At 37.2% G+C, this 144,179-nt stretch overlaps 1 long non-coding RNA gene across 1 annotated transcript; it reads right to left on the bottom strand.

The window, feature by feature from the left end:
• Positions 1 to 45,954: 45,954 nt before the first annotated feature.
• LOC147918074 (uncharacterized) lies at positions 45,955 to 100,434 on the bottom strand. Its single transcript, XR_015549159.1, has 3 exons — positions 100,202 to 100,434; positions 86,612 to 86,694; positions 45,955 to 47,645 (listed from the first exon to the last, which is right to left on the bottom strand). It is a non-coding gene; the product is annotated as an uncharacterized LOC147918074 (long non-coding RNA).
• Positions 100,435 to 144,179: the final 43,745 nt, after the last annotated feature.

The raw sequence follows: 144,179 nt of genomic DNA, 5'->3' as shown, positions 1-144,179 counted from the left end.
CAGTAGTCTGATGTTTGGAGAAACTTGATTGAACTTATTGCAAATGGCTTTTGTTTCCCCTTCATTTCGGTTCAGATCAAGGTTGTGTATTCTCTTATGTGTAATAAATGTCAAAGAACTTGTGGGTGGTTTCTAGACAATGAATGTGGTTTTCAACTACTAATTGCCAAGTTTTGGTTGCAAAATCAGGCTTCTGAGACAGAGTTCTCAGAAACTTCGATCACGTATTTTTAGCTGGATGTGTTTGGAATGGCTTGAGAAGCAGTCATTGCTTACTGGGGCTTCCTCTCCATCTCCCTGACAGCCGTCCCCTCCTCCTTCATGATTTAGTTCTTCCTGTGAGCCTTCTACATCAGGCTCATGGTGTCCTTTTGTTGACCTCTGACTGGTACCCAATCTACTGGTATCAACTTATAGGTTATTGTGCTGATTCAAGGTGTTATTTAATCAAGGAAAGATACCCTCTGCTCTCTTTGCTTCCTAATTAAGCTCAAGCTCTCTCCTAGAGAAAAGTTTGTACTCTGTGTCAAATTCCTCATCTTTCATTAAGACTTTTAGTTACTCAAATAAGGTTTCCACGTTCATCACTCCCCTGAAAGACCTCTCACTAGAGTCACTAATGATCTCCTAATCGCCAAATCCAATAGACTCTCTTCAATACCCATTGTATTTGGTGTCTAAGCTATGTGCATCTCTGAGCTATTGGACATCTCTGAGCTTCTTTTCCTTTGGCTTAAATAATACTGCTGTCTCAGTTCTCCTTTTACCTCTTCAATTAAACCTTCTCAGTATCCATGGTGAGATCCTCTTCCTCAGCCTATTCTTTATAACTATTAATTTGTCTTAGATTTTGTCTCCTAAGAACCTGCCCTATTCTCCATGTTCTCCTAGGATTATCTCATTTAATCCCATTATTCCAAAAACGGCTATGTGATGATTAAACGATGACCTCAAAATTTGTATCTCCAGCTCAGACTACGTCAGTGAGTTCTAGACCTGTATAGGGCCAGGAAGCTCAGACTCCACATCTCCAAAACAGAACTCATCAACTCAGCTGCCTCTCTCTCCATTTGCCATCAAACCTGTAATTTCTACTGCAGTTGTTATCTCATCATCTCAATTAATTGTGCCAATATTCTTTAAGACTAGGGAGACATTCTATACTAAACTGCCTTCATCTAACCAATCACCTTAACAGTTCTCCTATCCAGTTTATCTCTCCACAGCTGCTTACTACTCTAGTTCAAGTCCTCATCATCACCCACCTGGAGTACTGCAATCATTTTCTTCTAACTGTTCCTTCTGCATCCAGTCTTATACCACCTTGATCTATGTTGAATACTATTGCTAAATAATCTTTCTAAAAGGTAATGCTTATTACCTCATTGCCTACACATTACCTAAAGAACTATTTAAAATATAACAGAACATCATTAATGATCTGGCCCCTGGCTCCTGCTCTGGCCCTTTCTCTCTCCCCTCCCCTCTCCACCTTTATTCCCATATGTTCTACCCTCCAGCCATGCAACTTCATTTCCTTAATGTACCCTTTTATACCCGTGCTTATCCTGCTTAACCTACTGGAATGCCCTTTTCCTGGACATGTCCACTTTTCTATGTCACATGCCTGAAGAATAGCTCATCATTTTTCATGACTCAGTTTAATTACCTGCTCTTCTTTGACTACTTTCTGAAAGCACTAAGTAAAACTGATCACTTCTCTTTGGGCCACTGAATATTTCTATTATAACATCTTAATCACTCTATACAGTGCTGCTGATGGTGTGGTCCAGGGACAAGCATGACCTGGGAGGTTGTTAGAAATCCAATTCAACCCCCTGCTCCCATCACAATATACTGAATCTGAGTCTCTGAGGTGGAACTCAGGACTTGGTGCTTTACCAAGTGTAAAGCTCTCCAAATCATTCTCATGCTCATTCAAGTTTGAGATGCACTGTTCTGTAAATTTATTTGTTGCTAGAGATCTAAAAATTGCAGATTTAATATGGCAGGTGGAAGAATGATAGTAAGATGATCTGAAAGACAAGCATGGCCTTTGGAGGACCCAGTGGGAGAACTACTCTGTAGCCAAGAAACAAAAAGTTGTATAGAGAAAGACATAATAAGGCTGACGTATATGATGTGACTCAGTTCCTCTCTCTCTGACCAAATTAGAGTGGCATCCTGCTATGTGCGCACATTGAATGCAGAGTATGCCAAGCAGCTGCTGGGAGGCCTCTGTTCTTCTGGAAAAGAGAAAATAAAACATTTTCACCCTGAGCTGCCAGAGGTGGGACCACTGCCAAGAGAGAAGCAAGAGAGCAATTAGCCCAAGGTAGAGCTGGAAGTGCCTGCCTGGCCTTTTCCAAAGTTTTGCTCATGTACCTCCAGCGGAGAATGAGGAAAGCAAGATATCTACACTCAGATACCTTTTCCTTAAAAAAAAAAAAAAAAAAAAGATATTTTTTCTTAAATGTTTACTATGACTTTGTATAAAAATACTTGTCAAGATCTTCCCAGGAATATGAAAGAAAGTAGCGACAGGCAGGAAACTTAGATGAGAAAGTATAGTTAAGTGGTACAGAAAATTTCCACAAAACCAATTGTCTAGGGGAATTCACAAAAGATGACAGTATACATTTTTTTTAAATCTATTTCATTGTAATAAATGTAAAAGTCTTTAAGTATAAGAACAGTGTCTTACTTTTCATCTCCAATGAGAAAAGTAGTTTCTGGCACAAAATAAGCACTCAATAAAATCTTGTTGAATAAATGGTGAGAAAGATTTTTCTACCAGCATGAATCATAAAATTATCAAATTTTAACTGCAAAATGTTTCAGTAGAGAGGATAATCTGTTAGCTAATTTGAATACTGCTTTTTAAAATCTACACACCATGTCCTGCTTAATTGAATTATTCATTACTATTTTAAAGACTTTCATTCAACATCCCTCCTGGCAATGCCGTGGATGTTTTTAAACACCAAACGGACAAACTGGAAAGATAACTGCCCTCAAATGCCTACACAGAAAGGCTGGCCTACATACTGAGCAGTCACTTACACCTACAGCCTTCTCCTTACATTCTGTTGTGCTCAATTATTTGAATGTGTCTATCCCTGCATAAACAACCTGTGTAAAATAATTTTTGAACACAATGCTGAATAATTATTGAACACAATGCTGAAATTTGTAATTTTTAAAACGGGTACAATTCAAAATTTAGCTAATGTCAAAATTGCATTTCTCCTAATTCAAAGTCATATATTATTAACAGAATAGGCTAATAATATAGCAATTATAATTTTATTTTTCCTACAAAGCCCACCCATGGGCATTTGTGGTTTGATCTAATTACCAAAAACTCAAGCATGATACCATGATGAGCCATGGAAATAAAATCCTCTCTGGAAATTATCTATTTACAAATTAATCCTCTTACAGATAAAAGTACGTCGAGGCTCAAGTTTTCTTTGCTCAATTTATTTAATGCTTTTTTATTAATACTAATATCTCAGGTGTCCCATCTTTTTATTTTTCTACCCATCCCTTAATCCCCTAGCTCACAAAGGCTCGGATATTGTATCCGAGAGAAGCAAGTGCTTGGTTTGTGTTAACCGTGTTATCAAAGATGTTCTGGAACTTTTTTATTAAATGTCCATGCTAATGAGGAAGCAAGTATTTTATGACTTTTTGTTGAGTCTTAAGAGCCATGAAAGTTTTGAACAAAATGACAAAGAAAGTTGCAGAACTGTAAGACATTTCTTAAGTCAGTGAGCTATATAAATGCCTTTATTTACCATGAAAATATTGCAAGGAAAAAAAAAATCAGTGAACCTTCACTTACACCCTTGTTCAAAGACACTGCCTTAACTTTCCACCACTCAAAAAATATATATGTGCGTGTATATGTATATATGTGTGTGTGTGTGTATATATATACATGTATATGAAGTCTTCCATTATGGCTGATATCCTGTCTTTGAATTCTACTTTTGCTTGTGTATTTGTCTTTGAGGTTCTCTAGGACAGGGAATTATGGGAATGGTGTATTCCATTTTATTATTTCAGGACTGTTAAAAAGTTCCTAACACTTAACAGTCATCCAATAAATGTTTCAAGAATGAATTTATTAATTAAATTTAAGATAAAACAAAATTATTATAATTTAAGGGTAAATCTACATATATGTTACAGATGGTATGTTGTTTTAAGTCACAATTGTGATGCAATTGACTACAGTTGTGTATGTGTGTATGCCCACACACATATATTTCAGTCTCTTGAATATTCAACGAATACAGATAAAAAAGGCCCACTTCTAGGGCCGGCTCGGAGGTGCAGGGGTTAAGTGCACGCACTCCAATTCAGCGGCCCGGGGTTCGCAGGTTCGGATCCCAGGCGGACAGATGCACTGCTTGTCAAGCCATGCTGTGGCGGTGTCCCATATAAAGTAGAGGAAGATGGGCATGGATGTTAGCCCAGGGCCAGTCTTCCTCAGCAAAAAAACAGGAGGACGATTGCCATCAGATGTTAGCTCAGGACTAGTCTTCCTCACACACACAAAAAAAGGCCCACTTCACAAAAACTGGATTATCTGAAAGATAATTATTTAAATATAGCAGTTTATTAACTATGGCATTTGTTTTTAATGTCATATTTTTATCATAAGTCCTTGATCAATAACTTATCTGTCAATTACAACACTATTATTGCAAGGATACACAATCAGCTTTACAATGATGCATTGTGACGTGCAGTTTATCAAAAAACATTATAAAAAGTGTGAAAACTGGGGGCCAGCCGGGTGGCACAAGCGGTTAAGTGCATGCGCTCTGCTGCAGTGGCCCGGGGTTCGCTGGTTCGGGTCCTGGGTGCGCACCGACGTGCCGCTTGTCAAGCCATGCTGTGGCAGCGTCCCATATAAAGTAGAGGAAGCTGGGCATAGATATTAGCCCAGGACCAGTCTTCCTCAGCAAAAAAAAGAGGAGGATTGGCAGATGTTAGCTCAGGGCCAATCTTCCTCACACACACAAAAAAAGTGAAAACTGGATTATTTAGGTTGAATCTGCGTGAAAGCTAAACATACATTCAATTCATTGAAAATAGTAATTCATTTTGTCATGGTAAACACAGATCTACACCAACATCATCCTATCACATTGGGAGAGCTGAGAGAAGAACAATTTACTTAAAAAGTGATTATTTCATCCCCAAATTCGTTTTATAATTGTAACTCTAATAAACAAAATAGGAGGAAATAAATGGTGCCTGATGGAGAGAATAATGCTCTTAAAATGAGGGATGCTATCGACTGTGACTCTTAGACACCCAGGCTCACCTCAGGAATTTGATGCAGAGAGAACGCACATTGCTTTATAATATTCAGATTAATCACACCAAAGCCTTGGAGCAGAAATTCATTATTTTGTCTGTTCAAAAAGGGGATCAGCACCCCAATCTTTATGGGGAAGATCCCCCCATCCCAACCTTTGATTTTGATTTAGTGCACATTTATAGACCATACCACTGCCCAGTTGATTCATCTAGATGGAGACACTTGATCCAAATTGAATCTATCATATTTCACATTCCTGACAGTAGTAAATTTGTTTCCTGTCTACTGAACCAATTAGAGCTCTTTGCTAGCATTATTATTTGTATTTTTTTAAATTTGGGACTAGAGATATAGAACGTCCTAGGACTACCCTGCTACATACTATCATTATTCCTAAATGAATGATGGGGCCATTGAAGCAGAGAGAGGCGAAGTGAGTTGCACATGGATCACACACCTAGTGAATTCTAGAGCTGAAATTCCAACATAGTTTGGCTCCAGAGTCTGACACAACTGTCATATTCTGCTGGCTCTTAGGGCATTATGGTCCTACTGAGCATATAGTCTATATAAGCAGGGAATAGCAGAGAATCTTTAATCCACCTTTTATTTCAGGTTCAAATCATAACCTAATATACACCTATACAGAATTCACAGGGTAGCAGAAATTTGCAAATGAATTCTGCAATCCCTGAGTGTTCCTACATGCAAAGGTCTTAATACTAGACTCAGTTTCATAGCATTTCAAGATGCTTTGGAACAAGGCATTTACTGAACAACACATTTTATGCTTGAAGTATAATTCTGTCTTAACATCTAGAAATTCTTTTCCTCAGCCTTTCTCATCATTTCCATTCTTCTTATCCATTCTGTAACCTCAGCCTCAGTTGTCATCTCTTTGCTTTTTCTTTATGGCCTCTCTGTACCCCTTTTAAATCTTAAAGGGTCACCTAAGAGTAAATAGGACCTTTCTCAATTCCCCACTCAACTTGTCTAAAAGAGAATTACACTTTTACCATACCTACACAGTGGAGTTGCAGCAACATGGCACAATTGATGTGTGTCTTACTAAGGACTTTTTCCTTGTAATGAATTTTGCTGAAAAGTCTGTACATTTTCACCTCTCATAGGTTTTGACTAGCTTTTCTGAAATTGCCATATGGCTACACAATGCTGGTACAGAGTTTGAGGATTTATTAGGTACCAATCCTGATCTCAGTTTCAAGTAATCAGGAAACAGAGAAGTTATAGTTCAGCTATTATGAGGTAGGAAAGAAGCAATGGAAACCTGGTCAGCAATTTTCAGGAATGAAATCAGGGAAATAAAAGAGATACAGAGAACTAAGAGTGACCTAAATTTCAGAGGAGACCAGTTATAAAAACACCATCGCTGTCATTCCAGTGAAGAGTGAGTCAACATGCACACAGTGCACCTGCCCCCATCCTGTCCTCCCCACTTAAAAGAGCAAATTTATTCACACTGTCTGTATCATCAACAATGATGTATTCAGCCACTGCTTCTCTGGAAAAATAATGAGATAATAAGCAGTGGGTGGAAAATTTGGCAAGAACGGTGGTAATTGCGGTATTCATAACAGAAGATGGTTCCCATTGCTTTGTGTTTAAATGAAACTGTACTGAAAGTAGCTTTATTTTCATTCCTGATTCATCACAAAATCTCTGGTTCTTTGTGACAAATTTCTTGACAGCACTGTGCTACTGTATACTTTTTCACTTCTAAAACATGACCAAAACTTTTTCTTCACTTTATTATGGAAATCTTTTTATAATTACTTGTAGATATCTCCAAAGAGTATTAATTCATCATGATTACAAACGGTATTATCTTTAAAAGACTTTCATTTTTACTATAACTAATTTTATCAATTACTTCTGGCTGATCGAAAATGAAATTGCATTATGGCATATATAACTACATGCTGATTTTTAATTCTGACTGCAACTTACTCTCAGTATATTCATGGAATCTCATTTATTTTTTCATTTCCTTTCCAATTATCCGTAAGTGAACCGTCATTTTGTAATATCAGAAATCTATTTAGTATTTGATCACCATGAGAAATATACGCCATATATATATATAATATGCATATGCAGATATAGTAACTAAAGCTTTTAATATTTTTATGTAGTTTTTTTATCAGTATATTTCTGTTCTTTCTTCCCGTTTCATAGCCTAAATAGCAGATAATCTGCTATCATCTCTCCAGCTTTCATATGATGTTATCCTTCATTTTCAAGCCATACTTCTTGGTTCCATATTCAATCCTGGAAGGAAAGAGAGCTTTAGCTGCAACATCAGTTGGTAGCTTGCCTAGTTTCAGTGTCATACATAAAAAGCAAGTTTTTCTCTACATGGAATCGCCTATATAATCAGTCCTTAGAGAACTCCACGGCTTATATGGAATTAAAGCATTCTCCCTTCCAGTTTTATCATCATTGGAAAATACTCCTTGGGAACAAAGGAACAGTTCCATATTAAGGTGGATTGGGTTTCCCAGAAAGTGCTCTCTGAGCACAGGAAACTAACATTTGTTAAACACTAGCTGTGAGCCAGACACTGGGCAAAGTACTTTATAGGCAGTTAATCTTTACTACAACTCTTAAAGAAAGAATAGTTATTACCCACATTTGACACATGGAGAAATTGGAGAATAGAGAGGCTGAATAACTTGCCCAAGCTTACAACACTAGCACCTGGTAAAGCCAGTGTAAAACCCATGTAGTTTAACATTGTAGTCTGTATGCTTTACAAAATAACTAGACTTCTTTTCTTTCTCGATCTTTGAACTTGATCCCTAACAAAATTAGTTATAGTTTCAAATGATGGAAGATTTATTGACTCAAGTTTTATTTGATCAATCATTGTTCTAGTGCCTTTAGACTGGTGCTATAAAAGTGTTAAAAAGAATACTTGTACTTCCTACTTAGGGTAATAGCAGTTGGAGTGGTGTGACAGGCATTACTGTCTATCTAACCCTAAACTCATTTCAGATATACATTTTTCTCACTTGTCAGCCTTTACTATAGGGGCTACCAAAACTAATTAGTTTTTCCCTCAGTTTCCCTTGTCCCCAGAAGGAGCTATGTGACACAGTTCTGTTCAATAATGTAAAATTACAAGTTACAGTGGGCTTTGGGGGAAGCTTTTGCTGTTTCTGATAAAAGTGATAGATATAGAGGCAGGACTCCTAGAATGGTGGAGTGAAAAGATCAGCAAATTCTCTCCACAAAAAGTATAATGATAAAACTGGACAAAATTGTCAAAAACAACAATTTCATTACTCTGGAAATCACCCAAAGGCATACAACAAACTTGAAGCTTTAATTCAAGAAAAAACGCTAATAGTCAGATGTAAACAGTGGGACTCTCTGGTGTTTTAGCCTGAGATTGCTCCTACCCTACACCACCTCGAGTTCCGTCAGTTTAGTGATTCAACTAGTGCGAGGAAAGCTGTGAAAACACCTCTGCTACCAGAGGGCACTGTCGTGATTTGGAGTAAAACACATCCCCAGGGGGGCGACTGAAACAATAGTAATCTTGGTGGCAACAATTCAAGGGAGATCAACATCACAACTAGTCAGAGGTTTTGATACTGGTTGTATCAAACTACAGACCAGCATACTAGCCAGAAATTTAATACATATATCCAGGGAGTAAGACAACAATATTGAATTTTGATATGCATTCACATATCTTTGTCTGGAAGGCTATACATACACCCAAGAGTGTGTACATGCTCAGGAGACAACAAAGATGTCCCTAGCTATCTATTTATTTATGACTGAATATGAGGGCTGCTACAGAGAGGAGACATGAGATGGCCTAGCAAAAAGTAAAAGCTAGGGCAAACTTGTAAACTGCTGAACTTTGAATGCGTACCCTAATCCACAAATCCACTGACAAAAGATAGAAGATTTATTGACTCGATCAAAGTTTTATTTGATCAATCATTGTCTGATCACTGACCTATGTTGATTCATCTCTAGGATGTCAGGCTTAGAACAAAAGAATAAAAGAAAAGCCTGAGCAGAGGCATCAGTGGCCACACACTAAAGAAGAGAGAGACTCTACACAATTAGTCCATGCAAGTCACTAAACAAAAAATGAACAAAACAAATTTAAAAGAACAAAACAAAACATAACAACAACTGAGAAGAGGGGAAATCTGAATCTAGATTTGCTACAATATAGTTTCCAAGTTTGTAGTAAAAAATGTGAGACAGGCAAAGAAACGGGAAGGTGTGATACATGCACCAGATAAAAATAGAAGTTGTCTCAGAGGGGGCCTGGATGTTGAACGTAGAAGACTCCAAAGTAGCTATTATAAATACGTCCAAAGAACTAAAGAAAAACATGATGGCAATGGCATATCAAATAGAGAATGTCAATAGAGAATAGAGATAGAAATTATAAGAACCAATTGGAAAGTCTTCAGTTGAAAAGCACAAGAACCAAAATGAAAAAAATCACTAGAGAGTTTCAAGAGCATAGGTGAGTTGACATAAGAATCAACAAACTTGAAGGTAGAGAGATAGAAATTACCAAAGCTGAAAAACAGAAAATAAAAAAATGAAAAAACCCAGTGACTCAAAAACCCGTGCAACACCATCAAACACACCAGTGGGTGAAAATAGGAATCAGAGAAGAAAAAGGGAGACAGAAAGGACCAGAAAGAATATTTAAAGAAATAATATCCTAAACTTTCCATGTTTGATGAAAACCATTAACTTATACATATAAGAAGCTCAACAAACTCCAGATTGGATAAATTTAAAAAGATCCATACCAACACACATGAAATCAAACTGTTCAAAGTCAAAAATGAAGAGAAAATCTTAAAAGCAGCAAGAGGAAAATGACTGATCACATAGAGAGGAAGCACAATAAGATTAATAGCAGCCGACACCAAATTAGAAAGAAAATGGAGACCAGAAGATACTGTGATAACATATTCAAAGGGCTAAAAGAGAAAAAACAACCGTCAACTAAGAATTCCATATCCAGCAAGACTATTCTTTAAAAATGAAAGTGAAATAAAGTCATTGCAAGATATACAAAGACAGAGAGAACTTTTTGTTAGCAGACTTGCCTTATAAAATATACTAAAAGAATTCCCTCAGGCTAAGAGAAACTGACGTCAGATGGTAACATGAATCCACACAAAGAAATAAAAAACGCTGGTAATGGTAACCACGTAGTTAATATAAAAAGCAGTATATATTTACTTTGCTACTTTTTTTCTCTTAAGTTATTTTTTTTAATTACCTAAAACAATGTTTATAAACAGTATTTTGAACCTATAAATATAAAAATGTAGTATATATGACAATGCTACCATAAAGAACAGGGGAGAATGTGTGGCTGTTTTGAAGTAAACTTTCTATATTTTACTAGAATTAAACTAGTATTAATCTAAAGTAGAATCTGATAAGATTCATATTGTGACCTCCTTCAGAAACCACTAAGAACTAAATATGTATAGTAAGATAACCAAAAAAGAAATGTAAATAGTACATGAGAAAATTTCTATTTAACACATAACAAGATAGTAAAGGCAGAACAGAAGAACAAAAACAAGATATGAAACATACAGAAGACAAATAGCAAAATGACAGACATAATCATATCAATAATTATTATTTGAATGGATTAAACATTCCAAAAAGGCAGAGATTGTCAGACTGGATAAAATAATAAGCAATTATACACAGTCTACAAGAGACACTCCTCCGATTCAATAACCTAAATAGGTCGAAAGAAAAGGAACAAAAATAATATACCATGCAAACAATAACCATAAGAGATTTGGAATGACTATGCTAATATCAGACAAAGAATTTCAGACCAAATTGTTTCTAGAGACAAAATGGGACATTTTATAATAATAGAAATATTAACTAATCAGGAATATAACTATTATAAACGTATATACATCTAACAATACAATCTCAAAATGCAGGAAAGAAAAACTGATAGAATTTAAGAGAAAAATAGACAATTTAACAATTATAGATGGAGACTTCAATATTCACTCAATAATTGATAGAACAGCTAGAGAGAAAATTATAAAAGATATAGAAGACTTGAACATTATCAATCAATTGGACCTAACTGATATCTGTCAAACACTTCACCCAATAACAAAATACACATCTTTTCAAGAACGTATAAACATCTCCCATGGTAAACAATATGTTAGGCCATAAAACAAGTCCAAATAAATATAAAAGATTGAAATCACACAAAGTATATACTTCAACTATAATGTAAACATGTTAGATATTGAAAGCAGAAAGAAATTAGGTAAATCCACAAATATTAAGAAATTAAACAACACACATATAAAGAACCCATAGACCAATAAAGAAACAAGAGAACCAGAAAGTTTTTCAAACTGAGTGAAAATGAAAACACAACATATCAATTATGACATGCAAATAAAGCAGTGCTTAGGAGAACTTGATATCTTTAATGCTTATGAAAGAAAAAAACATCAGAAATCAATAAACTGCCACTGTGAAAACAGTTTCTCACTTTCTCAAAAATTTAAACATAGAATTAGCATATGACCCATAAATTCCACTCCTGGATGTGTACCCAAGAGAACTGAAAATATATGTTCACAGGAAAACTTTAAATGAATGTTCATAGCATTATTCACAACAGCCACATGGTGGAAACAACTCAAATACCCATCAAATGATGGATGGATAAACACAATGTGATATACCTATACAATGTAATATTATTAAGCCATAAAATAAATGAAGTACAGACACATGTGACAACATGGATGAACCTTGAAAACATTATGCTAAGTGAAAAAGGGCAGACACAAAAGGCCACATGTTGTATAATCCCGTTTATATGAAATGTGCAGAATGGGAAAACCATAGAGATAGAAAATACATTAGTGATTTTCCAGATATTTGTGTAGAGGGGGGAATTGGGACTGACTGCTGATAGATTTGGTGATTCATTTCGGGGTGATGGAAATGTTCTGGAATTAGTGGTGATAGTTGCATATTATAGTGACTATGCTAAAACCCACTAAATTACATACTTTATAATAATAATTTTGTTATGTGAATTATATCTCAAGAAAAAGAACCCAAAAAACTAAACCTAAAGCAAATAGAAGTAAGGAAATAATAAATATTAGTGTGGAAATCAATGAATAGAAAACAGGAAAAACAATCGAGGAAATCAATGATACCAAGAATTTTTTTTTATGATCAAAAAAATCTGACAAACCTTTTGCTAGACAGACTAAGAAAAAAAGAAAAACGATAAAAATCTAAATTAAGAATGAAAGAGGAGACATTACACAACTTAGAGAAATTCAAAGAATTTTAAGGGATGTCATAAAAAACTTGATGTCAAAAAATTAGGCCACTTCAATGAACTAGATATACTCTTTTAAAGATACTATTTACCACAAGACTCAAGAAGAAGAAGCCTGAATAGACTTATAATAAATAATAGGATTGAATTACTAGTTACAGATCTCACAAAGAAAATCTCAGGACCAAATGGCTTGACTGGGGAATTCTATCAAACACATAACAAAGAAATAATAGCAATCCTTCATAAACTCTTCCATAAAATAGAGGAGGAAAAATATTCTAACTCTTTGTATGAATTCAGTATTACCCTGATACCAAAAGCCAGCCAAAGAATTCACAAGAAAATTAGAGATCAATATTCTTCGTGAATATTGACATCAACATATATTCTCAATGAATATAGCAATATATTCATTCAGCAACATATAAAAAGGACTATTTATTATGACCAAGTGGAATTTATCTCTAGGATGCAAGGTTGCTATATTAATTAATTAATTAATTTATACTATTAATTAATACACCATATTAATAGAATAAGGGACAAAAACATTCAATCATCTCAATAGATGAAGAAAAAGAATTTTAAGAAACACAACACTCATTCATGATTTAAATTCTCAACAAACTAGGAATGAAAGAAATATCCTCAACCTGAGGACATCTATGGAAAACCTACATCTAAAATTATATTTAGGGGCCGGCCCAGTGGCGCAAGTGGTTAACCGCTGCGGTGGCCCGGGGTTCACCGGTTCGGATCCTGTGCGCGCACCAATGCACTGCTTGGCAAGCCATGTTGTGGCAGCGTCCCATATAAAGTGGAGGAAGATGTGCACAGATGTTAGCCCAGGGCCAGTCTTCCTCAGCAAAAAAAAAAAAAAAAAAAAAGAGAGGAGGATTGACAGATGTTAGCACAGGGCTGACACAGGGCTGATCCCCTCACACACAAAAAAGATAGATAAATAAAAAACGAAATTATATTTAATGGTGAAAGTAGAAATGGAACTTAAGTAATCAAAAGGAGTTTAAAAAGAAAAAATGATAATATAAATACCACCAAACCAGGCAAGATCACAGAGGGCACAAAGCCAAGATTAAATATTTTTGAGAAAAGGATTATTGCCTCACAAAGTCTTTTAGCTTGATGGGTCCTTTTTTGTGGGCATCCCTAGTCCCTAGCTTTATTAATATTTTTGCATTACTAATAATGAATTTTGTTGGTATATAAAAATAATTCTATTGATAACTTGCATTAGGCCATAAAATTTATGTTACATTTTGTTTATTAATGATAATGTATTTTTTACTGAATTTTCAATGATCTCTTGCTGGTTCTTATTAAAACCAATGGCAAAATATTTATTGGTAAAATATTTGGCCAGGATAGCTGTACAAAGTAGGACTATAAAACCAAAACACTTCAATTAGTATGTGTGGGAACTGGATCTGTAAAATTATCAAAGAACTTGATTCAGTCTGCCATCCTAAGTGCAGGTAACTCTGGTTTTGAGTCAAGATGTTTTTAACACCTATGTTATAAAGAGAGCTATCCACAGATGCACCTCAAATATAATTCTAAACGCTTAACATTATGATCAATGCAAACGCTGATTTTATTCTCCCTAAAATTATGTTTAGATAAATGAGCAAATAATTGTTTAAATATTCAATGATATATCAAATTTCAGAAATACATGAAATCTATCGAGGTGATAATGAAATAAACAAGTGGTTTTTATAAAGGTTAAATAAATTGATTTACATATGAAAATACACTCTCAAATTTCCCAAGTAGTCATTCAAACTTCAAGTCAGAACTTTAACAACACCAGATTTTAAAATGCAATGATGTTTACTATACAATAACTATAAATCAGCTTTTGTATTCATTTTGCACAATGGCATATCATATTAATTTTATTGCTTTATTATCTGCACAAAGAGATTAGTTATAGGTACTAAGGGAAAAATAACTTGGAATTTTTTGACTTACATATTTAGAAAGCTTGCCCTTAATGTTGTATTAATATAAGATTTTGCAATTAATTCCCAAAGCAAAAAATAAATCAATTAAAGTAAAAAAGCTCTGCAAAAAAATTGTAAACTCATAATTCACTTGTAATGGGTTATCTCTGAATGTGTGATTTTAAATTCAGTGAACAAAAGTTTAAATGCCTAATTATGTAATCTTTTATGAATTTGTTCTCATTATAATAAATGCAGCTGTTATACTTTTCCCTTACCCAGAATTTGTCACCTGAAATAAAAATAAATTCCATAACTTAAAGGGCCAGACTACGTAGTATAGAACTCCTGAAAGAAGCCCTATGAATCCATGGGAAATAGTGATGAGGCACCATTGCTGTGCAAGGCCTTGAATGCCCTTCTACTCATTTCTTAATTTTGCCTCAGGGCCGGTCATCAAATTCTAGTTCCTCCATTATGCCTTCTTTGATTTCAATAGCAGGCAGCCATATTTCCCACTCTTATTCTTTTAGAACTGCATCTGTTGCTTCTTCAAGGCATTTATCACTTGATGCTTTATATTAGGTTCCTTCTAAAGTTTAGAATTCAACTCTGATTCTTCCTACAATACCTAGCAAATTGTTTTGAGTATATGACCAACACTATTTCTTGGATTCGAATGAGTAATTTGTTGCATTCCGCCATCAAACTCTATGTTGTTAACTAATCTGACAAACTCTTACAACTTTTACCTCAGTGTTCTGATCTTCAAGAGGGATGGAATCCCATGTTAATTGTAAATCTCAGTTACTTAGGACACTGTCCTGTTTATTTACTACCACACAGTATGTTTGTTTTGAATGTGCTAACTTTATGTACATAGATATTTCATTATTTTCCCCAGACAGAAGGAACAATGAATAATTTCACTTCATAAGGTCATACAGCCAATAAAATCCCAATCAAAATCCAAACACTTCTTCTTGTCCTGTGAAACTTGTCAAATTAAAATTAAAAATAAATACACAAATGCAAAAGGTCAAGAATAGACAAGACATTCTTGAAGAGCAAGGTGAGAAGACTACTTTACTGATTATGGAAACTTATAAAAGTTCCAATAATTAAGACAGTATGATATTCATGCAAAGATTGAAAGGAAAAGAATAGAAAGATAAGAAGCTGTAGGTTCATAGATAGACATTTGTTTTATTGTAAAGGTGTGTGACCAAATGCGTTAATATTCACTAAAATTTGCTGGCCCTCCCTGCAGGAAGATAATATGTACACAAAATTGTTGAAATGTTGGCCATGTATTAGCTTTGGCCAATGAAATACGAGAAGTTAGTGTCAATTCAAGGCAAAAGGTTTAAGAGCCTGTACATGCTTCCCTACCTCCCTCCCCTCTGCCACAAAGACCAGCAATGTTCCAGACAAAGGTGGTAGCATAAAGTCAGAGCCCAGCCATGATGGACAAGGAGTGTAAATCACCTTGTGATTTGAAGCTGCTAAGATCTCAGGATTACTTGTTGCTGTAATAAAACCTAGTCTTTCTAAATAAGTTTGCAGTGTAGAGTAGTAGGGAAATTATCCATAATTTTTTCTGTTAATTGTGCTGAGATTAAAAGTAGGTCTATGTGGAAAAGAATTTTTAGAAACTCTCTCCTACTTCACAACACACACAAAAATTACTTTTAAGTGAGGTACACGTCTACAGCAAAACAAAATGCTTTCAGCAGATAATGTAAGAGTACATACTTATGACACTAGGATAGCAAAAATCTTTTTAGACAAAACACAAAAAGCATTATCTATAAGAGCAAAGACTAATAAATTGGACTAAATAAAAATTAAAACTTCTCTTCATCAAAATTTACCATTAAATGCCCCAGAGTGGAAAAAAAGAACATTCACAACACATGTAACTGACAAAGGGGTTATACACAGAATACAAATTTTTTTTTTTTTTGCTGAGGAAGATTGGCCCTGAGCTAACATCCATGCCTATCCTCCTCTATTTTTGTTGTGTGGGACACCACCACAGCATGCTTGAGGAGCAGTGCATAGGTCCGCACCCAGGATCTGAACCTGCGAACCCTGGGCCGCCAAAGCAGAGCATGCAAACTTAACCTCTACACCACCAGGCCAGCCCCTAACACAATATTTTTTAAGTGGACAAAGTCCTTGAGCAGCCACTTCACCAAAAATTTATCCAAGTGGCTGGTAAACACATGAAAAACAGCATAACTTCATTAGTAATTTGGGAAATGCAATTTAATACCAAGTTATAGCACCATCACAGACCCACCGGAGCAGCTAAAATGAAAACAACAGACAATATTAAGTGTTAACACAGAAGTGAAGTAACTAAAATCTCTCATACTCCTTAACAAGGATATAAATAGTACAACCACTTTGCAAAAGTGTTTGATGTTATAAGCTAAAGTCAAAGGTACGTGTATTCTATCACCCAGAAATTCCTCTTCTAAGACGTACACTTGGAAGACACACGTACTTTTGCTGGATTTGGAGATCTGCCACCAAGATCTCTTTCAAGGAAGGATCTGCTGCCCAGAGGCATTGAGTGAAGTCAGCAAACAACCTCCAGCTATCAGCTCCTTCATCATATGCTTCAGTGCAGAGAGCTCATCACCCAAGGACACGCCCTCTCCAGGGCAGCATCTCATATCCATACCCAGTTACTGAGTGAGGCAGGGCTCTAAACGCCTGCCTATTTTGGCCTTATGGACTTGCTCCAGACCTTCCTTCCAGGTTTGCCAAGACATTGTCAGGCCTGTATCTCAGTTCTGTTTCTTTCTCTGCCCAAACCTGCTACAACCTCTTTTCCTTTACAGGTGTTAGTCCCTAAAAAGAATTGCATACCCTAAGTTCCATCTCAGCATGTGCTTCTGGAGAAATCAACCTGTAAAAGCTGGTGTTAGGAATGGTCTGAGAAAATGACCGACAAATTAGGATTTGAGGCTGGCTCATTCATTGCCCAGCTGGCAATGGAAACTCCGTCAAGAGTGGTAGGTGGTACACGGGCAGCCCCTGGTGCGCAGAACATATTGCAAAACTTTCACTGGCAGTGAATAGGGAGGGTGTGCTGGTGAAAGGGAATGCATCTGTAACAGGCGTTGGAGATGTCTGGAGGAAACAGGAGCTATTGGGTATTGAATGACTATTGTTAAACTAGTAATGCTCTACAAACAGATGATGAATGGCCTTGGGTAAGGAACTGGCAATTCAAAGCCACTTGTGAAACCCCAGGGACTTTTGTGTTGCATGCAAATAAGCTCTCATCAACTCTATTGGTAGGATTGGAGAAAACTGAGGATCATTCCCATGACTTAATAGTCAGAGTAGCTGAACTTCAAGGAGAGTTAAACATCCAACTAAGGCAGTTACAGGTCTTGGTTGAGAGAGGCTCTGTCAGCTCACAGCCATGTGAGGGATCTTGACGATCAGCTAAAGGAGGAGAAAAATCTCTGAACTTGGCTCATGGACGGTGTTATGGGCTGAAATGTGTCCCCTCAAAATTTGTATGTTGAAGTTCCAACCCCCAGTACCTCAAAAATGGCTGTATTTGGATATAAGGACTTTAAAGAGGTAATTAAATTAAAATGAGGTTACTAGTGTGGGCCTTAATCTAGTATGACTGACGTCCTTATAAAAAGAGGAGATTAAGACACAGACAGGAACAGAGGGAAGACTGTGTGAAGATAACAGAAGACAGCCATCTGCAAGCCAAGGAGAGAGACCTTAGAAGAAACCAACGCTGCTGACACCTTGGTTTCAGATTTCTAGCCTCCAGAATTATGAGAACATAAATTTCTGTTGTTTAAATCATCCAGTCTGTGGTACTTTGTTATGATGGCTCTAGGTAACTAACACGGATTTTGGTACTAAGAAGTGGGGTGCTGCTGTAAAAAATATCTAAAAATGTAGAAGTGGCTTTGGAACTGGGCATTGGATAGAGACTGGAGGAGTTTTGAGGCGCATGTTAGAAAAAGTCTAGACTGCCTTGAAGAGATTTTTGGTAGAAATATGGGTATGATAAATAAACAATAAGCAATAGGATATATTGGAGTATATGAGGAAGCTGTTTGGCGTAAAACTAATTCGGCCTGAACTTGTTTTTTCGAAAGGGCCTGACGTGGCCATCGAGCATGCTTTGTATACCTCCTCTAAGTATTTACTGTGTCCCAAAGGCAAGAACAATGCCCTTAAAGATAAGGATGTAACTTTTCCCACATCAGCATTTCCTTAAGGATAAGCATTTCTCCCTAAACTAAGGATTGATTGCTGAACTGCTGTGCTCACCTTATGACCACCCACCTTGAGACCACTGACCTGCTATGTTCACTGAATTGCTGTGCCAGCAAAGCAATCTGGCGACTATTGTAAAAGGGATATTCCAACCATATGTGGTACATGCTCTTTGACAGTATATAACTACTCTGTACATCCCTACTTCTTTGGAGTGCTCCATTCCTTTGTGAAAGGACTCTCTTGGGCTATATGGTCCTCAGGGTTGGCTCATAATAAACACACCCTAATTTTGATTTATATATTGGTTATGGATTATTTGCATTGACAGATGATAAAGGCAATTTCAGTAAGGGCTCAGAAAGAAAAGAGGAGATCTGTAGAGAAAGCTTTTATCGTCTTAGAGATAGACATGTATCATCATGGAGAGAATGATGGTAGAAATATAAATGTTAAAGGTGTTTCTGGTGAGATCTCAGATGGAAATGAGGAATATGTTATTGGAAACTGGAGAACCTTGACTAACACAGATTTGTTGGCTCAGATTTTGAGTGCGAGCTGAACGAGAATGGCAGCTCTAGTACAGCCCCACTCAGAGGTGGTCTTGAAAGACAGTGGTGAGAGAAAATTCTCCTATGGGCAGTTCTCTGAACAGTGACTCTAGTTATCTATTTTGTGTAGAAAAAGAAGTGGCCCAAGGTTATGACATATATGGACTTACAGTCAGTGGAGAATGGGTTGATTGGCTGCTTGCGGGCATGGAAAAGAAATATCTATCAACATCAAAAATTGATAATTTTTATAGTATTCATACAATGAAAGATAGCAATGAACATAAACTACTGCCACATGCAATAACAGGGATGAATCTCACAAAATTGAATGCAAGAAGTCAGACAGTAAGGGATACATACTGAATAAATCTATATTAGTTTCCTAGGGCTGCTGAAACAAAATACTGTAGACTGGATGGCTTAAACAACAAAACTTTGTTGTCCCACAGTTCTGGAGGCTAGAATTTTAAGATCAAGGTGTCAGCAGGGTTGTTTCCTTCTAAGAGCTGTGAGGGAAGGATCTGTTCCAGGTCTCTCTCCTTAGCTTGTAGATGACCAACTTATCCCTGTGTCTTTACATCATCTTCCTTGTATATGTGTCTAAGTTTCCTCTTTATAGAGGGACACCAGTTATATGGGATCAGGGCCCCCTCTAATGACCTCATTTTAACTGGATTACCTCTGTTATCTCCAAATAACATCACATTCTGAGATATTAGGGTTTAGTACTTCAACATATAAATTTTAGGGGAAACACAATTCAACCCATAAGAGATTCAATTTTATAAAGTCCAGAAATAGGCAAGACTGTAGTGTTTAAGAATACACATATGTGTGTTAAAACTACAAAGAAAAGCATACATAAAATACAGATAATGGTACCTTTAGTTGTAGGGATGGAGTTGAGATCCAGAAAGGACACACAGAGGTGTTGGCAATGTTCAATTTCTTGAGCTGGTGATGTTTACACAGATGTTTACTTTGTAATTCAATACAATCTCTATGTATTATGTACTTTTTTGAATATAATGTTTTATACTAGGGATGGTATCATATCATAGGCAAGTGGGCTTCACAAAACTGAACTCCCTAGTAAGACTGACTTACATACCCAGGCAGAGAGAGTGCTGAACTACACACAGCGCTGAGGACATATGTATCCTTCAGGCAGCTTATTCACAAGAAAAAGGAGAGAGCAAGAGGTTGATCTATGTGTGTCCTTTTCCTCTTCTATTCCTAGTCAGATAAATCACTCTACCTCCATGGGGAGGAGTGAGAAAAAGGGAGGGGAACACCCAGGAGCATTATATTCATAAAGCTTCCTCAGCATAAAAGGAATCATCAGGAGTGGACAGTAAGCCTTGCTAATGTACCCAACCTTGTTCCTAAGGTTTTTGTTATTTTAACTCATTGATCTTACCCATTAAACCTGAGGACTCCTGGGGTCTATGACCATTCCACTTAGGAAAGTAGATCAGCAGTCCTTCAGATAGTACTTCCCCCACCTTCATGAAGCCAATCCTTCAATACCATTTGCCTTGAGTGTCCTCTTGTAACCACTGGTGGGCAGTAAAGACTTGAATCCCAATTGATTTGGGGACTGAACTTAACTTGATCTGAAAATGATTACATAGTACATTAAGCACATCAACTCCAAAGGCCAATTTATACCCAAGACTGAAAAAGTTCTCTTTCTGTTTCCCGTGCCCAACTATGTTGCCAAAAATAAGCAGTCCAGAGTTTCTGTAATAAGATCAAATGAAAACATTAGGATAATGCAATAATAAGCTGTCAACTTAGAGATATTCCAATAATAAAATATCTAATTTGAATGTAAAGGCCTCTGTAATTATCAAATGCCCAGGGCAAAATTCAAGCCCAAAGATTAAATTCCCTCGCAAGATAGCTGCTAGAGCTCTGGACATTATGTCTGTATTCCAAAGAGGAAGGGAGGGAAATGGAGCCCCCTCTCCAATTCTTTTTCAAAGAATTCTGGAAGTCTCACATATCACTGTCATTTGCATCTCCTTAGCCAGAACTTAGTCGTGTAGCTTAATGTAGCTGCAAAGGAGGCTGGTATATGTCTCTCTCCAGGGTGGCAATTGGCTAGAATGAAAATCAGGATCATTTTCACAAGGCAGAAAGTGAACAATGATATTGGGACAGAACAAGCAGATTTGCTAAAGCAGATGTGGTTTGTGATTTTCACGTTTATATATAAAATCTCTTAATTTTCATTTTGCCTCTGACCCCTCTGTTTCTAGCACACTAGTACTAAAATGAAAGACACAATGACCATATTTTCTAGTGATTAGGCATTTTCAGACTTGTGCCAAGTGGCTATTTCCACTGCTTCTTGCTATGGTATTTATCAGGCCTAAGGAACCTGCCAATGTAACTTAAGAAACCATGGTGGATGAGGGTAATATTTGAGCTGTGGACAAGTAACATGAAATCAAGATTAACTTCTCAAGACCCTGAAGCTTGCCCCATACAAGGTTGATCTCCACTTTACTCTCTGGCAACCAGATCAATAATTAAGGTCAAATCCCAGCACAGTTTTGACTGGGGATATGCTGGGCCTCGTATGGAGGAAGACGGACTAAATATCAGAGGAGCTGCAGAACCTAGCTGACAGGTACCGGCATAAGCCAGGAAATTTTGTATGGAACTGGATCCTGAGGATGTTAAATCAAGGTATTAGGGGTGGTGGGAGGTGAAACATCAAGTTGGCTAATGAAGAGTTTGTTGACATAGGAGCTCTCTCTCATTGTAGAGAACCTCTGACAAGGAACCCAGGAGATGGTGCTAACATGTTGTTATCATGGGCCTTGGAAGCTTGGAAAAAGTGATGACCTACTTTAATTGAAGTAGAAATGTAGAACTGCCTTAACAAATGGTGGAGAACAGATGGGGCAAACTTACCATAAGAAGCATGTAGATCAGAAAGGTGCAAGGGGTGAACTGTAGTGCATCTATGGTACTCTGCCCAAATCTGCTCTTGAGGGTTGAAAAGCCATCCCCCAGCTTCTGGAAATATCAACTGCTGATGTCACAGAGCTGTGGCCCTCAGTGAGAATTACTCTAGGCCTGGGGTTAGCAAACCATGGCCCATGAGTTGGCTGCCTGTTTTAGGACGTAAAGTTTCACTGGAACACAGCCATGCCATTTGTTTACATATTGTCTATAGCTACTTTTTTTTTTTTTTGTGAGGAAGATCAGCCCTGAGCTAACATCCATGCTAGTCCTCCTCTTTTTGCTGAGGAAGACCAGCTCTGAGCTAACATCTATTGCCAATCCTCCTCCTTTTTTTTTTCCCCCAAAGTCCCAGTAGATAGTTGTATGTCATAGTTGCACATGCTTCTAGTTGCTGTATGGGGACGCGGCCTCAGCATGGCGGGAGAAGCGGTGCATCGGTGCACGCCCGGGATCCGAACCCGGGCCGCCAGTAGCAGAGCGCGTGCTCTTAACCACTAAGCCGTGGGGCCGGCCCGTCTATAGCTGCTTTTGCGCTACATCAGCAGAATGAAGTAGTTGTGACAGAGACGATATGGGCCACAACATCCCTGCTCTCAGTCATAGAAGATGCCTTGTCCAAGATTACCCATTCCAAAGACAGCCCCCTCACTAAGACTGCAGATGCAGGGACATAAATAGCTAGTCCTCTTACTTCAATTAGGGACAACTCTGAAGACTGTACCAGTTCCAGATGGGTTGAGGACTAGTTGCAATTGCTTTGAGAGTCAATTACTTTTTCCGCTCAATCCTACCTTCCTCACTTCCTTACAGGTGTCTCTTCTGAAAGTACTCCCCAATCAACCTTTGCATGCAACTCTCAGTTTCAGAGTCTGTTTCCAGAGAACTCAAACTAAAAAATATACATACAATGATTTAGTGATGCCCGTTCTGTAATACAGGTATTTCATACCCTTATGACTTTATGTATCCTGTTCTAGTTTCTCAACTTGAAATTTCTTTTTCTAATGTAATGGATTCCTACTCATCCTTTAAGATCAAGATTCAAATGTGTTCCATTACCCCTTATGCCAAAAAAATTAATTACTCTGTCAGTTGCAATCCTACAGCGCTATTGGAGGGATTCCTTATATTCTCTCTACTTGTATGTGACAAAATAATAAAAAGTTAAAAAAAAAGAAAATTCATATTCTCATTGACATCTGCAGAGACTCTGCAGTTCGTTGTATGTATGCCTGTGTGCGATATGTGAGAATCATGGGTGAGAAGGGAGTCAAAAACTTTGAAGTATTTTATAACAGAGAACTTTAATCATTTAATTAATCAAATAGTGTATGTATAGGCTAGATTTCTCTTTCCACTCACCCTTTCTTTCCTTCTCAACATGGTAATGAGTAAGTTTTTGGTAAGATATACAAATATAAAACCCACAATATTAATAATACATCAAGAATTTCTTAAGCACCAGGCAATACCCTATGAGCCTTACATGTATTAACTCATATAACCTTCCCAGGAACCTCAAGGGCAAGGTCCTATCATTCTCTCCATTTTATAGATAAAGAATTGAGACTCAAAGAGATTAAATAACTTGCTGTGGTCACACAGCTCATAGTCTCAGAGCCATGATACAAGTGTAACAACTTTTTAGCCCATCTTAGATTCTTAACAATTTACAGTCTAAAAAAGGCTTACTTTTCTTTCTTTAATAATATCCTCATGGTTTGAGAAGCAGTCATTATTTATAATAAAAAGAGTTTGTTTGACTATTAGATCTTCCTCTTTGAAAAGAATTTGAAAGTTCTAGGTCATTTATTGCCACCATCATTAGGGGGTGACATAGCTGTGTGCTTCCGGAATGGAGGCAGGACCCTGAAAAGGAGGCAAAATGAGAGAAAAGACCATGGGAACTTGGAGTGATGAGGGGAGAAGGAAGAAGACCATTGTGGCGGATCTCGTAGACACTCATCACAACTATGCTGTACTCCAGCCTAAAACGTAAAGAAATGTTTTTGCAATAGCCTTTGGACTCCATATGTGCATGTAATCGACTAATAGTGACACTGATTTCTTTCTGGTGACAGATGACACCTGCTTCCCTTCCCAGACACGATGGGTACGACCTAAGGGTTACACAAGGATGCAAGTTTACCAACACGGCACCAGGCACAGTTCCTTTGCACAGAGTAAGCATCCGATAAAATGTTTGTCTCTTTTAATTAAATTATGTCTCACATGTTTGATTTTCCCTGTGTGAAGTTTAGGCTTTAATTTGACAGAATCAGTTGGAAGGAGTCAAACTAGTAAGATGTCATTATAAACAGTTTATATATTTATTGCAGTGGACTTGATAAAAATAGATAAGACAAGAGAATTTTTAGACGGTAGAGAGAATGTAGAAGAATTTTTACTTTAAATTAGAAGCAGAGAATTTTCACGTTCATTGGGAGGTAAAGGGGTATGGTGAGAGACTCCCAGACCAGAAGTCAGAGACTACGTTCTAGTCCTGGATCATGATAGAGGTTGCACAATCTCAGGCAAGTTATTTTGAGTTTCCTTAGCTTTCTCATTTCAGGAATATTGTGAGACTGCAACAAAATAATCCATGTCACAGCCCTATGAAAATCCTGCCATATTGAAAAAATATGTTATTTTATTGTTAATCTCAATACCTTATGCACCTTAGGCCTTCCATAAAAATCTGCTGATCAAAACTAAGTTCCTTCATTTTAACATTTCAATGACACACGTATGTATGTCCCTACTGATACGTAAAAGCAGAAAAACAAATATAGGTGAAATGTCTAGTCATGTTATATACAATACTTAATAATCCACAACAACATTGTGAGGTCTATATTCTTGTTATACCTATTTCACACATGAAGATTATAGAGGTTACATAACCGGTACAAAGTTTCATAACTGGTAAGTGCTAGAGAAAGGATTCAGCATAGGTCTACTGGACACCAATAGCCACATCACTCCCATCATGAAATATTTCTTGTATTTGACATATAATTTTCTCTGAGTCCCTAAGAGATATTTTCAGGGCAGAAAACATACCCACTATGGACTCACAATTGCAAAACTAGTCCCCAAACAATTCAAATTCGTTTTAAAGGCAAATACACACACACACACACACACACACACACAGAGCGCATACGTATCCACGTGATATTAATGAATGCCATGAGAATAATGCATGTCTGTGCTGAAATCTCTATGTTCATGGAAATATTTCTCATTTTCTAACTTCTTTGCTTTACATAATTATCCTCTCTTGCAAAAATGGATGTAATTTGGAATGTTTTAGTTAGGAAAGTTGCTATTAATTTAAAGAATGTTCTGCTTGCAATATCAGTAAGATAATCAGAACCAGTAACCCAAAGGAATAATATTGTAACAAGCCACCCTTCCCATCATAATACCACCATTCCCCAAGCAGCTCCTTCAAAAAAACTGAAAGTTTTATTCAGATGGCAATATTTATTTTAAGTAGAAATATGTGCTGAACTCTTCAGAAAAGGTTTGATTACCTGTGAACCTTGGAGGCAGCTATCTATACATTAGCATAGATGATAATTGCCTGCTTTTTGATGATGTGTACAAATTTGACATTCCAGCTACCTGTTTCCATGAGCAAGTATAAAATATTTACCACTTCTGGCATCTGACCAACTAATCACCTTCAAAAATTCAACTAGAGTCTGCATAAAATATAAAATTAAAACTTTTAAAATAGTTTCCTTACATTCTTTAACTTTTTATTCCCTTTTAATTCTAAGTAGTCCTTGGGGCTAAAAGTCTTGGTGTTCTGAAAAAGTTATTCGGTGATCCTAGAAAAATAACTAAGGTCGTGCCAGCAGTTTTTAAACACACTTTATGTGTTTAATTGAAAATCACATTTCCTTTACCTTCTTCTAGCATATATTGTACTTAACACTCTGAACATTAGCCCTCGGAATAAAGAAATGAATAGTATATGAGTTGCTCTTTATTATGATTTTGAAGCCTGATTTTAAATCAATTTTCAAGACTATTATGGAATACCAAATGTCGTACTCACTAGTACCTGTACGCTGCTTCCCAATTGCAATGTGCTGTTTGCCACAGCCATCTGTTCGTATTCTCTCTCTTCCAACTTGAATTAATACTAACGGAACCTCTTTATAAAGGAAAAAATTAGGGATTTGAAGCTCTCCGTGTTTTTGCAGAAAGTTCATATAAAATTTTCACTCTGTAGCTAGGAATTATACAAAATATACAATTATAAGAACTCATATAAGGTCATTGGTGATATGCTTGAGTATGCCAGAAAAGTCTGGTATTGTATTTAAGCAATAGATCTTATTGTGCAAATGCTCATAAAGTATGTAATATGAAGTCTACAGGTACTATGGACATGAATGCAATGAATAACTATGGGATGTAGCATATTCTAAAAAAAATAATACTGGAAAAGAGAATTTTCATACAAATGCATGCTAAATGCCCAAACTAAAACATTCAACACATCATAATTATACTCATCAAGCAAAAAGGACTTCTTAATGTTTACAATAAGCATTCCTTGGCTGGTGGATGCAACAGTAAGTGTGAAAGTGAGGGCCTTTATAAGTAGTATTGGACAGTTTCAAACTCATAAAGTTATGTCTATCCGAACAGAATAGATTCATACAGTGAACAACATTTTATGAATCTACTCTCTATGGAGCACTGTACTAATCTGGAGAAGGAAGGAGAGAAAATATTGATACAGTTCTTATGCTCAAGTTTACTTTATATCCAATAGGAAGGATATATAGGCTAACACTTTGTCAGGAGAAAGAGAACAGAAAATCACAAAATCTAGTAACAAATGAAATAAACAATACAAGCAGCCCTCATCTCCACCAATCTCAAAGCAATATGCTTTATGCAGAAACTTCTCTTTTGAAAAGAAATTGGGTAATCTAGAGAGAATAACCCATGAATATGTCATCAAAGTATTTCTGTATTCGCAAAGCAGATTGAGCAGATGACTTTGGCAAAGTTTACTACATGAAAATGGCAGGCATGGGATGCTTTCTCTCTCCTTGCTGATAAAGTGTTAATAGTGCCTTGTTCCCTTCTCAGGTCTGTTGCTGAATGCTTGGAATAAATTCGAGAAATGAATATGATCTGCCTGTGACATATTAGCCCCATTGATCACCAGGGTTGATATAACTTATCAACCTGGCTTCATAGTCATCCCTTTCCTTCTTCGTTAATTCATGTGTGTTATGCTAAAGCTGCAATTATCAATCAATTTTCCAATAAAGATAAACCATTCTTAAACTAAGCCTATATGAGGAGATGAGTTATCTTGCTAGAGACTCCAAACAAATACACTTTATTTCTAGATCCACTACTTGATTCAACTAATTTGAGACTGTAGTTTTTGTTATCAATGTAACATTATTTTTTGTCGTGTCTATAAAATCACTAAGTCAGACTGAATCATATCCCTGACAGTCATGCCTATAACTTTTCCAATTGGCATGAGTTGCCAAAACTGAATCAAGACAACCACAGTCCTGAACAATCAATGACATGCTCAAATATATTCTGACTGGCTGAGTAACAATTTAGTTGATTCTGCTCTACATATTCCACAATATTATACCTTTATTTTAGTAGAAGTCAAGGAACAACTTGAATTGCTAAATTCCTACAAAGAAGTATTGTGGCAGAATGCAACATCAGTAAAAGGCCTAGTTTCTGCCCAGATGGAGCTGGAAAGCAAACACAAGTGAAAAAGACTTAAGAATGATAGCAATCAGATATTATTACAGATAAGGACAAACACATACCTCATTCTTTATAAGAGAGTACAGCATGCTGTTCCATTAATTGGATATTCCCTAGGATAGATATCAAAGACAAAAAAGATGAGTCACACACATACACACACATATATATTTAAAGTTATTTGTCCATTACCGAAAACAGATTACTCTAAAAGGTATCCTAGAGAGCAAAAATGGAGACGCTAATGTCCTTTTCCTTTCCCAGACCATCAAGTGAGCCAAAATAAAGAGCTTGATATATCAGACAGGGTTTTAGCTGAATGTGTCAGCATGGAATACAAGCACTGTAGCAAAGGAGAATGGATTATATGTTTTCAAAACCAATGTACATTATATAATCTACCCTGTGGTGACCATGGGGTGAGACACATCAGGTGGGGATAATCAAACAAGCTTTACCAGTAAACACTTCCATGCAGAATTTTTTTTTCACTTGAAACCACATTTCCAAGGATAACTTTTATTCAACTCAACAAACTCCTGTTTTGAATAGCTCATTTAAACCCCCCTTTTTTAACAATTCATTACAGACTGCAAAAGGCTCTGTGGAGCATTTTGAAATGGGCTTTGCACTAAGGTGATGAGATATCTTTTGAAAAATAAAATAAAATAAAAGCCAGCAGAGCATATGGTGCTTACAACTCAGACATTTCCGGTTTTTTATACTCAAATTCACCTGAGAACATTGGAGTTTTTAAGAAACAAACAAAAATATTTCTATGCTTACAGGGATGCTCTTGCTTCCCCCACATTTTAACATTAAAAACAGTATCATTACATCTTTTAGAAGCAACCTTATTAGTTGAGTAGGAAGGAAACTAATGTTTCTTGTGAACCTGCTATTGTGTATTATGCCAAGCCTTTTGCATGTGATATCTCATTAGAGTCTTGCAATAACCTTTTAAGGTAGGTAGTATTATCTCACTTTGCAAATACAGATGTTGGAAACTTTCTCAATATCTTACAGCTTTGACAAGTCACAGGATATATATTGAGACCTCTAATTCATAAATTCAAAAACCACATGCTAATGGGGACTGCCCCGAGGCCTAGCAGTTAAGTTCGGCACGCTCTGCTTTGGTGGCCTGGGTTCGGTTCTGGGGCACAGACTTATACCACTCGTCCGCAACCATGTTGTGGTAGGGACCCACATACAAAATAGAGGAAGACTGGCAACAGATGTTAGCTCAGGGTGAATCTTCCTAAGCAAAAATAATAAAATCACAGGCTAAGCAAAATGTGCGAGAACCAACAGTCAACAGAACCAACACACCCCTGCTTTCAGGCATTGATAGACTGCTGGTACAATGGACGGTGAGGTCCTTGGCTTCTCCCCTGAGGATCCTACCTGCTAAGTACATTAGGGCCTCCAAGAAAGCCCCAGTGCTCTCCTGACATATGAGTACTATGGGAGTTTGAAGAACCTATACCCAGAAAGGCCTAGAAGCATTTCTAAACCCAAGGCCAAGAGAGCTTTATTTTTTTTCAATTCTTTCACTCTCTGGTTCCACTTGAGGGTCGTGTTCAATTTATGTGGGGTAGAGGAATTAGGAAAGGGGTAAAAAGAGTGGATCAGAAGAAAAAAAATCTTATTCAATTATATCTTTAAGGTTAGATTCTTCTCCTAAAAGTTTCCATTTGATTGGAGAGAAAAAGTAAACTAAAGGAGCTGACAGAGAATGAGGGTGACAGGGGTAGCATGAAAAAGAGAAAGGGAGAAATACGTGCTTAAATGAATTGGAGTACATGTTTTCTTTTGTGGGTGAGCATAGGCACAACACAATAAACTTCTGAGAAGACCAGAGGCTGTGAAGGATGCATCAGAAGGAGGTCAAAGCAGAGCGATCAGCATTTGTAGAATGTCTACTTTTTACTAAGTGTTTTTTGCATCATTTTCGTATAACCATCACAGTGACCCTGGAGATAATATAATATCATTCAAATTTTACTGATAGGTAATCTAAGGCTCAGAGAGTTTAAATAACTAGCTCACGACAACACAGCACGCTGGGCTGGCTTTTGAATCCAGACAACCTGAGGACAAAGCCGTGCTTTAGGCATTACCACCATTCTGTCTTGGCCTGACTGGCTGGGGAGATTAGAGGTGTATATGTGGCTAAGTGAATATGTGTTTCTATAACCCAGACCACAGAGATACTTGCAAATCACTAGGGACATTGGTTGGCATATCGCATATTCACAGTACTGACCGTATCTCCTCAGGGATCATGCTTCCCTCCACTTCCATGATTCGCTACTGTAAGCACTTGTGACTGCTACTCTGGCTACAGGAGCTGCTCAGGTGGACCTAGGGAGGCCAGATGCACTGGGGAACTCAAGATCTCTTCCCTACCTCCCCACAGCCCTCAGCTAATGGCAGGTGTGAGTGAGTGGAGAAATGGCTTAGCTTCCTCAGCTCCAGGTGGAACAGCTCTGAAGCATGTTCTCTGCAATCTCCCAGAAGTCCCCAGGGCATTGAGCTTCAGTTGCCCACAGAGGTACATGTGCATCAACACACTCTGGATGAGCTGAGTGCCCTTTCCTTTCTCACTTGCCTACTGATGCTTCCTGGGTCCACTTTCCAACTAAACCACGTACGTCCAGTCCTTATCTCAGGTTCAGCTTTAAAGGAAGCCAAACCTAACACAGTTGGGGACACTTCAGAACGGAGGCCAAATTCAAATTGGACCTTAAAAAAAATAAGTGGAATTTCAAAAAGTAGAGAGATAAAAGAAATGGAATCCAGACACAGAACATAGGTGAAGAAAAACCTAAATCAATTTGGACAGAGACAGACAATAAACCAGTAGATTGAGCGTGATACATCCTTGAGAATGCTACAAAATAACATAAATATTCTCCACTAGTTCTCTTTTCTGGGGCAAGGGCCTTAAATAAGTTATCATTTGCTCTCACTGTAACTCTTCCTTACTCAAGAAGATAGGGGTTTTTATTGTTGTTATTATTATTATTGTTAACCATGTATTTATATCCTGCCTTATGCCAGAAAGGATCTGAAAAGACTGAAGAGTTGATGTTGACTAATTACCTACAAAGTTTCAGTTCTTATTCTCTTGTTCAATTCCTGCAACAGTCCTATTGATAGAATTCTTCATAATGAAACCAAAAAGAAGAAAAAGAAAGAGAGGAGACAGTGTTAATGCACTAACTGACATAAAGTAATTACAAGTTTCCTGATCAATTTGCTGTAAAAGGCAATTTTTTTTTTATTTTTGTGAGAAAGATCAACCCTGAGCTAACATCCATGCTAATCCTCCTCTTTTTGCTGAGGAAGATGGGCTCTGAGCTAACATCTATTGCCAATCTTCCTCCTTTTTTTTTCCCCAAAGCCCCAGTAGATAGTTGTATGTCATAGTTGCACATTCTTCTAGTTGCTGTATGTGGGATGCCGCCTCAGCATGGCCGGAGAAGCGGTGCGTTTGTGCGCGCCTAGGATCCGAACCCGGGCCGCCAGTAGCGGAGCGCATGCACTTAACCCCTAAGCCACGGGGCCAGCCCAGCAATTTTGTTTTAAACAAGGTTGTCTTCTCCTGCGTTCACATTATTTCCTTACTGATACATATATGTCTTTTTTTTTTTTACTTATAATGCTTATAGTGCTTATAATGTCATCAAAATATTTTTTTTCTGGAGAAAGGAGAAAAAAAATCTCTTTGGACTCCAAATGCATTTCCCATGAAATGTTTTGAAGTTTTTCATCAAAGATATGAAGGAAGCAAACTATGAAATATCTTCTTGTTTCATTCTTGATCTTTAAGGTGAAGAGAGAATATTTTCTAGCTTTGGACAAAAAATGATTAAACTACATTTTTTCTCATTCTTTTTAAAATTCTATTTATTGACTATTTTTGTTGAGATATTTGACATATAACATTATATGAGTTTCAGGCGTATAACACAATGATTCAATATACATGTATATTGCAAAATGATCCCTACAATAAGTCCAGTTAACATGCATCACCACATATGGTTACAAATTTCTTTTCTTGTCATAAGATCTTTTAAGATCTACTCTCTCAGGAACTTTCGGGCATACAGTACAGCATTATTAGCTATAGTCATCATGCCGTACATTACATCCCCAGGACTTATTTATTTTATAACTGGAAGTTTGTACCTTTTGACCCCCTTCATCCATTTTGCCCACCACCAACCTCCATTTCTGGCAACCACCAATTTGTTCTCTGTATCTATGCACTTGGTTTTTCGGTTTTTGTTTTGTTTTGTTTTAGATTCCACATATAAGTGAGATCATATGGTATTTGTCTTTCCCTGTCTGACTTATTTCACTTAGCATAATGCCCTCAAGGTCCATCATTGTGGTTGCAAATGGCAGGAGCATAGCACATTCGAAAACTACATTTTTAAAAGGTACGTAGACAAAGGACTGATGGTGTTCCTCTCCATGGTGTTTCCTTTTTTTTTTTTTAATGCTACTTACCCTTCACCTGTTGTTAAAGCCTTGGAGGAACTGTCACTTGCAGACAGTAAGCCCACGTGTGTGTAGTAGAGAGCGTGCAGACCACAGTGTGCTTTAGGGCCGGCAATTAAGACTTCCCCCAGTCAGAAATTGCTGAAGAGAATCAAAAATCCCCATTATGGACACCATTAGGTTTTGAGAAATAAACTGCTTTGCCTGGCCTAACTCTACCTGAAGGGCAGCATTTTGAATTGGGGAAAAGTATCATAGTTTCTCTTTTCTGCTTTCGTGAGACAACTGCACATGAAACAAATTGTTTCCAGTATCCACAGTCTTTATTCCACCTATCACAGACCTGATTGACTGAACGGTGTTGGTGAATCTGTGAAGCTTGTTGGATAATGAAAATGCATCCAATTCACACAGCTTCTTTCAAGGAACCTTGAGAAGATTCCTAAAACTGCCAAGGAGGGCTTGTGTGGACATCTTGCTACACCATTAGACAAGAGAAATGGGGAGTATTACATGGACTTTTCAGCTGGAAAAGTGGTTTGTTTTATAGTTCAATCCTAAGAGTTGGGCTAGGGATTTGGAGAATGAGAGCATTTTTATTTTTGAAGATAAAGAGGAAAGATATCTTAAATCATTACTGCTGTGCAATGAGTTTTTATGTGTATGTTTCAAGGGTGCAAGTGAAGTGAGTTTTTTTCCTTAAAGCAGCAGAAGCAAAATCTCACACCCGTGTGTTTTGGACACAAATGTGGGGGCACTATAGATGCCTTAAGATTTCTTCTTAAATAAACAGATCATAATCTGTGTGTTTCTTTTCTCATTTTAGGGATTAATTTTAAAGAGCATAAAATTTTAAAGAGCATGAACTATAGTATTTCTGATCTTAACCAGATAAAAATCTCTAAAGATTAAATATTTCTAATCTAGTATTCTGTGTGGTAAGCAGAATAATGTCTCCCACAGATGTTCGCTTTCTAATCCCCAGGATTTGTGATATATTTTGTTGTACAGGAAGGGGGAATTAAGGTGCACATGGGTTGCTAATCAGATGACCTTAAAATAAGGAGATTCTGGATTATCTAGGTGGCCCCAATGTATTCACAAGAGTCCTTTAAAGTAGAAGAGAGAGGCAGGAGAGGAGGTTAGAATCAGAGAGAGATTTGAAGAAGCTAGGCTGCTAGCTTTGAAGACAGAGAAAGACGCCACAAGCCAAGAAGTGTGGGGCAGCTTCTAGAATCTAGAACAGTCTGGAAAATGGGTTCTCCCCTAGATCCTCCAGAAAAGAACACGGGCCTGCCAGCACCTTGATTTTAGCTCACTGAGATCCACTGTGTAATTCTTACCTCTGGAACTGTGCAATAATAAATTTGTGTTGTTTTAAACCACTAAATCTGTCCCAACTTGTTACAGCAGCAATAGGAAATTAATACAAGCATTAATCCATGGTTCTTACTGTAAAATTAATCTGTTTGTTTTATAAGTGTGAAAGATATTCTAAGACATTTTTGGAAGTACAGAGAAAGTTTGTGCTTCAATGGAAAACTGCATTGTCTACGGCACATTCCACTGGATTATCTGATTCTGAATCTAGGGGAGCTATTTACCACTCTAAATTATAGATAACTGATAGAAATGCAAGATAATTCTTGACTGTACACATGCAAATTGTGTTCTGTGCAGGACAGATTCAACTGGCTTCCATCCCCAGCTATGGAAGAAGCTAGTTTTGCCTCAATTTACAATTTCACTACTCCTGATCTATAACTGTGTTTGTTCTTCGGATTCTCCTTTGAATTAGTTGTAATGTCTCTGCAGCTTTGTTATTAGTGAGTTATATAAAATCTCTTATACGTGTTCATTTTTATGTTTCTATGCTAGTCACGATTTTACCTTTTTTTGAAAATTGTCTTTTAACAGAAGTGACAAAAATTTATCTCAAGCCAAAAGAAGGAGGAGGAGAAGCAGGAAGAGGATTGAAGAGGAGGAAGAGGAGGGGAAGGAGAAGAAGACAATGATGAAGACAAGTTGTTAGAATTTCACTTATCTCAATTTACCCTGGAGAGTCCTGGCTGTTTGCACAGCTAAGTGCTGTGCTCACGTAATGCCCTCAGAAGCGTGTCTCCTGTTGTAGCTGTCTCCCATGTGGGCATTTTTTTTAGGCAAGCTCCTTCTTGAGCGAAGAAAGGATGAGAAAAAGGATGCATTTCAGTGTTTCTAGGCTCCTTGATTCTCACCATATGTGATCCCAAACATAAACACTCTCCGCCCCGGTGTCTTTGTCAGTTCCAAAATTTATACAAACAAATATCTGTTTGATATCTACATGACCTGATACTGTATCTAGAAATTTGGAAGGCATCAGTGAATACAATGAAGACCTTCATTCTTGTAGAGCTTACATTCTATTGGGGGAGACAGAGCCACAACAACCAAAATAAATGAGGTAATTACATAACATATTAAAAGATAAGTTCTATGTTCATAGAAAAAGTAAAGTAGACGATCAAGAACGCTAGGGGTGGGGGTCAGGTTGTAGTATTAATTAGGGGTCAGGTAGGCCCTGTTGAAAGAGTGAGATCTGAGCAAAGGCTCAAAGGAGATGAGGGAGTGAGCTGTGTGAATAACTGTTGGAAGAGCATTCCAAACAACACAGAAGAAATAGTCAATGCAAAGGCCCTATGGCAGGTGAACTGTTAGCATTGTCCAGGAACCACAGGGAGGATCATGTGGCTGGAGAAGAGTGAGAAAGAGAAAGAGAAAAAGGAGATGGTTTCAAGGGGTGAATCATGTAGGATCCCATAGGCCATTTTAAGGACTTTGGCCTTGCTCCATATCAAATGAGAATTCCTGCAGTATTTCAAGCAGAAAAATGGCATCCTCTGACTTAAATTTTTTAAAAAATCCAACTGGTGTGTTGTGAATTGATTTAAGTCGGCAAACACAGAAGCCAATTAGGAGACTATTGCAGTAATCCACGTAAGAAATAATGGTGGCTGACCCACAGTGATAGCAGTTAAATTGTACTACTGGTGAAAAGTAGTCAGATTATGGGGGCTGGCCCAGCAGCACAGTGGTTGGGTTCCCACACTCCGCTTCAGCGGCCCAGGGTTTGCGGGTTTGGATTCTGGGCGCAGACAGAGGCACTGCTTGTCAAGCTATGCTGTGGCGGCGTCGCATATAAAAGTAGCGGAGGATGGGCACAGGTGTTAGCCCAGGGCCAGTCTTCCTCAGTGAAAAGAGGAGGATGTTAGCTCAGCACTAATCTTCCTCACCAAAAGAAAAAAAAGTAGTCAGATTATGAATACATTTTGAAGATAGAGTGAAATGGACTTTTTGTGTGTTGTGAGAGAGAAACAAAGGAATCAATTATAATTTCATAATTTTCCACCTGAACAAATAGAAGGAAGGAGTTACTATCAACTGAAGTGGGAAGGGCTGTGAGAATTCTAAGTATTGGGGGAAGATCAGGAGTTTCATTCTAGACACCCTGGATTTGAGTTGTCTTAGATAACCAGATAGAGAAATCAAGTAGACAGTTGGATACATGAGTCTGGGGTTTAGGACAGAGGTCTGGGCTGGAGATATAAATTTAGGCATCATCCATATATAGATCTTATTTGAAGACTGGATAAGATCAGCAAAAGATGAGAATAAACAGAGAAGTGATCAAGTACTGATCACTCCAACCCTGAGAGTTAGGAAAAAGAAGAAGAACCAGCAATGATGACAAAGAATTGAAGTAGGAAGAAATCCAAGAGAGTGTGGTGTACTGAAATCCAGATGAACAAAGTGTGTGGGGCTGGTCCAGTGGCATAGTGGTTAAGTTCACTTGCTCCACTTTGGTGGCCTGGGGCTCACAGGTTTGGATCCCAGGCATAGACCTACACATCACTCATCAAGCCATGCTGTGGCGGCATCCCACGTACAAAAAATAGAGGAAGATTGGCACAGATGCTAGCTCAGGGACAATCTTCCTCAAGCAAAAAGAGGAAGATTGGCAAGAGATGTTAGCTCAGGGACAATCTTCTTCACCAAAAAAAAAAAAAAAAAGAAGAAGAAGAAAATGTAACAAGAAGCAGGAAATGATCAACTGGATCAAATGCCCCTGAGAGCTGCAATTAGGACTAAGAATTGACTGTTGGACTTGGCAGCAAGAAGGCCATGATGACAGGGCTGAGAGCAATTTTGGTGGAATAGTGGACTCCAAAGCCTTATTCAACTACATTTAATAGCAAATAGGAAAAGGGGACTACATGGCCGTAACTTGAGACAATTCTTGAGGGTTCCTACAAAAGAAGCTCATGGTAGATAAAGGATCAAGAGATTTTAGATTTTTTGTGGCAAGAATAATTTTATGTGTACATCATAACAGCAATTTCCATTTCCGTTTTTAGAAGAGAGAATTGCTGGAGCTGTTTCTTTGAGAGGCTATGAGGGGGCTGAATCTAGTATACAGAGGGAGGGATTGGCTTAAGTAGGTACAATGTTCCATATTCATTTACAGAAGCAAGTAGCAGAGCCCAGTGTGTGAGAGCAGAGACAGCGTAGGAGGTTAGTTGTGGGGAGCGGTAATTCTCATCTGAACGCTTTAATTTTCTCAATGAAGAAGGAAGCAAGATCCTTCCTGAGAGTGAAGATGAGGGAGGTGTTGAGGCTGGAAAAGAGAGATGGGAAATAGTCATCAGAGTGGGAAAATGAAGAGACTTGGGACATATTGTGTGATGACTGGCTGTATTAAGTACCCTCTTGAGGTTCATAGTCATGAATTTACAATGAGACTAGTCAGCTGGGTTGTGTATTTTTCTCTAGCTGTGTTTAGCTGCACGGGTACAGGTACAGAGTGAGCCAAGAGTTGAATTTAACTAGAGTTTTGCCTTTGCCAAATGAGTTTAAAATTCCCAGGACATGTGGGATATGTTTAACTTGTCAAAAACATGTCAAGTTAAAGGAATTTTAAACCTCTTGGGTATCATATCAGGGAACAAAAGTGTCTTATTCCTAAGGGCTTATTTACCTAGGGATTTTTAAGTCTCCCATATATCTGGCAAGAATTCAGCAACATTATATTAATTGTGAAGTTGAGCTTTAAATGTTCATGTATTGGCCAACTAGTTGAAAGTTATTTACAAGGGGGAATAAAACCTATACTGAAATAGTACATTTTACTATGACAAATAATTCAACATTCAATTGTATCAGCATAAAATGTAGTTATATATACAGCTGTCATTTTCATTTATTGTTAGAAGTGTCTATGTTTTATTTCCCAACTAGGGTGACTGTTTATTTTAGGCAGATACTGTGTTTTATTCTTTGTGTTCCCTACTGAACTTAGCATATGACAAAGCACAGGGAAAATTCTAAAGAAAACACAAAAACCTCTTTACTGATTGTAAGTATAAGATTTACTGTTTTAGATACATAAAATCCTTGATGTGATTCATATACTATTATCCAAAGATTCAAATTCACGCTGCAGATTTTAAAGGATCTTTAAAGCATATTCTTCAATTAGAGTCATTTCTGAGTATGAGCTAAACAAGAGAGTTTAAATTTAAATTCTGTTACTATCTTGTTTCAATGACTCAAATATAATTCAAATAACTTTCCACACACACAAAATACTTAGTTTACAAATAAGACCCATTACCAGGCTAGGGCCATATCTACCATGGTCTTAAAAAAAGAAACGCAACACCAAGGCAGATTTTAGGACTGAAATATAAATCCCTGAAAAATAGTGTTTATAATAGAAATGCTGACAGACCCATAACAATAACAATGTTAGCAGGCGCTGCTATAATACCAAACATCATCAACCAATTTACCTCTTCATTCATGTCTGTTGCTAAGTGTCTAGTTACTGTAAATGCTTTAGATTTTGCATAATTTATGTAAATTATTAAACACCTGTTCTCTTCCCAGAAAACAAAGATATGGAACAGTCTCCTTAGTTTAATTGATTCCTGGCTTGGGTTCTGTCATTGTTTCCCCAGCAACTACAAGGAGGTTGTAACTCCCTAATGGTCAGATAGTGTTGGAAAGACACAGATGTTAAGAATTGATCTTCAGGCACATATATCTGTAGAGCTTTATGTGTGGTTGGGTGAGCATGTAAAGGAATAAATGAAAATATCATTGTTTCTCCTGAATGCATTTAGAACAGAAAGTGTGCGCTATCAATAATACTTAATTGAAAAGCACTTTCACTGGCTTTTCCTACATTGACTTTTTCTAGCTTTAGTATCACCCTTAAATTTAAAAAACAAAAAATGGGTCATATTTTCTTTAATGAGGCAATCCATATTATTTTTTGAGTATCCAATTCAAGTTATTTTCTTTGAAGATTTTCAAAACATCTAGTTCAAGAGAATTAAGCTGAAGATATAAAGAAAACTCAGTGTGGTCACTTGATGTCTGTCAGAGAAGCATATCTTCATGAAAAATCACTAATTCTTATTACTACTCTTTGTTTAAATGCCAAAAAGTTCCTGGATCAAAATAATATTGGAATTACCTACCCACCCCAGACAGTGCTTTAAACTGGCTCTTTGCTAGGCAAAAATCCAGTATAGCCTAAAATTACTTAGTTACACTGGATCAAAGAGAGGTGTAATATATTATTTGTATATGTAAAATCTTCCCTGGAATTATTTTCTTTAATGTAGTTGATTTTGGAATTTATTTTACTCAGAAAGGCATTTTAAAAACTATTTATAAAACATAAAAGTGGTGAATCAGCTGTTCCCCCTTTGAAGGTCAGTACATCTTGGATTCCCAGACAAACTTAAGTTAACCACTAAGGAAGTCATGAGCTAAGAAGCAATAACTAGAGAAAGAGCCACAGAAAAGGTGTTTAAGCTCCCTCTACCTACTGTATTTCTATTCTTTGGCATTATTTACGAATCTTACCAATCACTGTTTAAAATTTTCAGTGTTTGAAATCAATGTAGAAAAGTATATCTTAATTCTGAATTGGAGTTGAATTCATATTCAGCTATGAATACAGCAAACCCCAATTCTTGGAGTTAACAAGAATTTGAACTCAGCATGGCTTTTAGTCAACCTAAAAAGATGAAGAAGAGAAAAAAATAGTCATAGTGACAATGTAAATAAAACATTTAATGCAGATGAGTTGAATCCATTCAATTTTTATGAAAGATAAATTAAAAGCCAACATCGTAGATGTTATATGATAAACATCTAAGCATTTAACTTAATGAAAACATAATATGAGTCCATAGTGCAAGGTGAGTAGTTAATGAAATGAAATAATATGCCTTGTACATGGCAAGCAGTCATTCTTCTCTGAACAACAAACACACAATTTCAGCAGCATTCAATAACAAGCATTTATTTCTCATTCACATGTCTGTAGCACAGGTGGGTTTAGCAGATCTAAGCTGTCCTCCTCTGGGCTTGATTCCAAGCCGTGGCTGGGTCCAAATCTTTTCTATATGTCTCTTATCACCTTGAACCATTGGTTACCAAAGCATGAGCTTCTTGCAGTCAAAAGCAGGAGCACAGTGAGCCAGCCCACCTGCACAAGCATACATCCAGCCCCTGCTCACATGTTGTCTGCTAACATCCCACTGCAAAACAAGTCACATGGCTAAGTCCAACATCAATGGGTTAGGAAATATGTTTCTCCAATGGAGATAAAGAGAGATAAAGTGAATATTTGCTGAACGAAGTTTTAATTGACCATAGGCAGCTGTTATTATTATTTTAAATGCAATGATAAACTGAGGCTACATTAATAGATGTCTAATGCCTAGTTCAAAAGGAGCTTGTCTAGTCAGGTAGTAAAAGGAAGAATTCAGCTATTTTAATAGAAGTGACCCCATCCCTGCTCACCAATGGCATATGCATGTGTGAGTATGTGTATGTGCGTGTGTGAGTGTAAAGAGAGAGAGAAATTTATTTTTCTTTTGGTGAGGAAGATTGGCCCTGAGCTAACATCTGTGCCAATCTTCCTCCATTTCATATGTAGGACGTCATGACAGCATGGCTTGATGAGTGGTGTGTGGGTCTCCACCCAGGATCTGAACACACAAATCCCAGGCTGCTGAAGCGGAGAACTTAACGACTATGCTACTGGCTGGTCCCAAGAGAGAGAGAATTTTTAGAAATAATTTTCAGGTTATGTTGCTAGCATTTAGAAGACTTTCTCAGTCCATGACCTACATGGTCATGGTCTCTCTACATCAAGTTTCTCCAACATGACCCTACTCAATGCCCAACTCTCACTTTCCCACCAGTCATATTTGATTGACGAGGGGCTAATACTTCTACCAAGTTAGGCCAATCAAATAATCTCTCCTGGACATTCATAATAAATGTAAAATGCATTGTTCCGCCTGGGTTGGTCGTCTGATGGAAGGACCTTGTACACACTGGGGCTAGCCATGTACTGCAAAGCTTGCTTCAATGAGAGAGGTAAAGCAGAGAGCAAGAAACTTTGAAGAGAGAAGAGACTTGACTTTGTTCCTGCAGTTTTTGGTTCTTGGTTCTGTCTCAGACGAAGCCTAGCCCTTCTTGGGCTCCATGAGATAACCTAGTACCCTTCCAATCAATTGATCTTTTTAAGGCTAACCAAGGTGATAGTCTATTTCTTACCTCCAAAATAACCTTGGTCAAAAGCAGAAAATTCTTGTGTTTTGGTTTGAAGTGAGCAAATCAATACCTACCAATGAAGAGCCATAAAATGATCTTTAAAGTATTTCCAGTTCACTGTCATTTGTAGTATATTTAAATTTATATACCTCATCACCTATAGCATCTCATTTTATTCTCAACAAAGCAAAACTAAATTAAACTAAATAACACTAAATTCAACTCTGTGAAGTGGGTAGGGAATATAGAATTATCTACATTTAACATACAGTAATGAATTAATGAATTCTATAAAAACGTATCTGGAAATTTTTCATAAATGTATCCAGGTAATTAATTTCTAGATTAAGTATTTCCTTTTATTTACCAAGACTCTTAAAGATACCCTCGAATGCAGGATGAGCCCACTTACTAGCACCTCATATTGTGTGGTTTAATTAACAAAAATATTATGTAACACATTTACCTAATATGTGTGGTCCAGATTTCCACTGAGCTCCCTCTAATTTCCCTAATCTTTTGGAAAAAGTAAAAGTTTTGCTGTTGCTGCCTCTTTTGGCTTGTTCACTAATGTTAGGACTCATTCCATATCTCCTAGGTTTGCAGGCTGTCATTTGCTACTGTCCGTGACCAGCAGAGGCTCATATGGTCCCCCTGATGAGCTGCTATCCCACTTTGCTTGATTTGGGGAAGATATGGAGTAGAACTTACTGTTCCTTTTGTTTCCTCAAGTCCAGCACACAAGATTTTGACATGCGTGTACATTTCTTTACAGAACAGTTAAGATAATTTTAGAAGGAAATTTCCATACAAGCTGGAAAATCTTTAAGTTCTAATAAAAAATTCAGAAAATCTTGAATTTTCTGTGAGTCTAAATAGGGCAGGAATCTAAATACTGAGGACTTCCATAAAAAAGGAAGGCTTCCATGGATACCTCCTCTAATCTTCACATTCTTCCACACTTGTAGGTACATACACTTTCTCAAAGAACCTCTTGCTTCAGATCGTTCCCTCCAAATCTATTTCCCATTCATCACCATTATTATATTTATACATAGTGAAGTGTTAAGAGCATAGACTCAGGCTCCTTACTGTTTAGGTGAATATCCTGGCTTTGCCACCCTGTGGTGCATCAGCAAGTTATTTAACCTCTCTATGCCCACATTTCTTTTTCTATGAAATGAGTATAGTAATAGCACCTATATTATTACATGGTTGTGGATATTAAACTGATTGTTATATACAAATGCTTGAAGAGTGCCTGTCATGTAATAAGCACAAAATGTGTTTGTTATTTTTATTGTTATTATTATTCATATACACTGCTCCATGTCAAAATCTTGTAGGCTCAAGTACTTCCTCAGGTTTGCCCAAATGACACTAATATCCATCACTACTCACTGCCAAAGTTTGACTATGATCATCAGCCCTATGATGAAGATGAAGGAAGTAAAGCATACAATTAGCGTCTCCTCATCACCATTCTCACCTGTGTGACTCTGGTCTGCTTCTTCCTTTAACAAATGGAACTATTAAAGTAAGCACATCTATCAAGGATAGATATTAACTTATCTTTCAGCTACAGTCTAAATCCATACTGAGAAAAGGAAAACATTTTTTTTTCCAATTAGCAAGGAGCCTGTCTGCTCTGTGAGTCAATGGCCCCCAATTAGTGAGTAGAAAAGCATTTGATTTCTTTCCTGCCCCACCCCAATGGGCCTACCTGAATCATAAAAGAGATATATTTGCTTTTAAAGTGTGCTCTCCTGGTTAATATGGAAGGCCAGGGAACTCAATACTTTATACCCAGTTGCCCCCACTGATGGAAAGAGTATAGAGAGATTATCAATCTCTCCCACCATATCTAGAAAATACAGAAGCAGTGAGAAATCCCAGATATTTGAAACTTCCAAGGGCTACTTTGCCCTTTTCCTACTAGCCATTAAGTCCTGTCAATTAACTTTAAACTTGAATTAGGTCAGCTGGGAAGTCCTAGTCTGGTTTAAACTAGAACTTAGTTTTCCTAACTGCTGTCTTTTCATAATCACTAAGATGTTTTTTATCTATAAAATAAGCATTTTAGTTCATATTTAAGAACACATGAAAATACTATATTCTATTTATCTAATTGTCTAACATAATTTTAATTTTCTGCTTAAAGTATGCTTATAAACTGGAACATAGAATAATAGAAACTAAAAGATTTTGCTATAAATACAAGCAATGTGAGGACTGTATTATTTAATTCACTATAGCCTCTTCCAGTAGAATTTCTCTATAAGATGCTTAAACCTATACTAACATGTATTGCTGAGAAATCAAGTAAAAATGTTTGCATAAGGAAATTTTAAAAGTTAGTTGTAATATTTTCTTAAATCTCTCTTTTTCACTTCCATCACCATTAAAATTTTGAGGTTTAATTTAATTTTGCTTAGGCAAATTACAATAGAAGTGATTCAGCTACTCAAAGAATGTATTCTGGGGAATTGAAGCTTGCAATTATTTGTTCTGAGATGTAAGTATGCCTTAGAGAGATGTTTTAGAATCTACTCGGGTTTGCCAGGTGTTCTAACTCAGATGTGCTCTTGACTAGCATGTCATCCGAACACACTGCCAAATGAGGGCTCTTCTATTAGTGGCTCTCCATGGGGTACTGCCACATAATACAAGTAATTGAAATAAAAAGAAAGTAGACTATATTCATATGATTGTCATCTATATTAATAGTAGTATATTTTGTCAGACCATATTATCAGTAACACCAGCAGATAGCATGCAAAGCTTATATTAAGTTGAGGAAATATTTCCTCCCAATAACTTGCCAAATACAGTAAATTTCATTGAGTGTATATCCAACTTGGCTGTTTTCTTTGCAGACCATAAATCTTTTATGTTCTGATACTTGTAATAGATTTAAATACCAAAACCATGATAGTCAAGAAGTTACACAATTAAAAACATTTTCTTGGTTGTTGAGTATCTGATTTCATACTATATTTATTTTCAGTTACAAGAGCTGAATCATATGTCTGTAATATCGTCAGAAAATCTGACTTCTAGTACTAATTTCCTTGCAGACTATATGAGGAACCTGTGCAAGCCGCTTAATATCCCCTTTCTCTCAATTGTATCACCTCCTCAAATGCGAATTATACAATCTACCATTTATATTGTGCTCCAAAGAGCTATGTATATATGTGGACAAACTTAAGTATATAAATACTAACAATTATACGTCATTATCAGTGTGAGGTAGAGTTTGCTCTTGTGAGTCTTTGTGAGTTTGGCTTTTGATTTGTCCATAACTTTTAGAATGAAAGAGATGTCAAGTATCACTGAATATGTTTCACCTAGTAACCACTGATGATGCTCTCTAAACATTCCTAAATTATTCCGAATAGAAGAGTATAAAATGATAGGGCACATTTCCAATAATTAGTCTGCTTTAGGGACAGAAGTTTATGTGTACAAAGTAAAGTTTTCTCAAGTCCTTTTCCTTAGCTTGCTTCTCTTCGCCTCTCCAAGCAATAAAGGTAGTGCTAACATTTTATTGCTCCCTAAATTTAGTTCTACATTTTCCCATGTCTTTTACACAGATTTATTTATGAATGAACTGGGTTACTTTTTGTTTGTTTTACTCATGACATAAAGAGATGTGCACAAGTCATTTTATGTGTTTTCTTTAATCTGGATTTTCCTTTCTAATAGTGTATTTGTGGGTTTGAACTTTTTAATAAATAAATAATACTCAAGTAGTATTAGAGAAACAATAAGCAATTCTCATGGCTTCATCAATATTCTGCCATTCTTATATAGGCAAATTACACTTTGATGGTTTCAACATTCATGACTTGATAATTACAAGCACACATAAACTTAAAACTGGCTTATAAATTAATAATGTCTACCATACAAGTTTGCAGGGCCCTGAGGCTCAAATAAAGTAGGGCAAGGGTCAAAGGAAAGAAAAGAATGGAAACAAAATGCCCTTTAGTCTCCTCCTGGCCCAATCATCTGTCTAAAGAAAACAATTTAAGGGCATCAAAGAGAGGATAACAACTTTATTCAGCTAATGTGCATGAGGGAACCCCTGAAGACCAGGTAACTCTCCAAGTTGAAGCTAAATTGGCGTTTTATAGGATCGGGGGAAGAGAGCAGTATGTGCCGTCGTGGCTTGGCTCAGATTGCACTTTGTGTCTCTAACTACTCTGAAAATTGTGGTTACAATACCTAGAGATTATTCTGTTTTTTTCCTGCCTCTTTCTCGTGTCATTGGTACAATTCCATCCTGATAACTGCCAGTATGCTTCTTTCGAGAGCTGTTGTTTGCAAGCCTTGCGGTGTGTTGGTTGGTCAAGGTTCAGGGGTGAAACGGAAGCCAAAAAAAAAGAGGGAGGGTGGAGAAGGAAGAGGAAAATGGAAGAAGGTAAGGGTTGAATATTAGGGAAATGGGGGACTCTCTATCATGTCTAATTTAATCCTTTTACACGTCTTTCCTTATAGTTCTGAATTTCTTTGCATCAAGTAAATGGTCACCTGGGGTCTAAGAAAACATGTTAAGAGTCAATGAAAGCCTATGAAATTTACAAATTCTTTGAATCTTTCTCCAAGATTGAATTTTATAGCCCTTTTCAATTATACTTGTAACCCAAATGTCAGTAATGCCATTTATTCACAATAATTATTTACATAACTAAAGTTTTGATGCTCTGACATTTATACAATACAGAAAAGGCCCAGTTGGGTTATCCATTGGAGGGAAGTTACTATATAGTAAAGCTAGCAACTCAATTACTGAAAAACATTTCATCCCAAAGAAACATTAGAGAAACAATTCTTCCTTTTCCGCTTCTGGTAAATTTCAGTAGTTTGAATAGATTAGAATTCACATATGGTTTCAATAAATCTAAATGATAGAACAGAATGGAATGGATTCATTAATGACTTTGGAATGAACCGCTTATAGTTTGAAAGTTAACAATGGTCTTGGTGGTATTCAGTCTTACTCTCTAGAGTGCAAAGGCCAATTTTATCTACGTTGTAACACAATGTTTTAATTTACAAACAGTCTTCTTCTACTATTATCTCTTTTTGGTCCAGCTCTCTTTGAAAGAATGAAAGGTTCTTGGCATCAATTCCTATTTTTCTCGTATATGGCCAATAGAACTGATGCTATTGCTTCCAGAACAAACTTTCTCTTTTCTTCTCTCAAAATATTGCCTTAGAACTCGTTATTGGACACTTCAATTTTTTAAGACCAAAACATGACAAAAACATTTGGAAACTTTATTAGTGTTTACCCACCTAAATACACCTTTACTTGATTTCCTTATTATAAAATGGAATGTTTTTCTGCATATTACATTAATTTTTCTGGCATGTGTTAACTGGTTAACTGTAGAAATGATCTCAACTCTATTCTTGTTTAGAATAACTAGACTTTGAACCAGAACCTCTCTGTAGTTCTTGCTGTTTCAGAAAATGTATGAAAAAGATAGTAATTTAGCACCATGTGCCTTATAATTAGCTTAATCGTTGTCAGCATGTAGCTATAAACCAAACACCAATTAGTCCTATTTGTATATCCATGGGCTTTTCTGGTTGTCTTTGAGTTAAAGTTTCTTATTTGTGCAACTTAGAGCCCCCCCAGTGTGCAAGTGAAAATGTTTTTTTATACATTTTTAAATGTGCAAATTAACTGCATATTTAGTTTCATTATGCAAATGAGCTGAGCTGATAAGTTCTTATTAGCAAAAGACTGGTTTGGTAATGCTTAAAATTCAACAAATGTAGGAAAGCAATCTGTGATATGCTTCAACAGTCCACGAATGGTAGTTAGGTATTATTAGAGATTCTGTTACTGTTTAACAATCATTTAATCCCTATAGCTTCCTGTATTTAACAAAGGCCTATTTTCCAAATCGAAGACAGCATATATATCAAAATGAGCTATGTTCACATATTAAGACAAGCACAGAGAAAAAGCAGTACATACGTGCTGAGAGCAGTACAACATCCTGAAAAGGATTCAGACATATATTGAGAAAGGCATCCATAAACAGAGCAAGTCACACACATAGAGACCCAAAAACATTCAGAGAAATAAACACATTCGGGAAAAGAAATATTCTCAGGTCCAGAAAACGGATTTGAGAGTCCTACAAAGGTGTAATAAACGTTCATCGAAATCTGTTTCCTCATCTTCTGGGAACACTATTAGGTATTTTCCAGCCTTGCTTGCAGATGTGGTCATGTGACTGAATTCTAGACTGTGGAAAGAGAGAAGATAATGAGTTCAATTTCTATGATTTGCCCCGAATAACAAACGTCCTATGTGCCTTTCTGCTCTGGCTGAATGGGATGGAGATAAGCTAAGCTCTATGGTGACAGTGGTAGCTCTATGTTAAAGATGGCAGAGATGATATTAACCCAGATCCCTGACATGGAACTGAGTCCCTCCTTGAGTCCCTTCTCTACCACTTTGCCATCCACCTTGGACCATTAATGGAAAGAAATAAACACCTTGGCCTGTTAAATGGAAAGAAATATATTTCTCTGGTATTTGGACCATTATACATCTCGATGTGTTACTTTTGCCTAGCATGCTTGAACTAATGCAGTGAATGAGATATAAACCTAAGAGACACCTTTCAGCTTCTTGTGAACTTTCTATTTTCCTTCAAGGATTGTCAGAGCTTATTGAGTTGAAGAAAATACTTTGATGGATTTGTCTTCAGCCACCATGATGTCTGTGTATTATAAGCCAAATACCAGGGCTTAATGAAAGAGATAAGATAGTATATAAATAGCACAGAACTAGAAATTAAAAGGTATTATTTATATTGACAATACTGTTACTTCCGAGCTGATGACATAAACAAGTGACTTTTCCTAACTAGAACTCCCTCTATTTCCACATCTGTAAGATGTGAGAACTTAGATTAAATGATTACCAAAGCTCGATCACACTGTAGTTATCATTCTGTGATTCTATAATTCAAAAGGGCTCAAAATATTACAGACATTCTTCTCTGTAGAACAAAATAAAATTAAAGAAGGTGAAAAATTATACTATATGTTTTGTTTCTCTTCTACTTTCTTTGGGACTTTTGAGACTTGAGCTCCAGCCCTGATATAATCCTGAGCTAGTACCTATTACTGTCTCATTTGTTACAACTCAAAGATGGTAGGGTAAGATGAACAATTTCTAAAATCATTTTAAAATCTAATGCACTATGGCACTGGCAGATAGGAAGTATTAATCTCCAGGAATAAATTGTTTATCGGAAGCTTTGTTAAGCATACCCTGCTTCTGTGAACAAAGGAATAATTTAGAAACTATCTGGGCTTTGAAACAGGATCTGTGTGATAATGAGCAAGTTGCTTAACCTCTCAGAACCTTATTGTCCTCAACTGTAAATGGGGGTTAACATTGGCCTCCTGCTGTTACAAGGATTAAATGAGATTAGAAATATGAAAATTCCTAGTTTATCCCTTGCCACACAGTAGCCTGTCCACAAATGTGTAGACGATTCCCCAGTTTACTGCACAGTGTAGAAAGTGTAGGCTGCACAGCAGGCCCAACTCTGGCCCAAACATTTTCAAGCCCCTGTGAAATACTCAGGATGGTTAACAAAGGCTCAAATATTGGCAGAACACGCAGGTTGTGACAGAAAGACAAAATAGAAATATGACATTGTAAAAGTAATGGTAATCATCGATGAACCTTTTCTTGGAGTTACATAACTTAGTCTTATCAAGAAAATGAAAATAATTGCTTTCATTATTATTTTTTTTAATATTAAGCAACTGTTTGCTGTCAAAGTAATAAGGGTAATTGACATTTCCTGACCATATACTAAATGCCAGTGGTGCTTTTTCTTTGCTGTAGAATTTAATTCTCAATATCAAATGTTCAAGGTAGGTGCCCTCCTCTGTTATTCATGGTAAAAAAAAATTGTCGAAGAGCCTAAGTCTCCTGCCTGAACCATCTATTGAACTCAATGTAGAAAGAAAACCCATGTGTAGAGTCAAACCTAAGTCTGTCTGGCTCCAAAGGCCATTTTATTTTTACTATAACACATTAACTTTCAATAATAAAGTCTACAACACCTCCAAATCACTGTGCTTTAATTCACCAGCTCTTACTGCACTCATCATTCCCACCAAGTGACTTCATGTATTAACACCCAGAGAAACAAATCCCAGGGTGGGGATGTGGGGGTTGTATAGCAACTTATAGGTTTACTAATCTTCTCTAAATGGTGCATTGTATTGTGAAGGACACAATTGTCCCAAATATTTAAATATACGTATTTATTGCCACAAAGTGAGGAGGTAGTGGGAGCATTCTGATATGTGGTTGAGTCAAATTTAACATGGTCAGCACAGAGAACAAACAAGAGAAACTTAGTTGTGACAGTTCCTTTGCATGATGTCATTTGGTTTTTGTTAGTAAAAATCTATAAGTGACATCTGTTTATTCATTTGTGAACGAGACACAGCCAAATTTTGTACCAGGTCTCTCTGCACAGTCCCCTGAAGGAAGGCCCCTTGTAAGTGATGATGTGTCAAAAGTCACAAAAAAACTGTTAAGATTCTACTTCTGCTGCGAAAATAGTGCACTTGATGGATATGTGTGTGAAATGTATTAAATCCAGATGAGAGTGGTATTTCTGTCTCCATTAGCAACAAACACCCAAGAGAATGAAATGTTTAACTTAAAGAAAAGATTGTTTGTGATCGAATGGCAATTTCCTTGAGAGAGGCCAAAATGTAGACAACTATACCACCTGGATATGCTTCAAAAGTTTAGTTCCCACCATCCTCCTGAATCATTATACGTGTACAAGTAGATGAATTCAGGAAAAGTTTTACTGTTAAGTCTGGAAAGAATTTCTTCAGTTTTTAACAATGTTCTTTCAAGAATTGTTATTCATAAAACTTGCAAGAATTATCATCAAACCTACAAATTAACCTTCTTTTTTTATTACAGGTAATTTTTGAAATGCTCTTGTGTCTCTAGCTTACTTTAGCAGAATTCCTATTTATGTACCATTTGTGTACCAGTGGACTCCATTCTCAAATCAGGAAAGGTTCCCATGTGCTTTTCCCTTGAATGCCTCTAGTAGAAGATTCAATCAAAGGACTCAACCAGGTAAAATTTGTGGGTAGGCATCATGACTCAAATGGGTGGTTGCATATGCATTTATACCAAATCATTGAGGTATTTTGATTTACAACTTGCTGTAACAAACAAGTTAAAAAGAATAATAACAACAGTGTGAGATAACTATAAACTAGTTCTTTCAGTTATCATTTGCTGTGAAAAAAAATTTAAAAACTTAATGTCTTAAAGCAACAATTTTATTTGCTCACAATTCCACAAGTCAGCAATTTGGGCTGGGCATAGCTGAAAATTTTTCTCTTGGTGTCATCTGAGACCCCTCATGTGGCTGGCATCATCAGACAGCTCAATTAGAATTGAATGATCTAAGATCAACCCACTCACATGCCTAGTGCTTGGTGCCGGCTGTTGGCTGAGGCTGTGAGGGCAATGGGGCCATTTTTTTCTCATGTTCAGTAAACCTGTGTTGGCTTTTCATGTGACAGTCTCAAAGGAGCTAAAATAGGACAAACCCAAAGTGCAAGTGTTTTTCAAACCTCTGCTTTCTTCTCCTTTGCTAATATTCCATTGAGAAAGTTTGTCTCGTGGCTAAGCCCTGTGTTCTTAATGGGAGGGCAGGAATGTCACATTTCCAAGGGACATTCATACAGTGATGGTTTGTCTTCTAGTCACAAGTTATTCATATTGCTCCTACATGCAACGTATCCTCATTCCATCCAAAGAGTGAAAGCAAAATGTTCTCTATTCTTGCATCTCAATTTCTCCTCATCTTCTCATTCCTTCATTTCATTCCCTCCCACTCCACCAAACTTTCTTTTCATTTCTTAGAGTACTTTGTGTTCTTGTCTTCTGCATACAGTCTCACCTTCCACCAGAGAAGGTCATAGAGATTTGTGGGCAGTTAATTCAGGAGAGAAATTAGGGTATCATCTATTTGGATTATTTATATAATCTGATTTATTGGGAGAAGAAAAAATAGACTCACTTTCATTTTTCGCCTACAACTGCTTTTCAACTATATCTTCTTTCCCACCCACTGGATGATATCTTGGGTAGATCCCTTAGCTTTCAGGTATTAGAAGAGCAGCATTTTCAGATATTAAGAAATCCAATCAGAATTGAATCAAAGTTTTTATTTCATATCTAGTTTAAAGCTTCTCCTCTTCCCTGAGTTTAGACTTGAATCTAAAATTCTATATACCAGCATTGGATAAAGGGGAGTCAATTGATTTATCCTCCAAGGAAGGGAAGGAAAATGGGAAGATCAAAAGTGAGGGAAGTGGCAAGATCTTTTTGATTGGTGCTGCTGTGATTTGAATTCCTCACCAACTGTGTAGCAGATACTCAAATATCAGTCACTTCTCTGGCAAGCCACGTTGTGGATTATTCTTCCTGCTAGAAAACTTTACCCAGTGACTCTCCAATAGGGGCTATTCCTCTTCAGTTGACTGCTGCATACCTAGCACCCTTAACTCTTGCGCCTATAGTAACCCCTTTCTTCTAGGCTGAGTCACCATCCCAGCTGTCCTATTGATTGTGGTCCTTTCACGAATGTTAGGCTTGGCTGCTTTCTGTGCTGACCACTCTGACCTACAGGAACCTTGACTCACCAAACCCTGGGATTATGGGCCATTCCCACTGTCTTCAGAGGCAATGTCAGACAGGCTTTTTCCTTTAGCCTTTTAAAATAAGAGTCAAGGATAGTCCCTATATACCCCAATCTTTAGACAAAGATCATCTCTTTCAAGATCTCCTTCACCATGCTTTGCTCTGGTAGCACCCTGAGATGGGCCTGGGAGTTTCTGAAGCATGAAAAGCATCCCACTGGAGTGAGACGTCAATCTTCCTTTCTGATAAGCAGTTTACCATCTTTCGAATGGTTTTCTAGCTTCCTCTCTGGTTTGATTTGTGTGGGAGCATCTCTCTTCCCTCATCCAAAGAGAGTTGAGGGGAAATGCCTCAGTGCTTTAAATGGAAAAGTCTATTGAACAGCCTGTTACTAAAATATTTATTTACTTAGCATTTTTCCCCTCTGCACACTTAAGTTCGATTTCTAATGTAGCATGCTTTCTGAAGTAACCACTGCTACCGTTCCTTAGCTATCATTTGTCTATTCCATGTGGATTTACATATTTGTATGTGCATGATGGTGTATACCAGGAGACACTCTTCTCAGCCTAATCAGAAAAACCTAAGACTTTTCTTTTTGCTCTGTTGTACTCTGTGATTGGTGCTGCCAGCATTAATCTCGGCAGTTCTCACTTTCCTTTGCTGCATTAACCAAGGTTCTGTGTTTCCCATTGCTTTCTTGTCACGATTCTCTTAGTCCTACTCCCTCAAGAATAGTTTTCTTCTAAGACCACCGAGCCTTGTAAGACCAGGCTTCAGTGAGCTCCGTGTCTTCTAATGCGCCCCACCCATGGACAGGAACACAGGTTGGTGACCTCAATTTACACATAATCTTCCTGGCCTTGCTTCACATGTTGGCTACTCCAACCCTTAGCCACCCAGCACAGCCTGGTGTCCCACTGCTGGCACATCTCTCTGCACTGCTCAAAACCTTGGGCCATGATTTTTCACATCTCTCCTGACTCTTGCCAGCTGTGCTCTGAAATATTCTAGGAACTCTTATTTATCCTGCTCTCAAGAACTCTAACTTCAGGTAGAAATGGATAGGAGTTAGGCTGCAATAGTTATTTTAGGAAAAGCAGATTGATGTATCTATTTCTTTTTCTGTTTTTCCTGTACAGACTTTTTCTTTTCCCAACAACAATGAGGTGAGGGCTGGAAAATTCATGTTTAATATGCAAAATTTCTAGCTGGCCTTCAAACAGTCACTAAAAACAAAACAAAACAAATAAATAAGACCAATTGTCTCTTTTAACTTAGCACCAAATATGTCTAGATAACAGCAGTATTCGGGACCATACCCCTAGATGAGAATGGGTCCCTCCTTTTCTATTTCAGATGTCTGGGAGCACAGAGTATTGACTGATCTATTATAAACTCTATCACTTAATCCTTCTAAATTTTTCTAGTCTGGACTCTATTAAAATTATTCAAATGTGTTCATGCAAGTGCTCAGACAAGACCAAAAGTATGGAAAATGTTATCCCAAAAGATGCCCAATTGAAATCAGCACAACTCCAGCTGTTCCAGGTCGCTTCCATTCTTTTAGATAGAATATACTGCAAGAAATTTTAAGTGGAAAGAGAGCTATTTTACTTAAAACTTAAGTAAAATCTCAAGATCTATCTAAGTCTGAAGTAGCTTGAATCTATGTTTGAATGTAAGATTGATTACTTGAATGGGAGGAGTAATATTTTTAAATGGTTTTCTGATCATGGGTCCCCTAGGCAGAGATGGACCCTTTCTGAGTCATGTAATTCCAAGGCCATGGCATAGGCTCTAACAATGTGTTCACTTGATTATATATTTTTGTAAAATTTGCAAAAGTGCTATTTAACCTCAATTGTGTGTATTGGCTATCCTCTTATACTCCAGCATCTCCTTAGTCATACTTCACCTCTTGTCTGGTGGCTTTGATGCGGCACAGGTGCAGCTAAGGTGAAGGGGAGGTAGGGATGAATCTGTTTAGTTTAGGTTTGGTGGTTTGCAGTCACTTCTGTACAAAGTTCAAGGATTGCTTGCTACCCACCCAGATGCAGGAATGGCTTCAGAACAACCACTGCTGACCTATTGGGACTGTGACTGATCCTGCAAGGTCAGAGGTCAGATAGCTCTGTGAAAGTCTCCTATGATGTCTGATATCAGCAGTAAGTGGCTAACAGTTAATGAATTTCCTTCAAAGACTATTTAACATTAGTTATTGAATAAGAACCTTCGAAATGCTCTGATATCTTATAGCTCATATATGAAAGAATCTTGAGAGATGTTTTTTCCAAATTTGACAACAATCCTAAAAACACCCTAAAAAAATACGATGTTTCCAGTAATACGGTGTGAAGCTCAAAGAAATTTTTCTAAAACTAACAATAAGAAAACATTTCAATCAACAAAAGATTGAATTATCTGAGAAAAGATTGAATTATCTTGCTATTATTTCTAAGGAAAGGGATAGTAAGAAATGTTGTCATGTGAAGAGGAAACCAAAGATTATGCAGCAATTGTTGGGGAAAAATATATGTAAAATGCGTAACAGAAATGTCTCAGGCAGTTTATAAATTTAAAAATACCGCTACTTCTCTGGATTTTGTAATATTTGTGATTAGCTTTTTAAAATTTTATAGCTTTTCATGATTTCTTTTCTTTTCCAATTTCATGTATAATTTTTATTGTAATTATATTTTCCTTTAAAGAAGGGCCCACAGATTGCATAAGCTTCAGGCCCCACAAAACCTGGATCTGCCCCCGCCCCTAGGGTATATAGATTAAATAGATAGATAGACAGGTAGATAGGTAGGTAGGTAGATAGATAGATAGATAGATAGATAGATAGATAGATAGATGATAGACAGAAAGATACACAGATATCCAGAAAAAGTGAACAGTTCTCTCTAGTTCACTTCAGCTTCTAGGAAGTAAAATTAGTGATGGCAGACAATACCCAAACCATACAGGACTTTATGGATTAAAATCAATATTTCAATGCAACCAGCTTGCACTTAGGAGCTAACTAGGAGCCAGTGCAAAACACGTAGATGGCTCACATAAATAAAGCAAACCTCCTAATGGAGTACATGTGAAAATTAAGACGACAACAACAACATCCCTTTTAAGAAAATTATCTGAAGAAGCCAATCCCCTTCGTAGAGATGGTATATTCTCAGCAAAACCCTGGGACACATTAACAGGACGGCCTCTCTACCCTTTCCCGTAACCGGCTCTCTGGGCTCTTAGTGAAGGGGAGATAGATTTAGGAGCCATTTGGATTTGGAGAGGATTTTGTCTGAAGATAGGTTTACGATTAGGTAAAAATTTTCTTTCATTTCAATCAATCAGAATATTATACTATTTTGACACTCAATAAATCGCATTTATTAAAATAGGAATTCAAATAAAACAAAATAAAATAGGAATTCTGTTTTTTGCTTTTTTTTTTTTTTCAAAGGCCTTTTATGATTTCTAGGTTACCACTGGCTATGGTGTTTGAATGAGGTGTCTTCGTTGTTTCTCAACTTTTCAGAAGTTTACAGCCCGTTCTGAGACAACATGCTTTTGGATTAAACCTAATTTACAAAGATGTACCCGAGAAGATTTCCTTAACATTTTTGAACAAGAGAATTTTAGTTGCTAATAAATTCTGGGCAATATTTACACTTTTAATAAAAAATGAATTTTATTCTTCTTTTTAAATAAACAAATCTCTGAAACAGAATTCTCTAAAATCATGACCACACAGTGTAAGATTTAAAAATCTCTGAAGATAACCAAATATGTACTTGTATCTGGTCATTACCCTTCTCAGATGAGACACCTTGAGCAAGGGGCTCCAACTCTCTGAGCTTCATAGTATTCCCACCTAAAATGAGTCTCGTCCTGGGGCCCAAGTCCTCATCCTGAGGTTCAATGTGATCACAAATGAAAACATTTTAACATGGGGCCTTTATAAAATGATTAAAGGCATTGTAAAACTCAAAGTTAACTTGCTGCTAAAATGCTAGTCCCAAAATTTTAGGAAAAAGTTCTGAAAGGAACTAGGATGGGTGACTAACACAAAATTGAAAATACAGCAAGCAGAAATAAAGTGCAAAACCTGCTAACTCAGATGAATAAGATAGATATATTTTTTTCTTTCTAAAAAAAAGGAAGAGAATGGAGAGCAAAGCAAGAGATTTTCTTACAGTAGAGTCTACCTTCCCAGGCCAAGTCAGTGTTTCTCTGAGTTAGTAATGCTTAGGTTAATTCTGAATAGCTGGGGCCTCCTCTGTTTTACAGGTGGCTTGTAGCACATTGAGCAAGAAAATGAACAATTTATTCCATATCATTGTGCTTTTTTTTTGGGGGGGTGCAATTTAGATATTCTAATGAGGAAACAAATACCATATCCTACATTCAAGAACTTGAAAACCAATTCTCTGACTTAAAACATCACACACACACATTATATTTCTATTCTTTCTTTTTTTCCTGTAGGGATAGAGAGGAGATGAGGCTTAAAACTTTGTAGGTAGAGGAAACGACAATTAATGAACTAGATTTTGCTTTAATTTTTTCTTTTATTTATTTATTTATTTATTTATTTTTTCCCCCAAAGCCCCAGTAGATAGTTGTATGTCATAGCTGCACATCCTTCTAGTTGCTGTATGTGGGATGCAGCCTCAGCATGGCTGGAGAAGCGGTGCGACGGTGAGCGCCCAGGATCCAAACCCGGGCCACCAGCAGCGGAGCACACGCACTTAACCGCTAAGGCACGGGGCCGGCCCTAACTTTTTCTTTTTACTATTGTTAATAATTGAAAATTTACCTTTCTTTTCATTAAAGGAAACAACATAAGTTATTACTATCAAAATTGTAATTTGCATTTTTAAACTTAATTTAATGATATTGTGCATCTGAACTCTTTTAATAAAATACTAGAATTTTTAAATAGTAATATTCTAAAAGTCCTAAATTTGTCCAAAGTCTATATTACTGACTGATAGTGGCAACAGCTACATAACAATAATGGTAACTATTTTCATTGTTTGTGTGCTCAAGCACTTGATTAAATGTTTTATTATATTATCTTTATTTCTTAAAATAGCCTTTTCAGATGTTTTTTGTAACATTTTACAGATGAGAAAACTGAAATTAGGAGAAGGTAAATTCCTTGCCATAGGGAGCTGTCCAGGAATGGATCAAATTAAAATTTACATTTGAACTCAAGAATCTATTATATTTCATTCTCCATAAGATTATTAATAGTTCAAATTTTTACATTTCACTGTGCCTAGAACTCTATCAAATCCTTTACATATATGATTTTTTAAATCAGTATAAAATCCTATGATTTTAGCACTTTTATTATCTCCATATCTCCATAAAAACTAAATCTCAGATAGATTGAAAAATGTACTGAAAAGTCACAGAGTTGGCCTATCAAAGCCCACGTTATGTCATTCCACAAGCCGCCTTCCTCACCCAGATTAGATAGATATTGATACAGCATAAATTGAAAGATGCCATAGTTTGCCCATAAACAGTTTCACATTTGGAACCTTTGGACTAAGTTATTGTTTAAAAGCAAATGATAGGTGGTTTATCCATTACATTATTATTACCTAATCCGTTACGTAGCTAAGGCCACTCTAGATCCTCCACAGAAGGGACTAACGAAGAAACACAGAGGCCTGTTGTTAAGGGAATATCTTACCCTAAAAGAACAGTTCAATCTGAGCAAAACAATCAAGCTATGATGTCAGCTTTGTGACAAAATAGAGAAAGAGCAAGCTTAATGTACTTAAAAGGAAAAAAAAATTGCAAATGACTAACAGGCAGAGAGCAGGATCCTAGCTTTAGGTGTATTAATAAATATACTAAATTTCTTTGGAAGAGATCAATAGACTTTAAAAAGCAAGATTTCTCAAGACTTTCTGTTGCTTGCAATTTTTCAAATGGTACAACTTTTCATTATCGCTTTGGCACTGTTATTTCTTTCAAGATGATTAAAAAGTTTGGAGATAAAGCAGGTTTTCCAAAAATTGCACAGATTTTGCTTAGAGTCACCTATATATTTGATGTGCGATGTGTAAACTAGCAGAGTTGTTAATGCTCTCTTTACTAAGTCCAGTAGAAATCTTTACATATGCAAAATAGATAAGTCCTAGAAAGGCAGTCTTTAAAGCAATATTCATGCATTATACAAATCTATATTAAGACACAAGATATCTTTGTCCCTCAGAAATGTTCAACGGGAGAAAGGAAAGAAAGGAGTGGAAAGTTAGCTACCACATTAATAAGCATTGCTGTAGTCCATCTGGGGTATATTTTGTTGACACTTCTGAAGAATCATAATCATATTTTTTTATGAGAACACAAAGTGTCTTCTTACACCAATGGGAAACAGGAAGGTCTATTGAGATTTTGTTCATCTTACTGGCTCTGCGGTCTCAAATATTGTGCGCCCACTCTCACTCCCGCTGTGCCACTGTCTCAGCATTCCCCACTGGGAAACTGATGAAGCCCTTTGGAATCCTATGTTCTAGGGGAACACTATTTAAAAAATATTGTAGAGCTTTTAAGTTGTCAAACTAAACACATCAGTCTTTCCTTCTTTTTCTGTCTCCTGACCTCTCCCTGACTCCCGTCCAAATATCTTCTCAACAAGCATTTATTATGCACCAGTACTTGTCAGATCCTCTGTTAGTTTCTAGGAAGATAAAGATGAATTGGAGATGGGCTCTGCTCTCAAGTGTCTTTCCATTTAATATAAATATGCCTGAATACATCTATGTACACATCGGTTATGGTACATTCTTTCCAAAGATGGTCACAACAGCATCTCCCATCCCATATGTTCTTTTGCAATGGGATTTTGCCACTCTCCTGTAAAGATGTGTAGCTAATTTCCCCTCCCTTTGAATCCCAGCTTGCCCTGTGAGCTATTTTGACCAATGATATGTGAAGAAAGTGATGCTGGATGGTATTCAAGGTAAAGATTTAGGCGTCTGTTCGGAACATTCTTTCTTGGAAACCAGTCACTATTCTGTGAGGAAGCCCAAATAACTAAGTATAGAGGCCCGAGGGGAGAAAACTGAGGCTTCCAGCTGATAGACCCAACTGAACTCTCACTCAAAATCTTGTCCCAACTGTTGGTCATGTGGATGAGGCCATTTTGGATCTTCCAGTCAGCCCAGGATCCCAGAAAATACCAAAGGAATCAGAATAACTGCCCCAGGCAACCCACAGATTTATGAAAATAATACATGATTGTGGTTTAAGCTACTAAGTTTTTGGGTGGTTTGTCATTTAGCAATAGATAATTAGAAACAACGGTATGTTGCTTAGATTTTTCTCTGGGACTGGCCTCCCATACTTTATTACACAAATAAATGAATGTCTGTATATGAATAATATACTGTATTTAAATGAGTAAACATGAATTTTATTTTAGTTCTCAAAAAAGTAATACCAAGTAAGCAATCAGTTCCATTGTACAGTGGAATGAGGACATATTATTTCATTCTTTATTCATGAAAAAGTTGGGAGACTCTGCTATAAACCAGGCATGGCACTAGGGAAGAAAATAGGACTTCTATCCTTAATAATTCTCAGTCTAGTGAGAGAGATAGACAATTGCACTTCAGAAATAAATGATGTGGTACACTGAAGAGTGTAGCCAATTCCCTTGATACCCCATCTTCACATCCCTTGAGCCCTGGATTCAGCCTTAGTTACTGTGGAAGTTTCCATGTGAGCTCAGACTCATCTTGTCATGGCAGGGATCCACCTCAAGCTTCTGTCACCCATTTTTCTGCTTTTTGCCTTAGGGATTTGTTCAACACAATGGAAGCCACTGCTTGAACACTTAGGGGAATTAATGCCACCAGGGGCAACTCTCAACCAGTGAGGAGAGGCAGGCAGTGAATAATGAAAGCCAGTCTCCATCCTTCATATGGACAATTCCCGGAAACATTCTGCATGCTTCTCAGAGGTTCCAAGAGAATTAAGCTCCTGTTGCTGTCTGTGGCAACCTTAATAACGCATACTTGTATAGGTTTTTCTTCTTCCACATCCCACTCTCATTTTTTCTTCTCTCTCTACAAATAAACTACCTGCATCAAGTCTTGTCTCAGCCTCTGCTTTTGGTTGAACTCAAAATGAAACAATGAACAGTGCTCTGGGAACATAGAGGAGGGCCACTTGAGAATGGAATAAGATAAGCAAGTTGTCTTTGGACTAAAATTATGGTGAGTAGAACACATGTTGATTGAATGATTGATGGCCTGAATGATTAAAGGAAGAAGCTATCATCTTTCTAATCTGAACAATAGGCACTTGATTACTTTAAATCTACAGTACCCAAAATCAGGGTCCCTTTAGCTATTTAGAAAGGCAGGAGAAGAAAATCAGAGAGAGTAGTATTGTTGAGAATCAGATGAATAAATGCAGTTACCAGATGTTCATTTTAAATTTAAAATTAATGTAGTGAAAAAGTACATAGTTTGTCAAGAGAGTCTATGGAATGGAAAATATTAATAACAAGAACATCTTATAAATGATGAACTCCCCAAACAGCTGAGTATACAAGATAAATTCAATTTCAAAACCCTTGTGTCATTAACAAACCACTCATCCTTTTCTCACCAGGCTTATGGGTTCTCCAGGACCTTCTGTGCATTGCCTCACATGGTAAAGATTCATTAACTTCTCTTCCCTATTTTGTTATTGTTTGACCTCTAAATTAATCTGTCTCTGTAGAGTTTCCATCACTATTCTTTTTTCCAGATCAAATTAAAGAAGAGCAAATTCAATTTGAGTGAAAACCGTTGCACAACTTCTCACTACTTCCGGTCGTATTTGGAGTTGCTTGTAAGCCATAAAAAGTAGAAAGGAACAAAGCCTTCCATCTGATCAATGCTTTTTATGTTTTAACAGGATGTTTCATTGAGGGTTGTTTTATTAGTGCCGGAGGATGATCCTCATGCTAATTATTAATTTCAAAGTTAGGTAAAGCTAAATTAAATCAGTGCAACCAGGTTGGAATACAATAGTTCAGAGTAGAAACGAACCCTTCTGAAGAAAGCCGTTTGCTTTCTCTCGTGTCACATACAGCGTGCCTAAGGAGAAGGCATAAAAGTTCATCTCGTTTCCATTTGAATTACATTTATTCATACAGCAAAGTGTGAAGAATCAAGTTTGTGAATGTGTGAAGCGAATCAGAAACATACATGGGCCATGTGTATTTTTAAATACTCGATTAGGTTGGCAGGATTTCCATTTGTGAGGAGTCTGATCTTACAGTGATACTCAACAAAAGTAATATTTACAGATAAATATTCAAGAGTCATGCGAATTGTTATATTACATAAAACTACATTTGTGAGTTGGGCCACATATTTGAAGTTTAATCTGTGCATATATGTGAAATATATTTCCATGAAATATATTTCTGTGAAAATACATTTCTATTATAAATTATGTAGTAATCTGTTTTATGATGTTTTCATTAGAATTTCTACAAGTCATTTGCAACATATTTAAAGGCCTGTTTTTTCAATGCTATTTTTTCCTTAACATGTTTTGCCTGTGTTCTGTTTCAAGCCAAATATTAAAGGCATTACTTTTCAAAGACTACCTGTATGTATTTTTTTCTCTTTGTATATCTCAGCTCTGTCTTAAATTTTATCTATCGTGTTTTTTTCCAAATCTGCTTTATGAGGCATAATAAAGCTTTGATTCTGTATAACTGTGCTTCTCAATGGTTCCAGATTGCCACTCAGCTCCTGGGTGAATAGCTGACACTGCTATAACGCAGACCATTCCCAGAAAGATGTCTTTAATGTTTGCTTCAGTCCTGTCTCTACCTATTCTGAACTTCCAAATCTTAGGTCAGGGAGAATCCACCTTGTTTAGTGTCTAAGAATAACAATCATCACTATGATTACAACCCACTCAGATTTCAGTTTTGAACAGAATGGGCTAGTCAGGGATTTTATTCTGCATAGTTCACTGCCATATCTCCAGTGCCCAGACCAGCACCTGGAACATAGTGGGAACTCAATAAATTTTTTTGAGAAAATACATTATCATTAATTATAGTCCAATATTAACAATAATTATCATTTTTTTGATTTGTGACCAGCACTCTGTGAAAAGGACCAGGCCTTTTCATTTTAATTTTGAGTTTTGCAATTGGACCTAGAGCCAACAGAGGGACCCTGTCTGTTGTTGTAAAACAGTCTTGAAACTTCACAAATCCCAAAGCGCAGCTGGCAGGCTGAGCTTGGCAGAGCTCATCAGGGTGACACTGACCCTCTTACTTCTCTCCCCACAGCCCTCAGAGTCGCCAGCATGAACCTGGTGCCCAGCTATCTGGGATATTTTTGAAACATTGTCAACACTGCTGGGCATATTTTTATTTTATCTCTGCACCCTCCTAAACTGCACATCCCCTCCAACCCCTACCCCACATTCATGCCAAGTTTGAATCAGATCCTTTTCAGAGTCTGATTTGCTCTATCTCCCAAATACACGTTTAGCCACATGAACTACACTCATACATGTATGCGCTGATACTAATTTGGGGTCTCTCCTCACTAAAGAGTAAGCATTAATGATAAGTCAGCATGACAAAGTAAGAGCCTGTGTCCTGGCCTGTATGTGAGCATCATTCTCTGCAGGTAATATTGATACCAGAGATAGTTTAAAACTCTCTGAGTGTGAAGAATATCTAAGTTAGGGTAGGCTAGATTGCAGTATCAGGTAGACCAAACATGCACAACAATCTAAATATAAGAGAAATGTATTTCTCACTCAAAATTAGTTCTGTTGCTCAGGCTGCTCTGCTCTGACTGCAGAATGCAATCATTCTGATATCTATGATAGCAAAGATTACATCATCTTCTATACGTGGTTTTCAGGGTTGCACTGAGAGAAGTCTTTATTCTAAACATATGGAAGAAGATATGAATGACTTTGAGGGGTTAGTTCTTATTGGCAATACCTGGAAGTTGCACCTCAATTCTGCTCACATTCAATTGATAAGAACTCAGTTGCCATACCTAACGACAAAGAAGGTAGAGGAATGTAGTCCAGCTGAAACCTCATTAAGGAAAAACAGATTGTGGCAGCCATGAACATTCACTGTTCAGGTCTCCTGCAGCCCAGCATATAACTGACAACTATCCCCAGCTGGTGTCCCTCTTGATCCACCACTGCATAATGAGGATTATGCCAAGCCTAATACTACAAGTCCTCAAGGCACATCCTTTATCATACCTTCTTCCTTAAACCCTACTTCAAGCCTTATCCATGAAACTTCATGTAAAGACTTTATGTGCAGAGTCGAGTGTAGTGGTTATGAGTGCAGTCTCTGGAGCCAAAAGGTCTGGGTGACCTTGGGCGGATTACTTAACCTCTCTGTGCGTGTTTCCTCGTCTGTAAAACTGAGAAAGTAGTGTGTATGTTGCACTGTTCATGGAAGGATTAAAAGAGTTATACATACAAAAGATTTAGAAGAGCATATGGCCCTTATCAACCACTGTATAACTATTAGCTATTGTTATTCTGCCACTATGCTCGATGGGGTGTAAGGGGTTTTTTGAACAACATTGCTAGCTGTCAGGGTGAGGTTCTAGACCTCTTACCTCAGCTCTAACCAAAGAAGATCCAGTTTTATCAGTTTATTTATTGGCTTCTTTGGTGGACACAGGTCTAAGTCAAGGTTTCAAGATTTGCCTCAGTTGCAAAGAGCTACCTTGGCCACAGGCACATCCCTCCCAGGAATGTGTCTGATGGCTATTCAAGGTAGGGGTATAAAAGTCTAGCCATGTCACCCTCCGTGGGACAATTTTGATAGACCACATACGCTGCAGAGCTCCCTGTGGGTTTGGGAGAGGCTTTGTCTGGCCACAGTGAAGTCGAGCTTCTTCTTTTGCCAAGTCTTGCTTCTTCTCTCTCCCTTTCACAAGTGTTGTTAACCTCGCATAAATATGCTGCCTGCCAAACTTCCTCTCATTGCTCAGTACCTGCTTCTGGGAAACCCATCCTGCAAGAACTTCTACACGAGATTCTTAAAAACAAAAAAATAAACAAGAGAAACCACTACTTTTGCCTATACAGTTTAACATCTTATATCATTGCTTTATGAGTTTAAAACTTTTTTGCAATAAGGTTATAAGCTTCTCAAGGGCAAGAACTCGATTATATAGATAGAGAGGCTTAAGGCCTACTTACTTGATTCACTGGCTCCTTTGTTGGTTGATTGATTAATTGATAGTCTCATGGGAACTTTTTATGTTAAATACGTTAGTGAGATACAATAAAATTAGCATATAAGTTTATTTCTGATTGCTTAATATAAGTCCCCAAAATATGAAACTTCAAACATACATAATTTAACCTAATTGCAAGAAGGAAAGAAACAGGACAAGAGTTTCTAAGTTTAAAAAATAAATTGACCTTTTGGTATCAGTTTGATATACCAAAGCTCTTAGTAATTACTTACTACCTTGCCCAAATTCTTTGGCCTTCTCTGTTTTAGCCAGACAGATAATAATCTACTTAACACAGCCTCATATGTCAATGTTCATCTTGGCCTTTGTGCATTCAGGCCCAACCAGGCAATGCCCCCAGGAGCCAGTGGAGCCTGCTGCAACAGAATCTGCCTTCCAGGGTCTCTCCTTGATGATTCTAACAGTTGAATCTTCTTAATAGTGAACTCAATCTGCCTCCATAAAACTTGCAACTGATTTCTTCCTTTTTTACCATTTGGGGAAAAAAAATAATAAGCCTACACACTTAAAGATTATAATCCTTCAAATATTTTAAGACAGCTCTTGAAATCCCCTTGTGATGTGTTCTTTCCCAGGCTAACAATTCTTTGTTCCTTTAAGAGATGAAATTTTCAGACTCTTCGCCATTCTGGCTGTCTCCCCTGGATGCGTTCTAGTTACTCCAAGTCTATCAGAAACGGTGGCAGCGAAAACTTAATATCATACAGCACAGTTGATTGGGACTATTAATTTCCTTGTTTAACACTGTGTTTTTATTACTGCTGTCTACATTTGCAGTAAGTTTTCAGCTCCTTGTTCTATTATGAGAAGTTCACCATAATGGCATTTCTGTCAGATTTTTATAATTTGACTTCTCTCCAGCTTAATTAGACATTTACAATCTAAAGAACTCCCTCCCACCCCCTAGCCTCCCACCCTCCCGCCCTGTAAGGATAGAATTTCCTCATTAATATCACGGAAAATATTTCCCATCTGGCCTTTTTAAAAAACCATTATAAGTAGGAATCTTACTCTGATGTTGAGTGACATTGTTCCACTTACTGAATGCTGGCTCTATGTGAATGCTTTATAGGATCTCTGGGATCACTGCCCGTAAAATACAATCTATGACATAGAATGTTATTTTTATAAAGGTAAATTGATTTAGAAGAAGGGAAAATTTCCCCAAAACCTTCTGGAAATTCAAAGCAAGCTTGTCATTGTTATTGTTTGTGGATTTTGTTGTTTAGTCTAGATGTTATATTTTGTTTATATTGGGCTGAGTCTACACACCTTTATAGTTCCTGGGGTCTAGCTTCTTCTGTAATTGCCTCAGAAATGCTGTCTTGTGGGACACCTAGTTCAAGAAATTGTGCAAGCTTTTTTAAAAAAATCTGGATTTTATACAGCTTCACAGTCTAGTGTCAAGTAAAGCCAAGAACTAATTTTGCAAATTACTGACACAAATATAACACAAACTATGGTGACTTATTTATTGCAAAAATTTGATTATCATTTTCATTATTTATGAAGAACTGATTTTCCAGAGGTTCCACATACAATGTAAAAGTAATAGTTAATATTTACTCACAGGTTGTTACAGATCAGTAGTCAGTAGCCATGAACTGAAGTTTCATAAAGTTTTGTCTTTCACCAAAGCAAGCTTTATGTCACTTAGGAATTCATGGAGGGAAAATGAATCCCATAATAGATATTTTCCAGAGCAAATTTCACTTGGTGCCCAGAAATTTAAAAAATGGAGACCATTGTTTTGGGCCTTCAAATTCTGAAATCTCCCTTCTGGAACACTGAACTCTGAATTTTTTGAAGGGAGTGACTGTGTCATGCTCATCTTTGAAACCTCATCCCTTAGCACCATGTTGGCAATGCGTGGGCCCTAAGGAGATACTTGTGGATTGAATGAATAATGAATGAATGAATAATAACCAGTGCTGACTGCAAAAGTGAGCATCTTGTGACAATCACAGGCATTACTTCGAAAAGACAGCAGGAGCAAGGCAAAGAGATGATCAGGGGAGCTACAGAGGAGGAGACATAATTGGAACATTGTTTGGGAGAGCAGAAGAGGAGAAGATGTAGCAGGAGGATGAGAAATCACCAAGGACCACAGTGTACGGCAGGAGTGGGAGGCAATCAGCAGCACGAGCAGGAAGAGAGCCAACACGCTGCTGGGAAGCCTACCAGAGAGGAGACGTGCGCTGTGTGTGGAAACGACGCGGGAAGACAGCTCTCAGTGCACAGACAGAGCATATGTAGCTTGTTAATTGGGGGACTTAAAAATTATATTTGATATATAAAATTAATAAAGATGATGAAAAATTAAAACTAAGAACAAGGAAATGGATGCAAAGAAGTCCTTAACTACATGTGTTTAATGATCATAACAATTTATTATAAAAGGCTTAGAGCTATAGTCATGCTCATGGGATAAATGATTTTCATGAAATAAAAACAGCTGTGGGGAAATCGCAAACTGTAACAGTATCAATAAAAGCAGCAAAATTAAAAGATGTACCTTGAAATATTATTCAAGTAGACAATATATACGCAGTTATCTTTTATGCTATATATGGCTCAATTAAATGCAGTTATAAAAAATAGGCCATGTTTTGTAAACCTGCAGTATCAGCCAACATAGCCTACCACAGGAAGTTTTTTAATGCACTGGTATATCTTGATAAGTATATACTTAAAAAAATTGTATTGCACCTTCCGCATTACAACTTGCTATAGAATAAGAATAGAAAATGCCATGTAGATGGGGTGGAGGACTCCAAGTTTTATATATGAGCATCTACATTGTCATTAATAGAAATGGGTCAGTGTCTGTTAGGAGTAAAAGCCAGTGGTAATATAGGCCGTAGACATAAGGCAAATCTCATATTAAAGTTTAAAAAGATAAAGATCTTATTACATATTGTTACCAATATTGCTAGCGTCTTTCTTTTTTAAAAAGAATTAGCCAGGATGTGCAAAATGGGTGCATTTTGCTTTTCTGTGAGAGTATGTGTATATAATAGCTTCTAAAGTTCTGTATGTTTTATTGCCTTTGAATATATTTTTGTTTTGAATTTTTATCTAATTTATGATTTTTAACAAATTCATGGGCTTTATTATTTGTGGAGATGCATATTCCCCTAAGTTATTATATAACATATGTGACTCAATTAATAATATATTTTGCATTTACATACAATTTTTTTAGTTAAAATTTTTCTCATACTTTATTCCTTTTCCTCACAGCAATTCCATGAGATAAGCAGATTAGGTACAATAATCTCCATTTTAGACAAAGAAACTGAGAAATAAGTTAAGTATTTTGATTAGGGTCATACAATTACTTGATTTCCTAGGGCTGTAAGTCAGTTTCTCCAAATTGTCTGTCTTTGAAATCCCTCTCAGACCTTCCTGCCTTTCATTTCTAGATGTCCCTGTCACAAAGGGCTGAATAGAGTCACTGAATAGAGAACGTTGACGTCTGAGCAGGTGAAGGCAGACTATCTGGGTAATTCAGGCGAATAATAACTGCCACTCATTAGGGTCACATCTCTAACGGTCAAGCAGGATAATTTTCTCACTTCCAAAAGTGATAAAGTTTTACACATTTAGCCATAATGATCACATTGCCTCTCTCAAAAATCGCCTTATAACAGAAACCAAGCAATCATCATTTGGGGAAAAAATAAGCATTAAGTAGTAGGATTATAATGGAAGAACTTCAGTTAAAGCACTCCACTGTAGTCTTTGTGACGAGAATGTTTCTAATGCATTATATAGATTTTAGGAATAGAAGAGGTGACATGTCCTTCTAGACAAAAGAACACATACCATTCCAGGAATCCTAATCATCTGTCACCATAAACACTCTCCTTTTCTGAAGGTTCCAGCTCATGAATTTTTCAATATCATTCTTTTTCATAATAGTTTTGATTTTTTTCTTTGACTCTCCATTATGCCATTAATATAGTCCCAGAGAGGCCTTTGCAAGCAGAACAAGAGCAGCACTTAATTACCGGAATTAGAAATGACAAACATCAGAGTTTTTATCTAGCTGATCTCCTCTAAGTAGTTCTCTGTGTAAATTGGAATAATCTTGAATTTGTGACATTTAACTTTTTACAAAGACTTCTGAAATTATTTTTTTAGTCTTAATCTTTCAATTTCTCCCAGAAAAACTCAACTTTTTTCTTTCTTAATATGGGCCAATGAGTAGTATGACAAGTATAGCAGCCCTTAAGCAAACATTAGCTTTTGTCTCCACTAAAGAAGTGCCTTTTTGAGAGAGGAATCAAGATGGCGGCGTAGGCAGACTCTGAACTCACCTCCTCCCGTGGACACAGCCAATTTACAACTACTCGTGGAAAAATTACCCCTGAGACAGAACTGAAAACTGGATGAGAGGAACTCCTGCAACAACGGACAATCCTAACTGAGGTGGAAGAGGCAGAGACTCCCTTCTGGAGAGAAAAAACGCCGCCTTCACAAGCCGCCAGCTTCACGGCCGCCAGGAGCAGCTCACAGGTACGCAGCCTCCCTGGAGGCGCGGGGCCCTGAGCCGGGGAGCGCCCCCGCTGTGGGCATTTTGTGGACCCAGCACAATCGAGACCAGCGGCATAATATCTGACTTTGCTGCTACTAAAACACTGGGGAGCACCCCCAGAAAACCCGGTTCACAAAGAAACTAAAACTGGCTCTTAAAGGGCCCGCGCGCAAACTCACCCTTTTCAGGAAGCACCCTAAAATCACCAGAAAGAAAGGTGTACAGTGCTTTGGTGACAAGAGAGTCACCTAATAGGCCCTGAGTGCACCTCGGTGAGGGGTGAGACCTCTCCAGGGACTGGGACATTGGCAGCAGCCATTGTTGTGGCCTGGTGTGGGCGTGCTGACACAGACACCATTGGAGATCTCCCTGAGGCCTGCTAGCCCAGGGTCTGCCCCACCCGCTAGAGCACCGATTTAATCCAGCTCAGCCAGGGCAGGCAGCCCACCCTAGAGACTGGCCCCACCCAACAACAAGCCCTCAGGCAACTTGTGGGCCTGCATAGATTGGTGACTGGATTCTCTGCAGCCTGGCAACTGAGCAGACTTGAGCAGGGCAGGGTGGGCACAAGGAGCGGGTGGAGAGTGTGGGGTGGTGGCAGAGTGTGTGGGGTTCCCGCCGTGGAGAGACTGGGTCTGCTTGGGGAGGTCGGGGCACTCACACGGGACAGGACTGTGTTGACTGTGTGTGTGGACCTGTGGGCGGCAGGGCTTCTCAGCCGCAGAAGACTTGTACTTCTCAAAGACCCACATAGGAGGTTTGCTCCACCTTCCAAAACCTGATACAATTGGGTGCTCCTGTGCCTGAGGCCAGCCCCACCCAGCTGCAATCCTCAGAGAGCTGACAAGAGACCTAATAGGCTAGAGGCTTACAGCAATTGTAAGGCCCTGAGCCTAACAACCTGCCACGGTGGGGGCCTACTCACTTAAAAGAAATACTGCAACACAAATGTGGTATTAGAACTTGCAGCCAACTGTGCTGGGGCTCCCCACACCTGATAAAGAGACTGAAGGGCCCACAACAACTACAAGCAGCTGAGCATTACAACAGCTGGCCGGGAGCATAACTCAGCCTCCCTGGGCGCCTACAGGGAGAGCAAACAGGCCACAACAGAAGAATACACGTAGCCCACATAGGGGTCACCCCTGGAACTTTGAGAACTGAGGGAAGCACACTGGAAGCCTCCTAAGCCATCAGTTACATAAAGTCACCTATCCAAGAGCAGGAGACGTAGCTGACCTACCTAATACGTAGACACAAGCACAGGGAAAGAGGCAAAATGAAGAGGCAAAAGAATACATTCCAAGTAAGGGAACAGGACAAAACCCCAGAAAAGGAACTAAGTGAAACAGAAATGAGCAACCTACCCGACAGAGAGTTCAAACTAAGAGTGTTAAGGATGCTCACCGATCTGGGGAGAAGAATAGATGAACTCAGTGAGAATGTCAACAAAGAAATGGAAGATATAAAAAAGAACCAATCAGAAATGAAGAATACAATACTGGAAATGAAAAACTCATTAGAGGGACTCAAAAGCAGAGTAGAGGATACAGAAGAACGGATCTGTGAGCTGGACGAAAGACTAGAAGAAATTACCCGAGGTGAACAGGTAAAAGAGAAAAGAATTCAAAAGAGTGAGGACAGTCTAAGGGACCTCTGGGACAACATCAAGCGCACTAACATCCGTGTTATAGGTGTCCCGGAAGGAGAAGAGCGAGACAAGGGGTCAGAGAATCTATTTCAAGAAATAATAGATGAAAACTTCCCTAACCTAAGGAAGGAAACAGACATCCAGGTACAGGAGGCACAGAGAGCCCCAAACAAGATAAACCCAAAGAGGCCCACACCAAGACACATCATAATCAAAATGTCCAGAATTAAAGATAAAGAGAGAATCCTAAAAGCCGCAAGAGAATGTCAAGTTACTTACAAAGGAAACCCCATAAGGCTATCAGCTGACTTCTCTGCAGAAACCTTACAGGCTAGAAGAGAATGGCACGATATATTTAAAGTGCTAAAAGGAAAAAACTTACAGCCAAGAATACTCCACCCAGCAAGGTTATCATTCAAAATGGAAGGAGAGATCAAAATTTTCCCAGATAAGCAAAAATTAAAGGAGTTTGTCACCAAGAAACCAGTGCTACAAGAAATGTTAAAGGGACTGATTTAAGGGGAAAAGAAAAGACCACAAATAGGAAAAATTATCTATTTCCATGATTAGAACGTAATGGATACAAATGCACAACAAAGAGGTTAGATATGATATCAAAAACATGAGGGAGGAGGAGTTAAAGAGTACAGCTTTCAGACAGAGGTCAAACTAAAGTGACCATCAATTCTGTATAGAAGAAGAAAGGAACAGAGAAGGACTACTAAAACACTGAGAAAAAAAAAAAAAAGTTAAAAAATGGCAGTAAGTACATACTTATCAATAGCTACTTTAAACGTCAATGGACTAAATGCTCCAATTAAAAGGCATAGGGTGGCTGACTGGATAAAAAAACAAGACCCATATATATGCTGCATACAAGAGACACACTTCAGACCTAAAGACACTCACAAACTGAAAGTGAAGGGATGGAAAAATATACTCCACGCAAATGGCAATGAAAAGAAGGCTGGGGTAGCAGTACTCATATCAGACAAAATAGACTTTAAAACAAAAACTGTAAAAAGAGACAAAGAAGGGCATTACATAATGATCAAGGGAACAATCCAACAAGAGGATATAACACTTGTAAATATCTACGCACCCAATGTAGGTGCACCTAAATATATAAAGCAATTATTAACAGACATAAAAAGAGAAATAGACAGTAACACAATAATAGTAGGGGACTTTAACACTCCACTTACACCAACGGATAGATCATCCAAACAGAAGATCAATAAGGAAACATTGGCCTTAAACGACACACTACAACAGATGGACCCAGTAGATATATACAGAGCATTCCATCCAAAAACCGAAGAATACACGTTCTTTTCAAAGGCACATGGAACATTCTCCAGGATTGATCACATATTAGGCCACAAAACAAGTCTCCATAAATTTAAGAAGACTGAAATAATACCAAGCATCTTTTCTGACCACAACGGTATGAAACTAGAAATCAACTATAGGAAGAAAATCAGAAAAGCCACAAATACGTGGAGATTAAACAAAATGCTACTGAACAACGACTGGGTTAACGAAGAAATCAAAGAAGAAATCAAAAAATACCTGGAGACAAATGAAAATGAAAATACGACATGCCAGAATTTATGGGATACAGCAAAAGCAGTTCTAAGAGGGAAGTTTATAGCGATACAGGCCTATCTCAACAAACAAGAAAAATCTCAAATAAACAATCTAACAATGCACCTGAAGGAACTGGAAAAAGAAGAACAAACAAAGCCCAAGATCAGTAGAAGAAGGGAAATCATAAAAATCAGAGCAGAAATAAATGAAGTAGAGACCAAAAAAACAATAGAAAAAATTAATAAAACCAAGAGCTGGTTCTTTGAAAAGATCAACAAAATTGACAAACCTTTAGCTAGACTCACCAAGAAAAAAAGAGAGAAGGCACAAATAAGTAAAATCAGAAATGAAAGAGGAGAGGTTACAACAGACACCTCAGAAATACAAAAGATTATAAGAGAATACTATGAAAAGCTATATGCCAACAAATTTGACAATCTGGAAGAAATGGATAAATTCTTAGAATCATACAACCTTCCAAAACTAGATCAAGAAGAAGTAGAGAATTTGAATAGACCAATCACCAGTAAGGAGATCGAAACAGTAATCACAAACCTCCCCAAAAATAAAAGTCCAGGACCAGACGGCTTCCCTGGTGAATTCTACCAAACATTCAAAGAAGACTTAATACCTATCCTTCTCAAACTCTTCCAAAAAATTGAGGAGTGGGGGAAGCTCCCTAACTCATTCTACGAAGCTGACATTACCCTGATACCAAAACCAGGCAAGGACAACACAAAAAAGAAAATTACAGGCCAATATCACTGATGAACATCGATACAAAAATCCTCAACAAAATACTAGCAAATCGCATACAACAATACGTTAAAAGATTATACACCATGATCAAGTGGGATTTATTCCAGGGATGCAGGGATGGTTTAACATTCGCAAATCAATCAACGTAATACACCACATTAATAAAATGAAGAATAAAAATCACATGATCATCTCAATAGATGCAGAGAAAGCATTTGACAAGATCCAGCATCCATTTATGATAAAAACTCTGAATAAAATGGGTATAGAAGGAAAGTACCTCAACATAATAAAGACCATATATGAGAAACCCACAGCTAATATCATCCTCAATGGTGAAAAACTGAAAGCCATCCCTCTAAGAACAGGAACCAGACAAGGATGCCCACTGTCACCACTCCTATTTAACATAGTATTGGAAGTCCTAGCCAGAGCAATCAGGCAAGAGAAAGAAATAAAAGGGATCCAAATTGGAAAGGAAGAAGTGAAACTGTCACTATTTGCAGATGACATGATTTTATATATAGAAAACCCCAAAGAATCCACCAGAAAACTTTTAGAAGTAATAAACGAGTATGGTAAAGTTGCAGGATACAAAATCAACATACAAAAATCAGTTGCATTTCTGTACACTAACAACGAAGTAGCAGAAAGAGAAATTAAGAATACCATCCCATTTACAATTGCAGCAAAAAGAATAAAATACCTAGGAATAAACTTAATCAAAGAGGTGAAAGATCTGTACACTGAAAACTATAAAACATTTCTGAAAGAAATTGAAGAAGACACAAAGAAATGGAAAGATATTCCGTGCTCTTGGATTGGAAGAATTAACATAGTTAAGATGTCCATGCTTCCTAAAGCCATCTATAGATTCAATGCAATCCCTATCAAAGTTCCAACAACATTTTTCACAGAAATAGAACAAAGAATCCTAAAATTTATATGGAACAACAAAAGACCCCGAATAGCTAAAGGAATCCTGAGAAAAAAGAACAAAGCTGGAGGTATCACACTCCCTGATTTCAAAATATACTACAAAGCTGTAGTAACCAAAACAGCATGGTACTGGCATAAAAACAGACACACAGCTCAATGGAATAGAATCGAAAGCCCAGAAATAAACCCACACATCTATGGACAGCTAATCTTTGACAAAGGAGCCAAGCACATACAATGGGGAAAAGAAAGTCTCTTCAACAAATGGTGTTGGGAAAACTGGATAGCCATATGCAAAAAAATGAAAGTAGACCCTTACCTTACACCATATACAAAAATTAACTCCAAATGGATTAAAGACTTGAATGTAAGACCTGAAACTGTGAAACTTCTAGAAGAAAACATAGGCAGTACGCTCTTCGACATCAGTCTTAGCAACATCTTCTCAAACACCACGTCTGACCGGGCAAGAGAAACAATAGAAAAAATAAACAAATGGGACTACATCAAACTAAAAAGCTTCTGCACAGCAAAGGAAACCATCAACAAAACGAAAAGACAACCTAACAATTGGGAGAAGATATTTGCAAACCATACTTCTGATAAGGGCTTAATCTCCAAAATATATAAAGAACTCATGCATCTTACCAACAAAAACTACCAACCCAATTAAAAAATGGGCAAAAGACCTGAACAGACATTTCTCCAAAGAAGATATACAGATGGCCAACAGACACATGAAAAGATGTTCAAAATCATTAACTATCAGGGAAATGCAAATCAAAACTACAATGAGATATCACCTGACGCCCGTCAGAATGGCTATAATTAACAAGACAGGAAACAACATGTGTTGGAGAGGATGTGGAGAGAAGGGAACTCTCATACACTGCTGGTGGGAGTGCAAACTGGTGCAGCCACTATGGAAAACAGTATGGAGATTCCTCAAAAATCAAGGATAGAACTACCATATGATCCAGCCATCCCACTGCTGGGTATTTACCCAAAGAACTTGAAAACACCAATTTGTAAAGGTACATGCACCCCTGTGTTCATTGCAGCGATATTCACAATAGCCAAGACTTGGAAGCAACCTAAGTGCCCATCAAGGGACGAATGGATAAAGAAGCTGTGGTATATATACACAATGGAATACTACTCAGCCATAAGAAATGATGAAATCCAGCCATTTGTGACATCGTGGATGGACATTGAGGGTATAATGCAAAGTGAAATAAGTCAGAGGGAGAAGGTCAAATACCGTATGATTTCCTTCATTAAGTAGTAGATAATAACAACAATAAACAAACACATAGGGACAGAGATTGGATTGGTGGTTACCAGAGGGGAAGGGAGGAGGGAGGAGGGTGAAAGGGATAATTTGGTACATGTGTGTGGTGATGGGTTGTAATTAGTATTTGGGTGGTGAACATGATGTAATCTATGCAGAAATAGAAGTACAATGATGTACACCTGAAATTTTTACAATGTTATAAACCAATGTTACTGCAATAAACAAAAAAAAAAAAAAAAAAAGTGCCTTTTTTTTTCCTTCTCTAAAGTTATTTCCCATTCTTTAATATCAATAAAAATTCCAAGTAAACAAGTTTATCAGGGCAGTTTGGATTCTGTAATTGTAAGTTATAAAAAGTGACTGTGCCTGACATTAGCAGAAAAATTTGTTGAAAGAATAACAGGTAATTCCAAGAACCAATGGGAAGATAAACCAGGTTGTGAAAAAAGGGGAACAAGATCAATTCTGAGAATTTAAGCATCAAAAACTACTCAGTTGTCTCATCAAAGCTCTCCACTGGAAAGAATGAATTTAGGCCCTTTTCCCCATCCATTCTTTCAATAGTCAAAGGACCAACAATAAAGATCTATTGGCCAAGACTGGGTCACACACCATACCTCAATTAGTGTAAGTCAAGATATTTTGATTTCCAGTCTCATTAAGACTATATAAAATGAGGGAGAGGCAATTCTTCTAAATAAAAGCTGGATGCTCTTAGTAAAGGCAGGGGAAATAGATAGATACCACGCAGAAAAAAACAGCAGTAACAAACATGTTCAGTACCATAAATCATAACTGAAATTCTTTAAAAAAAAGAATATAATATCAGAGGATAATTAAAATGCTAGACACATATAACTTTCCTTTCTTCTGTGGCCAGATTTCTGGAACTCAGAATCTACAGTCACTATATTTACTTTCTAAACATCTGCTACTTTTTAATTCCTAGGAATCAGCCATCAGCACCAAAATCTTTAACAAAATTGCTATCCCTAAGTTATCTAATCACTTACTTTCAGCTGAAGACAATGGCCTTTTCTCTCTCTTCAATGGACTCACACTCTCTGCAGAATCTACTTTTTTTATTTTGCTGAGGAAGATTTGCCCTGAGCTAACATCTGTGCCAATCCTCCTCTATTTTGTATGTGGGTTGCCACCACAGCATGGCCACCGACGAATGGTGTAGGTTCGCGCCCGGGAACCGAAACCAGGCTGCTGAAGTGGAGTGCACCGAACTTAACCAATAGGCCATGAGGCCGGCTCCCTGAAGCATCTACTTTTAATGACCACAATATATGTCACTCATTTATTACTGGACAAAATTTTCAAAAGTACTTAGCACGCAGCTGCTACTCTCTGGACTGGAGAGAGACAAATACTACTAGACTCTTACGGGGTTCACATTTAAGTGAGACAAACCGAGCTAAAAAAAATTATGGCATTGTGTACCATGGGATCAGAGAATAAGCACTTATCTGCACACAAAGAGAAGAAGCTCACTGGATAGAGAAGGATGGAGAGTGTTCTGGGCAGAGAAAAGGCTGCATACAGAGGAACTGAAGCATGGTAAAGCAGGAGAATTCACAGCACTGCAGGAAACCATGTATGATTCCAGTTAAGAGTGTAAAGAGCTAAATTTGTGTGGATAGACAGGGGTTTCATTGTACAGGCATTTGTATGACCTATGAAGGAATATAGACGTCCACCTATGGTCAACAAGGAGCCATTGAAATTGTTTGACAAAATAATAATCAGATTTGTATTATAAAAAGATTAATCTATTGACTACATAGATGGGACTAGGGCAAGAATGGAGGGAGGGAGAAAATTTAGCACTGTTGTAAAAATCCAGGCCAAAAAAAAAAAGATGTATTCATTTCCTGAAGTTGCTGTACTAAACCAACACACACTTGGTGGCTTAAAACAACAGAAATTTATTGTCTCACAATTTTAGAGGCCAGAAATTGGAATTGAGATATTGGAAGGCTGTGCTCCAGAGACTCTGTGGGAGATTCTGTTCCTTGGCTCTTCCAGCTTCTGGTAGCTGCTGGCACTCCTTGGCTGTGGCCGTATCACCCCAGTCTCTGCCTTCATCTTCACCTGGCCTTCTACTCTACTGTTTTTCAAATTTCCCCTATGTGTCTCTTCTGAGGATACCTGGATCATTGGATTTAGGATTTACCTGGATAATCCAGGATGATCACTTCATCTCAAAATCCCTAACTTAATTACACCTGCAAGACCCTTTTTCCAAATAAGGTAATGATCACAGGTTCCAGGAATTAGAACACGGACGTATCTTTGTAGGGGATACCACTAAATCTATTACAGCAGTACAATGAAAAGAGAAAATGGAGAATGGCAGATTTGACGGGCGATTGATAAAACCTGTTGAGTAATTGATGCACTGAGGAAAAGTCCCAAAGAGTAGTTTAAAGGAGATTGAAAATTTAGGACAACTCTCAGATTTCCACGTTGGGAGATAAAGAAGAAACTGCTCTTTACTGTCAGTATTTTTTTTTTTTAATCTATTCTTAACCTATAGAGCTCTAATTTGGAAAGGATGATTTTGTGTCCAGATAATATTACTTAATTCCTAACACTCTCTTGTAGCTATGATTATCCTTATGGCCAAATTCTGTAAACAAGAGTCTTCAGGATGGGATTTAAGAATGCTTTTTAAAGAGATTTAATTTAGCAGATATGCTCTCTTTTCACATCTGCCCTTCACATTTCACCTTCCACATTCCTCCTAACAGGAACAGGGATATGATCGAATGTCTAAACGAAGTTCCATCTTATGACCATAAGGCTGAATGAAGCCAAATGCTAAGGATAGTAGAGCAGGAAGATGGAACAAGCCTGAGTCCTTTCTGGGGACACTACAGAAATGTTGCTCCAGCCTTAACCCTCAGACTTGTTATTTGAGAGAAAAAGAAATTAAACAAACACACTTAAGGAGAAGACAGACAAAAAAAAAAACAAGAAGGAGGAGGTTGAAAAAAAGGAATTCACGAAGATTGACAAGGAGGTGCAGTGAGACAAAGGAAATCAAGGAAACAGTGTGTTTAGAAGCAAAAAAAGAAGACTTTTCCAAATGTTTCCCTTCTTTTCAGAGCTCTCTTCAATCTTTGACATCTTCAGCCAATATTTATTGAATGTCTACCATGTATGTTTGTTTACTGATCATAATCTACTTTTCTCTATATATTTCCATTTACTTCTTGGAGACTTTTATGGCCTTAACTCTACTTTTTTTCTGATAATTTATAAAATTTTTTCATTAATCCTGATCTCTCCCTTTCCAACTACCTACAAATCTTTCCTTTCATTTCTTTCTATGACCAGTGACTGAAACTTTACATAAACTTCTGGGTTCTAAAAAGAAGTTTCATCATCTTTCACTTATTTTCTAATATTTGAGCTCAATTTTGTGTTTTGTCTAATGCTATCTGAAGTTAGACAAGTTATTAGAAATTCCAAAAACAAATTATATAAATTTACTTTAAAATAATAGAAGAATCTCTTTTTAATGGGGGTTCCTGTTGATGTTTAACCTTGTCTTATCTCACATAGGAAATACTCAGGAAAGCAGAAAATATCCTTTCTTATGACTAGATTACAACTACTTGGAAAATTTAACATTCTTGCTGAAATTAACCATACTCCTAAAGAAAAAAGTCAGCCACAGTTTCCTCTTCCCCAAAAAACACAAGCTAAAGTAAAAGTAAAGAATATATTAGAGCCCCTGTGAGCTGTCTTTGTTTCCTGAAAGGTATATATTTTGAAGAAATTTGTTCCACAACTTATCCTTCTTATAAAACTGATTTTAAATAATTTTAACTAAAATTTCTAATGGTATCGTTGCAAAATTACTCTAAAACTAGTAGCTTAAGGCAAGCTTTGAACGGGCTCATGAGATATGAGTCAGGAATTTGGGAAGGAATTGGCCAGGCAGTACTTTCCTCAAGTCAAGTCCCTCACGTGGGGGCGAGTCAGCTGTCGGTTGGGCTGTAGTCATCTGAAGGCTCTACTGTGCTGAACATCCACATGGCTCACTCACGTGGCTGCAGTTGATGCTGGCCAGGGTCCACATGAGATCACTCTAGCAAGGCAATTTCTAGATAGTTGAACTTCTTACACGGCAGCTGGCTTTCCCCAGAGTGAGCATCGCAAGAGAACCAGGCAGAAGCTGCATCACCTTTCCTAATCTTGCCCTGAACACCATCCAGCATCACTTCTGTAGCATTCTTTGAGTTATAAACAAATCTCGAAACGAAGGCCAGTCCAGATGCAAGTAAAGGGACATAGATTTCATGTTTTGATTTTAAAATGCCTGAGAGTTTATCATTGTAAAAGTACATATTTTTAGCTTTCTTAATAAGAAATGTTAAAACCAATATATACCATAAGATATTTACTATTATGTCCTCTTTATGATTTTGCTTATGAGGAATAGAATAACTTATTAGTACAATATATGATTATGATGATAAATTTCTTACATAGCAAAGAAATAATATAGCCTGTTGGGTTTTGCCTTTCTACTCTACACACTTGAACCAAGTTTAAAAAAAAAGTCATTAGGGTTAAAGCCTCAATTTATTAAAGTAAGAGGCTACCTCAGGGGAGGAAAGACTTAAGAAGTAGTGAAGGTCTTGTTCTTTCAAGCTGTGAACGGCAGTTACTTAACGTCTTGTCTCTATAGGAAGAAAAAAACAAACATGCCTTCTCAGAGCAAAAGGGAAGGAGAAAAATGACGCCTCATATCTACATTGGGAGAAATTAAAAGAATTTTTCTTCCGTCTGGATTAGTCTTCCCTGAAACTTCACTTAAAAATAGGGGAAAAAAGTAAATTTTTAAAATTTAAGAACTAATTCATTGAATATATTTTGTTTATTTATTTTAATTCATTATAACTAGAGGCTTTAGATTTTCATCTTGAAAATATTTTGAAACCTTTTAAATAAAGAAAGAGATGAACCAACTTGCAGAAAATTTTATTAAAGCAAATTTTCTATTACTTTTATTAAAATAACACAAGCAGTTGAGACCTAGCTATTATCCTCATAATAATTTCAGCTTCTTTTAAAAATTTAAATCATCACTTGTGCATATAATTATCATCATCTCTCATTTTTGCAAAATCAACTTACATAAAAATATTTAGCATAAACTTACTCTCTTTAAGGCCCATGCTAGTTAGTGTATAAAAAGTTCATATTCCTGTGTCTTGTTTTGCTACAGCAGCCATAATGGAAATAAATTAAATTTATAAAAGACTCCATATATCTGTCAAGGGTTATGTCTACAATTCCAGAAGCTGCTGGTAGATGATGGTACTGTTATTTGTTAATGTAGCTAGGAACAATGAGTAGACTTTATTTCCAGCATAAACAAATGATGGTCCCAGTTTTCTGCTTGTCAAAGTCATGATACCTGAGGGAGCTTCTTGAGACAATAAAGCGGCTAGGCCAAGATGAAAAGCCAACATCCAGAAGACAGAAAAGAGAAAGTAGGGGACAGCATTGGTCTTTGACATCTTTGAGTAGCTAAACTAATGCTTTCCTAATTTTGAACTCTTTCATACATGAGATAAATAAATCCCTGTTTATTAAAGAGGCTTTTAGATGGATATTCTGTTACTTGAGGCAAAAAGTATCCAAATGATGGCATTTAATTGCAGTGTTTTATGCACTCATCAGGGCAAAACAATTCTATTTGCTTGTCTAGTAAGAAAGACTTTTGGATCTTGGATCTAATCATGCTATCTATTCCCGAGGGATGACTCTACTAGGATCAACTACATCGCTCCACAGGTAGAGCATGTTTAGAAGAGAGTGAGTGGGGCCAATTAACCTAGGGGATTCAGAGCTATATTGGGGTGAAAAAGAAGCATGAGGGCCAAAAGAATGTGCTATACCAATTGCCTTTGAAAATTTGTTTTAAAAAGTCCCTGAGGTTCAAATACATATAGTCAGCCTATACGTTGAATAACGCTTAAGACAAAGAGGTAAGAAAGCTGTTTCTCTTTTTTCAAATCCCCATCAGGTGTGACTTTTTTCTGCTTTTAAAGCTGCCTTTGATGTTGCTTTCAGCTTAATAGCACTCATGATCTACAAATGTCTGTGGGACAAACGCACCGCGCTGTCTTACTCCTGCATATTTTTTTGTGTTTGGGTTGGGCTTCAACAAGTGTGTGCATTCTTTCACTCCTTCATCCTTAAAGCATCCATTGACCCCACACTAAGTGTCAAGCATTGAGCTGGTTCTGGGGATAGGAAGCCAACTAAGACGTAAATTCTATACTCACGTGCACACAACCGAAGTAATTTGTCATAGGATCTAGCCATAGCATCGTGTATAAATGCTACAAACACACAGAGGAAGAAAGACTTTTCAGAGTAGGTTACGGAAAGTTCCACAGTAGACAATTAAATTGGGCTTTGAAGAAGGATCACTACACTGAAAAAGACAGCTGGAGATGCCTGGCAGAGAAAAGTGTATAAGTCAAGGCACTGAATTATGAGAGCATTTTTCATGTAAGGGTGACAAAGAGTCTGTGTGTATAAAATCCAAATGTTATATAGCCATGAGAGAGAAGCCTTGGATGGTAGGAAGGGTCAGGAATGGCACAATGACAATTTTAAACTTTTAAATATTTTTTTATTTTAAGTTTTATTTTGAATTTGAGTGGAGAAGTCACAGAAAAATTTTAAATGATGACACAAGATAATGAAATTTGTATATTAGGGATAAAATAGCCCTGGTAGAAATTTGGAGGATGGCTTAGAAGGAAATGCTCCCACATCCTGTTTAGTCTCCTGACCAAGGGAAAAAACTCTAAAGAACGTTTTTTGAAAGGGATTATCCAAATTGCCTCTCTCTTTCACTCCTAAATTTGGCCTTCTGATTACTAAACAGAAGTCCTTATTGATCCAGGCATTCCAGCCAACAATTTGATAGCTGCTTCTTCCCATAAAATTTCTCTCCCTAGTATTACTTTCGCTAAGCAAAAAATCCAGTTTTCCTAACGGAACCTAAGATTCTTGTCGTCTTTGAGTATTTTTAAGCATTTTTAACAAATTGAAACTGAAAATAATAGTAATAACAGTTACTGTATATTCAAAACAGTGGATTTTTTTTCACATTTTGATTACATTTAAAGCCTCATTGACTCCATGATAATCTTGCATTTGTTAAATAATTTTAGACTACTAAAAGTCCTTGCTACCAGAATTGTATTACTACATGCAAATTTCCTTCTCCTCTGACCTGACCTGTTTAAGAACAGGCCCTTTCTCCATTTAGCACCCAGTATCGATGGAACTTATTGGGTCTCAGGGTATGCCATCTCATGTCCTTCTCATTTCATTTATTGCTGGTACTCTTCACAGAAATACTAGCTTATGTAGAAAAAAGCACCAGTTTCATTTCTGTTTCATTTTTCCTCATTTTGTCTTCCTTTAATCCTAGAGATTTCTGAGTTTATGACAATAGGAATAGCATAAAGAGAACAAAAAGATTCCAAAGAGTAGGATGAATTTGCCATAAATGGGCAAATTTCTATGAACGAAATCCTAGTGGGGATTCCTTCAGCTGTGTGTCATCTTCGTTTTTATGGGAATTAGCATAACTTAGTGGATTAAATTCGCGTTGACTGACAGTCATTGTGCCTGTGCTCGAATATCTCTGACAGATCATCACAGCAGAGCAAGATATAATGGAAAGAGCCCGTCACCTGAGAGTCAGAGGCCTTTGTTCCATCCCGATCTGACACAAACTTTCTAACGAAACTTAAGGAGTTACTTTACCTCCCTGTGCTTCTGGTATATCATATAGAAAATTGAGTCTGCTAGATAACGCAAATGTTCAGTCCCTTTATGCCTTAACATCCAATTATTCTTTGAGTGCACTTTAAATTTAACATAGAACTATAATCATTTTAACTCTGATTTGTTTTTTAAATCATAGTTACATTATTTTAGCCAAAATCCTTCACTAAGCTGGCTAGGTGTAGGGAGGCCTTACCTGAAATTTGCAAAAATACATCTTATTTATTTGGAATTAACTGGTTAATGTCTAGCCTTGCTATACGTAGAGAGTTATCACAATATAATGTTATTCTCAGAAACTTTGTTAATAGAGCAAGAGATAACGTAGAAAAGTAGGAAAAATAACATAGAAAACCTCACATGTGTAGTAAGCAAGATTCTTTTATATTCAGCTCAACATGAGATGGGTTCTGCTATATACACCTTCCCAACTTGTATACAAAAATAGCTAGAGCCCTGTGCCTAGGGATAAGCTAGCAAATTACTGTCTCCTGGGTATCTCAGCAGAGCCAGGCCTTGTATTGCATGCCTCCCTATAGCTGAGTGACCCAGAATTAACTCTGAGGATATCAGAACCCCCACAATGCTCTCCATACTTCTGAACTCAGATAGACTTTGTAAAACGGAGTTGTTATTTTTTTTCTCAGAAGACCAATGCTAATTGAAGTATTACGAAATATAATACACATGAGGTCAAAAGTAATAAGCACATTTCAACATTCTTCACTGAATCAGCTCAGTTTTAGCATACAAACATCAATCATAGTAGTAGACAAACAAGACTTAACTTTTTATGTTTAAATGGATGAGAAGCATTTTATTCCCAAGGATGTGAAAAATTCTAGATTTATTTTCAAGGATAAAAGACAAACCTAACGATAACTACTATTATTATTTTGTTATAGTTTCTTCCAGTCGTTTTCCACCTGTTTATGCATTTCTATTCTTGTATGTATATGTGGGTTTGGGTGTATAACAATTGATATGTACACTTTTATATATGCTCTTATCATTTAGTGTTTGCTGTGTTTCCCAATATTTTAAAATATTTATTATAAACAAAGTTTTAAAACTTTGTTTAGCCTACCATAATAATATTATTGAATTTAAAAATGCTTCTTTTCCTTCATTTCCTAAAATGCTTCTTTTCCTATCCTAGTACTAGGATAAAATATGACATAATTTATGGAGTTTCAAAAAGTTTCTTCCTGGGGCCAGCCCAGTGGCATAGTGGTTAAGTTCGCGTGCTCCACTTCGGTGGCCCAGTTTACAGGTTTGAATCCCGGGCGCAGACCTATGCACTGCTCATCAAGCCATGTGTGGCAGCAACCCACATATAAAATAGAGGAAGATGGGCACAGACATTAGCTCAGGGCCAAACTTCCTCAGCAAAAAGAGGAGGATTGGCAACAGATGTTAGCTCAGGGCCGATCTTTCTCACCAAAATAAAATAAGAAAGTTTCTTCCTATTGTTCAGATAGAATATATTTTCATATGAAATATAAACTACAAAAAAAATAAAACAGGAAATTGCTGTATTATAAATACAACTAAAGAAATACCTACAATATAGTATATATCATGTGTATTAGTTTCCCACAGCTGTCATAACAAAGTACCACAAACTGGGTGGCTCAAGCAACAAACATTTATTATCTCAGAGTTCTGCAGGCTGAAGTCTGAAATCAAGGTGATGGCAGGGCCATGCTCTCTCTGAAACCTGTAGAGGAGAATCCTTCCTTCCCCCTTCTAGCTTCTGATGTTTGCTGGCAATCCATGGCCTTCCTTGCTTGTAGACAGGCATCACTCTTTTCTCTGCCTATTGTCACATGGCAGTCTTTCCCCTGTATCTTTCTCTCCTTTTTTATGAGGATACCAGTCATATTGGATTAAGGGCCCACTGTAATATTACCTGATCTGAACTAATTACATCTGCAACAACTCTATTTCCAAATAGATCACATTCTGCGGTACAGGCGCTAGGACTTCTACATACCTTTTTGTGGGGATACAATTTAACACATAACGTTGTGTAATTTAGAAAATTCCATTCCTGCTTCTGCATGTGCTCATGCTGATTCCCCTATTTTGGAAGCCCTTTGCCCTTTCCTCATATTTCCACACTTTCTCTTTCTTCAAGGGCTAAATCGAGTACAGCTTCTTCCACGAATGATGACCATGGGCCCCATTCATCAGATGCTTATGAAAAGCCAGGAACGTTAGGTAGGAAGCACTTTGTGTGGATTAAAACTTCAGCCTATTGTGATCTTTTCTTCTGAATTTCTATAGCATTAGTCATTATTACAATTCATATTTTCATGTATTGTTAGCTATTTTCCAGTCATTTATCTTAGATATGTAAGTTCTTTATTGGCAGAGATAGTGCTTATTCTTTTTCATATCTTCCAATGTATATTTGAGTAAAATGTGTAATGATTGAGTAAATGAATAAATGGGAGAAAGCAATTTCCCAGGCGTGAATACCCCGTAAGATCTCTGTGAGTTTTTGCCTTTTCAAGGACTGTCTCCTCTAGAAATCCTCTCTGTCTGCTTTTATTTTTAAGTTCCCTCTCCCTCCTGTCTCATTCTTATTCATATTCAAACATGTCTGAGGATCTTCCATCTTTAAAATGTTCCGTCTGACCCCATATATCTTCCTCTTGTATTTCTCTATCACTTTGATCTCTTCACAGTCAAGCAGTTCACAATATTAGAAATAAATTACTTCAACTTCCATACTTCTCATTTATTCTTTAGAATAAAAGTTATTATATAATATTTAAGATTACAAAAAAGTGATAGCTATAGAAGTTAAGACCTCAACCTACATGCCATAATCTGCTTCCTTTGATTCATTTTCCTTCCTTATATTGTGTTTTTATTTGTTTACTTTTTAATGCCTCTCAATTGAATATGCACCTTTTGAATTTAGGATTTTGCCTGTCTTCTTTATCATTCTACAGAGAAGCAAGCCTGATAGAATAAATATTTATCTAATAATAAATAAGAACTCCCATCCTAGACTATAAGCTGAATGAGGAAAGGGACCATATTTTTTTTCACCAATGTATATCCAGTACTTGGCGTATAGAAGTAGAGCAATCAATGTTCATTGAATAAATGAACATAATCATTGAGAATACTTCACATATATCATATTATTACTCAGTTTAAAATATTGATATAAATAACAAACAGTATAAAAGATGCGTTGAGTTATCTTTCCCTTCTAGAAAGAAAAGCATCTAGCCTTCTTGGGGATTATTTAAAAAGTCCTTCCTGAATTAAAATGAAAAGGATTTAAAGAGTCTTTGTAGAATTAGTCAAGGAAATACACTTTTTGTTTGTTTGTTTTTCAGATGTCTAAAAATTCTATTCGATAACCTAGGAAGAACAGTTTTATCACTTAAAGGACTTTAAAACTGTGGAATATTTTACTATCTCCGGATAAACAAAAGCCTCAAGTATCAACAGAGTTATATTTGTAGTGCTTTTAAAAACAAGGAGGCCTCTACTTTTAGAGACATTATATGGAAAAGCTCATATGTAAGGTGTTGAACGTTACATGCTGATGGTCAAATCTCATGAGTAACAAACTTACCTGTATATTATCTGGGCTCCTTATCTTCATCTGTGCCCTGAGGTGTTGGTCACAGCTAGGATGCTGTCCTTGAGGGATCCAATCTGGAATGATAAATGAGAGGAACTAGGGCCTGGTAAATACTCTAGAAAAATAAATTCTACCAGCATCGCTGTAATAAGAAAATAACTGCAGGCTTCCTAATTGCTTTACAACTTCAGGGACACCTGCCAATTACAATTAAAGAATCAAAGACTAAATATTCCATAAATCTTAATAAGGAACCATGGAAAACAGAAGTCAGCAGGAAATATAAGTTACAGTCTTTCCCAAGAGTTCAATGAAATCTCTCTGTCCGGGCCACTTAATATTATGTACAAACCATAAATCCATAACAAGTATATTACCTAGTGTGAAAGGCAATATCTCTTTGTCAACATATATTTTAATTCGTGGTGTCAGAGATACACTATACTTTAGGATGAATTATTATCAGATAAAAAGACTTTCTTTCCAATTTCGCATTACTATGCCACCCAGTGTGTTTTCCTATAGAACTTATTCTTTGGAAAAATACATGTCTCTGATAGTTTATATAGTGAGGAAGCAAGGAAAAAGGGGAAGAGACATGGATCATCATACAAATATTTTGCAAATTAATGTTCTTGTTATCGTTGTGAGAAATTTAGGTTTCCTGACTATATTCCTCTGTTAATATCATCAACTTTTTTCCCTTCCCAGACTCTCAAACCATAAGCAGCCACTAGTGTGTTTTGGCTAAGGATTCAGATCATTCCTGCACCTGTAGAACTTACCACATTTCCACTCTAGGATATTTGAGTTGCAATTGTCTTGATTTAAAGTGAGGTGATAGAGGGTCGTGCAAAGAACACGGGATCAGGATGCAGACAAATCTGACTTGTATCCTGGTTCTACATACTCTTGAGCAAATGAAGAAACCTCTCTAGGCTAAGATTCTTCATATCCAAGGCCTTTGCATTTGCTATTACTCAGCCTCTAGCCTCTTTTCTTAGGTCTTTACATCATTCAGCATCTTCTTAAGCCCCCTCTCTGAGAGACCTTACCAGTAGCTTATATATCCTGTACGAATCCTCCTACCTTCTTTACCACCACCCCCAGTTACTCTCTACCCTGTTATTGTGTTTCTCACTATTTTAAATTGTATTATTTGTTTTTTGAATTACTCATTGCTTGTCATTCCCCACTATTACGTAAATCAGTATTTCTCAGTTGAGGGCAATTTGGTCTCCTAGGGGACATTTGGCAATGTCTGCAGACATTTTTTGGCTGTCACCATTCTCATGGGTGCTACTGGAGTCTAGTGGGTAGAGGTCAGGGATGCTGTTCAACATTCTAGAAATGCACGAGATAGTCCACACAACAGAGAATTATCTGGCCCAAAATGTCAATAGTGCCAAGGTTGAGAAACTCAGACATAAATCCATGAGAACAGTGACCCTGCTTGTTTAAGTCCTTGTTGAATCCCCAAGAGCTGGAACATTGCCTGGCATAAAATAGCGTCTTGAAAATATCTGTCAAATGAACCTAATCAGAGGGCTATCTGCAAAAGTCAACAGGATAGGCACATAAACCTCTTAGCAGGGCCATATAAATGTGAGTTTCCTCCCTCTGTTATATTCCCATTTTGCATTCTTAGTGGAGACCTCTAGTACATGTGTTAAAAACTAACCTGCCCGGGTTCCTCACCTACTATCTGCTTGAATCTCCAATAATGTTTCAAACTCTAGCAACTGTATATGTTCATGGATTTTCTGATATAGGACCTTCTTTGTGATCCCACTTTTGTTTTTCTGACTGATAGTAGCAAATACATTACCCCTGCCTCAAGCAGTGTGTAAATTACAGATAATTTGCACCGTCTTTGATAGTTACACGACTTCCATTCAGCATTCCATGGCATCATTATTCTTAGAATATTTTTTCCAAGGGCAATACAAAAAATACACAATGGTACAGAAACTTATCTATAACAGATTCTGAACATGTGTAAGCTGATGTCTATGTTTATGGACCCTATTCCTGCACTCTATCTTCCTTCAATAAATAATCCGTTGTCAATTTATTTAATCAAATTAGGTGTTTATCTTTCCTGACATTTATATTGGCAAAGTAGATTAATACTAGATGTGGCTTTGGTAAAATAAATCAGCAAATTATTTTCAATTTATGCTAGCATCTGCTGCGACCAGAAACTTCCTGGGAAAAATATAAAACACCAGCAATTCATCATACATCTAATGTAAAAGTGTATATACTAAAAGTCAACCAAGTTAAAATAAACACACCTATACCTACTTATGATATAGTTAACTAATTTATACCATAAGAACAAACTTTAGGTACATCATATTTAGCTGGTAAAAAAATGTCATATTTTTGTGCAACACAATAGATTCAGAATTCAGTGTTAAATTACGTAGCACGTAATGCATGTTTTGGCTCTTTGTTCGTAAAGGCTTTTCAGTAAACATGTTACATAATGTTTTACATAATTTTTGGGGGGGGGGGATGAAGAAGATTAGCCCTGAGCTAACATCTGTTGCCAATCCTCCTGTATTTGCTGAGGAAGATTGATCCTGGGCTAACATCTGTGCCCATTTTCCTCTTCTTTATGTGTGGGATGCCTGCCACAGCATGGCTTGATAAGTGGTGTGTAGGTCCATGCCTGGGATCCAAACCTGCTAATCCTGGGCTGCCAAAGTGGAGCACTTAATCTCTATGCCACTGGGCCGGCCCCTTACATAATGTTTTAAGTGTGAATTTTTTTTTATATTTGGTTATTCTACAGCCTATACAAATATAGTCTTACAGTTACTCATTTCCTTTAATCAAGTCATTAAAATACTACACTGCTTCACAGTAAAATAGTTATTCAAGATATTGTCATAAAATAATGGCTCTGAGTAATTTTAACTATATTAGAATTGACATAGAAAGTTATATATCTCAAGAATCTTATCTTACTAAGACATCAGTTAAATCTAATGTGGTTGCCATTTCAATGCCATTTTTTAATTTTTTTGTGAGGAAGACTGGCCCCTGAGCTAACATCTCTTGCAAATCCTCCTCTTTTTGCTGAGAAGCGCTGGCCGTGAGCTAACATCTGTGCCCATCTTCCCCCAGTTCATATGTACACCGCCACAGCATGGCTTGATGAGTGGTGCATCCACGCCCTGGATTCGAACTTGTGAGCACTGGGCCACCAAAGCGGAATGCATGAACTTAACCACTACGCCACCGGGCCCGCCCCAGCAATGCCATTTTTGATTGGCCATCAGAATCCTTGGCACATTCACATGTACATCCTCAGTTGTTTTTGCCAATAGATTAGATTTCAGAATTGGCCAGAATCCCTTGGGAGTTAAATATCTGAAATATTCAGGCATTTAATATTAGTTTTGATTTAAAAATAAAATAAAAGCTAAGCATGGTTTTCCTACATGTCTTTAAAAATTGCTCTAAAGATAAGTGCAAGAGGAGTTTCAAAAATTCACTTCAATATTATTGGCATATATAGTCTGCTGACATGACTTCTTGTTAAGTGCAAATAGTATCTAGAAAAGCAAGTTTTGGTACTTTTGCTTGAAAAAGACCCTTAGTTAATAAATATCTATTAAATAACTATTACAAACAAAATTTTAAAAACTAAAGTAGACAGCTTGAGTTTAAAAAAATAAAAAAGACCTTCAAAGGATCTTGCTAGAGAATGGGCAGAAATATTCACATATGATAGGAAAAGAGTAAAAATAATAGACAGCATAGGCAGTTTGACCTAAATATGACATGTGCAGCGCTTTTTTTTAATCATTAGTCTGCTAAATGGCAGAAAATTATATTCCAGGCTTCCTATTTTGTAAACAATTCTGCTTCATAAAGAATAATCTTAATAACATACATGAAATATTTTAGTCCTATAGATATGACTTGACCGGAGAAATACAAGTGTATTTTAAAAATGTGTTACAAGTGACATAGGCTACACAAATATTACTAGTATACAAATACTACTTTTCAGTGACAAAATTTAGGATTCTTAGTACTACTAATGATAGAATGGGCATCCTTACAGATGAACACTGTAAACCATTCTATTCAATATATCAACCACAGAGCATACTTCTGCCTTTTCATTTTTTGTGTCTGGAAATTATATTGTCACCATGGTAAGTTCCCCCCCCCCACCCATTTTGCCCACCCCCAACCTCTGGCAACAACCACAACTCTGGCAATCACCAATCTGTTCCTGTATCCAGGAGCTTTTTTTTTAAGGTTCCATATATAAGTGAGATCATATGGTATTCATCCTTTTCTGTCTGATTTATTTCACTTAGCACAATTCCCTCAAGGTCCATCCATGTTGTTGCAAATGGCAAGATTTCATTCTTTTTTATGGCTTTATAGTATTACATTATATACACATACCACACTTTCTTTATCCATTCATCCATTGATGGACTCTTAAGTTGTTTCCACATCCTAGTTATTGTAAATGATGCTGCAATGAACACGGGGGTGCGTATATCTTTGCAAGTTACTGTTTTTTTTTCTTTGGATAAATACCCAGAAGTCAGATTGCTAGATCTTATGGTAGTTCTATTTTTAATTTTTTGAGCAACCTCCATACTGTTTTCCATAGTGGCTACACCAATTTACATTCCCATCAACAGAGCACAGGGTTTCCTCTTCTTCACATCCTTGCACACTTTTTATTTCTTCTCTTTTTGATAATTGCCATTCTAACAGATGTGAGGTGATATCTCATTGTGGTTTTGATTTGTATTTCCCTCATGATTAATGATGTTGAGCACCTTTTCATGTACCTGTTAGCAATCTATATATCTTCTTCTTTGGAAAAATGTCTATTCGGGTCCTCTGCTCATTTTTAAATCAAATTGTTTGGGTTTTTTTGCTATTGAGTTGTACGAGTTCTTTATATATTCTGGATATTAACCCCTTATGAGATATGTGGTTTGTAAATATTTTTCTCCTATTCAGGAGGTTGCCTTTTCACTTGGTTGATTTTTTCCTTTGCTGTGCAGAAGTCTTTTAGTTTGATGCAGTCCCACTTGTTTATTTTTGCTTTTGTTGCCTTTGTTTTTGGTGTCAAATCCAAAAAGTCATCACCAAGACCTGTGTCAAGAAGCTTACCTCCTATGTTGTTTTCCAGGTGTTTTGTGGCTTCAGGTTTTACATTCAAGCCTTTAATTCATTTTGGGTCAATTTTTGTGTATGGTATAAGATACCGGTCCAGTTTCATTCTTTTGCATGCAGCTATCCAGTTTTCATAACACCATTTATTTGACTGTCCTTTCCGCATTGTATACTCTTGGATCTGTTATCATAAATTAATTGACCATATATATGTAGGTTTATTTCTGGGCTCTCTGTTCTATTCCATAGTAAGTTTTGCTTATGCAAAAAGTAAATTGTAAAATTTACCCCTGGTTTACTCAAAACTAACATTTTTGTTTCTGGACACAACATTGGCAGTATTTTATACTTAAGATGATTTTTAATAAACAAAGATTGCTGTGACAAACTCTAGAAGAAAATCAACATGGTTACCTGGATATGTGAGTTTAACAGCGGATGGTAGGTGTGAATGTGTTAGAAGTCCAAGAACAGTGGTGACCAGAGGGAAGGGGTGGATTAGAAAGCAAGAGCAGTGTGAAGATAAACCTGCTTGAACAAATTTGAAATATAACAACCTGACAACATAGGTTTCTCTATTTTATAAAGCACACCAAGGAAATAAACAGAGAAGTATCGGTGATTCTTGGTTCTAAGTGGTCATCATACCCTCGTGACACATGCCATCCTAGAGGGGCTAACGAGCCTGGGCTCATGAGATTACATGGTAAATTGAGCGATAGCTGCTTAACTCAGTAGAAAAGAGCACTTTTATTACATGATATCACCAGGCTTTTATGGTGAGCTTTATGAGATCTCACACGGTGATTTACAATTACTCTGTGTCACCAGTGTGGCACTACTGTTGCATTGTTTTGGCTATTAAAGTAACTGCCTCCTGAGCCAATTTGCAAACGGAGACAATTCACAAAGCGGCTGTGCTTTGTACTGTAAAAATAGACACTAGAGATAATTGGGCAAGGTGGTGTCATGTCGATTGTGCGCAGTTCATTAATTAACTGCTTGAAACTGCTATAAAATAATAGCCATGTCATCAAGATGAAAGTACAAGAGTGCAAAGGAAATAAAACTTCATAAGTAAGAAGACAGAAGTAGCTGTTATGAAGAAAAATCAAATGTTTCCTTCCTTTTTAGTACCCATTCTTATTTCCCTGTAGTTACAAACCTGCACTTCAACTTTTCTTATTATTACTTGTTAGCGTTTATTGGGTGTTAGATGATGCATGCGATTCACGTTCCCCTCTGAACTGCGGATGCTGATGGATTGTTTACTAAAAGAGCTCAGGGATCATTGCCACAGACAGAGCAATATCTAGTGATTTTCCTTCCACAGTTCAGAAACAAGGTCCATGTGAAAGGCATTCCCAAAAGTGTCACTAATGGGACTCCTAATTTCAGCAACAACCAGATCTTTAGTAGATCCAGTTCCAAGTCAGGAAATAAACACATCTGAAGGAACTACTTTGTCATTAGTAAAGGTCTTTGCAGATAGAGTGCGTCTTTTTTTAAGTTTTATTTGTAGATCTACTGCTATCCTTTCACAACCAGACTGGTTAATTGACAGCTGCATCAAAAGAAAGCGACAGAACTGCAAGTCAAAATGTGGTCAGCGCAAAGTATTGGAATAGCAACTCTGTGCATACCACACCAATAACTATTTTTATCTGTCTTCCAGTTATCAGCTCCACAGTGACCTTAAACCTGAAGCTGTAGGATGTACTTAACAATAGGAGAAGTAGATTTGGGGGACCTGGCTGAAGATGCCTCTGGCTAAAAGAATATGCAATACCATTATGCATTACACTAAGCCTAGAAAAATATAGGACTGAGTACTTAAAGATATTGTTTATTTCTCTATCAGGACTCCTTCTCTATGGCAATAGTGAAAAAACTGGGTCACCTCACAATGGTAATTTTCTCAGAATTATGGTACACTTGAGTCAATTTGATCTCCTTTTAGCTGAACACTGAGCTAAGGAGGGCAGTGCTAAAAGAAGCAACCCATCCACCTTATCACTGAGTGTAGGGGAGAAGGGTGCCTGCAGAATGGCCTCCAAGGTCTGGCAGTGGTTGTTCAAGGGTTTAGGCTGATGAAATATTTTCTGTCAGGGCTTATTCCACACCTGACATTTCTTATATTTGATCTGTTAATGGTTATTGTCCACTATGCTGGTTTCAAAGGTGATATTCATAAAAAGGTTCTATCTCTACCAATTGAGCTCTTCTTTAGGAATCTCATTCACATATGTGTGGTAAGCAATGGTGACAAGTGCCTGATCCTTACTGGGAGCACACAGGTGTGATGGCCCATCCCCAAAGGGCCATTTGTTTTCCTGTACTTTGAGGAACACGATAGCCACATCCCTTCTACAATTGTTAATAGTAAAAAAAAAAAAAAAAAAGGAAACTATGTATGATTTTCTTTCATGTGTATTTTCACATCTTCTTAGATATGATAAGAAATGTTGCAAATTATTTTAGCATGTAATTATAATAACTTTGGTAGAACTTTAGTAGTAATTTACTATAGATAACATATTAATCTGAAGTCATGTATTTGCTAATAATAAAAGCCTAAAGCAAACGAAGTTGGCAAGAGGAAACTTTATTCGTTCCAGAATGCAAGGACAGGTAGAACAACCAAATTGTCGAAAGAACGTGGATATGGACACAACCGGAGTTAAGGAACTGAACCCCACACAGGTACTTTTCTATCTGACTTTCTAAGTATCTGCCTCATTGTTTCTCACCACAGACCAACTTCTTCCGAGTAGTGTTGTTAGTTTTCATCATTGGAAAAGAAATAACTCTCTCATTTCCATCTTTATAAAAATTAAAAAGACCGACTGATCCAACTTGGAGCCATCATCCCTTGACCAATGAGCTAGAAGATGAGGAAAATGTATGAATATGGCTGATCCCCTTGAACCAAATGGTTAGACTGGAGGGTGGGGGTGATAGCAGTTCCCAAAAGAAGTTTGAGCGGGTGAGAAGAGCCTGTCTCCAAAAAAAGAGAAGGAGCTGCTGGTCAAATAATTGTGTTAAAAATTTCATTGGAAACATTACCTGAAAGTAAAAACATTATTCCAAAAACCCCAATATGTTGCACACCTTCTCCTAAGATCTACGTCTTCAATAAGAAAGTAGAATTGGAGGGCACTTTCAAACCAAAAATATAAATGTCGATTATTTTATATATATGTTTGTGTATCACTAAAAATGTCCTTGCAGAGTTTACATTCTAGAGGAGATATTCAGACAATAAACAAATAAAATTAAGAAAGATTTCAGCAGCGTGGAGAAAATACAGCAGGGTAAGGAGGCGAGGCAGGCAGGGATGAAGGAGGTGATTACTGTTTTATGGGGAGTGCTCAGGGAAGTTTTCTCTAAAAGGGGCCTTTGAATGGATACCTGAAGGGAGTGAATGAGTCACGCACATCCCTGGGAGATGAGTCAAATACTCTTGACTTATCAGGAGTCACTGCCCTAAAGGTCACTGCCCTAAGAGCCACTTTACCTTTAAGAAGTTGTGAAAACTTAGAAAAATATTTTAATCTGGTTTTTCCATCTGTAAAAGTTTTCCCCAAACCTTAAGACTCTTAATTTGATGAAATTATTTTCCTAGTACCTAGCTCAGATGATACCGACTACCGAGGGGTTTATATGTGAGCCTAAGAGGCCTCATCTCTTGTTTGGACTACGCGAGTAGCTTCCTAACTCACGTCCCTGTTTCTCTGCCGCCTCCAACACGTGCTACTGCTAAGACAGAAGTCAGCTTATGTCACTCCTCTGAGCAAAGCCCCCAATGCCTCTCCATTTTATTCCTGTAAGTGAAAACCCAATTTCTTAAAGACCTACCTGAGTCAGGACACAATCCTTCTCTGTTATGGGCTGATCTGTGACCCCCTCGAAATTCATATGTTGAAGCCCCAACCCCCAGTACCTCAGAATGTGACTATATTTGGAGACTGGGCCTTTAAAGAGATAATTGAATTAAAATAGGGCTGTTAGGGTAGGCCCAAATCCAATAAAACTAGTGTCCTTATAAGAAGAGGCGGTTAGGACACAGACAACACAGACCAAGGGATTACCACGTGAGGACACAGCGAGAAGGAGGCCATCTGCAAGCCGAGAGAGAGGTCTCAGAAGATACCAAACTTGACAACACCTTGATTTTGGACTTCTAGCCTCCAAAACTACGAGAAAATAAATTTGTATTGTTAAAGCCACCCAATCTGTGGTATTTTGTTATGGCAGCCCCAGCAAAGTAAATTAATCTCTAACTTTATCTTCTAGTAACTAACACTCTCTTACTTGCCTCAAACACACGAGACAGACGTGTTCCCCCCTTAGGGCCTTTGCACTTTGTTTCCTCTGCTTTAAATGTTCTGTGCTCACTTTTTTACTTTCTTCAAGTCTTACTCAAACGTCTCTTTCTCAGTACGGCCGCCACTAACCACTTCCATTAAAAGTGCACCCCCTCCCCCACCATTTTTACCCCCATATTCTTAATCCCATTTACCTTGTTCCATTTTTCCTTATAGCACTTTCTCACTTACAATAGTTACTAATATTTACGTTAATTGTTTATGGCCTGTCTCTCTCCGCTAAAAGATAAATGCCATGAGGATAGTGATGGCTGCCTGTGTGGCTCACTGACCTACATTTGTAGCCTAGAACTGTGGCTAGCACATATTAGATGCTCAAGGAATACTTGTGAAATGGATAAAATGGAAATGATAAGCTGCACAGTACTATAATGATTACTCAATCCAATTCCTTTTTATTGAAATCAAATCTATATTTAATTTCCCTTAGCTAGTAAAATCTATAATAATTATTTCCAGACAGTAAACATTCATCTGCTTATAATAAAATCACCTTTTGTTCATTGAAAATTAGTACCTAAAATATGCTATTTACATATTTGTTGTCAATCCATAGACCCAATTTACTGTGACTTTGCATGCAGTTTTCATTAATCAAGGTATGATAACTATGATAACAAAAATCCCCTAATTTTCATTAACCTAAGACTAACGAGAGCTTTGTTTTTAGGCTTTTAATTGCTCACTTCATAGTGAACAGGGAATGCAGGTCGAAGGGCAGGAAGGGGGTCTGCGCCACACAGTCATTCAGGGTTCTAGTCTCTTCTGTCTGGTGGAACCACCCCTCACTAAGTCTTAAAGACAAGGAAAGAAAAGTCTAGAGAACTTATAGGAGGTTTTAGGGACCAGAACTGGAAGTGACATATCTCACTTTAAATTACATGACATTGGCCAGAAGTAGTCATTTGGCCACCTACGTGAAATATCATCGAGTAAAGCACCAAAGAAGAAGAGGTAGACACGGATGTTGTGAGCCATAGTCTCTCCCTAACACGTAACCATTCTCTGCTACAGGGAGGACTGAGATGGAGCCCCCACATGGCTGCTGCATACAAATAACAAAGAGAGCATTTGGTTTTCATCATGGCCTGAGTTACTAGATATCAAAAACAGAAAACTAGGAAGGTTTCCTATCGTCTTAATTTTGTTTTTTTATTCAGCTTTATTTTTTAATGTAAATCACCAGAATATTAAATGCATTATTCATATGTAGATTTAAAACAGACTACAAATGTAAATTATTTTCTATGTGTCCACCACTATTTTTACATGAACTTCTCCCCAGAAGAGCTGATAATTAAGAGTTCATTGTATGTCACAAGGCGTTCGAAAGCAAAAAGGGAAATTTGAAACATGAATCTTAAGCTACATCCAAATTAGCTATCATTGGACTAACAGACAGAAACCATAACCCTGCATCTTACTTCTTCATTTTGAGTACTTTGCTACTAATAATAAATTAAATTGTCCAAAATGGTAGAATTAACTAAGTTTGTTCATTTAAAGTCAGTCTTTTCCAGGCTTAAAGCAAATACATATAGCAGTGTACCAGAAAGTTAGAGGATATTTTTTTTTCAATTAAAAGTTGGTTTCTGGACTTTAGTATCTTATAGCCTGAATTGACAATTACATGATACTTTAAGATTTTAATGAAAAGAACATGGGTTTTGGAGCCAGACCTAGTGTTGAGTACTGGCTCTAACACTCACTAATTGTGTGAGTTTTGGCAAATCACTTAACTCTCTGAAACTTAGTTTTCTCGTCTGTAAAATATAGAACATAATTCTTCCCTTGCAGGGCTGTTATACATTTTAGAATTAATTATGAGAGCAAGTAGTTCAATTCTTGCCCCATAGTAGGCCCTGATTACACTACAGCTATTATTATTATTATTATTATTATTATTATTCTGTAAGGTAATAAATTTTAAGGGCCAAAATCAGTTATGGATAATAACTGCAACGAAAGTTAAGAGATATGGGAAGTAAAATGTAAGCTGAGTCAATGGGGAAGAAAGTTCAGGTGGGCCTTGAGCTGAACTTTAAATTAGTAGTATTTGGATGGAAAAGGCGGGCAGCAGGAACACCGTGGGTTTCATACCAGAAGTAAATATGAGCTGTTCAGAGAATGAGTGGAGTAACTTGACTGAAAAACCAAACATTGAAGTGTTCAGGGTATATATACAGGTAGCTTACTATCTTGCCTTTATATATTTTCAGAGATGGATATCAGGATCGTCAATGTTCGAATTTACAGGAAGTACAATTTAATAAAAATATTCAGTAAGTATTGACTAAAAACTATCATTTTATAAAACTATTTATAAAACATTTTTGTAATAATAAAAGTCAAAAGGAATGTGATAAGCCATTTATATACTACTAGTATAAGAGCTATATGTCTTATCTAATTATGGCCGGAGAAGGAGCAGTAGATGAGCAGAGTAGGGCAGGAAGCTACAACATTTTCTAACCCAAATAACGATAGCTTAGTCATCATACAGAAGTGTTTTGTTGTTGCTATTTTTTTCCCCAGTATTAGCTGCTTCCTCCTTTCCTATGAAGATGCTTAATGCTACTACATACTAAAAACCTTCCCTTCATTTTGCTTCCATATCGTCCTCCCTCACACACACATCCAATTTTTTGCCAGTGAACAACTGAAACCACACCATCCCATTCCCACTTTCATTGCCTTAGCTCAGAATTTCCATTCCTGCCCGAATTCTTGCAATAACCTACTGATTGGACTCCTTATCTTTGAGCTCAATCCTCTAATCCATCTTCCATACTGCTTCCTCAGCCTTCAAACTGTTAATGTTACTCATTTAATTTATTTTATTTTTATTTATTTATTTATTTATTTTGTGTGTGTGTGAGGAAGATCAGCCCTGAGCTAACATCCATGCCAATCCTCTTCTTTTTTTGCTGAGGAAGACCGACCCTAGGCTAACATCTGTGCCTATCTTCCTCCACTTTATACGGGATGCCGCCACAGCATGGCCTGACAAGAGGTGTATCAGTGCACGCCCAGGATCCGAACCCGGGCCACCAGCAGCAGAGTGAGCACACTTAAGCACTACGCCACAGGGCCACCCCCTAATTTATTTTTTTAATAGCAATCCCTTTACTGTCTTTAATACAAAATTCACATCTATTGCCACAACATTCAAGGACCATCATAAACCTGTTTCGTTGATGCAACAAATATTATCACATTTTCTGTAAGTAAGAAACTTTGCTAGATTCTGTGGTTATAAAGATGAAAAGACAGTTACTGCCTTCTTAAAGTACACAGTCAAATTAGGAGATAGGAATGGAAATAATCAAAATCAATTGAGATCAGTTCTTAAATTTTAGTAGCATTGAAGAAAAAACAGCACTCAATACCTCTTTGAGCAAGTCTCAGCACAAATGTTTTCTTTCCTTCAAAGTGATCGTTATATATTCACTTTCGTTCAATAAATATTTGTTGAGTTCTTACTATGGGCCAAGTATTGAGTTAAAGAATAGAAAATATATTCAAGATTAAGAGGGTCAAGATGGCGGCGTAGGCAGACTCTGAACTCACCTCCTCCCGTGGACACAGCCAATTTACAACTACTCATGGAAAAATTACCCCTGAGACAGAACTGAAAACTGGATAAGAGGAACTCCTGCAACAACGGACAATCCTAACTGGGGTAGAAGAGGCAGAGACTCCCTCCTGGAGAGGAAAAACGCCGCCTTCACAAGCCGCCAGCTTCACGGCCGCCGGGAGCAGCTCACAGGTACGCAGCCTCCCTGGAGGCGGGGCCCTGAGCCGAGCGCCCCGCTGTGGGCATTTTGTGGACCCAGCACAATTGAGACCAGCAGCATAATATCTGACTTTGCTGCTACTAAAGCATTGGGTAGCACCCCCAGAAAACCCGGTTCACAAAGAAACTAAAACTGGCTCTTAAAGGGCCCGCGCACAAACTCACCCGTTCCAGAAAGCATCCTAAAATCACCAGAAAGAAAGGTGCACAGTGCTTCGGTGACAAGAGACTCACCTAATAGGCCCTGAGTGCATCTCGGTGAGGGGTGAGACCTCTCCAGGGACTGGGACATTGGCGGCGGCCATTGTTGTGGCCTGGTGTGAGCATGCTGACACAGACGCCATTGGAGTTCTCCCTGAGGCCTGCTAGCCCAGGGTCTGCTCCACCCGCTAGAGCACCGATTTAATCCAGCTCAGCCAAGGCAGGCAGCCCACCCTAGAGACTGGCCCCACCCAACAACAAGCCCTCAGGCAACGTGTGGGCCTGCATAGATTGGTGACTGGATTCTCCGCAGCCTGGCAACTGAGCTGACTTGAGCGGGGCAGGGTGTGCACAAGGAGCGGGTGGAGAGTGTCGGGCGGTGGCAGAGTGTGTGGGGCTCCCGCCCTGGAGAGACTGGGTCCACTTGGGGAGGTCGGGGCGCTCACACGGGGCAGGACTGTGTTGACTGTGTGTGTGGACCTGTGGGCGGCAGGGCTTCTCAGCCACAGAAGACTTGTACTTCTCAAAGACCCACATAGGAGGTTTGCTCCACCTTCCAAAACCTGAAACAATTGGGTGCTCCTGTGCCTGAGGCCAGCCCCACCCAGCTGCAATCCTCAGAGAGCTGACAAGAGACCTAATAGGCTAGAGGTTTACAGCAATTGTAAGGCCCTGAGCCTAACAACCTGCCATGGTGGGGGCCTACTCACTTAAAAGAAATACTGCAACACAAATGTGGTATTAGAACTTGCAGCCAACTGTGCTGGGGCTCCCCACACCTGATAAAGAGACTGAAGGGCCCACAACAACTACAAGCAGCTGAGCATTACAACAGCTGGCCAGGAGCATAACTCAGCCTCCCTGGGCGCCTACAGGGAGAGCAAACAGGCCACAGCAGAAGGATACACGTAGCCCACATAGGGGTCACCCCTGGAACATTGAGAACTGAGGGAAGCACACTGGAAGCCTCCTAAGCCATCACTTACATAAGGTCACCTATCCAAGAGCAGGAGACGTAGCTGACCTACCTAATACGTAGACACAAGCACAGGGAAAGAGGCAAAATGAAGAGGCAAAAGAATACATTCCAAGTAAGGGAACAGGACAAAACCCCAGAAAAGGAACTTAGTGAAACAGAAATGAGCAACCTACCCGACAGAGAGTTCCAACTAAGAGTGTTAAGGATGCTCACTGATGTGGGGAGAAGAATAGATGGACTCAGTGAGAATGTCAACAAAGAAATGGAAGATATAAAAAAGAACCAATCAGAAATGAAGAATACAATACTGGAAATGAAAAACTCATTAGAGGGACTCAAAAGCAGAGTAGAGGATACAGAAGAACGGATCTGTGAGCTGGAAGAAAGACTAGAAGAAATTACCCGAGGTGAACAGGTAAAAGAGAAAAGAATTCAAAAGAGTGAGGACAGTCTAAGGGACCTCTGGGACAACATCAAGCGCACTAACATCCGTGTTATAGGTGTCCCGGAAGGAGAAGAGCGAGACAAGGGGTCAGAGAATCTATTTCAAGAAATAATAGATGAAAACTTCCCTAACCTAAGGAAGGAAACAGACATCCAGGTACAGGAGGCACAGAGAGCCCCAAACAAGATAAACCCAAAGAGGCCCACACCAAGACACATCATAATCAAAATGTCCAGAATTAAAGATAAAGAGAGAATCCTAAAAGCCGCAAGAGAATGTCAAGTTACATACAAAGGAAACCCCATAAGGCTATCAGCTGACTTCTCAGCAGAAACCTTACAGGCTAGAAGAGAATGGCATGATATATTTAAAGTGCTAAAAGAAAAAACTCTACAGCCAAGAATACTCTACCCAGCAAGGTTATCGTTCAAAATGGAAGGAGAGATCAAAATTTTCCCAGATAAGCAAAAATTAAAGGAGTTTGTCACCAAGAAACCAGTGTTACAAGAAATGTTAAAGGACTGATTTAAGGGGAAAAGAGAAGACCACAAATAGGAAAAATTATCTATTTCCACGATTAGAACGTAATGGATACAAATGCACAAAAAGAGGTTGGATATGATATCAAAAACATAAAAGGAGGGAGGAGGGTAGTTAAAGAGTACAGCTTTCAGACAGAGTTCAAACTAAAGTGACCATCAATTCTGTATAGAAGAAGTAAGGAACAGAGAAGAACTACTAAAACACTGAGAGGGAAAAAAAAGTTAAAAAATGGCAGTAAGTACATACTTATCAATAGCTACTTTAAATGTCAATGGACTAAATGCTCCAATTAAAAGGCATAGAGTGGCTGACTGGATTAAAAAACAAGACCCATATATATGCTGCATACAAGAGACACACTTCAGACCTAAAGACACTCACAAACTGAAAGTGAAGGGATGGAAAAAGATACTCCACGCAAATGGCAATGAAAAGAAAGCTGGGGTAGCAGTACTCATATCAGACAAAATAGACTTTAAAACAAAAACTGTAAAACGAGACAAAGAAGGGCATTACATAATGATCAAGGGAACAATCCATCAAGAGGATATAACACTTGTAAATATCTACGCACCCAATGTAGGTGCACCTAAATATATAAAGCAATTATTAACAGACATAAAAAGAGAAATAGACAGTAACACAATAATAGTAGGGGACTTTAACACTCCACTTACACCAACGGATAGATCATCCAAACAGAAGATCAATAAGGAAACATTGGCCTTAAACGACACACTACAACAGATGGACCTAGTAGATATATACAGAGCATTCCATCCAAAAACCGAAGAATACACGTTCTTTTCAAATGCACATGGAACGTTCTCCAGGATTGATCACATATTAGGCCACAAAACAAGTCTCCATAAATTTAAGAAGATTGAAATAATACCAAGCATCTTTTCTGACCACAAAGGTATGAAACTAGAAATCAACTATAGGAAGAAAATCAGAAAAGCCACAAATACATGGAGATTAAACAAAATGCTACTGAACAACGACTGGGTTAATGAAGAAATCAAAGAAGAAATCAAAAATACCTGGAGACAAATGAAAATGAAAATACGACATGCCAGAATTTATGGGATACAGCAAAAGCGGTTCTAAGAGGGAAGTTTATAGCAATACAGGCCTATCTCAACAAACAAGAAAAATCTCAAATAAACAATCTAACAATGCACCTAAAGGAACTGGAAAAAGAAGAACAAACAAAGCCCAAAGTCAGGAGAAGAAGGGAAATAATAAAAATCAGAGCAGAAATAAATGAAATAGAGACCAAAAAACAATAGAAAAAATTAATAAAACCAAGAGCTGGTTCTTTGAAAAGATCAACAAAATAGACAAACCTTTAGCTAGACTCACCAAGAAAAAAGAGAGAAGGCACAAATAAGTAAAATCACAAATGAAAGAGGAGTGGTTACAACAGACACCTCAGAAATACAAAAGATTATAAGAGAATACTATGAAAAACTATATGCCAACCAATTCGACAATCTGGAAGAAATGGATAAATTCTTAGAATCATACAACCTTCCAAAACTGGATCAAGAAGAAGTAGAGAATTTGAATAGACCAATCACCAGTAAGGAAATCGAAACAGTAATCAAAAACCTCCCCCAAAATAAAAGTCCAGGACCAGACGGCTTCCCTGGTGAATTCTACCAAACATTCAAAGAAGACTTAATACCTATCCTTCTCAAACTCTTCCAAAAATTGAGGAGGGGGAAGCTCCTAACTCATTCTACGAAGCTGACATTACCCTGATACCAAAACCAGACAAGGACAACACAAAAAAAGAAAATTACAGGCCAATATCACTGATGAACATCGATGCGAAAATCCTCAACAAAATACTAGCAAATCGCATACAACAATACATTAAAAAGATTATACACCATGATCAAGTGGGATTTATTCCAGGGATGCAGGGATGGTTTAACATTCGCAAATCAATCAACGTAATACACCACATTAATAAAATGAAGAACAAAAAACACATGATCATCTCAATAGATGCAGAGAAAGCATTTGACAAGATCCAGCATCCATTTATGATAAAAACTCTGAATAAAATGGGTATAGAAGGAAAGTACCTCAACATAATAAAGACCATATATGAGAAACCCACAGCTAATATCATCCTCAATGGTGAAAAACTGAAAGCTATCCCTCTAAGAACAGGAATCAGACAAGGATGCCCACTGTCACCACTCCTATTTAACATAGTATTGGAAGCCCTAGCCAGAGCAATCAGGCAAGAGAAAGAAATAAAAGGGATCCAAATTGGAAAGGAAGAAGTGAAACTGTCACTATTTGCAGATGACATGATTTTATATATAGAAAACCCTAAAGAATCCACCAGAAAACTTTTAGAAGTAATAAACGAATATGGGAAAGTTGCAGGATACAAAATCAACATACAAAAATCAGTTGCATTTCTGTACACTAACAACGAAGTAGCAGAAAGAGAAATTAAGAATACCATCCCATTTACAATTGCAACAAAAAGAATAAAATACCTAGGAATAAACTTAACCAAAGAGGTGAAAGATCTGTACACTGAAAACTATAAAACATTTCTGAAAGAAATTGAAGAAGACACAAAGAAATGGAAAGATATTCCGTGCTCTTGGATTGGAAGAATTAACATAGTTAAGATGTCCATACTTCCTAAAGCCATCTATAGATTCAATGCAATCCCTATCAAAGTTCCAACAACATTTTTCACAGAAATAGAACAAAGAATCCTAAAATTTATATGGAACAACAAAAGACCCCGAATAAGTAAAGGAATCCTGAGAAAAAAGAACAAAGCTGGAGGTATCACACTCCCTGATTTCAAAATATACTACAAAGCTATAGTAACCAAAACAGCATGGTACTGGCACAAAAACAGACACACAGATCAATGGAATAGAATCGAAAGCCCAGAAATAAACCCACACATCTATGGACAGCTAATCTTTGACAAAGGAGCCAAGAACATACAATGGGGAAAAGAAAGTCTCTTCAACAAATGGTGTTGGGAAAACTGGATAGCCATATGCAAAAAAATGAAAGTAGACCCTTACCTTACACCATACACAAAAATTAACTCCAAATGGATTAAAGACTTGAATGTAAGACCTGAAACTGTGAAACTTCTAGAAGAAAACATAGGCAGTACGCTCTTCGACATCAGTCTTAGCAACATCTTCTCAAACACCACGTCTGACCGGGCAAGAGAAACAATAGAAAAAATAAACAAATGGGACTACATCAAACTAAAAGCTTCTGCACAGCAAAGGAAACCATCAACAAAATGAAAAGACAACCTAACAATTGGGAGAAGATATTTGCAAACCATACATCTGATAAGGGCTTAATCTCCAAAATATATAAAGAACTCATGCATCTCAACAACAAAAAAACTACCAACCCAATTAAAAAATGGGCAAAAGACCTGAACAGACATTTCTCCAAAGAAGATATACAGATGGCCAACAGACACATGAAAAGATGTTCAAAATCACTAACTATCAGGGAAATGCAAATCAAAACTACAATGAGATATCACCTCACGCCCGTCAGAATGGCTATAATTAACAAGACAGGAAACAACATGTGTTGGAGAGGATGTGGAGAGAAGGGAACTCTCATACACTGCTGGTGGGAGTGCAAACTGGTGCAGCCACTATGGAAAACAGTATGGAGATTCCTCAAAAAATCAACGATAGAACTACCATATGATCCAGCTATTCCACTGTTGGGTATTTATCCAAAGAACTTGAAAACACCAATTTGCAAAGGTACATGCACCCCTGTGTTCATTGCAGCCTTATTCACGATAGCCAAGACTTGGAAGCAACCTAAGTGCCCATCAAGGGACGAATGGATAAAAAAGCTGTGGTATATATGCACAATGGAATACTACTCAGCCATAAGAAACGACGAAATCCAGCCATTTGTGACAACATGGATGGACATTGAGGGCATGATGCAAAGTGAAATAAGTCAGAGGGAGAAGGTCAAATACTGTATGATTTCCTTCATTAAGTAGTAGATAATAACAACAATAAACAAACACATAGGGACAGAGATTGGATTGTTGGTTACCAGAGGGGAAGGGGGGAGGGAGGAGGGTGAAAGGGATAATTGGGTACATGTGTGTGCTGATGGGTTGTAATTAGTATTTTGGTGGTGAACATGATGTAATCTATGCAGAAATAGAAGTACAATGATGTACACCTGAAATTTTTACAATGTTATAAACCAATGTTACTGCAATAAACAAAAAATTAAAAAATATATATATATATTCAATACATTTTTGGTGAATGAATAAAAGAATGAATGAATTATAGTTTAACCTCAGATACTTTCACGTTTCATTGATGAATCCTACAGAAAGTTTGCAGAAGGCTGTGGCGGACACTGTGATACACCACTCAGATTACTCTTCATAACTGCTGGATGTATTCCCCCAGTTGTCTGTAGTGCTGTGGACAGACAGCCCTCAACTGTAGGCCTTTTTGGTATTGCCTTGTCTAAAGAGAGCTGCCTCACCAAAGATGAAGCCCTCTTTCCTAGGCAGCCCATATCCAGTGACTAGTCAACGTGAGGAGATAAAGAATCAGTCCCCTTCTCAAACGACCTTAACTTCAGAGCTTACTGTGGGGTCAGCTGAGGCCTTTGCTGAGACTGCGTTGTCACCCAGCTTCCTCACTGCCCAATCCTGCATCCTTCCCTTTCCTACCATAGGTGGAGACCCCAAGAGCATCTCCCAACAAACCTTCTGCACACCAATATTTAACTCGGAATCTGCTTCACAGGGAAATGTACCTATGACATAGGCACACATTTTTTTTTCCTTAATTACCAATTATGAGTTTACTGTTCAACAATTTAATATGTACTTCAAAACAAGTGCACAAAACCGTGAACTGGCCCAAAAGAACACGACTCCCAACAGGCTAGAAGAGGTAATTATAAAAGTTTAACAGTTATTGATGGTTGTCTATATACATTCTACCCCAAATTTAACTATGTAAATGAGGATAACATAGCTAATGTTCATTGTTGTATACTGAAAATAGCCAATGAGATTTTAACAAATAAAACCACAAAGTTATGGGTGCTAGCCTGGTGGTGTAGTGGTTAAGTTCACATGCTCGGCTCCGGTAGCCCAGGGTTTGCAGGTTCTGATCCTGGGTACAGACCTACACACTGCTTATCAAGCCATGCTGTGGCAGGTGTCCACATATAAAGTAGAGGAAGATGGACACAGATGTTAGCCCAGGGCCAATTTTCCTCAGCAAAAAAGAGGAAGATTGGAAACGGAAGTTAGCTCATGGCTAATCTCCCTCACCAAAAAACAAACTAACAAACAACAAAAAAAAACATAAAGTTACAACTCTTTATGATGTCTTCCCTTGTAGTCAGATTATTCATTAGCAATTGAGTAGTATCAAGAAATACAAATCTCTGCAAATACAACAATTTAAACTCAAAATTTTAATTGAATTTTAAAACATATGCAAACCAGTAAATATTCTTTTTTGCTTATTCTAAATTATGGAGGCAACTGTAAATTCTTAATAATTGAAATATTTGAAAAGCAAAGATAAATAAATACAGATTTGTTCATGTGTTATGTTTACTGACATGCATGCAGAACCATATAAATTATTGCAGTAAAATCTACTTATTGTGAAATGTCTTGCCTTTTTGAAAATAATATGTAATCTTGAAAATTATACTGGGTAATAAAACAATGCAAACTTAAAAAATTTATATCGCAAAAAACCCTAAAGAAAGTAAGGCATATTTATACTGTTTTTTCAAAAATGTTACTACTCTTCATATTATATTTTCTATGTATAAAATTATAATAGTTTACATTAATACAACTTAGGTTGACAGTTTAAACTTTCACCTATAAGGATACCCATAAATTTAATTACTGTTGCTACATTCTTACTTAAACAAATCCATGTGGTGTGTTTATTATAACAGATAAAGGCAAATCTCTATTTCTCTGGATTATTTCTTTCCTTTTGGTCAAAGTATTATCAACATTTAAAAATAATGTTTAAATTTTTTTCCTCTTGAACATCTAAAAATTTCTTCTCAAGTTGCTTTAAGATACTCTAACATATAATTTTTATCACAGTTTAAGAGACACAGAAAAGTCACCTAGAGGCAGTCACCTATTAGTATTCTGCCTTAACTAAGTGGATTATGGACTTTGAAAACTAAGCCTGAACACATCTTAAAAAGGTGCCCAAACTAAACTATCTTGTCCTATAAATATGGAAGCTTCTTTGACAATAATTGGATCTCCCTAATACCCATATGGATTCAAATATTGCAGAAAGGAAATGGATTGTAAATTTTGGCAACTGAACCTAACTATACTTCCATATGTATGCTTTACCAACCACAGGATTTGGAATTCAAACTGTTGTTACAAACCATTTTTTGCTAATTAGAAGCATCTTCATTTTTCACCTTCACAAATAAAGTTGCAAGAAGCCCAATGTTCGCCTTGCTTATCTCAAATTCCCATTTGGCAGGCAATGTGAAAACTAACTCCCAAAGAGCTGTCGTATGCCCAGAGTCTCCAACTTGGCACAGCTACTAGCTTTGACCTCAGGGAATTTTAGTGTGTGAGTCTTCCTGTGGTTTACCTCTGAGAGTTCTCTCTAAATTGAAAGAGAGCAAGAGGGATGGGTAAAACAACAGCTCAACAAGCCAGGTTTTTTTTTAAGTGGTACACAAAAACAGTTCTCTTGCAGGACCAAACTGCTACAACATGGTCTCAGACAATTACTCTTACAAAGTAATTCAGGAAGAGCAAGGCCAAGTAACTTAACGATGAAAAGGTGTGCTGACAGCACAACACAGTCATCAGAATGAACACCCGCAAGTGTTTCTACAGACATCACATCAATCAAAGTGTAAGAATACAGATCTGGGTCACTATACCCCTGATTATCATCACATACTGTCCACTGTCAGAGGCTCCGATCATTTCCTGTTTCTATTATGGCCACCATGGGAATTCTATCTAACCTGCCTCTTCGTAAACTGGCCAAGATGACTGGACCAAAGACAAAGTAAATCCAAAATTCAGGCTTTAACTACTGTAAATATTAATCCTGTTTTTCTAGATGCCAGCCGGATCTCAATATTTGAACTGTGTAATATGTTCTTTCCATGAATTCTTCTGGAATGTTTTCAGTTATTACTGAATTGGTAGTAGTTTCTGTTTTTACTGTATGTAGGGTGGTGGAGAGCCGGAATCTGGTGAGTAAGCTCCCTGCTTCAAGTCCTAGCTCTCTCATCTATTAACTTTTGAAAACTGAATTAAATAACCATTTGTGTGAGCCATTTGTCTGTTGGCCCTCAGATTTATTTCCTGCTCTGCCCTTATTCTGCTTTTCTGTTGCAGGGAACTACATTTCCCAGGCTCTTCTACTTTCTGGCTTCTGGGCAAGGGCAGCCAGTGGGAGGAACTGGAGAAGACTAGAGGACAGAATGAGAGGAAAGAGCATGGTGTTTCTTTGCCTTCCTTTCTGCTTCATGTGGGGTCTCTGGCAGATTCTGTGCCTCAAGGTCCTGCTTGAACAGCCACTCACTTGCTGGGTACCCACAGGGCAGACCCACTGTGGTTCTACCTTCTGCAAGGCAGCCCCAGATTCAGACAAAGGTACTACCTGTCTATGTACCTCTAGAGTTGGGGATAGCTTCTTGTTCTCCCATTATTTACATGATTTTTACATAATTTACAATTTTCTATACTAAATTACCTCTTTTTGAAATACATTGAGAGACTCCTATTTCCCTGATTGGACCCTGACAGTTACATCTACTTACTACTGATTCATGTCCTCATCTGTAAAATGGAGTTAATAATAATAACAAACATACAAGTAATTTTGAGAATTATTTAATGTAGTTGTTCTCAAGCTTCAGGGTGCCCCAGAATCACCTGGAGAGCTTGTTACAGTGCAGATTTCAAGGCCTCATCTCACAGTTTCTGATTCATTAGGTATAAAGTAGAGCCTAAGAATTTGCCTTTCTAATGAGTTCCCAGGTGAGTGGGTGCTGCTGGTCTACAGACCACACTTGGAGAACGAGCGCAATGTTAAGTGCTTTACTCATTAAAAGTACTCTATAAAGTTCTAAAAATTAATGCCGACTGTCACCCTATAATATTCTTCTGTCTTTTCACTTACGGTTGTAGCCAAGATTTGAAGAAGTTCTCAAATTCAGAATAGACACAAATCTGAATATAATGAGGGATTTGTATGTATATGTATTTGTGTCATTTTACATAGGATTGAATCATTGTTCAAACTTTTTCTTTTGAGTGTAGCAACCTTATATATCTTTCTAGATAGATAGATAGATAGACAAATAGATGATAGATAGAGATATATTTTTTGCTTGTACATACTGGGCAAGATTGGTGAAATTCCCATATTTAACAGAGTCCTGTTGATGAAATTAAGACATGTGTTTGGGTTATGTGCAAGCAACAACTTTCTTTTCTGCTAAGGAGAGTATAACTGAACGCAAAAAAAAAAAAAGAAAAAAAGAGTAATGTTATTTTATGTGTGACCTATTCCAACACATAAAGCAGTGTGTCATTTAAAAGACTTCTTAATGTATTGCCAGTAACAGTGCTACACAATGCACCACTGTACGACTACACTGAAGTGGATTATCCAGTTCTGGAGGCTGAGCATATCTTGGACCTAAAACTCCGATTTCAAATACAAAACAGCTATCTTACCTGTATTTCTATAAATATGGAAAATCCCTCATACTTGTATAGCTAATCAAATAAAATTGATTGAAATAGGGAAACACAAAAAGATATATCTTTTATGTGTTTATACATATAGATGTCAATATCTGTATGTATCTGATACTTCTTGAAAATGCAAAAAGGACTTATGAGTATATGAAAACCAAGCTCATTATAAATTCCTTCTAGATTAGGGGAATTTTCTCCCATCCTAATCTTTACAGCTGACTCACTTGTAACTAATTTGACAGAAATTCTTTTCCTTTAACCTAAATTTTACCTCAAATAAAGTTTTTCCTTAAAATTTTACCTAAAGTTGTTTTTCCTAAAATCAAGGTTTTGTCCCTAATAGTCTATATAGTTTTAATGAAAACAACTCTTCTCTAATTTATGCTCTCATATTTCATTGCTTTATATACAAAATGCAAAAAGGCATAAAAGGCTTTGGAAACAAAGGTAACTGGCCCTTCTCACTCATAGAGCTGGATTGGAGGGGGCACGTTCGTGTGGATTTACTAGCATGTATTCTAGTCACTAGTGTTTGGTGGCTGTATTAGTTTTCTATTTCTGGGTACAAATTTGGCAGAATAAAGCAGCATATACTTGTTTTTCTCACAGGTTTCGTGGGTCAGGAGTCTGGGACAGGTCAACCGGGTCCTCTGCTCAGGGTCTCACAAAGCCAAAATCAGGACGTTGGCCAGCTGCATTATCATTTGGAGGCTCCACAAGGGAAAGACCCGATGCCAAGCTCACTGAGTGTTCGCAGAATCCATTTTCTTGTGGCTCTGTGACTGTCATCTGCTAGCTGTCAGGCAGGTATTGCTCTCAACAACTAGAGGCCACAGGCAGTCCCTTGCCACCTGGATGCCTCCACGGGCAGTTCAAAACACAGCTCTTGGGCCGGCCCTGTGGCTTGGTGGTTAAGTGCGCGCGCTGCGATGCTGGTGGCCCGGGTTCGGATCCCGGGTGCGCATCGAGGCACCACTTCTCCGTTCATCCTGAGGCCGAGTCCCGCATACAGCAACTAGAAGGATGTGCAGCTACGACATACAACTATCCACTGGGGCTTTGGGGGGAAAAAATAAAATAAATAAAATCTTTAAAAAAAAAAAAAAAACAAAAAACACAGCTCTTTGCTTCCTCAAAGCCAGCAGGAGAATCCCTCATGCTTTGAATCTGCCCCTTCAGGAAGGTACAGTTCCTCTTAAGGGCTCACCTGATTAAGTCAGGTACACCCAGGGTAATCTCCATTTTGATTAACTAAAAGTCAACTGATTTGGAACCCCAATTACATCGGCAAAATCACTTCACCTTTATAATATATAATAACCTAGTCCCTGAAGTGAAATCCAACATAGTCACAGTCCCACCCACAGAGAAGGGGAAGGGATTATAACAGGACATGTACAGCAGGGTGTCAGAATCTTCTGGGTCATCTCAGAATTATGCCCACCACAGTGTCTACGAGCACAAGTTAGTTTGATTTACAGAGCTATTGGAGAGTGTTAATTAATCTAGCAAGTGGGATAATGGACGTGGTTAAGAGGGCTTACATTCTAGTTACATTTAGATGGTATTCTCATGGGACACTGATAGCCATATAGACAACTACTCATGATAGTTTTCAGGGACTTCAGAAAAACTCCCACAGAGACCATATTTTTATGTGAAGATATTTAAAAAACTGTGAAAAGCTAAAATCACCATTTAAAAGATAAATTAAAATGCTAATGTTAGCAAATATAAATTGGCTAATGAAAGTAGACATTAAAAAGAGTGCTTTGTCTCTATTTATTTATTAATTATTCATTTATATATCTATGTACTATTATTTTTCCTTTGCATAAGAAAATTATAGAATACTCTGAGCCAAGGTTAGAAACTCTTTCTCCCCTCCATACTGAGATCTTAAGAGTTATAATCACACAGACATACGCAGACAGACAATTGAATCAGAAGAATTCGCTGCTGCTTCAAAGGTAAGTAGGTGACAAATTCTCTAATTTAGGTAGAAAATCTGAAAAATCAACAGAATTTCTCTCTATCTCTGATCTCATGATTCTTACTAGGTAAGTAAACTTTTCCTAATATAATTCTCTGTCCAGGTCTCCTTCACCATCCTCCATCTATGACTTGTTTTTATGACCCTATTTTTTTGTCCTACATGGACTTGTGACCATAACTCATGGAATGATCCTCCCAAATCTCTGGAGATAAATGTAGCAGAGCAACTACAAATCTCAGACATAGCGAGAACCTATGAAATGTGGGAGCCAAAGAGATCTGGCTTCAAATTTCAGCACCACAAATTTAATTGACTTTAAACAATGTACTCAATTTTTCTGAATTTCAAAGCAAAGATAATTAGACTTAGAGATAATGTATAGACAGTATCTTTCAAATATTAAATAATTGAATACAATTTATTACTATTTTTTAGTCAACTTTAATTTTAATAGAGCCTATTTCTTGCTAGACATTCATCTGAAAGGAAACAGATAAAAAAATAATTTTTTTCAATACTATTTCCCAGAGTGTGTTTCATGGACCCTTGGGCCCGTGTGATGCTTCTGTGGGGGAAGAAAAAATACTATAAACGTTGCGAAAACACTGTACACTCAACAGTATTAGAAGTGTCACAATGAGCATTTGCAAAATGAAGTTTCTGATATGTCCTACAGTAAAGATAAATGCTTATTATTTTTCTAAAACTTGCTAAAATTCCACAGGACAAGCTTAGGGAAATGTTTTAAAATAATTTTGAATACCTAAAGCCTAATAGAGATTTATTCAAAGTTTTCTCACCAGAACCAAGAAAAGACATCATTATAAATGATACAGACAGCAACGGAAGAAACAGAGTCACTACAAGTGATAAACAAAAAGAAGATGTAGCTTTGATTTGCTCACATGACAAGAGATGATGACGCTTACTGTCTTTCAGCAGTAGTAAATATCACAAATGACATTATGGGCAATACATTATTTGAGATAAATAAATTGATTGCCATTATCTAAACTAGGTGATACATTGCCACGTGTTATGGCTCAGTCTTACTGCACAAATCTTTAGAATCTGGCACCAAAGAACAAATGGGGGTGGGAGGGATGGAGGGGTGGAGTGGTGAGGGGCAAGATTTCAGTAAAAAAAGATAGAACTGTGGAGATCTTTTTGAGTAGTGACCATCATGCTCAGAGACTAGTGAATGGGAACTGCTGGTGAGAATGCTAGTAGACAGATAGGAAAATAAAATCTCAGTTAACATGATAGAAGAGGGGGGCAGGCAAACACTTCACAGAGTGGTCAGAGTTGATTGAAGAGTAATAATAAGAAAAAGCAGACATTTTTTATGATGCCCAAGCTGTCCCCTGGGCACAATAAATCTGTGTGGTGGTCTTCTACTGCTGGAGATAAACATGACATACAAATGTAGAAACTTGGAACAAAATGAAGTGGTTTAGTTTTCGCTGGAATAAATCTAATTCCTAGTACTTTTCCTGTTATGCCCCAGGCCAAATGATGGGACACTCCTCTCTTCATTCTCACTTTGGGCTGTTTGTTACCTGATGGGAGGTGGCAAGGTAAAGTGAAAGTAGCAATAAATGAGAATCAGCTGAGTGATCTTATAGACCTTCTTAACTTTCCAGAGCCACAATTTTCCATCTGGAAAATGAATATTAAATATCTCTATAATGTTATTTGTAAACTCAAATGTATAAAAGACATGGTGGTATTATAAGTCTGACATACTCTGATGTTTAACTGTCCTGGGCCTCACTCACTGATTTGGACTTCCTTTGGACATTGCTGCCTTTATGGTCAAACCAATCTGCTACCAGCCCTGAGACAAGATATATTGGGCTAATGATTGTCCCCAGTAACAGAAGGTAGCTTTTATGTTTGAAGAAACTGAGCTTTAGAGATATGAAGTATCTTTCCTAACTGGGTGGTTCATCTGTTACTTCATGACTTAGAACTCAGGTTTTCTGATGACGTAGCTTACGTTCTCTCCACTGTACTACTGTGTAGTACTAAGTAGGAATCAGTATTGACAAACACCAGTATGTTAGGTGCAGTCCTTTGAACAGTATATTAAAGAAGGGACATGTTGGTATGTTACTGTGGACCTGAAGGGAATGGAAATGAAGCTAGACCTGCAAGGATGGGTACTCTGTGGGCAGAGAAGAGAAGACATTTCTAGAAATAGAAAGCCCTTTAACAGAAGAATGTCTTAGGAGACTATCATCACAGGATTTGTCTTGAGGAGTGATGAAAAATCATGATAAAGAATTAGGAGAATTAATAATAATGATAGCCCTTTTGGGACTGGCCCTGCAGTGTAGCAGTTTGGTTCAGCACACTTCACTTCACTGGCCCAAGTTCACGAGTCTGGATCCTCGGCACGGACCTGCGCCGCTCGTCAGCCATGCTGTGGCAGCAACCCGCATATAAAGTGGAGGAAGATTGGCATAGATGTTAGCTCAGGGCTAATCTTCCTCAGCAAAAAAAAAAATAATAATAATAATGATAGCCTTTTTTAGTACACACTCACAATATACCAAGCATTGTATATGTATTATTTCATTTAATCCTCTCCATAACCCTACGTAGGAGGAATTAATATTCTATTCTTACAAGTAGGGAAACTGAGGCTCAGAGAGGCTCAAAGTCACACTGGTAGAGACTTTTTTAAACAAATACATAACACTACTGTGTGCTAGACGCTCTTCTAAGCTCTTTACAAATACTAAGTAACTTAATCTTTGTAGCAGGGTTGAGGTAAATATTTTTAACCCAATGTGCAGACATTTCCAGCAGGTGGTCAAGTCAGAGTCCATGTGCTTAACCACAATGCCTGCTGCCTGGTAAGAAGTGGAGCTGGAATTCACATTCACCTCAGTCTGATCCCAGTGCAGATGCTCTGAAAAACTAAGCTTTACTCCATTCCTCAGATTTGAAAGGCTATACACACAACAAAGGCTAGTCAAAGGAGTGTGAAAGCAGTTGATTTGGATGAGGTATGATTGGAACGCTATGGTAGGCAAACGACAAAATATTTCTGTGACCCTATGTGAAACAAATTAAACCACCACACATGGACTCGATCCACTTGCACCTTGGTCTTCATGCCATAATAATAATAACAATAATAATAACCCGTAATTGCATGCTTACAGTGTTTTAGGTACAATAGAAGTATTTTTGTGCTTTTCGTCAATGAATTCACACAACAACCTATAATAGGTACAACTCTCACCATTTTCCAGATGAGGAAACTGAGATAAAGGGAGATTAAGTAATTTGCCCAAGGTCTCACAGCTAGTAGTAGTTGGTAAATTTGCATCTAAACCCCAGGCAGTGTGACCCCTAAACCAACATCCCTAATCCCTAACCAACAGATCCATGCTCATGAGCCCCCAGGGTGTTGAAGCCCCTTGTCTCTATGCGTCAAAACCATGAAGGCAGCCCATGCCTCCTCTCACCTCAGTACACACAGACTTTCTTTTAATTAATGTCTCTTCCTGCAAATGATTGCCCATGATATTTTTTATTCAAAATACATAAAAACACCTCAACCAGCAGGGGAAAAAAAGAAAAATTTTATATATAATGTGAATGAAACTCTGGATACTTTCTGGTTTGGAATTGAACCCCCAGAAAATAATCATAAAGCAAATAGTTTTGTACTTCAAGTATTAACTAGCACAATATTTTCATCTTTTCTGGGTCCTAAAGGGCTGTGGAATCATAGTCTTTTTGTACTAAAAGATATTTTTCGGGGCCGGACCCATGTTGTAGTGGTTGAGTTCGGTGTGTTCCACTTCGGTGGCCCGGGTTCACAGGTTTGGATCATCCCCAGTGCAGACCCACACCACTCATCAGCCATGCTGTGACAGCGACCCACATATAAAGTAGAGGAGGATTGGCACAGATGTTAGCTCAGGGCTAATCTTCCTCAGCAAAAGTAAATAAATAAATAAATAAAAGCTATGTTTCCAAGTATTAGCCATACCACTGGTATTAATTAGCATATATATACATATATATGTATATACACACACACACAGTACATGTATAAATACATATATGTACACTAGTACAGCTTTTCTGAAGCATTTTTCTAATTTCTGTATCTGGATAGTAACCATTTATAAAAGAACAAAGAAAAAACTATAATTAATTAACTGAGCTTTGTTAAAGGTAATATGCAAATTCCACATTTCTATTCACATGACTCCTTTGTTTGGTCTAAATATATGTTGTTTTGAACACTCAGTAAATGCAACTTTTATTTTCTAATGATAGCTCTAAATGCTGCGTTGCCAGGTTAGCTCAGGGTACATATAGGAGAATAGAGCTATATGAGCTCCTCTTGGCTTCCTAAAGTAAGTATTGCAAAGGTGATGGGAACTACCATTGAATAGAAGTCTGCCCACTATGCTCCTCATTGTCTCTAATACATGTCAAGATCTTCCAAAAACTCTCTTCCATACAAAGAAGGAAAGTAAGGAAGTTTTTAGGGGAAAAGACTGAGAAAAGAAGCTAGAGGTTAAGATGATGATAAGAGAGTTGGTGAAGGAAGAGACCAGGTAACTAACTCTGCAATTCAAGAGCACAGAGCACTCTGGTAGCAGAGGAAATAGTGTCAACACGAAATGAAAATAATAAGATTAGGGCGCCGGCCCAGTGGCACAAGCAGTTAAGTGCGTGCACTCCGCTGCCGCGGCCCAGGGTTAGCCAGTTCGGATCCCGGGTGCGCACCAACGCACCACTTGTTAGACCATGTTGTGGTGGCGTCCCATATAAAGTGGGGGAAGATGGGCATGGATGTTAGCCCAGGGCCAGTCTTCCTCAGCAAAAAGAGGAGGATTGGCAGATGTTAGCTCAGGGCCGATATTGCTCACACACACACAAAAAATAATAATAAGATTAACTAAAACACTTTTCTTTTTGTCTTTTGACCATTGTGTGAACTATTTTGAAGGAAAATTCATAACACTGGATCTTCGGGTGGAAAAGTTAAAGATTTATAGGGAATACCTTCTCTAACTATTTCTATTGGTATACTTGTTTATTACTACTTCCTTCTGTACAAGAAAAGTTTGACACTGAGCAATGGGCCCAACAAACTTCACAGAGTAAGATTTTTTTTAACTATAAAAATACGATAATCCAACAGCACAATAAGACTGATGAGCTGTCAATGGACATGAGATATTCCTCCTCCTCGCTCCTGGGATTTGAAACACTCAACTTCCCCAGTCTCTGCTCCTGCCCAGGCGGTCAGATTCCGTCTCCTTCCTGGTGTGGAATCTGATCCGTTACTATAGTAAAAAGTTGCTTCATTCTATTAACATTTCTTCTTAATTGCTAATGTGTCTTACATGGCATAAATTATCAGTGCTTATCATGAATTCCTAGCCTAGAAAGAAAAATTAACTAACTTGAGCAAGTCTTTTCATTCCGTTTCATCAAATTGCATCTTGATGGATTGAGACAGTTTGGGTAAAGTAATTTCCACTATCTGATCATGAGAACACTTATTTTTATTAAAAACAAACAAATGTATAGTTCAGTGTTTCACATATTTGCGGAGCTGATGTCCTGTGCATACGCTGAGCCATGTGTGTGTGAGACACGGTGAGGGGACCTGGCTGGACACTACATTCAATCAGCAAAGCAATCTCTTGCAGGCTGGGATTCTGCAACTTGAAAGTAGGGCCCTTGCGAAACATTCTGACACTGTGAATTTGAAGTCTGCTTGTACTCTGACTGCCAGAAAGTTTAAAATGTTAAATAGTCTCTCAGACTTGCCCTAGAAACTCAAGTTGGCTTATTAAAGTTTTTCTCCCCCCATTTGAAAAACTTCTTTGTTTCACTAACAGCAAATCTCCTGTGTTTTGTAAGGTTGTTATTGAACAAGTTTAATGATTTGCTGAGGACCTCATCGAGAGGCATTACCGAGCAGCTCGAGATTAGAAACGTATGGTGGTGGAGGCTCTCCTAGAATAAATGAAAATATTTTATTCAGTTACCGAGAAAGGTCTCCAGAGATCAAATTAGAAGCTAGCTGTGAAGGGAGATGTTTAGGCACGCTCTGGAATTATTTATCAGCATTTTCTGCTTGTGTGAGAATAAGCAGACATTAAGTTTAAATTAAACAAAGGGGGAAAGAAAACAAGTTTTTTCAGTAATTTGACTGCTAATGATATTTCTGAATTATTCTCAGCTTAATAGTTTAAGTAATTTGCAATGATAATAATTGTTCCTGTTAAAGCTCCAATAGAGTTGATATTTTTTTCTCTTTTTGCCAAGATTAACCCCCTTTAAAACTCTTAATGGACATGTAATTGCAAATTTATTGTGGGCTTTGTTAATTTTTAAATTTGTTTTTATCTTGACATTTCCTTTAATTTAATTTAATTTTATTGCATTCATCAACAATTTGAGAAACTAACTTAAAAGTCCATTAAAAAGGAATAAATGTTCTTTATGTCGCACTGATTTGTCTTTATTTATAATGAGGCTGAGCTTGTAGATAGACTAAAGGCAGCTTAATTATTACTTTCAACATTAATGTGTTTTTCTCGTGCACTCATTCTAAATAAATATGCTTTTAGGGTTTGTTGGAAAGAAGTAAACTGTTAACATGGGGTTGCAATCATCCCTTCAATAATTAAATTAAAAAACTAGACTATATTCCAAATTCACAGACATGCTTGTATTTTAAATAACCTCTAGGTGATGAAGTTGCACTAAAGGCAATTAAACTTTGTTCTTTAAAGAAGACTGCATGTTATCACAAATAATCGGTCATTGAAAATATTTTCATGTGAAATGCAGCAGGTTAAAAACTAGAAACTAAAACCCTGAGTGCTGTGGCTGCTTTTCGTATTGAAGAAATGTAAATATATAGCTTGACATTTTGTCAGCCAGTAAATTGTCTTTCTCGTGTCCTGAACTAAGTCACCATATCAATCATCTACATAGAAATGACCAGGACGACTAAAGCTCCCTTGACATTCACTGTTTCAGCGGTGAAATGCTTGATGGCAAGGACTGTTCCTAGAAACTCAGGTTGCATACTTGAATTTTCTGCGTTCATATTAACTATTTTTAAAAGGATTTGGTTTATCTGTTCTCAAATAATTTCCATTAACTTATTCCATTGTGATTTAGAGTTAAGTTGTATCTTAAATTTTAAAAAGAAGTGAAAAGGAAAGGGAAAAAAGTGAGCTAAGGTGAACTAAGAACTCAATAGTAGCATAATCTTTTCCTGGCCAGAGGAAATACATAAATAAACATTCCTAAAATTGAAAAAAACATTTTATATATATATATATATTTAGACATATGTATGTAATATATATAACAAATTCCTTGTCTGTGTGATTTGAGAAGGAGATTTAATTTAGTGTAAATTTTTGCTTAATCTGAAATGCCACAAACGTTAATGACTTTTAAATACTTTGGAGTGACATTCTCAACACTCTGCTAATACTCTTTCAGTGCTTGGGAGTCAAATAATTACAAGATGAAGCATTAAAACAGTCAAGAAGGCAATACAATACTGTGAATTAAAATGAGAAAAGGGACTCATTACTAACATAAAGGAAGGGAACAATTCAAGTAGACATTACTAGTAGAAATTTAGCAAATGCTTTAATATTACTTTCTTTGAAAATAATCTTAGATACTATTTACATTGATATTTACTTGTGTTTTTACCTAAATTGCTCAATTTTCTGAAATACCAGACATTGATTTTTTTCATGTTTCTCTAGTAGTGACCAAAGTCCCTCAGATTCCCCCTAAAACACAAATTTTGATGTATATCTTTTTCATAACTATATAGTTGGTATGTTATTTCTTTCAAAAGTATAAACAATTGCTTTTCAGCATTCTCACAGGTAGTCACAACTACTTTCAAATATTTTCTACCTATTTCTTCCATAACCTATTGTGTGGCTTTCCCCTTTGTCTCTTTCCTTATTAGGGCTCCTGATGCTCCAATAAGGGTACAGAAATTCCAGCAAGGGTATATTCTTATCATTCATGATATAATTGATGATCTATTATGTGCACCATCATTGACTAGACAGTATTGGTAAATGATGGCCTTGAAAAGCCATTGCAGGTAGCATCAGCATTCTGGATATAGATTTGAGAGAGAAGTTTCTGATTTTAACTATGGTACCTATTTATTTTGAATCCTTAGAGGTGAGGTACTCTTCTACATGATAAACTTCCTAAAATGTATGTCTGTGTGTCTGATTTATGACCCACCAATCCTCTCTTCTTCCCTATCTAGATTCCTTTGTTCACCTCTTCAACATCTCTTTAATTCCTTTTCAGTATCTTTTATCCCTTTCATCACATCTCGGGACTTTTCATCACATCTGTCTGGAGAAAATCCTCCCGATTTCAATACAACTGTCCATTTTATCTATACCTGTTTCTGGGATGCTGAGAATTGGAGCATATATGTGTGTGTGTGTTGGAGGGAGAGGGAATCACGCAATCCCGTTGATTGGTGCGATTCTAATTAAATTGTCTCCAGACTCTTGTAGGTGCTCCTTTCATATTTTCTTACTTCAACTTAAATCTTCTTCGCTCTCCTTAAATATTTCAGCCCTTGATCTTGCCCCTTATTTTGACGATGAATAAATTTCTACTCCATGGAAATCAGTACTAGGAATCTCTCTTTACTTCTCATTGCCAAACTGCAAACCTTCCTTTTCTTCCTTCCCTCCTGTGACAAACGAAGCTGTACTCTCCCTTGAGTTGACAGATAACCTCTCTATATCTGCTCCAGATACCCGCCCTTGTTGCTTTCTCAGAAAACTGAATCCTTTGTCCCATTCTATTGGTTTCTATCCTTTGGCATTTAAGTATAACGAGGACTCTTTCATATTTAAAAAAAACAAAGAAGCAAACAGTAAAAATCTTTCTCTACCTCAAGTTCTCCTAGCCACGATTCTACTTCTCTGCTGTAAGTGTCTGCACATAGTTCTCATCCACATGCTGCCTCCTCTTCCTCACCTCCCATTCTCTCCTCCAGGTACTGCCACATCCCCAACACTCCACAGAAATTAAGGTCTCACAGAATCATCCCTGACCGGTTTATGCTAAATTTCATGGACATTTCTCAGTCCTCATCCTACTTCATTCTTCGGCACCATTTGACAAGCGTTGACAACTCCCTCCTTATTCAAATAACCTCTTCTCTTTGCCTTCCTGATACTGTATCTCAGGGGTTGGCAAACTATGGCTCACAGGTGTAGTCTATCACCTGTTTTTGTGGAAAAACTTTACTGGAATACAGCAATACTCATTTGTTTATGCATTGTCTGTGACTGCTTTCTGAGTCTATGGCAGAGTTGAGCAGTTGGGACAGAGACCATATGACTCACAAAGCTGAAAATATTTACTATCTGGCCTTTGGTAGAAAAAGTTTGTCAACCTCTGCTATATTTCCTGACACTTTAAAAAATATACCTCTCTAGCTATTGCAATTGGTCTCCTTACAAGGTTTCACTTTCTTACTAGATCTTTTAAATGTTCATGTTTATTCAGGTTCACCCTGGGTCCTATCCTTTTCTTAATCTACACAGTCTCTCTGAAAGATCCCACCTGTAAGTACTAGACTCTAAGCCCATGACATGCTAGCTTGTCTAAATGTTGATAACTTCCAAATGTGTATATTCAGCTCAAACATCTCTTCCAAGCTTCAGAAACACATAACCTACTGCAAACATCCTTCTATTTAGATATGTTCTAGGATTTCAAAATTCCACAAACACAAAATTGAACATATCATCTGACCCACTCTCTAACCTGCTCTTCCTTTGTCTCTGTCTCACTGATGGGCCTCACTCAGTTAGCTGAATCTTAAACTAAGGTTTCATAATGCCGTCCTCTTGCCTTTTATATCTAACTTATCAGATTATGTTTCTAGTTATCACCATACTTCAGATCATCTCCATCTCTAACATGGATTACTTCAAAAGCCAACTAATCTTCTCTCTGCCCAATCTTGTCAATCTCAGCAGTGTTCATGACTCAGCATACACTCTCTTTTCTTCCCATTCCCACACACATCTTCCTACCCTACACAAACACACACACACACACACACACACACACTTCAGTTGGCTGACTTTTGATTCAGGCTTCTGTTTTCATCCTCAAAGACTTCACTGCCCCCACAAATCCATCTAGACTATATTATTGTCTCTTTTTATTCTCCCCAACTTCTCCATGCTTTCCTTGTCATAATATTTTTCACATTTCATTCCCTTTACTATACTCTAAGCCCATGACTGATCACTTTCTTCCCCATGGTCTATTTAGCAAGTTGCACTATATTTGGCTTAAAATAAGCACACAATAAACTTAATTGAATGAATGAATTGTAAAGTTTTGTCAATTTGGAGAATCGCTCATACCTGAAATGCTTTCTGAAACAGCTGATAAATTTTAAAATAATTTAATATTATGAGTAACCTTTATTTCAATTCTTGCCCTCAATTCTTAAAACAGAAGAGCCTATGTGTCATCTGGTGCTACTCATCAGAATGGCCAATTGTGAATATAAACGATGATAGTCTGTCTCTCTCTCAGAAGCAATACCTTTACCCATGGATCCTCCTCCCTTTGTCAAGGCTTGTGTATAGGGCTTTTGTATACACAAAAGAGTGATTAACTGTTCTGCAAGGTGCTCCTGGGCAATATGATGCTGTGACAAAAAATGTCTACAACTATAAATTTGAAAGAAATAAATTTGCATTTTCCAAAAGCGGCTTGGCTGTGTACAATCACTATGTTTTGCATTTTTAAATATCGTTTTCTCTAATTAATGCATGTTTTATAAATGAAACATATTGTTTTATGAATTTTATAAGTGTAATCAATAAGCCAGTTACTGTACAGTACAATCTAAAGTCATGGGGACTATTTCATAAAAAATTTTTTATTAATCAATCAGAAGGGTTAACAGCAATGGATTTCACCTCTACATAGGAAATTTCCATATTGTCATATTATCACTTGTCCTCTGAATGTGTTTCCTTAAGGCAGAGAGAATTTTAAGCCACAAGATCCTTTACTCTTCACTGGAAAAACACAGACCATTTCAAGTTACGGATATATAAGACAAAAACATCTTTGTTTTTCCAATTTTTATAGTTTATCCAATTTTCATGACTAAATTTAAAACCTTGAGAAAGAGGGAGATGTAATAAAAATTGGGGCAGTCTCGTAACAGTAACCAAGTGAATAGATCTCCTGTACAGCTTCTCATTGATAATGAATTCGCCATTTACTAAGGGAGACAGAGTAAAGCATTTCTTGGCAAATTACATTCTCTTCTGTGCTGCTGCCAAATGAAATACTTGAACAAGTACAATTTCACATCCTACGCTTGATGCGAGCCTAATGTCACTATATTTGGAATGAAACATTGCTCAAAAGTTGGTAACAAAAATGTTTTTGTTTTTTACAGGTTTCAACTGTTTCTCTTCTCCCTCATTTCTTGCATATACTATGCCTCAGATTCTTATAGGAAGTCTCTGAAGAGAATCATTTCTATTTCCACATCAAGTCTTTGTCTGTGAGCAATCAGGTTAGAGATCTCTATTAAGAAAAAGCCCTAAGCCCTGAAACATATTTTATCATTACGATTTTAATTCATAGAAGACATTTCAGGGAATATTTTGTATCCTAACAACAGAGAAAAGGAAACAAAAATTCATCATATTAATTTCGTGTTTCTGCCAGCAAAGTAACAAAGTATTTAAGGAATCCAGGCACAACGGATGTGCCAGGAGATAGCTTCAAAGCAATGAAGTCTGCATCTTTATGACAACTCTCAAACTGTTACCAGTCTGACTTTTCTTGTACACTGATTTTGTCACACCAGTCTTCACTTCAGGAAACATCATCTCTTCCTCTTTCCTGTTCTAGAAAACTGAAATTCTTCTGTTGGCTTTCAGAGCTCCTGTGCTCTTACCTAAAGTAGCCCTTTCTTCATCCCCATGGAACTCTTCAGTGTCCCAAGAACAGGTCATGAATTTTAGGCAAAAGAGGCCAACATGGAAGAAAAATTAAAAAGAAAGTAGACGTGGTACCTAACCATAATTGGAAAAGCATGCACTTAAGAAACAGGGAAATTTCAACTTAATCCCTTTTCAACCATTCAGTAGGATTAACTCCTAAAGAAGACACCATAACCTTGGAGATGACAATACTTAAATGAGGCAGATACTGTTGCTAAATAAGTCAACACCCTTCCCAGTCCCCTCCCCTGTCTTCACTATAGGATGCTAGAAATGCTGAATACTCTCTTTCCTAGACACCTGTGCAGCAAAGGGTGGCTGTGCAAAGAGTTCTGGCCAATAAGATATAAATAGAAATCTGCTTGGCAGCTCACAGGAAAACTTTTGCTTCTCTTATCCTAGAGACAGATGCCACTGACATCCCTGCTCCCCTTTCTTCTTGTCTTGAGCATGGATCCAATACCCAGGCAGAAGCAGTGATATTCTGACCACGAGATCGTGAGATAGCATGCTAAGGATGGAGGCAAAATAGAATGGCAGAAAGAGACAACATTTATTGTCTTATTGAACTGCTGCAAAAACACTGAACTGCTTACCTCCAGACTTCAAATTATGTGAGAAAAAATAACCCCTTATTGTTTAATGACCATAATTCAGTCAGTAACTTGTAGCCAAAGCATTCCTAACTGACATACCAATGCAAATATTCTCCATTTAAGGCACACTTAGTGTCTTAGCAATTTTTTCACAGCACCTTTAGGACAAAAGAAACATCTAACAGGTTCCATTTATTAACTAGTTAAGTCCACATCCCAAAAATTTAGTGCCTGTTGGACACAGGCACAACTTCTCAAACTTTGGAATGGAAAGTTTAATTCCAGGGGGCTGACCCAGTGGCGTAGTGGTTAAGTTTGTGCGTTCTGCTTTGGAGACCCCGGGTTTGCTGTTTTGGATCCTGGGTGTGGACCTACTCACCGCTCATCAAGCCATGCTGAGGTGGCGTCCCACATAGAAAAGCAACAACTCTACAGCAGTGATACACAACTATGTACTGGGGCTTTGGGGAGAAAAAAGAAAAAAGAGGAAGATTGGCAACAGATGTTAGTGCAGGACCAATATTCCTGGAAAAAAAAAAAATTAATTCCAAAGATGGTGGATACTGCCACTATCATTTCCTGTTCCACATGGAATTTTGTGTGATTTTTTATTTTTATTAGAGTAACAACTAAATAGTAACAACTATTTTTATTAGAGTAACAACTAAATCCAGCTTCAAAAGATATGATGTCAGTGAAAGATGTGATATCATCGTCGCAATCTAATGTCAAAAGTGTGAACGATCTTGAGATACTGGTTTGCACAATGACCAACTGATGTCACTATATTTCCTTCAAGAACTGTCTCCTTTTGCTTTTGTGAGTTTGCCTTGATGCACCATTTGGGAACCACAGCCCAAACTTTCAGAAATGTGATGATAAAATGATATACTAAATGTAAATAGTAAGTGCCACTACCTGGCATATAATAGGTGAGCAATAATTTGTAGATGTTATTATTAGTAAAGTTTTCATCAATTTTTGGACACACTTTTATGCGTGTCCCTCTATAAAAAAACAATTTCGATCTCTAAGAATAGGAAATACACTGTTCTTTGTTCTTCTGTATCATGCAACATATAGCATCAAACTAGGAGCGTAGTATTTGATGGATTCCACCCCGTACACAAACACATACAGATACACATCAACATAAAAGTGAAAGCAGCTGCTGGGATTCAGGGACTCAGTATGGAAAATCAAAATACAATACTACAAAGATACTATTACCCTAAGCTAATTCACCACTGAGAATTTCATTATAATGCCATATGCATGAGTCTCTCTTGTGTGCCTGGCGTATGTGAGAGGCTTGAGATTCAGAAACGTGTAAGTGTAAAGAATATCCCTTGTCTTTGATGAGCCCATATTCAAAGATTTACTAGCTTATGGTTGGATTTGCCATTCTGCAATTATTCTTTACTTTCCTGTCTTTTTGCCCCCTTAATTTCCCTCCTAGATTACTCTTCCATTAGATGGATGGAATTCCTAATGATGCTGTAATTTTCACTTACTCTGTTTGTGTCCTTCACAAATAAATTAGAGAGTGGGTTGCCTCAGTACAGTTTAACCCCAGGGGCCCTATCCACTCTCCATGAAGTGTGAATGGGGCTCCCTTCAACCTTGCTTTGTTACAGTTAAGTTTGATGCCCAACCTCCTTCTCAGATGATGGGCCTTTTCCAACATCGGGAACTAGAGGCGAAGCCTTTGTGTTTCCAAGCTAAATTCTTGCTGCTGTCAACTGGACAAGACGTCCCAGTGTCCAAATACCTCAAGTTTAATAACTCCCGGAAATAACAGTCTATCTCACCCAAAAGGGCTCAAGGTCACATATTGGATACTTAATGTGAACTGAAGGTTAATTTCTTTGGAGGAGTGAGATGTAGGGAAACATAAGTCTCTACTTGCTAAGGTCACTGTTTGGTTGGAGAACGTCAAGGTGTTTCCTGATGCAATAGTAGATAAATTAGACTGTTTCCAAAGGAGCCCCAGTAACCACTGCTTTGAAAACCGGCTAAAAAGATTATGACGGGCAACTAAGCCATTGGTTTCTGGGAATCAAAAGCATCAAGATGCCCAACCAATGGGATATGCAGCAATGAGAAAAAGATTGGTCCTGTTTGGGAGAAAGAATTAGGTAAGCAAGGAAGCCCAAAATCATGACCAGTGATGTAGGGTGATTATAAACTGCAAACCTGCTCTCAACCACGTTGGAAGTACATATAGCCCATGTAGAAAGTACTATGGGAAACAGCGACACTTTCAGGCACTAAAAAATGCAACCCCCTTTGCAGCATTTTCAAATGCAAATAATAAAACTCTATATTAATTCATTACCTTCATTTCCTAATTTCCTTAAATTGGCAAATTATTCTTTCATTTGAAATTAATAGCTATATGGGCATAGCCCCCCATAATTTAGGAATAAAAATGCTGAAAACTGGAAAATTAAACTATGTCACTGAATTTGCTTTGTGCAACTTACAAGTCCTGCCATTTCAAAAGGAATATCACACATAACTCTGCACAGCAAAGTTTCTCAAGATACTTGTTTCAATGATTTGCATAGAGCAAGGTGTGAGGTTGGTTTATTTATTAATTTATGATATTAAATTTTAAAACTATGTTATTTGATACTGGGCCAAAAAACACATTAGCTGTGGTCTTGAATTTCGTACAATTAGAATGAAGTGTGACAAGTTGATTAAAATTCACATGAAGAAGAGCTACTGAACAGAAAGCCGAATCAGTAGCTTAGAAACCCTGGACACCATATATATTAAACTCATTCTATGAGCAGGCTGATCCTTTGTCTTCTATTTCTTCATCTGTGAGCTGGCAAAATAACCTTTTTGACTTACCTGCTTTAAAGTGAGAACTAATGAAATAAAATTTGTAGTCAGATCAAAGTGTACTAAATAAAAACTGTAATTTTCAAGGAAAATATTATGGGTATTTGTATCATATACAGTAATGGAAATGGAAATTTTTTACTCTGGGGACCCTGGCTGCATTATCGTTAAATTATTTGCATCCTGATAAATGATTTGCATGTTAATGAAAGCGTATTCCCAGAACAGCCTTTCCAAACGTTTCTCTATAGTTTTCCTACCAGGTATATGTGACACCATGTGATACAAAGATATAGAACCTCAAAAGGTCTGTGAAGTAAATTATCCCTTTGCAATATGCTTTTGGAGGATTAGTAAATGTTTTATCTCAAATTTGCCAGCTTGTTGCTAAGGAGTTCTTCTTAACTCTATGGGATTTTTCACCCATTTATATATATATTTATTTATTTACTTTACTTTTTCCAAGCTTATGCCATATTCACCTTTCTTACTGTGACCTGAAGTTCCTTTCTACCTCTTGCTTGATTGACATAAAGACACAGTCCCCTGATAGAAGATAAAAAATATTTTAAGTCGGGATTCTTTTCCCATTCCAATGTTTTGCATTGAACTTTTATCTCTATGTGGCCAAAAAAGAGAAACAGAAAAGAAAACTCTTCTTCAGATTGCAAATAAGGTTTTGCATATTTGAGCGAATCTTAATTCTTCTCTTCTTCTCTGGAGTAATAGTCATTATTCTGATCTCTCCAGAGATGGTATTCCCAAAGTCTACCTGGCGTCAGCTACTGCAATAAGAGCACATATTTGATCTGAGATTCTGCAGGTATATATTGCAAATAAAAATAAGTTGACCCTCTCAAGGGTGTTCTCACACTAGCTAAAATATACCTTGAAAGGTTAGTGGGGAAGGGGTTATTTCCCAAAGGGAAAGGCTGTTTCCCCACACTTGCCTGTTGGAGGATGAATACACTAATTGGAAAACTAGAAGTTCTGGGGATTTGCAAGTGGAACAGGTGAAAATGTAACTGGTGATAATTAAAGGCTAATTATCTTCAACCCACAATTGGCCACAAGAGGTTATTCTGAGCCACATAAAAAGAGAGCCTGAGAGAGGGAAAAAAAAACACACAGAAAAATATACAATTCTATTGTACACCTGTGCCATTAACTATAGGCAGAGATTGAACCTGTGTAGTCATTGATGGTTGATGCCTGTCTTACCCACCTAGTCACCTTCCCTCCCAAATCTGTCTTAGGGATAAATACGTCTTACATCAGCATTAATAGAATTTATCCAGTTTAAAGTTCATCTATTGATTAAAAAAGAGATACTCCTCTGATATCCTGAAGAAAACCATTTCTGACATGCAGAGTCATTGTATTAACTCTTCCAGAAACTCAGGAATATAAACTGCTTCCATGGATCTCCTTTTTAACCATGTTTGTGCAGTGTCCAAGTCAAAAGAAACATAGGCCCCTTTTCTGGCTGGATTTGGTTTTACTTAGACACTATGAGTTAGTAAAGATTGTAGAAAACTTTCTCCAGGAAGCTCCACGGTTGTGTTAGGTATAATAAGAAGAGCATAGACCAAGAGAAATGTTTTGACAGAATTGTCATTCCAGGAGCAATGGCCTCATGAGTGTTTCATGAGCAGTGTGGGGGCACATCATAGACCCCTTACACTACTGCTTCCTCGTGAGCACCCAAGTGGGCCAAGTAACTTGCCTATCCTCTCTCCTAGAACTCCTTCCCCATTCACATGCCCCCTTCAAAACTAACATGTTTGTACATAACCATTTACCTACCCTGACTAAAGCTGTGTGATCCAGAAACGGGTGTTGATCTAAATCAGGAGTATCAGGGAACTCCCATAAAATTTTTCAAAATGAATCTGAGTGACAAAGGCCATCTCTTTCAGGGGCAAAAATTATGTGGGATAAAACTCAGAAGCTGTCAGCCACTGTGTTTTCCATAATGTGGAAAGAGCTGGTCTACAGTAAGAGAGAATTAAGCTGACAGGTAGAAAGTAACAGAGACTAGAGAAGGAAAAGTCTTGTTACCTTTTTGAGCCCTTGACATTTTTGGTTCCAAATGTATCTATGCTCTCCCTGGTTTTGAGATTCAACCCTTCCTTTTTGACTAAAATAATTCAAGTAAGAATTTTGACATTTAGCACTGAAAGACTTCTAAACAAAGGCACATACACTGGGATATAATTTAGGAAATTAACTAAGGTCTTTTTTTGTGTTGTTTTTTCCAATCCACACACTTCTTGCCATCAACAGAGAACAGTACATCCTCCTTTTTAGCTGAGCTCCGGTTTAGAGAGAAGGAGAAATACACCAAATGGGTTTGGAGAGGTCCAAGAGCAATAGGGATTTATTTCTTGCCACTTTGGTGATGTTCAAGATGGCACTATGACTTCCAGAGAAGGCCCCTGTAGTATAGCCATTCTAGAAAACAATCTGACGGTTCTTACTGAAATTAAGTGAGCACTACCCAACAGTTTCATTCTTAGGCACATATACCAGATACACAAGCAGGCTAATCAGTGCATTGCTGTGGTTGCAGAAAACTGGCCACAATCTAGTTGTCCATCACTAGGGGAACTGGTAAGTTTAAGATGAGCCATATGAAACTGCTAATATTTGACCATTTTTGACTACAAGAAAATATCAGTTCAACCTATACAATGTGGTGGATGTATACTATGACGTGGATAGAAACAACAACAAAAAAAACTAGATCTTCCTACAGCAACATGAATATACTTTAAAACTTAAAGTTAAATATATATATATATACAGGGTGAGATTTGTAGCATAATGCCATTTATATAAATTAAAAGGACATACACATGAATACAGTACATATCTTACCAGGATAGATGCATATATAAGGATACATATCAAACACAGTTAATGGGGTTCCTATTAAGAGAAAGAAATAGGAACGCAGATTGAGGATAAAAGAGAAAAATCAATTATACAAAGAAATGTTTTGCAAGGGCCAATGATGAAAATGTGCCATGGGCTAGGGAGCAATAAACTCAATTCTCTGCACCTGATAAATAAGAAAAACAGGCTAGCCGAAAAGCCAAAGAGAGAGAGAGAGAGAGAAAGGAAAGGTCACGAGTACCAACATGAATCCTCAGCAAAAAGTAGAAAATGAGCGGGAGTGTGTCAGGAAAAGAGGACGTGGGACAGTCCCCCGAGTCTTCCATAGTTCCAGAAAAACATCTGTAATTTTTCTTAATGTTTTCCAGGCCTTCTAGGAGCCAGATGAGACCAAAGCAGCTGAGAGAGAGATGCAGACAAGCTAAAGTCTCTTCGTGGTGACTGGGGGACACTGTCAGTGTACGTGGCATGGATCATAGTAACGAGGGTGAATGTCACCTGTGGACGCAAGTGGTTGATGCTGTAGGAAATGAGACCAATGATCAAAGGCCTGACATCATGATTACATCTCTGTAGAGTCTAGAAGAGGCCAAAGGTTGCTCACGGTCAAGAAGACGCCTGCATTCTCACCATCTATGCCCCATCCAAATCATGTGGATTACACCTAGACCTTCTAATTTAGATGTATCTGAGGATAAATGAGAGAGGGACATCCTTTGTTTTAGTAAAAACCAGAATGACTAAGTAACACTAATTTGAGTTTACTTGGTGGAAACTTGAGTGAGTTGGAAATAGGGCCTTATTATAAGTTATGCTTAGTAATGGAAAAACAATGAAAGTTCAGTTTTGCACATCTATATTTTTGACTGAAATTTGTATATATAAACATCAGTTGCTGCCTATAACTCATTTCAACTATTAAACTTATCTGTTTATGAATTCAATATAGCATGTAAGTTTTGGCTCTGTATACATTATTTTTGCACAGAGAGATATCACAGGCATACTAGAAACAAAGTTGGAAGTTTTAATTTAATAGACATGCCACTGGTATTTCAAAATAAACAACACATTCATTAGAAACTGATATGTCAAAAAGCTAATTATTATTCTTGGCTGGTTCTTCACACAGGCAGTTTTTGGGTTTTTTTGGAGTGTGCTTTGCAGTTGGAGACCAGTAGATTTGCAAACTCTGTGTAATGTGTTAAAGAGGAAAGGAGGCTCCTTTTAATTAATGGCATAGCTCTAACTTGATCTAACTAGAGCAGTATCAGGGGGCACCAGCAATGTCACCCTCCTTACATTCCACAGCATGTCTACCTTTTGCAAAATTCTCTCAGGAGAATTCATCCTGCAGGATAGGGGTTCTGAGCCAAATGCACACACTTGATGGATTAAACTAAGGAAAAATTCAGTGCCAAGTGGAAAGGTTGACTCTTCAAGTGTAGCATTTTAAAAGAGTAGTCTCGAATAGAAAAACAAATGAGCATACGTAGGAGTACATCATTAGTTTGTAAAGTTGCATTCAACAGTAGAACCCATTTCAATGAAAACTCAACACTGAACTCTGATAAATCAATCACCTGACATCAAGATGCTCTGGCTGAAGTTACTTTAGAGGGCAATTGGAAGACTTGTTTCTCAGACCCACTCAAAGCCAGCAGAAGTCCTCCAAGGCTTTGCAACACCCAAGGACTTTGCCAAATACACTTTGAAATGACTGAGTAGTGGTAGCTATAAACTTATGATAATCAAAGGAAAACTAATACCAAAAGCTAATTTTTATTTACACCTTACTAGGTGCTGAACCCTTAATCACATCACCTCTGTCAATCTTTCCAGAACCCTTAATCCTGAAGTTACAGATAAGCAAATTACGGCTCCAACAGGTTAAGTCAGTTGCCAATATTACTAAGCTAATTATTGGCAAAGTTGGAATAGAAACACAGGCTGCCTGAGTCTAGAAATCTGAGCTATTAATCACTTAGACTCTAGACATTTATATTGGGTGACTTCTTGGTCAGCGATGATGTTAATAGGGAAGAAAAGGGGCACTAAGGAAAAAAAGGTTTCCTTGGAAGGTGCTTTAGTTCAAGACATGTCGCCTGTGACGTGACTGGGAGATTTCCAGATGGACTGGTATGAGCAGTTGGACTCATGCAACCGGAACGCAAGAGAGAGGTCAGAGGTAGGAAGATATAGATTTCAGAGCAACATATAGGAGATAATTGAAGCCAAGACCGTTAGGCACGGAAACAGTATATAGAGAGAAGAAAGTTAATAAACCCTCAGAAAATGTTAGCACTGAAGGAGTGTTTGCAGGAAGGGGAGTAATGGAAAGGAATCAGGAAAGAATAAATTTGCAGAAACCTGGGAAGAAGAGTATGAGTCTGTAAGCATCATGAGGGCAGGGCTGGTCATTTTTTTTCCTGTTTTGTTCACTAAGATGTCCCAAGTACCTCAAATAAAGCCCAGTACACAGTAAAGGCCAATAACAGTCGTATAAACATGTTGATCAGGATCACGTGCTGCAGAGAGGAAATTAGTGTTTGCAGTTGAAACGATCAGGCCCAAATGTAGTGTCACTTAAATATCCTTAAAACACTCATTTCCCAAATCTAAAATCAACATAATCTACACACTTAGAATTCTTTTTAAAGTAGTTTTAAAAAGGGAGAGTTAATTATACAATTTTCTATGACCAAAAAATACTAAATATTTCAGGTTTTTCTACATGCTTAAATATTTTCAAACTAGTTTTTTTAAAAGGTGATAATTATATAACATCCTCTTGCTAAAAAATACTAAATATTTCAGAAATTTCTTACTAAAAATTCATCTCCCAATGAGATCAATGGTGGAGTTAACTAATTTCTGAAGAAATAAAAAGCTTGAGAGTTGTATTCATGTTTAGCCTTAGATTTGTCTACTTTTACACACACCTACATGTTAGAGCGTTTTCATTAATTTTTCAGTTCGCCTATGATTTATGAAGCAGTTAATATGAATTTAGGAATTATGTGCTTCCAAAAATGCATCATAATTTGTGTCTAAGTAACAACTGTTTCAAAAAAGAAAACCACAGTCATCACTCGTGTGTGTTGGCTGACAAACCTGGAGTAATTAATCTTTGTTTTCAGTGAATATTTTATTAAATTAATTTTCAAAAATATGTGCAAATTACATTTTTAAAAAAGCTTGTATGTGTGACAGTGAAATGTAATGAAATGTACTCAGGCCCAGACATAAGCACCTGCCAAGATTTGAAAAATGAACTGCTTTTTTTTTTTAACCCAAAAAAATCCGGGAGTTTGCCAAATGAATAGACATAAGCATGTTTGTTATTATAAGTTTGAGCACATGCTCGTTATTCACCCGATGTGTTCATGGCACTATGGCCTGAAATATGTCAGGCTTTGAAGACAGACAGACCTGGGTTTGGATTCTACTCTTGCCACTTCCTAACAGTGTGACCTTGGACAAGTTATTTCCCTTCTCTGAGCTCTTGTTTCCTTAACCATAAAATGGGGCTACTTAGATGTCCATTGTGAGGTTATTGTAAGCTCCACAAAGGCATAAACTATACCTTTCTGTCCAACGTTATACATCTGAATCCTAACATAGTAGGAGTTTAGAAATAGTTGTTTTATTAGCTTGGTGAATGTGCAGAATGACATGTGTATGCTGCCTGGCACACAGAGGGGACTCAATAAATGCTACTTTCTTTCCTTCTTCCGGCTGATTATTTGCATCAGTCGATCTCTCCCCAAATATTTCTGTTATTGGAACAAATGTGCATCTTTAGCTTGAATTGTCGGAATGATCATCTAAATCACCTAACAGTTCTCCCTCTTTGGACATACTACACTTCCTACATTATAAATACTATCATTAGTCATAACTTAATGTACTAAGATAAAGCTACCTAAACATTGTCCCCAACCCCCTCCATAGTAGCACGAATTACTTCCTTCCTTTTCATTCTTTCACATGATATCCATAAATTCAGAGTTTAATTATCATAACAGAGTTGAGTTTTACCAGTGTTTTGGTTAAATAGATGACACGGCATGTCAGGCACGCTGGCTTTGGTTGGCAAGCATAATATATGCCTCCCCCACTGTAAATTCTAATTATGGTTCTGGTGTCAACAGCAAGTGGTGTAATGAAATATGCACTGATTGTGATTGAAATTAGGACAACCAACTAGAAGATTCCAAAGCAAGTTTATTACTTATGTTACATTAAAACTATTATAAAATTGAAGCAGTGACATGATTCAATTTAGCTTTGCTTAGAACTATTGATCTCGATTTTTGTACAGAGAAGTCCTTTTGGGCTAAAGCTCTGCACAGAAAATCAATTTGTTTAAAATGCTTCCTTTTATACCTAATAGCTTACTCATCGAGGACTGAAATTCTGCATGTGAATAACACTGCAGTCTCCTTGCCAATCACTAGAAGCACTATGTAAATTATAATTGGAATATTATAGCAAAAACCTGGAGGCCACAATCTTTCCACAAGATAATTGAATATCAATAATGATCTGGGAAAACATTTAAAGCCGTACCTCAGCATGAGCATAAATGTCCTCAAATTTAACTTTTAAAATGTGTTTCTGTTCATTGTGCACTGAACGTTTGTCCAAGGGTGGACAATTAAAAGCACACACTAGAAGCAATGTGGTTCTATGTACAAACTAAAGACTTAAGATTAGAAGTACTACATTCAGTTCTAGTTTCAAAGGCTTTGCTAATTAGCAACCAGACTGTGAGTTCGGCCAGTTATTTAACCTCTCTGAATCCAAGTTCTCCTGTTTATAAAATTAGAAAATCTCCCCCCAAATCTAGAATACTTCAATTACATCAAGAGTTATATAGAAATTTTATACTTTGGAACAAGATTGTTTAAATGCTGTAGGAAATAAATAAAAGAAAAAGGAGTTATTAGAACTTCCAAGACAAAGCAACAAAACAAGAATTGGGTATTCACACATACACACTTCAGACTTTTTCAAAATTTACCCTGTTTCATGTGAACTCAAGACAGTTTTATTTTATAAATCTTATCAATCAACTTAGAAATATAAGATTTTGTAGAATATTTTCCATGTGGTCTAGTAAACATTCAATTAATTAAATAAGTTTAATAACCGAGAGGTTTGGAAACGACTTCCAGAATCTAACAATTAAGATTTTTCTGATGTTAACTAAACTTACTGTAGTAATCATTTCACAATATACATAAGTCAAGTCATTATGCTGTACACCTTAAACTTATACAGTGCTATATGTCAATTATATCTCAAGGAAACCGAAATAAAAAAAAATTTTCTGTGTCATCCTGGATCTGTCTTTTATGAACATTAGGATATTAACTTGTATTCATAATTTCTCCTATTAGAGTGTATATATGAATTTGATGATTATAAGTAAGTCATTCACTATTGCTATAAACATTACTTTCCATTGTGACAAAAATATGTTTTCCATGCACTTTTTAGTTCATCTGGCATAGACCTAACTTTCTCTAATATGTCACACAAATTATATTCCGACTCTAAGGGAGATAACATAGTTCCATGCACAGATATAAAATATACTTGTTAAGACTATGCATAAGTTTCACATTTTGCCTATGATCTGCTTCCATTCAATTTCCTTAAAGCTAATTTCAGAATCATTTTCCCATAAAGATTTAATTGGGAGTGTCTCTTCACTATAGATCTAATTATTTCCTACTATACCATGAACACGACACACTTCTGGCCTCATATACCCTAAAGGATTTCAATTAATTCTAGCTATTGTGAAACATTAGGAAAGTAATTCCTAGCCATTGTGCAATATGCCTAATTTGTATATATCTAAAGAAATGTGATCTAACATAATCATATTTTACTAGAGGCCAAATAAAGAACATAAATGTGTTACTGAAAGGCAAATTTTATATGATTGAAATTTGTTTTTCCTCCAGAGCACAGTTTCTTCAAAAACTGTCAGAAACTAGGATTATTCCATTTTCTCATACATAAGGGGGAACAACTAATCTTTTAACTCTAGAAAATAATAGATGCATTTTAATAAGGTTTTAAAAATCTGCAATTAGCATAATATAAAAAAGAAATTAGGCATTTTGTCAGTAACTACATGTAATTATTAATGAGAAAGTCCATTTTTCTAAACATTTATAATTTTCTTAATAAATCAATAACTCAGTAAACAAATTAACGTAGTCTAATAGTTTAGCCTAGTTTAATCCATATTTACTGAAATCTGCAGCATTTTCAAAATACAATTGAATCAGTATATAGAATAATAATTGAAAATATGGTTTCTAGAGTAAGACTGACCTACATTACTTGCTATGGGAATTTGGGTAAAGTTCTAGTATTCAAAGTCTTAATATCATCTTCTGTAAAATGCCAATTGAAATAATGCCATGTTCATTTTCCTCATTGGCTTCCTTGTGGTGATTAGGGAAGATAATGTGTGTAAAGTTGGTAGAAAAGCACTTATTTAACATGGAGGTCAACAGCAAGTAGCTTTCACTCCACACTCACCTGTGCTGGAAGTCTTCTCAGTTTGGAAGGAGATTTGCACAAAGCGAACACAACGGCATTAGCCCTTAACTGGTTCAAGTTAGTCTAGTGTGGGCTTAAAAGATTTGAAGTGATCCCCAAACCATTCCTCTCCTGGCCCTAATACCACAAAGCCCCACTCGCTCACTTGCCCTTCACTCCAATGGTGATTGGTGTTTGAACCAGACATTCTGGGAACACTTGGCTGACAAGCTCAGCAGTGAAAATCCTACTCGGTCATTGTCCAGCTGTACCTCACCTCCCTGAGTTCTAGTCATTATTACCTGGTCTCATAGGATTTCATTTTGATGCTTAACATTCCTCTCCAGAAAATTCTTCTCTCTAGTTAACCAAATTCTCCTGATGCACTTAAAGATCATTTGCTCTCGTGCATAAAATTGATATAGATAAATTGGTCAGCATTCTTGGCATAAGAAGACTTTATATACTTAAACACCAATACTAAGAATGTGACAAGTTTATGCAGAGGTCAGCCTTATGTAATTTTGGCATTGCTAAAAACACAAATGGGAGCCTGACTCACGCTTAATAATTTTCAAAACAAAAACAAAGAAAGATATCCATCCAGTTTCTCGAAACTCTTTTAGTTGGAAAGTTTTAACTTACACAAAATTTAAATCCCTTTGTCTACAATGTAAGCCTATTGTCTCCCGTTTTCGTCTCAATAGATATGGAGAACAGCTACTCATTGTCTTGCCAGTAGCTTTTATCCTTCTGTAAGTTATTCCTCTTTTTTCAAGATCCTTTTTATCCTAGTCTTATAAAAGAGCTACTTGCCTTCTTTAAATTTGTGTATCTTCATAACTCTAAAAATACACATATAAGTCTGGATGTACTTTTTCTATTTCATAGAAACATAGCAAACATAATATCCCTGTTCTTTCTCGTCATGTGTAACTAGTTGTTATTATATATCTAGAATTATATGTCTGCATATTCCTGCTTAATATTATGTCATACACGCTTCATTGTGAGTAGATGTTAATTGTAACTAATTTTATTTCTGCATTCCTCAACCATGTTTCTTTATATCATTTCAGATTTATTTTACAAGATATTATTAGCTTGATTAATTTCATTCTCATAGCTTAAAAATATTTCTTGATGTGTTGTGATATATCTCCATTGGAATATACTCTTTATTCTAGTGCTGGAAAAAGAGAGTGTCTATGTTTATTAGATAAATGAACTTCCCTTGTAGCTCCAACTTCCTGCTGGTTCTTCAAAAATAGAAGCACCAGGACTCAGTTCCATCTAATTAGCATTCCTTCACCCTCCTAACATCAGTTAACTCTACCCACACCTACCATGCATCCCATTGTCCTGGATTTCCTGTAGTTGTCTCCATTTTCTGGAGACGTATCTATGTTGTTTCTTTCCATGAGCAAACAGAAGACGAAGTTGATCAATATCTGTCCCTTGAATTTGTCCTTTCAACTGAGTCATTGGAATTGGAATTGACGCAGCCAGTAGGCCAGGTGATAATCCAGCTAAATCAACGTTAACATAGAAAAACAGAAATGTTCACTTTTCCTTTCAACTCTCCTCTTATGCTAATCTTTCTTAACTCAGAAAGCCTTGCCATTCTTTCATCAACTTTCCAAGCAAATTGCTCAGAATTATTTTCTTCTCTTCATTGTGCTTTAGCACTAAATCTGGATACTTGTCAAATGCCATTTTGTTATTTATTCTAAATGCCTACATTGTTTTTCTCTTTTCTGGCAATCTCTGCATTCCTAGTCTTAACGTAGGCTTTGATCTTCCATAAGTAAGCATACAAGGAATATTGCAATGTTAATCAATTTACAGCACTTCCCTGAAAGTGTTTACTTTCCAACTGTTTATTTTTGTACAATTAAATATACTTAAACTCTTTTGAATGTGATTTATCACCTTGAAATTATATTCTTTGGCTACTGAATCTTACAAACAATGTCATCTTATCTTTCCTACTATTTTCATTCCCATGACTTTCATTCTAATGTTCATATTTGCTTTAATCTCAGATCTACAATTAAATATATTCTGTGCTCACAGCACACATTGGTTGGCTGATGTTCATACATTGGTAGATTCCTTATGACATTTTTTGGAAACAATATTTTCTGAGTTCTGGCATTTTTGATATTGTTTTTTTCTACAAACTACACACTTGAAGGGAGATTGGCAGGTCAAAAATCCTTTGCTCACACTTTCTTTGTTAGAGTGTCTTGGATATATTACTCTATTTTCTACTGCATTAAGCGTTCCTTTGTAGAAATTTCAGGCCAATGTGATTTTTTATCCTAAAAAGTTACTTGGCAAATATTTGCAAATTATATACACGAAAAGTGGGTAATATTGCTAATGTATAAAGAACTCCTACAACTCAACACCAAAGACATAAACAAGCTGATTAAAAATAGGTAAAGAACTTAAATAGCTATTTTCTCAAAGAACATAGTCAATAAGCACATGAAAAGATGTTCAGTATCACTACTCACCAGGGAAATGCAAATCAAAATCACAAAGAAAGACTGTTATCCAAAAAAAAAAAAGGGCCAGCCCTGGGTGGCCTAATGATTAAGTTCGGTGTGCTCTGCTTCAGCAGCCTGGGTTCAGTTCCCAGGCGTGGACCTATGCCACTTGTCTGTCATTGGCCATGCTGTGGCGGCAGATCATCATACAAAAAGAGGAAGATTGGCAGTGGACGTTAGCTCAGGGTGAATCTTCCTCAGCAGAAAAAAAATAGAAAATAACAAGTGTTAGCAAGGATGTGGAGGAATTGGAACCCTTGTGCATGCTGATGAGAATGTAAAATGGTGCAAGTGCTATGAAAAACATATAGCAGTTCCTCAAAAAATTAAAAATAGAAGGGCCATCCCTGTGGCATATTGGTTAAGTTTGGTGTGCTCCACTTCGGCAGCCTGGGTTTGTGAGTTTGATTCCTAGGCATGGACATACACCACACATTAGCCATGCTGTGGTGGTGACCCACATACAAAAATAGAGGAAGATTGGCACAGATGTTAGCTCAGGGCAAATCTTCCTCAAAAAAAAAAAAAAAATAGAATTACCATTTGATCCAGCAATTCTACTTCTGGGTGTATATTCTAAAGAATTGAAAGCCAAGAGTCAAACAGATATTTATATAGTCATGTTCATTGCAGCATTATTCATAAAAGCCAAAAGGTAGAAGCAAAGCAAGTGTTCATCTACAGATGAATGGACAAGGAAAATATAGGTACAATGGAATATCACTCAATCTTAAAAAAGAAGGAAATTCTGACTTGGATAAACCTTGAAGACAGTAAGTGAAATAAACCAATCATGGGGCCGGCCCCGTGGCTTAGCAGTTGAGTGCGCACTCTCTGCTACTGGCGGCCAGGGTTTGGATCCCGGGCGCGCACCAATGCACCGCTTCTCTGGCCATGCTGAGGTGGCGTTCCACATACAGCAACTAGAAAGATGTGCAGCTATGACATACAACTATCTACTGGGGATTTGGGGGGAAAAAAAATAAATCTTTAAAAAAAAAAAAGAAATAAACCAATCACAAAAGGACAAATACTGTATGATTCCACTTACATGAGGTACCTAGAGTAGTCAAAATCATAGAGACAGAAAGTAGAATGATGGTTGCCAGGGGCAGGGGGAAGGAGTAAATGGGGAGCTATTGTTTAATGGGTACAGAGTTTCAATTTGCAAGATAAAAAAAGTTCTGAAGATAGATGGTAGTGATGACTGCACAATAATGTAAATGTACTTAATGCCACTACACTGTCCACTTAAAAATGGTTTAATCAGTAAACTTTATGTTATATATATTTACTACAATAAAAAATACCTAAATTTTTTAAAAAGTCCACTAGTACCAGTTTTAAATGGACACTTTTTTTAAATTAAATAATGTATTTCTAGTAATTGACAATAAAAATATTGATTCTCTAAAAAAAAAATGACTTGAGGCTGGCCCTGTGGCATAGTGGGTAAGTGCGTGCACTCCGCTGCTGGCAACCTGGGTTTGGATCCCGGGTGCACACCGAGGCCCCGCTTGTCAGGCCATGCTGTGGCGGCGTCCCATATAAAGTGGAGGAAGATAGGCACAGATGTTAGCCCAGGGCCAGTCTTTGTCAGCAAAAAGAGGAAGATTGGCATGGATGTTAGCTCAGGGCCAATCTTCCTCACCAAAATAAATACATAAATTAAAAAAATGACTTACAGACGCTTGACAACAGAAGAGCACATAAACTAATTTGATATACATTCTTACAATGGAATACTGCTCAGCAATGCCACAACACGGACAAACCTCCAAAATACTATGTTGAGTGAAAAAAAAGAAAACTGCCACAAATAGTATATGCTGTGTAGTTCCATTATATGAACTGTTATGTGGTAATAGAAATAAGAAAAGTGATTACTATAGGTGATAATGGCAGGCCAGAGGCATCAGAAAATTTTAGGTGGTAATATCCTATATCCTGATTGGGTTAGTGATTACAAGGGCATTCACTTGTCAAAAATCATCAAATGGTACACATAAATTCTCTGTAGATTTTAGTATTTGATTTTTACTTCAATTCTGATTATGTTAGGCACAAAATGAGTTATGATCTTTTGCCTTTTTTGCCCAAAAGTCTTTTTTAATCTTAGAAATCCACTTGCTATTTTAAGGTATGTCTCTTTTAAGATCCGATTTCAGTCACGTTCCCCAGAAGACTGTATGTTTGTTTGTTATGCAGATACACTTCTTCTTTTACTTCAGAAAATATTTCATTAAGTGCATATATAAATATGTGATGTTTCTTTTTTATTGGGTTTCTACTTCAGAGAGTTTGAATATGTCTATGCTATTTTTTTCTCTCTCTCTTCTCATTTTTTTCCAGTTCTTTTTAATTCTTTTAAACATATAACATCCTCCAGTCTGGCACATACCACCATTATTCCACTGAGATAGCTTTAAATAAGATTACAGTAACTTTAACATCACCGAATCTATTGGAAAATGTTTGGTTTTCGTTTAATTTCATCAGCATTTTCATATCCTTTTGGAAGCAGTATCTGTCCCTTGGCTTCCTGAATAACATACTGGTTTAGCTTTTTTCTGACCTATCTAGCTTGTCTCTCTCTCTGCCTTTTCAAACTGATCTTTCTCTATCCTGTGATGAAATACAGAGCAAACTCAAGACTTTTCCTTAGTCCTATTCTTTCCTTATTCTATACACTCTTCCTTGATGATGTCAACTACATATATCTTTATTTACCACTTATATTCAATGACTCCAAAGTTTATACCTCCAACAGAGACCTCCACTTTGAACTGTGCACCTGTACCTCCAACTGCATTCTTATAATCTCCATTTGGGTAAATTAAAGGGATGTTAAAACTCGTATTTCCAAAATGAAACCAGAGATGGACTTTCCCCCCCCAATATTCATTACTGCAATTAATGACTACATCTTCCATCAAATTAAACAAGCCAAAACCCTAGGAATCAATCATGATATTGCATAACCCACCCACCATGTCAAATCTACTACCAAGACTTGTTGATTTTTATCTATATATTTCTCAAATCTATTTATTTCTCCTTATAACCATAGCAACTACATAACCATAGCAACTACTCTAGTGCAAACTCATCATCTCGAGCCTGAGCTACAATAGCCTCCTAACTGCACCACTCTACACATATTCATTCTTGTATCTTTCAAATCTATCTTCCACAGCAGCCAGAAGGATTTTTTTCTAAATACAGTTCTGATCATGTTACCCCTCTACATAAAAACTTTCAATTAATCTCCATTGATCTTGAATTAAAGTTTGAAATCCTCCCACGCACCACATACCTGATTCCACATCGACTCATCTAACTTCATCTCAGAATGAGAATCCTTCATTTTCTGCTGTGTTTAGTTCCTTACATGATTCATCCTACATTCTGTCACAAAGATTTTGAATTTTTTTTTTCTTTGCATGAAATACTTTTTTCCTGTCTTCATTTAGTTCACCTTATGCTCATTTTTATTTCTCATCATGAATCATTACTTTATGAGAGAAGAATTTTCAATCATCTTAATCTTGTCAGAACATACTAACATATTATTTGATTGCACCATGAAACTTTGCTGCTAAAATTACAGTCATAATTTTATGAGTTTTTTAGTATGATCATTATATTAATGTAGGGTCCAACCACCAGAGTTTATGCCATTTGTGAGGAGGGATTATATTTGTTTTGCTTATTATTTGCTTC

The sequence above is a fragment of the Ceratotherium simum genome, chromosome 2 (genome assembly GCF_057802395.1).
Source record: "Ceratotherium simum simum isolate JZ-2026a chromosome 2, ASM5780239v1, whole genome shotgun sequence".
Lineage (NCBI taxonomy): Eukaryota > Metazoa > Chordata > Mammalia > Perissodactyla > Rhinocerotidae > Ceratotherium > Ceratotherium simum.
The sequence above is the reverse complement of the archived record's forward strand: the minus strand, read 5'-3'. Positions and strand labels throughout refer to the sequence as shown.